Here is a 126,214-nt window from a genome sequence, read left to right as displayed (position 1 = left end):
CTAGGACTATATGTGTAGGTGAAACACTCATACACATAAAATAAAATAAAATAAAACAAAACAAAATAAATAGGTGTTTTTTAAAAAGTGGGTGACATCATTCCCAGCCTTGAGTCCTGAAAAGCACAGCAAGGAGAAAGCAAATTGAGCATCTGCATCATTCTCTGCTTTCTGACTGTGAGTGCAATGTGCCCAGCTAATCCAAGCTCTGCTACCAAAGCTTCCTTACCATGCTGGACTTTACCTTTAAACTCTGAGCCAGAATAAACCCTTTCTTCCTTAAGTGTTGCTTTTGTTGGTATTTTTAATCCTAGTAATGGAAAAAAGTGACTAAGAAGAGCATTGGTACCAGGAGTAGGGTTGTGACTTTGATGAACCTGTGCGTGTGGTTTCTTGGGCCTCTGGAACTGGTTTGAGGGAGGAATGTGGGAAACTTTGGTACTTTAGGCTAGAAAAGTCCCTGCTGGAAGCAGAAAATGATTGACATTCTTGTGAGAACTTGGAAAACAAGAATGGTGTGAGAGTTACAGATCGTGGAGGTCTGGCTCACTAGGCTTCAGGAGGGAACAAAGTGCTCTGCTAGGAAGGAGGATAGAGATCATGAGATAATTTGCTAAAGAATCATTTCCCTAAGACTCATTTTTAAGTTGTCTACGATAAAAATGTCCTCCACCTAGGGGTATAGCTCAGTTTACATCGCTTGCCTGGCGTGCATGAGCCCCTGGGCTCAAACTCTTGCACCACTATATGAGGAAGGAAGGAAGGAAGGAAGGAAGGAAGGAAGGAAGGAAGAGAAAGAAAAAGCCTCACAGATTTGCTTACTGGCCAACCTGTGTTGGCTGTTTTTTTTTTAACAATTAGACTTTATTATACAACCCAACTATCCTACACAGGAGGGGAAAGAGGTTAAAGGGAAACAAGAATAAACCTTCCAGGTATCAGTTCCATGGGATGGATCCCTAGGTATCTCTGGGCCAGCATGCTGATCCTCTCTCAGATACAAGTGGCATCCTAGTGGTCCAAACCTGCAGCCTTCTCCTCTGTCTCTCTCTTTAGGACCGCAATCCCTGGTCTCTTCTCCAGTTTCCTCCTTCCAGGATGTTCGATTAGAAACACAATAGCCTGGCTGGAGTCCTCCATCTGTTTCCTGAATTCTGGACCCAGGATGGCTTCTCCCTGTCTATCACAATGTCCATCTCAGTAGGGTATCTGTGGTGTTTCCAAGGGGCAAAGCCCATCAAGACTGCTTTTACCTGGGACAAAGCCTGCCATCCTTCCACAACCTGATGGATGTATTTTCTCAGTTGAGTTTGTCTTCCCAGATGAACCTTGTACCAAGTTGGAAAAAACTTGATTAATAATGTTTTGAGTCTTATTCTTATCTTAAAACATAATTTGAAAGTCAATATATAAATACATTTAAAAACAAGACTGGGCATGGGTATGCCTACAATATCAGCTTTCAGGAAACTAAGGCAAGAGGCCTGAGAGTTTGAAGTCAGTGTGAACTACCATAGCAATATTGTTCCAAAAAACCAAACGGCTGGGATGCCAGTCAGTGGCAGAGTACTTGCCTGGCATGCACAAAGCCATGGGTTTAAATCTTCGCGTGCGCGCGCACACACACACACACACACACACACACACAGAGCTTTGTGAAAGTTGAAACAGAAGATCACTTGGTCCCACGGAACCCCAACCTAGACAATAAAGTGGAGCCCTGCTCACCAAAACTTAAAAACATAGAGCCAGGGATATGGCTCAGTGAGTAAAGGCATTTGTTGTCAAGCCTGAAGACCCGAGTTTTTACTCCTGGGACTCACATGGGGAAAAAAGAGAACAGACTTCTACAGATTGTCTTTTGATTTCCCATGTTCATTGCTGCTCTATTCACAATACCTAGGAAACAGAATCAACCTAGATATTCATCAGCTGAAGAGTGGGTAAGAAATATGTGGTAGATATTACCACAAATTACTCCCCTGTGCAGAAAAATTGGAGGGATGAAAATTGCAGGTAAATGGATGAAACTGGAAAAAGTCCTGAGTGAGGTAACTCAGGTTCAACAAGATAAACACTGTATGTTTTCTCATGTATGTTGTCCTATTTATATGTTTTCTACTACTATTGATAAACGCCATGACCAAAAGCAACTTATAGAGGAACGGTTTTTATTGTCTTACATGTCTCAATTACAAGAAATCCTTGAGAGAAGGCAGGACAGGGACTCAAACAGAAGCAGGGGTGGGGACTATTGAATAACACTGCTCCTGACTTGATCATCGACTTTGCTTTTCTGTTGCTATCTTTTCACCATCATGATGATAAACAACATGACCAAAAGCAACTTGATTAGGACTGGGTTTATCTCATCTTATGACTTCCAGATCACAATTTTTTTGAATGCATAAATCAGGAGGTAGGAACTTGAGGCAGAGATTGTGGGGTAATGCTACTTTATTGGCTTGCTTCCCTGTCGCACCGTCTTGGTCACATACCCTTTTTGTATATCCCAGAACTACTTGCCCAGGGATGGCACCACTCATAATGGACTGAGCCCTCCTCTGTCCATTTAACTATCAAGGAAACACTCCCCAGCCGATCTGATAGAGCCAATGTTTCAGTTGAGGTTCCTTCTTCCCAGTTCACTCTAGCTTGCATCAAGTTGACAAATATCAGTGAGCACATGAGGGTAGAATTCTATTGGTACATTTCTAAATGGTCACACTGTCCAAGTACATTCTACCTATTTTCACTTTTACCCACAGACCTGAGCTGCTGTCATCTTGACCAGAGGAGCTTCTGTTTGCAGTGGACACCAGTCAATGGAAAGACGCATAACTTGTCAAAATGTTGAGATTAGAGACTGAGTTCTCAGCCCTACAGGAGAGAGACCTGTATTATTGCCCATCAGGGAACATTGTGAAAGAGGATGTAGCAAGAATAAAGAGCCAGAGGATGGGGAAGAGTGCTGGGTTATACTGTCTTCTAAATATGACATGGCGATCAAAATAATGACATCACAGCATCTGTCCTTACCTACACAGGACATGCACAAGATCAAGTGAGCCAAAATTCTGGCACAGATGAAGCAGATGATGTCTAGACTCCATCCTCACTGATGAGCTACTGGTAATTGGTGGTTGCCTGAAGAAGGGGTATCATCACTGTTCCTTTAGGATGCAGCCACTGATAGGTTTCCCATGCCCTAGTGAGTTGCCTCATATTTATATAATATGAAGTTGAAATGGGGCTATGTTGAAAACATTGGGAAAGAAAAATGAGGGGGAGCAAATCTTACCATATTTCATTGTTAAAGTGTATGAAATTCTCAAGAAAAAAAGAAAAATTTGGGGGCAGGAGAGTTGACTCAACGGTCAAGAGCACTTTTTGCTCTTGTACAGGACCCAGGTTTGATTCCCATCACCCACGTGGCAGCTTGCAGCTGTCTGTAACTGACTCCATTCCCCAGGATCTGGTGCCCTTTTTATGACCTCCATGGAGACCAGGCATGCAAGTTGGGCATACACATACACACAGGCAAAATACTCACTGTAACTGGTGTTTGCTACATTATGAGTTCTTCTTCCTTCTATCCTTCTCCACCCTTCCTTTTCAAGTCTTTAATACTAGCCGGGCGTGATGGCACACGCTTTTAATTCCAGCACTTGGGAGGCAGAGGCAGGTGGATCGCTGTGAGTTTGAGGCCAGCCTGGTCTACAAAGTGAGTCTGGGACAGTCAAGGCTACACAGAGAAACCCTGTCTCAAAAAACCATAAAAAAAAAAAAAAAAAATCAAGTCCTTAATACTAGATGTGGAAGAAAAGGAAAGAGATACTTGAATAAAATAAATAATAGGAAAGGAGGTGACATTATCATTAGAAGACTTCCTGATGATTAAGGACTTTGAGCGTTTGGGGGCAGGTTTGATCCTTGCTTCAGGACATCTCATTTCCTGTTGTTTCTTCTTAACAGCAACCAACAACAAACTGACCCCACTTTCCCGGGCTCTAGCATTTATATACACTTCGAAAATTTCCCAGAATTCTTGCTTGTTGGTTTATTGTATCATCTAAGCATTGGGGGACTAGGCATTTGCTCCAACTTTCCAGTCTGGCTTTGTACTTATATTCCTAGAAATTACACACAGGCTGCTAACTACCCATGAGCTGTCAGCATTAGATGGTGTTTCCATCCTGGTTTGCAGTTGATGGATGCCACTGTTTCAACACTAGGGGGAGCTCCAACCCCATGCATGTCCTGTTTTTTTTTTTTTTTTTTTTTTGTTATTTTATTGTATTTATTAAACATTTTTTATTTTTTACATATACATTTATATTATTACACATATACACAATAAACTACTTATACCAAGAAGAATCATGATACAATCAGGAATTATATAAATGTTACATTCTTAGTAGTGTTTTGGCTATTTGTATTTGACAGCATTGAAGAAAACATCTTTCTTGATGCATCTAAAATTCTGAACGTAAATCAATCTCCATCACATCTTATCATTATCAACTTAAGACATCTATCTAGACCTAAAAACATCTTAACCCCTAAACAACTAAGCTTCATTGTAAAACTAAGCTACCTGGTCTTCAACCTCATCAGAGACCTGAGAAGGAATAAATTTGATTACCCAAGTATGGCGGGAGTGCAGGTTAGTAGTTTTCCAAATGAGAAGAAGGCAGAGACAGTTTGCTACCTGAACAGTCACCCAAAACTATAACATTGGAGCATCTTCTTCAGCCTTCTGGCCCAATATTTCTGACAGACATATTGGTGAGGCAGGAACTATTGAGGACTTGCTTACCCTGTCTTGGCAGAGTTTGGCCATTGACTCTGCCTGCATCCAAGCTTGCCCATTTTTAGGCAGAATTCTGTCTGTGGTAAAAATGAGGACATTTTGCCCAGTGGCTTGTTTGCCACATTTGAAGCCATTTCCATAATGCTCATCATCCTCTTTGAGGTAGGCTGGGTGTTACCAGGAGTTAACCTGTCTCATTGTCAGACAATCTTTAAAATAATAAAAAACATTTAAAAATATTCTGTAGGTCTCTGAGGTTGTTGAAGAGCTTATCTATTTTACCTTATCTTTCTATAGAGTCATATCTATCTGTTTCACCTAAGATATATATTCTTATGATAAAAGTAGATTAGTAATTGACATGACCATGTTTTGATCAACTAACAATTAACTTGTATAATTTATTTATAACAGCTTGCAATACTACTTTCAAAGTATTGGAAGTAAACGTTGTATTATAATTGAGTTATATGGGTACAATACTTCATTTTATATATATATATATATATATATATATATATATATATATATATATACACACACTTATATATGAATAATCTTACATTTGAATTCTATACTACTGTATCTAAAATTAAACTTATGATTCATTTACATACAAAATTCTATATCAGTGAATTAAAAATAACTTTGCAAGTGACAATTAAGGAATTAAGTTGAGGAGTAGATTCACTAATGTACTTTTTGTTCTATCTTCCCTATATATTTCTGTATTCCCCCTGCTTTCTTTTCAACACCTATCTCCAAACCTAAGACTGTAAGATAAAGGAAAAGAGAGACATCTCTGAGTCTAACCTTGTTTTCTCTCTAAATAAGACCAATAATAACTTTTAACCAACTTCCATTGATAATAACCCTCTACGGCCCAAGAAAGGAACCAAAAACCTACCTGACCCCCCTAAAGGAAATGGTCTAAGGTCATTCTCTAAGGTTTCTTCTGGCTGATTTGGGACGAATAATACCCAAATAAAATTGTGTAACTGGTTGAACAAGCTAGGAATAGCATTTGTGGTCCAGTTTCTAAGTGTTGAGAAATTCCAGGCTTAATTAGAGCCCTGTGTGGGATAGTCGGAAATGCTGGACCAATTGGGCTTGGAAGCTTTCTCTGAAAGCTGTGTTGTTCTGATGAGGAACAGCAACTGAAGCACACGGTGCTGGAACAAGTCCAAATGGATTAAAGACCTCAACACAAAACTAGACACACTAAATCTGTCTGTCCTGACTCTAAAACTGCTGTATTATTCAGAATGAGCCAGAGGAATAGGGGGAAAGGGTAGTGTGCCCCAACTATAATCAGAGGTGAGGAGACTCACTATGGACAGACCAATTCCAGGACCATGTGCTATGTCTGTGGCCACCAGTGCCACCATGTAGCACCATGACCCACAAGCTACAGCAGTCAGATCAAGGTCAACAATGTCGTAGGCTGCCTGATGGTCAATTATGGCAGAAGACTGCTGCAAACAACCATAAAGGATGTTCAATAGACTGGAAATCTAGTAGCCTGATTGCAGAAAAAGAATAATCAGAAATTTATTATAATTTATGCACATTATATTCCGATTTTTATCCCCTCCAGAAAAAAATTTTTTTTAAATACTTTGTGTTGTCAAAAAAGCCTTCAAGTAGGTTTTTGTTTTTGTTTTTTTTGTTTTGTTTTGTTTTGTTTTTAACAGACAAGGTTTCTCTATGTAGCCTTGGCTGTTCTGGACTCACTTTGTAGACCAGGCTGGTCTTGAACTCACAGAGAGCTGCTTGCCTCTGCCTCCCAAATTGCTGGGATTATAGGCATGTGCCACCCAACCCAGCTAAGTAAGATTATTAAAGCAAAAAAATTATTTAAAATTAGCATATACTCACACTTGAAAATATCAGCCACCACCATCACATTTACACAGCAACTAGTAAGTGAAAAAATAAGCCATTCTGTTTCAAAAAGTTTTTTTTAATCCTTAATTTGGTGGCACAGAAAAAATTTCAGTCTCCATTTCCTTGCATGTATGACATTAAGACATTAAGAATGTACATAACTTTTTCTGTAAGAAAAGATAGACGCAAGATATTTATGATTTGCACTAGTAGACACACACATGCACACACGACTGCCATGAACTCTTATCCTATGTTGTTTTATCCTATACAAAGGAACAATAACTTTGGCTCCCTTCCCTTTCAAACTGCCTGCTTCTCTGCGCATAGTTGCCATAGCCATCTTCCACACCACCTTTCCTAAGCAGTAGCCTCCTGCTCATGAGCCTCACCATACCCCGTTTACCTTCAGCTTTCCAATGCAAGCTTTGAGGATAACTGCTATATCATTTTACTCCTCCTCAGACACCTCCTCTGCCCAGATTCATGTGTGTTGGTTCTCTTTATTTCTTACATGACTCAACCAGCTATTCTCTCTAAGTGTCAACAGCTTCAGGCTCATGAGAAGGAAGCTCTGAGTTCAGAAAAGCTATGATCGCTTGCTTACCTCCACACAGTCTAGCTGAGGAGACCATGCTATGATCTTTGGAAGGATGGAAAGAGCCAGGGCACCTTGATGAACAACTGCCCGGAAGGAAGAAGTGGGGCTGCTCCAGACTGCCATGCCTCAGCAAAGACAGTGGTGGTGATGATGATGAGATTGTGGCTGGACTCAACCTTCTTAAGCACACTCATTAGGATAAGACAATGCTACAGGGTGAGGCCAGTCAGGCAGTTCCTGCCGTCACTGGCTTTGTAATACTAGAGGAAGCTTCATTTTAGTACAGGAGCAACAGGCCTGGGTGCGAAGGGTTCCTGGAAGGACAAGTATGGCAAGAGGAGAGGTCTGTGATAAGGGGAGGTCTGTGACAGGGGGAGGTCTGTGATAGGGGGAGGGATGTGACAGTAGGAGGTCTGTGATATGGGGAGGTCTGTGATATGGGGAGGTCTGTGACAGGGAGAGGGCTGTGACAGGGGGAGGGCTGTGACAGGGGGAGGTCCGTGACAGGGGGATGTCTGTGACGGGGGAAGGCTGTGTCAGGGTGAGGGCTATGACAGGGGGAGGGTTGTGTCAGGGTGAGGGCTATGACAGGGGAAGGTCGTGGCAGGGTCAGGATTGTGTCAGGGGGAGGGTCATGATAGGGGGAGGGCTGTGATGGGGAGGGCTGTGACGGGGGAGGGCTGTGACAGGGGGAGGGCTGTGACAGGGGAGGTTTATATTTCACAGGTTTCAGGTGACAGTGTTTGAAGTATACTCTGGTCTTGCTTGCTAAAAAGGAAGCCGTTCTCCTTATCTCTGGCAAGAGGAACGTGTGGTCCTTCTGTGTGCCTGCAGTGCCTATTACCCTGTCAAGGTCAGTGCTGGTTCCTAGGCTCCCTTAGTTCCAGCTCACAAGCTTCCTTTCTCCTGATCCCATTTAACCCTGAAAATCTTTTTCTTGTCACTTCTCCTTGATTTCCCAGAAGACAACCTGTTCAGTTTGTAATAAACTTTTTCCTTTTCACCCATAGAACAGCAATTTTGGTTTCTTCATTGTGCCCATTTTCATCCAATGCCCAGTTGGGTGCTACTCTGAGGAAAGGATTAGGAGGCGTGGCCTTGTTGGAGAAGGTGTCACTGGGGGTGCACGGCTCTGAGGCTACAAAGGCCTCTTGTCATTCATGGTATGCTCTCTGCCTCCTACAAATCATGGTATGCTCTCTGCAAATCAAGATGTGAGCTTTTGCCTGTTCCTGCCGCCATGCCTTTGTTCTGCCGTCGTGGACTCTAACCCTTTAAAACTATAAGCCCAATTAAACTTTTTTATTATTAATTTAGTCATATTACATCTCAATTGTTAGCCCTTCCCCTGTTTCCTCCCATTCTTCCCTCCCTCCCACTTCCCCCCTTCTCCCCTCCCCTATGTCTGTGATTGAGGGAGACCTCCTCCCTCTATATATGCTCTTAGAATATCCAGTCTCTTCTTGGTCACTTGCTACCTTTCCTCTGAGTGCCGCCAGGCCTCCCCGTCCAGGGGACATGGTCAGAAAAGGTGCACCAGGATTCGTGTGAGAGTCAGATCTCACTCTCCACTCAAGGGTGGAGAATATCATGATTGTCGGCTAGGTCTTTGTAGGGGTTCGAAGTTTAATGCCTATATTCTCCTTGGCTGATGTCTTAGTTTGAGGAGGACCTCAGGACCCAGATCTGCCTGTCATAAAGTTCTTCTTGTAGGTTTCCAGGACCCTGTGGGTCCTACTATTTCCCCATTCTTCCATGCTACTCTCGCCTAAAGTCTCAATAGACTGTCCTCTCCTCTGACCCACTTTCCTGGTAAGTAAAGTTTTTCACGGTACGTATCCCTTGGACTAGTGTTTTGATATAAGTGAGTATATACCATTTGTCTCTTTTTGCTTCTGGGTGAACTCACTCATTATGATAATTTCTACATCAATCCATTTGTCCACAAATTTCTGGAATTCCTTGTTTTTAATAGCTGAGTAGTTTCCATAGTGTAAATGTTCCACCGTTTCTTAGTCCATTCTTCTACTGAGGGACACTTAGACTGTTTCCATGTTCTGACTATTATATATAAAGCAGCTATGAACATGGTTGAGCATATGTCCCTGGTGTGTGGTAGGGCATTTTCTGGATATATTCCAAGGAGTGGGATGGCTGGGTCTTGAGGAAGCCCTATTCCCATTTTTCTGAGAAAGCGCCAGATAGCTTTCCAAAGTGGTTGTACTAGTTTGCATTCCCACCAGCAATGAAGGAGTGTTCCTCTCTCTCCACATCCTCGCCAACATGTGGTGTCATTTGAGTTTTTGATCTTAGCCATTCTGATGGGTGTAAGATGGAATCTCAGTGTCATTTTGATTTGCATTTCTCTGATGACTAACGAAGACGAGCATTTCTTTAAGTGTTTCTCGGCCATTTGATATTCCTCTGTTGAGAATTCTCTGTTAAGTTCCAAGCCCCATTTCGCAATTGGGTTGTTTGGTTTTGTGGTGTTTAATTTCTTGAGTTCTTTATATATTTTGGATATTAAACCTTTGTCAGATGAAGGGTTGATGAAGATCTTTTCCCAGTCTGTAGGCTGTCGCTTAGTTCTACTGACAGTGTCTTCTGCTTTACAGAAGCTTCTCAGCCTCATGAGGTGCCATTTATTAATTGTTGACATTAAGGCCTAGGCTGTTGGTGTTCTGTTCAGGAAGTTGTTTCCTGTGCCTATGTGTCCCAGGCTCTTCCCCACTTTTTCCTCTAACTGAATTAATGTCTCTGGTTTTAAGTTTAGGTCTTTAATCCACTTAGACTTGAGTTTTGTGCATGGTGACAAATAAGGGTCTAATTGCATTTTTCTACATGTAGACATCCAGTTAGACCAGCACCATTTGTTGAAGATGCTATCATTTTTCCAGTGAATAGATTTGGCTTCTTTATCAAAAATCAAGTGAGCAAATGTGTGTGGATTCATCTCTGGGTCTTCAATTCGATTCCATTGATCCACTGGCCTATTGCTTTGCCAGTACCATGCTATTTTAATTACTGTTGCTCTGTAGTACAGCTTGAGATCAGGTATGGAGATTCCTCCGGAGGATCTTTTATTGTATAGGATTGTTTTTGCTATTCTGGGTTTTTTATTTCTCCATATGAATTTGAGAATTGATCTTTCAATATCTTCAAAATATTTTGTAGGTATTTTGATAGGGATTGCATTGAATCTATAAATTGCTTTTGGTAAGATGGCCAATTTTACTATGTTGATTCTCCCGATCCACGAACAAGGTAAATCCCTCCATCTTCTCACGTCATCTTCAATCTCTTTCTTCAGAGGTTTGAAGTTTTTTTTTCGAATAAGTCCTTCACTTGCTTGGTTAGAGTTACTCCTAGGTATTTTATATTGTTTGTGGCTATTGTGAAGGGAGTAGTTTTTCTAATTTCTTCCTCTGCCTGTTTGTCATTTGTATACAGGAAAGCTACTGACTTTTTTGAGTTTATTTTGTATCCTGCCGACTTGCTGAAGGTGTTTATCAGCTGTAGGAGTTCTCTGGTGGAATTTTGCGGGTCACTTATATACACTATCATATCATCTGCAAATAGGGATAATTTGACTTCTTCCTTTCCCATTTGGATCCCCTTGATCTCCTTTTAATGCCTTATTGCTCTGGCTAGAACTTCAAGAACTATATTGAAGAGATATGGGGACAGAGGGCAGCCTTGTCTGGTTCCCGACTTTAGAGGGATTTCCTTGAGTATCTCTCCATTTAATTTAATGTTGGCTATTTGTTTGCTGTATATGGCCTTTATTATGTTTAGATAAGTGCCTTGTATTCCCGATCTCTCCAGAACTTTAAACATAAATGGGTGTTGGATTTTGTCAAATGCTTTCTCTGCATCTAAAGAGATGATCATGTGGTTTTCTCTTTCAGTTTGTTTATATGGTGGATTACATTGATGGATTTCTGTATGTTAAACCATCCCTCCATTCCTGGAATGAATCCTACCTGGTCATGGTGAATGATGTCTTTGATATGCTGTTGTATTCACTTTGTGAGTATTTTGTTGAGTATTTTTGCATCAATGTCCATAAGAGAAATTGGTCTGAAATTCTCTTTTTTTGTTGGGTCTTTGTGAGGTTTAGGTTTGTGGCCTCATAGAAGGAATTTGGTAATATTCCGTCCATTTCTATCTTTCGGAATAGCTTGAATAGTATCGGTATTAGCTCTTCTTTGAAGGACTGGTAGAATTCTGCACTGAAACCATCTGGCCCTGGGCTTTTTTTGGTTGGGAGACTATCAATGGTTGCTTCTATTTCTATAGGCGAAATAGGGCTATTTAATTTGTTTATCTGGTCTTGGTTCAATTTTGGCAAATGGAATCGGTCGAGAAATTTGTCCATTTCCCTTAAATTTTTGAATTTTGAGGCATAAATGCCTTTAAAGTAGGTTCTTACGTTTCTTTGCATTTCTTCGGTGTCTGTTGTTATGTCTCCCTTTTCATTTCTGATTTTGTTAATTTGGATAGTGTTTCTCTGTCTTTTAGTTAGATTGGCTAACGGTTTGTCTATCTTGTTAATTTTCTCAAAGAACCAGCTCTTGGTTTTGTTGATTCTTTGGATTGTTCTCTTTGTTTCTAATTTATTGATTTCAGTCCTGAGTTTGATTATTTCTAGGCGTCTACTCCTCTTGGGTGTTTCTGCTTCTTTTTTTTCTAGAGCTTCCAGATATGTTGTTAAGTTGTTTATGTGGGATGATTCCTTTTTCTTTTTAAAGGCACTTAGTGCTATAAATTTTCCTCTTAGTAGTGCTCTCAATGTGTCCCACAAATTTGGCTATGTTGTTCCATCATTTTCATTGAATTTCAGGAAGTCTTTTATTTCTTCCCTTATTTCTTCCGTGACTCATGTGTCATTAAGTAGAAATTTGTTTAGTTTCCACGTGTTAGTATGCTTTTTGTTATTTCTGTTGCTGTTGAAGTCCAGCCTTAGACCATGGTGATCTGATAAGATACAAGGTATTATCTCAATCTTCTTGTATCTGTTGAGGTTTGCTTGGTGACCAACTATGTGATCAATTTTAGAGAACGTTCCATGTGGTGCTGAGAAAAAGGTATAATCCTTTGTGTTTGGGTGGAAAGTTCTGTAGATATCTGTTAGATCCATTTGATTCATGACATTGGTTAATGAGGTTATTTCCCAGCTTAATTTTTGAATCAAAGGTCTATCCTCGGGTGAAAGAGGGGTGTTGAAGTCTCCCACTATTAATGTGTGGTTATCGATGAGTGGGGCAAGCTTTGTTAATAACTCTTTTACAAATGTGGGAGCCCTTGTATTCGGAGCATAGATATTCAAAATTGTCGTGTCTTCTTGGTTGACTTTACCTTTGATGAGTACGAAGTGTCCATCCTCATCTCTTTTGATTAATTTTGGTTGAAAGTCTATTGTATTAGATATTAGAATGGCTACCCCAGCTTGTTTCTTGTGACCATTTGCTTGGAATATTTTTCCCCAACCTTTTACTCTGAGGCAATGTCTGTCCTTGTGGTTGAGGTGTGTTTCTTGAATGCAGAAGAATGTTGGGTCATGTTTATGCATCCACTCCATTAGTCTGTGTCTCTTTATTGGAGAATTGAGACCATTGACGTTTAGAGATATTAATGACCAGTGATTGGTAAATCCCTTCATTTTTCGTATTTGTAACAGTCGAGAATTTGTGAGGTTGCGATTTTGCAATGATATAGTTACCTATTTCCTATGTAGTTTTGGTTGTAGTTTGACCAGTTGGGGTGGAGTTTTCCTTCTAATAACTTCTGTAAAGCTGGATTTGTGGCTAGGTACTGTTTGAATTTGTTTTTGTCATGAAATAACTTGTCTTCTCCATCAATGGTTATTGATAATTTTGCTGGATATAGTAGTCTTGCCTGGTATCCCTGTTCTCTTAGGGTTTGCAGCACCTCTGTCCAGGCCCTTCTGGCTTTCGTGGTCTCTGCTGAGAAGTCAGGAGTAATTCTGATAGGTTTGCCTTCATATGTTACTCGGCCTTTTTCTCTTGCCACTTTCAATATTTTTTCCTTGTTCTGTATATTTTGTGTTGTTATTATTATGTGGCGGGAAGATTTTCTTTTCAGGTCTATTCTATTTGGTGTTCTGTAGGCCTCTTGTATGCTTGTATGCATCTCCTTCTTCAAATTGGGGAAATTTTTTTCCATTATTCAATTAAAGATATGTCCTGGGCTGTGGAGTCGGCTATCTTCTCTTTCTTCTATCCCTATTATTCTCAAGTTTCGTCTTTTCATGTTGTCTTGAATGCTCTGCGTCAGGAACTTTTCAGATTTAGCATTTCCCTGAATGGTTGTTTCCAGTTCTGTGATTGTATCTTCAAGTCCCGATATTCGTTCTTCCATTTCTTACAATCTGTTAGAGAAGGCTACCTCTGAGATGCTTGCTTTCTTCTTTGATGCCTCTTGATCACGTTTTTCTTCTGTGTGTTCCTGCATCATACCTTCCATTTTTATCTTCATGTCTTGGACTGTTTTAATGATTTCCATCATCTGGTTATTTATATTTTTCTGAAATTCTTCAAGTGCCTCTTTATATGACTCTTTTAACTCTTCAGCCCTATTGTTTGCCTCCTCCTGCATTTGTTTACAGATTTTATTTGTTTCTTCCATTATCATCTTATTTACTAAGGACTTGAGGTCATTTTCTTGTCTATCCATTGCTGTTAGGTTCTCTAGGTTGTTTTCATTGGGAATGTTGGGATTCGGAGATGCCAAACTGTTTTGGTTTTTGATAGCATTCTTTCGCTGTCCTCTTGTCATTTTGATGGCTCTGATGTTGGAAGGTATTTTGTAGTGACCTTCGCTGGTTGAGAGTGGTTAATTGATGACTGATTATAGGTCAGGTGCTCTTGCCTGTGGGGATCAGGGAGTATTTCCATGGAACAGGTAGGTGATCCGGTTTCACTCCTGGTGATTTTCCTCTGCACCGTTGGCTCCAGGCTGAGTCAGCCAGAGTAGATATCTGTTTGAACTTTACTGCTGTAATTCAGATCAGCAGTTTTGGGACCTAGAATAAGGTCCGCACACAAACGTTCTGGTTGTGTAAGTTGATCCCAGCTGCCTGTCCTTCCTGTGGCTTTGTAGTCCACACCCCAGGTAGTTCAGATCATCTGGGGGTGTAGCTGTCTTTTAGCTCTGTCTCTATATCCTGTAGCAGTGTCCAACCTCTCCCAAAACTATATGCATGGAGGGACCAAAGTCGCTCTTGGTCAGCAATTAGACACTGTAAGCAAGACCCACGTTTCGTCTCCCGTTAATCTGAGAGTACCTGCCTTGTTGGGGCCAGGAGCCCAGCTAGGCTCTCTCGTTCCTGCAGGGCCAGTGCCTTGCAGCTGGGAGGTTAGGGAGACTAGGTTGCAGAGCTCTGGCGGTCGCCCATGGAACCAGATCTTCCCGCCGGGCTATGGCGCTCCACTAACGCTCTAGGTCAGCAATTAGACACTGCAAACACGACCCATCCACGTCTCGTCTCCCGATGATGTGGGAGTGCCTGCCTTGCTCGGGCCAGGAACCCCAGCTAGGCTCTCTTGTTCGGGGAGTGCAGGGCCAGTGCCTTGCGGCTGGGTAGGAACAATAGGGTTGCGGAGTTCTGTCGGAAGCCCGCGGAACCAGGTCTTCCCTCAGGGCTATGATGTTCAGCTATGCCTCTGTTTGCAGGCTCAGTCCACTGTGATCGGTGTTAGGTTGGGCCCTGGATGGCCAGCGAGCTGCAGTCCCGCTTTAGCTGTCTCTGTTGGGTCCCGCTGCCTGTGTTTCCACTCCGCCTAGGCGGGTGACCTCCACAGTTTGGGGTGGTGTGGAAGTAGGACCTAGGGCAGATTCACCCTCTTCAGTGAGACTCCTCTGGCTGGGGACTCCGGAAAATCCCCTCCCCAAACAGCGAGTCTGTGCTTTATATACAGGCTGCAGTTTGCATGTGGATTCCATTCCAGAGTTTAGGGAGTGCGTTTTGTACCTCCGGGATGTTGCTTGTCCCAGGAGGGTAGGCTCCCTGTTTGGTCTGCGGACTTTGGGGCCTCACTCACCTACAGTTCAGTTCCATTGTATGTTGGAAGAATGTAATTTGATTTTTGATTTTACAGGGAATTATTGTTAAGATATTTCTCTGGGACTCAAGAGATTTTGAACTTTGGACTTCTAAAGAATGTTTAGACGGAGAGACTGTGGGGACTTTTGAAATTGGACTAAATGCATTTCGCATTATGATATGGCCAAGAGTCTATGGAGACCACATTCCACGTAATGGTTTGAATATATTCATCCTGCCAGTTATTGTGGTGTTTTGAATATGAACAGCTGCCATAGGCTCATAGATTTCAATGCTTGGTCACTAGAAAGTGGCACTCTTTGAAATGATTAGGAAGTGTGGCCTTGTTGGAAGCAGTGTGGCTCTGGGGGGTGTGTTTTGAGGTTTCAATGGCACAAGCCAGGCCCAGTGTTTCTCTCTTTCTGCTGCCTGTAGATCCTAACAGAATTCTCAGCCACTTCTCTAGAACCATATCTACCCATGTGCTGCAAGATTTCCTGCCATGATGAGACTGTCCTAAACCTCGGAAGCTGTAAGCAAGCCCCATTTAAATAGTTTCTTTTCGGTAGAACACTAACATTTATTTTCCTCTAAATCTGTACTAGACGTGGTTCTTTAGAAACAGAATTGTGGTGGAGTTGTGATGACTAATGCTGATTGTCAGTGTGACAGAGCCGAAGAATCACCTGGGAGATGGGTCTCTGGGTGTGCTGCTGGGAGATGATTTTGATTATGTTAAGTGGAGTGGCCTGCATGCTGAGTGTAGCATCCTTCTCCGGCTGGGCTCCTAGAGTAAGGAAGGATTCTTTCAGTTACCAGGCAATATGAATCCTTACACTAGTGCTGGTCAGATTCTGCACCAGAATGAATCGTCTCAGCTGATCCTTACAGAAACCCTATGGGAACTGTGAAGGATATGCCATCAGGAAATTAGCACTCACTCCTAGAGTAGGGCGTTGGCTCCACCATCAAAACAGTCTGACTTTTAGCCCAGGGTTTTCCATGGTAAGTAATGTAAATTACAGTGTGTTGTGGACACTGGAGGTCGGAGACACTCTAGAAATCTTGGGGAGGGAAAAGAACCACTGAAAAACATCCCTGGAATGTCCCCCTTGACCTCAGCGAGGACAGCTGTTTTTCTTACCTTTTTTTTTTTTTTTTAGTTTTGCCCAGTGAGAAGGTTAGTGTTCCAGCCTAACTGGCTTGCTTTCCAACATCAATAAAATGTAGAAATTTTTTCTTTAGTGACCCACTTTACTTACCAGTTTATGCTTGATTTCACTAGTAACACTTCATAGCCTTTGTGTTGTGGGTGTGGGAAGGTTGGGTGGGTTGGGGTAGGGGGATGGGGTGGGGACAACTCTTCTGCCTTTCATTCACTGTGGTCTGTTTAAAGGGCCCCCTTTTCTCTGGCACTGTTCTGTATCCCAATCTGACCTCAGACACTTCAGATGTGGTTTTGCTGCACTCCGTGGCTGCTGGCTTCTTGTACTTTTACCAAATCTCATCTATTTTTATTCAGATTGGCACTACCTTGCTGTCCCCGACCCGGCATCTGCCCTAGAGTGGGTGCATTTGTGCTATAACTCTCAATATTAGTAAAAAGAAAACATTAAAAAATATCCTAACAATAATCATTGTACAAATTTATGGCCTACACCATGATCTTATGGAAACATTTTCTCAACTGAACTTCCCTTTTCTCAGATGACTCTAACCTGTGTCAAGTTGGAATAAACTAGCCAGCACAGGATATCTGAAACACTTGGTAACAGGAAATGCTTTCAGAAAGCAAATAACCAAAAACCAACTCAAAATTCAATACACAGTGAACTTGAGGTGTGTCTGGCAGCACCTGTGTTCACCACAGCTGAGGATCTGAACCCGCACTCTGTGCACTTCAGCTCACAACAGCAAACACATGCTCTCTGAAAGAGACTGGAGGCCACGGTCTGACATGAGTTTATCTGCACAAGTCTATGTCATCAACATCCCACCATGGACCAGGGAGGGGGGGGTCTCGAGGCTCCACCCTTCCTTAAGGAACTGCAGGCAGTTAATGGTTGCTGGAAAGGAGGGCATCAAATTCTTCAGTGGTGTAGCCACTGGTAGGTTTCTCATGCTCTCAGAAGTGAGCCTAATTAAATTCAGTGACACACACACACACACACACTGAAGAGGAGAGTTGAGAAAAAGAAAGGTTTCTTTGAGGGGATTGGGATAAAGGGGGATGATGGGAGGATAAGATCAAAGCACATGATAAACATTTATTTAAATTATCAGAGAATTAAAAAAGAAAGTTTTTTTTTTTTTTTTTAAGAAATGACATTTGAATCAGGCATGGTGACACTTGTCTATAATTTCAACACTGAAAAGATGGAGGCAGGAGAATCAGGAACTCAAGGCCAACCTAGGCTACAGGAGACCCTGTGTCACAAAATCAAAACAAAACAAAACCCATTGCTGTTGATGACTTTTGGATTTTATATAAACGAATTTTGTTGTTTGATTAGAACAGAATTTCCAAAATGACCTTAGGCAGGCTTCTACCATATTGTAGTTTATTTGTGTTTACTCAAAGTGGTGTCTTAGCATTGAAGACTTACACATCAAAATATAAATTAGCTCTGAAGAGTGCTGATGTTGCACTATGTCCTGAAGTTCAACTATTCAGCCACGATTACCTTTTTTTTTTTTCTTAGCGAACCAGCGAGTTTTATTGGGGTTACTTACAGGAGTGTGGGTGAGGGGTTACTGACCAAAGCAGAAAAGATTCTTGAACACAGCTACATCACCAAAGCCCACCCCAGCATGGGTGACACAAACGCTGGGAACCCAGGGCACACTACACAGCCTGCGGGCAGCTCAACAAACTTGGGAATATCTCTTCTTGGTGGCTCAGTTGGTCTGAGCCTCTTCTAGGCAGCTTGGTGGTTTGGGTTTCTGCTATCAGCCATGATTACTTCTCTGAGTAAAAATAAGCAAGAATATTCACTTCATTATTTCACAAACTTGGTTTTATTTCTAATAAATGGTAAAAAAAATGCACATTAAAGAATTGCTTTTAAAACTTCTCTTTATGGGTTATCATTAGTAAATGTTTGATTTAGGACCTATCTTATGGATTTATGTACTATAATGAAATGGGTCATGTGTGGAAAAAGTTCAAGAATCTCTGCTCTAGGCTACCAGGAAGAGACGTGATAGGCTGTGATCTTATAGTTGGGGACAAGGTCCCCTTCTGTCACAGACTTAGGGGAGGGGAATAGGATAAAGGAGGGAAGGAGAGGGGAATGGGAAGATACAAGTGAGTGGATAACAAATTAGATGTAATCTGAATAAATTACTTAAATAAAAATTTAAGAAAAAGAACCATGAAAAGGAACACTTTGTATTGTGTGCCCACTTGTAGGGTAGGTCATATGATCAGCCATATTTGGTTAATATAGGGTTCCAAGTTGTCTCAGTAGCAATATGGGCAGAAATGTATTAAAGAGGATAACATGGTACTTGTAAATTGACATGGAAAAGGAAGAAGTAGTAGAAATCAGAAGAAACATGCTCAAAGGCACTAATAAATGGAAAGTAAGCTTAGCTCACTTTTCTGTAAAATAAGCCACTTGGGTTAAAAGTCAATGTCATGTTTCTTTTAATTTAATATTTCCTGATTACAGATCTAGAGACTACTGTAATTTAAAAGCAACATATAGTACATTATAAGTTGATTTTATATCAGTATACTTAGTGTCGTTAAGCTTTATGTTTTATCCATAATCGACACCACTTTGCTTCAGTTGAAAAGGTTGCAGTTCTTTGAATGGCATCTAATCTATAAAATAAAAGCTTTGCCAGGGAGGCAGATATGACTTCCAGTTAAAAGTCCTTAGAGATTCTGACTTCAGCTTTCTGGCTTATCGTGCCTCTTCCCAGCTCTATACAAGTGTGCATTAATAACTACTTTTTAACTTATTCGGTCATTACTGAGTACCTCATACATTCATTAGACTGTGTCAAGTGTCTAGAATGTAGCAGAGCTATGCTAGGCACTGAGGACACTAAGGAGTACATCAAGTGTTTCTCCACTTCCTCAGAGCTGAATGGGCTAATGAATATGGATATTTAATTACACAATTAGGAACTCATTATCTGTTTCAATTGTGATAAGCCTCCTGAAAGAAAAGAAGTCAAGCTAAGGTCTAGGGGACCTTGAGATGGACTGCAGCTGGACTGGGCAAAGAGAGACAAGAAGATTCAAGACAAAGAAAGGGGTTGTATAAAATTTTAATGGCTGAAGACAATCTTAAATATAAAGAACAGAAAAGAAGCCAAGGAGACTGAGGCTGGCCTCAGGACGGAAGACTTTTATGATGCTCATTACAGAGGTGAACATGGATTCTGATGACAGCTCAGGGTAGTGATTTCAGTCTTTCCCACGATGTGCAGCAGTCCTCTGTGCACATGCTAACATGGCACTCATCTGCCCCTTTGCAAGGATAGCAAGTTTCTGCTTTCTTTTGTTTTAGGCATTTTAGCAGGTGTGTTGTGTGTGAAACTCTGGCTTTGATGGCCTTTCCTCAGTGAATAAGAGTATCAAGAATTTCCCATAATTTTTTTTTCTAGTCATTTATCTCATGCCTTCTTCAGTAAAGTGTCTGCTCAAATATGTTGTCCTAATCTTTTGTTGGTTTTAAATTTGGCTTATTTGGTGTATTATTAAATTTTGGCAAATCCTCATATGCTTTGGACACATATGAAACAAAAATATTGTTTAATGAATATTTTCTTTTATTCTGTAGTATGCCTTATTTTCTAAATAAAGATTATTAGCTCCTTAAAAAAAAAACTAGAAGAATCTCTGTTACAAAACATCAGAAATTGCCGGGCAGTGGTGACACGCACCTTTAATCCCAGCACTAGAAGGCAGATCTCTAGAGGTTCGAGGCCAGCCTGGTCTACAGAGTGAGTTCTAGGGTAGCCAAGGCTGCACAGAGAAACCCTGTCTTGAAAAACCAAAAACCAAAACATCAACCAACCAACCAACCAACCAACCAACCAAAACAACCCATATCAGAAATCAGTACGCCTTCTTCCAACTGTTCTTGGCCCATTAACATCCTGTTCCCAGTCCTCCCCTCTTCCAACTCTTCCCCTGCTGTGGTGATCTCTCCTTTCTGTCCTCCTCCCCTTCCTCCTCTTTTCTTCTCGTTTTCCCTCTCTTCTGCTGGGCATTGGATCCAAAGCCTTGGACAGGTTAGGCACACACTGATATATGTATATATATCTCCTATATTTTCTGCTTTGAGATGAACTCTTTAAATTCTACATGCAAAAAACATGTGGTATCTATCCTTCTCTGCTTGATTGGCTTTCCTTAATGTAGTGTCCCCCAGATGCATCCATGTTTCTTCAAATGATGTCATTTTATTCTTTTATAGCATGTTGCAAAAAAAAAAAAAAAATGCTAGTGCAGATGTTTCACTGAAATTGCGATTTCAGTTCCTTGAGGTATATACTCAGTATGGACTAACTGGATCTTAAGATAGTCACCCCCCCCCACCTCCCCGTTCTTCTTTCTGTAGTATTGGAGATTGGATCAAGTGCTCTACCACTGAGCCATAGTCCCAAACTCTTTCTCACTTTTGTTATGGGACAGCACTGTGCTAAATTGCTTCCGTCAGACTTGAACTTATTCTGTAGCCCAGGCTGGCCCTGAACCTCCAATCTTACTACCCTAGGCTCCCAGAGTAGTTTGATCATAGGCTTGTGCTACTAGCTCCAGCTCAGGTGGTAGTTCCGCCTCAAGATTTTGAGTGAGCTCCTATTTCCCAAAACAGCAACAAAAATTTACACTTTCTTAAGAACATGAGAAGCTCCTCTCTTCACATCCTCACAGCATGCTTCTGTCTGCTTGGTGACAAGTTGTTGTAATGGAGTCAAAGTGATACACACACACACAGACACACACCCTTTTATTTATTTTTAAACATTTTATGTGTATGAGTGATTTGTGTGCCTGCAGAGACCATAATAGGATGCCAGAGCCACTGAAACTGAAGTTTGGGACTCTTGTAAGCCAGCATGTAGGTGCTGGGAAGCAAAGCTGAGTCCTCTGGAGGAGCAACAAGTGTTGTTAACCACTGAGCTACCTCTTCAGCCCCTTCACTGCATTTCTTTGGTTAGTGTTCTTGAACATTAAAAAAGTTGAATACACATACACATGCACACATACACACCTATTTGTTTACTCGTTTACCTACCTACAGTGGTGCTGGGGTTTGGATCCATCACCTTTCACACATCTAAGGCAGACTGACTGTCATTGACTGAACTGCTTTCCAGGCTCCTTGACCATTTTTTGTTTTGTTTTGTTTGTTTTTCGAGACAGGATTTCTCTGTGTAGCCTTGGCTGTCCTGGACTCACTTTGTAGACCAGGCTGGCCTCGAACTCACAGTGATCCGCCTGCCTCTGCCTCCCGAGTGCTGGGATTAAAGGCGTGCGCCACCACGCCCGGCTCTACTTCACCATTTTTTAACTGTATTGATTTTTTGGGGTGTGTGTGTGCGATAGGTTGAAATTCTTATGTTGTATAAATGAATCCCTTGCCAGATGCATAGGATGCAAATAGGTCCTCCCGTCTTTAGTTGTTTCCTTTGCATGAACATGCTTTTATTTATTTATTTATTTATTTATTTATTTATTTTGCCATGGCTCCTTTTAGTTTATTTCATGAAAGAGTTACACTAGTCCAAGTTAAAAAGTGGACCCCAAATAGTTACGTTATACAAGCCATGAGGCTTTTAAACTTGTGACAAGGGACAGAAGGGAACTTTTACTCATCGCAAGGAAATCCTCACTTAAGCTTCAGAGCCACAAGCACTTAAAACCCATGAACCTTCAGCTGGTCGTCCTTAGCCAGTCCAGTCTCTATCAGGAACGAGCCTATGTTCTCGCGCTGGTCCTCCTGTAGCTGAATTACTTCTCTGTATCCTGGATGTTCAATTACAGCACCATCGCAGGCAAAGTTGTTTTTTTTTTTTTTTAAGATTTATTTATTACTATGTATACAGTGCTCTGCCTGCATGAAATCAGTTCACATTATAGATGGTTGTGAGCCACCATGTGGTTGCTGGGAATTGAACTCAGGACCTCTGGAGAAACCTCTGAGCCATCTCTCCAGCCCCCCACCCCCAAAGTTCTTCTTAACCGCCATCACTAGTTTCTTTTTATTGTAATCATCAGCGATGCCTTGGACAGTAGTAAGGGTCTTCCTGCTGTTTGTCTGTTGAATTCTAATAGGGAAATAATCCTCAGTGGCAGCAGGAAGCAGGGTCATCACCTTTGCTTGCATCAGGAAAGGGTCAAAAGAGTGGAGGTTCTGGATAGTGGGCATATGAAAAGATTCCAATCCCTTTTCCTCAGTGGAAACGACCTGCAGAAGGCGGCCAAGGGAGAAGGCGGGTGGGTGGGGGGGAACGACAGAGCGGTGGGAAGCGAGGGGGTTCGAGTGAGTCCTCAGTGACTGGCCGGACATGCTTTTTTTAAAATGCCAGTTTTAGATTTAATATAATCCTGTGTGCCTAGTTTTATGTTTGCTTTCCATGCTTTTGGAGTCTTATTGTATATATATCAGAGTCTCAAGTAGCTGGGAGTAAAGAATATATATATGTGTGTGTGTGTGTGTGTGTGTGTGTGTGTGTGTGTGTGTGTATTCTGAAATTTTTCTTTAAATTTACTTATATTTATTTTATGCGTATGCCTGTATGTGTACTGCTGTACTACATCTGCAGTGCCCACAGAGGCTAGAAGAGGGCCTCATGTCCCTTAGAAGTGGAGTTACAGATAGCCATTAGCACAGGCACATGGGTGCTGGGAATTGAACCGAGGGCCTCTGGAATAAACTACCAAGTACCTTTCCAGGGCCCTGTCTCCTTCCTTCTTCCCATAGTTTCATGGCTTACATTTAAGTCTTTGATCCATTTAAATTGACCTTTGTATACTGTAAGAGATAGAGTTCTAGTTTGTCCGGCATGGAAGAGTATTCATTTCCCCAGCACTACTCATGGAAGAGACGTTCTTTACCTAGTAAGTGTTCTTGCTGCCCCGTGGAAAATCAGCCGGCTATGAATATGTGCTCGCACTGGGGATTGAACTCTTGTTTTACAAATGCTTGGTAATGGATCCTAGGCAAAGGAAGGCCTTCTCAGGGTCTCAAGCAGCTGGGAGTAAAAGAAAGGTTTTGGTTGAGTCTCTGGTTGCTTGATTCTAAAAGTAGAACGTGGTCTTGATCTTCAGGGTCCAGCGAAGGAATGTAGAGCATCCGTTTTCTTTTCCTTTGCTGATTCAGCTTGAAGCTAAGTTAGTATGGATTTCTTTTATCTCTTTTCCCCCCTCTATCCGTTGGTCTAAAGCTTAGACCCTAATAATTAGCTCTATACTATTTTTTTTTTTAAAGTATCCTATTTTCATTTGCAGACGTCTCTGAAACTCTGTTAACTCCCAAGTCACTCAGGTAGCTGTTGGATTCTATTTGTTTACGTTTTATTTAGCGCTTTTGCGCCAAAACTTGTTTGGCGTCCATTGTTTATTTTTCTCCTTTGTTGGTGTCTTTCCTGAGTTTTGGTATCAGGATTATTTGGTAATAGTCCAAAAACGAGTTGAGAAAGCCCTGGTGATTTACGTTTGATATTCCACAGTTTAAATAAATCGACGCATTTAAGTAGTGATAGCTTTTGAGATGAAGAGCTTTAGCCAAGCTGTCACATGTTTAAGAAGTAACGTTCACTCATCACGTTAGTTCAAAGCAACTCAAAAGCATCCAGACGGATGGCTCCAGACTGTTTTAAACTAAAATTAAAAAAAAGACTCATGACTTTCCTTCCTTTCCCAGAGCAGCAAGGTGAAACTGGACCCGCTGCCACGTAGGAGCCTCCAAACCTGTCTCTTGGGAGCTGCAGAGCACAGGCGCAGGGTCGGGCGGTCCGAGCAGTCTTCTCCGGGCGGAGACTCCAGGAGTGCGGAGGAATTCCCGGGCTACAGCGTCCGGACTAGTCGACGCCCCTCGGGCTGGGCGCGGCTCCTCCCCTTAGCCTCGGTGGGGGGCGGGCGCTGGGGCCCGGGGCGAGCCGGGAGACCTTTCCACGTTTGCACCGCCGCGGCGCGCCCAGCCTTGCCCCTCGCTGCTCCGGTTGAGGCCTCGCGATGGCTTTCGGGGCTCGGGGTTGGCGGCCCCGGTCGCTGCTCCTGCTGTTGCTCTGGGTGACCGGGCAGGCGGCTCCCGTGTTGGGCCTGGGTGTGAGCTCCGAGCTTCAGATTCAGCGGAGCTTCGTGCCTGATGTGTGTCCGCGAACGGTGCAGAGCGGCGACTTCGTGCGCTACCACTACGTGGGAACTTTTCTCGACGGCCAGAAGTTCGATTCCAGGTACCCCCTCACCCCCTCATCCTGCCCCCCCCCCCCCCAGGACTTTGACCAGCCTGCCCCTGCCCTTTCCGCCGCCCTCCCTCTGAGCCGTCCGCCCTAGACCACTGCGGTAGGTAGGTGGGACCTTGAGATTGGGTCCGGACAATCCCTCCTTTCCTCTCTGACCAGCTCAGTGGCACACGCTTCACAGTCAAGTAAAATGGCCACTCAAGACCTCCAAGAGTGAGTGATGCGGGCCCGCCGCTTTCTTGAAGATCTTTCCTGACTGGTTCCTGGGTTTCATCCCTTGAATGCCTAGTCAGCCTAGCACGGACCACTGGGAGGAGGTGACTGACAATTGTTCCCACTGTAGTGAACTGTTGAGGTGCTAGGCATTGTTCTGTTTTGTATGTATATAAATATGCATGAGCTCATTTAAATCTTTTGGGAGTTCCAGGAAGAACCTTGCTAACTAACCAAGACCAGCGTGGCCTGTGCAAACGGTGCACTCAGGCTATGGGAATTCAAATGCAGTGCCTATGTGTAACGTCCTGTTCTTTTCCCCTTCCGGCTTCACAAAATAACTCGAGGAGAGATGGCCCGGAGCAGCCCTGTGGGCTTGCCCACATAACCTGTCTTCAAGTCTTGCGCTCACTTTCAGCCTTGTTCCTCTCCCTGGCTGCTGTTACTAACCCTGGGCTGTGCCCTCATGGGGAACCACTCCACCAGGCAGAGAACTGTTGAGTTCTGCTATGTGTCTGAGTGGGCTTATGTATACACACAAGCAGCCCACCCTTGTCTTTTTTGAAATTCCTGGTAGTGAGTATGTAAAAACCATTTTGCTTGACTGGTACAAAGCAAGTGCTGTATGGTCCTCCTTAGCGTTGACTAATTTTGGGACACACCAGGGAGATTGGAGCCAGGACTGTACACTCTAGGCAAGCTCGCTGATACTGAGACTCTAGTCAGAGAGTTGTTTCAGTTTTAGCTTTTATACTAACCAGCTTTATTGAGGTATTCCCATGGCATGCAATTCTAGAATGTACAGGCCTGGTGAGCTGTTCAGTGGTCACAGCCCTTGCTGCCAGGCTTGATGACCTAAATCTAATCCCCAGGATTAGTGGAAGGAGAGAAGTGATTCCCATGAGTTGTGAATGTCGTAGCACACCCCTCATAAATAAATACTATGTTTTTTAAAAAAGTCCTGAAAAAGTAGGTTATACAATTATAACATTTTTTTTGAACTTACGTTTCATTTCTTTTGGAAATATACCTAGGGATGGAATTGGGAATTGTTGAAATCATATGGGACTTACGTCTAAGTTTTTGAGACCCAGAACCTTAAAAGTAACTACGAATTGTTTTCATTAAATTCATTGCCATTCCCTCCATCAGTTTTCCTAGTTCTTAATGTTCTTCTTACACATTTTTAGCTGTCTTTTTATTATTTATTTACTTATTTTTTGGTTTTTCCAGACAGGGTTTCTCTGTGTAGCCCTAGCTGTCCTGGACTCACTTTGTAGACCAGGCTGGCCTCGAACTTTTGAGGATCCACCTGCCTTTGCTTCCTGAGTGCTGGGATTATAGACGTGCACCACCAAGCCTGGCTTAATTATCTTTTAAAAAAATTCATTTTCTGTGCATGGTGGTGCACACCTTTAATCATACCACTTGGGAGGCAGAGGCAGGCAGATCTCTATGAGTTCGAGGCCAGCCTGGTCTCCAGAGTACATTTCAGGACAGTTAGAGCTGCATAGTAAGATACAAAGCAAAGCTAAACAAAACTCTAAGATTCCCAAATTACATTTACTTCCTACTTTAGTGTGTGTGTGTGTATGTGTGTATACACATGTGTACATACATGTACATGCCACAGCACAAGTGTGGAGGTCAGAGGTCAGCTTGCTGGTGTTGATTCTCTCTTTTCACTGTGTGTATCCTGTGGATAGAACTCAGGGTATCGGGCTTGTTCACAGTCTCTGTTCCTGGCTGAGCGGTCTTGCTGACCCATCAGCAAGGCTGTGATCTTTATTTCCCTAATAGTGTTGTGCATCTCTTCATGTGCTCTTTGTTATTTGTATATCTTTGATTTGTTCCTTTCATTATAAAATAGGGAATGCTTTTTTTTTTCTTCTTGAACTGAAGGTAATGAGTATTTCCATTAGCATAAGTTTGACTCTTTAGGGATGGCTGCCACTGTGAGGCAGTGTAGGACAGTGGAAAGAACACCTTGATACTCCCATTGCATTTATACACTGTCTACCCTCAAGAATTCTAGTCTCAGACATTTCTCTCTGATCCTGTCATTTAGTGTAGGCAGGTAATTACAACATAGTGAGTAAGGCACAGAAAGAATAGCAGACCCTGCACTCTCTCACAAAGGCCACACCTAGTTTTGCTCTGTGCCTTGGCATATTTTAATTATCTTCCTCTCAGAAGAACTCATGCACCCTCACAGGACAGCGAGGAAGGTATCTCATGACAGATGAAGAAAGTGAGGCTGAGAAGATCCACAGGACTTGCCCAGGACACCTAAGAATTAGATGGTCACGTGGGAGTCTTAATGCAGGCAGTTTGTGACCATAATCTGCGTTCTATAGTTTGCCCATAAATATGGTGGAAGAAAAGCAAGATGCAGTGGACTCACGTAGAAGGCTTAACTATATGTTGTGTGTGTTTAAGAGGTGGGTGGTCAAGACTGAGTTCCTAGATTGCAGGGGTGAGAGTGAAGGAAGAGCAAAATGTCCTAGGGAGGAGCTGGCAGGGGTGGGGTGAGGGAGGAGCTGGTGGGGGTGGGGGAGGGGAGCTGGCGGGGAAGCTGGCATGGCTGGTAGAAGGGTATGGAGGTGGGTGCATGGGGCTGCCGAAGCAAGGCCTGGTCGATGTGGTCTGAGTAAGAGTTGAAGAGTGAGCCGGGCGTGGTGGCGCACGCCTTTAATCCCAGCACTTGGGAGGCAGAGGCAGGCGGATCGCTGTGAGTTCGAGGCCAGCCTGGCCTACAAAGTGAGTCCAGGACAGCCAAGGCTACACAGAGAAACCCTGTCTCGAAAAACCAAAAAAAAAAAAAAAAAAAAAAAAAAAAAAAAGAGTTGAAGAGTGGGGCAGCAACAAGCGGAAAAACTAAGAGGATGCTGGACGTGAAGATTAAAGACACATTTAAAAAAGAGTTTAACGGCTTTTAATTGACATAAAATTATGCATATTTAAGCAATGCAATAACCAGGAGCCAGCCAGCTTTGGCTTGGTCCTTATCTAAAGACAAGTTTGAGTCCTGGGGTTTGGGGGATCAGATGTCCCTTTTACAAGTGGCTGCCAATATGAGACTGAATACGAGGTGCGTTTTAATTTTAACAAAGAGTTTCATTATTTTTAATTATGTGTCTTTGTGTGATATGGGTGCGTTCAGGCACCCTCAGAGGTGAGAGGTCTTCAAGAGCTGGAGTTGCAGGCAGTTGTGCGCTGCTCTGACGTGAGTGCTAGGAACCAAACCGATGTCTGCTTAAAGAATAGTGTGAGTTTTTGCACTGCGCAAGAATCTCTCCAGCCCAAAACTTTGATAGTCTTATAGAAAGTGTGTGTAGGGAGGAGAAATCTCGGTGCTTGGGCTTTGGCTGCCTCGGGAAGCAGGGCTGGGGGAGTGGGGGTGGGGTGGTTGCCAGAAGAAAATGGCAACTGCAGGGCTATGAGATGGCTCAGTGCGTAGAGGCACTTTTGTCTCTCTTGGTCACTTATGTGCTCCACCCCCAAGAAGTAACTGTTAAAAAAGAAAAGAAAATGAGGACTTGCACTCTGAAAAGAGTCTTAAGCCATTAAGCGTATCTTGTGCTGTGAGTTTTTTGCTGTTGTTCTGATTGTTTTCTTTTTCTGTTTCTCTGTCAGTCGCTTTGATGACAGTTGGGCCTTTCTGCATATGTACGTTCACAGCTACCAAGGTGACCGACTTCAGCCTTTGGCCACTGCTTTGGATGTGGCTTTGTTAACCTTCGTGGGCTTGTTAATGTGCTCCAGGGTCTACTGTTGCAGATGCCAGTGGATGGCAGCTTCCACCTCTTGGTGCTGTGGAGCTCCTGGCCAGCCCTTCCCAGTCTCATCTTTGGAGTTTCATTCCTAGGCACAAGTGTGAGGGGAACAACTGTAGGCTCAATTTTCTTAACAATTATATTTTATTATAAATGTATTAATTGAGCGTACCTTACTTATAACCCGACTAACTTAGACAAAAGGAAAAGGAGATTAAAGAACACAATGATGAAACCTTAAGGATATCAGTTCCGAGGAACGGTTCTCCTGGTGTTGTCGGCAGGATTTCTTCTGTTGGAACCTGTCTCAACCGAACCTGGAGCCTCAGCTGGAGCCCGGAGCCCGGAGCCTGGAGCTCTGAAGCCTTCTCTTGAGTGGTTCTCTCTAGAAGCTTCTCGAGGTGGAGCGATGAACAGCTAAAACTATCTCCAGTCTCCAGAATGGCAGTCGCTCCCCCTCTCCCTCCTGTTTTGGGGTCCTATATATACTTACTCCCACAATCATGGGTTTTGGTCACAAGTTTTGTTCAGCTGGCAACAATCAAGCACCCGTACCTGTTCTCTCACAAGTCCGTTCCCCACCCCATTCTTGGGATCATATAAAAAACATATTTATCTTTCCTTCAAACAACACTTTGGGGGCCTCTGATTTCCTTCTGGGACCAAAGTTGAATATGTTTCCGTTTTCATTATCCTGGCAAAAAGTGCCCCTTACTGGTTCATTCACCGCTTTTAGGCTTGTCTGCAGACCTGCAAGGTGCAGGCATTTGATTGATGGGTGCTCATCGCATGCCTTGGTAGGTAGGTCAACTTGTGCTGCTCTAGCTTTCAAACTTAATCAAAATCACCTAGAGAGATTGTCACAAAGTTTCTGATTTGGTAGCTCCGGGGTTTGGGTCTAAGAAGAATTTGCATTTGTGACACATTCCCTGCTGATCTAGCTGTCTTGAAGATAGGATTTTGAGGACAGTCACTCAGAAGAACAATAGATTTGATGACCCTCAGTTTGCTATATTTTCATTCACTCACTCATGCACTCATTCATTCATTCAGTCAACAAATAATTTATTGAGTACCTACTCTTCCAAGTGCTGGGGATGTGGCAGTGAATAAAACAGAATCCCAGATCTTAGGAAGCTCACATTTCTACTGGAAGGTCACATATTCTCTCAGTTACACAGCAAAGTAGAAGTTGGTGAGAGCTGTAGATGGGGCAGTGGGAGGTTGAGGTGGGGGATGAAGCACTAGGCTCAGGAAGGTGCGATGACACTGGCCATCCAGATAGTAACTAACTTCTGGACTCCGTGGTAGACTCATGTAAGTCATCTGGCATGCAGAGACCATGAAGTGAGTGGCAGACATCCATGCCTCTGCCAGTTCAGTGAGAAGGGGATTTCTGTCTACTAGGGAAGGCTTTGGGGAAGACGTGATGCTTGAGATAGACCTAGAGCATTGTTGGATTTTATTTCTTCACTGTAGTGAGTATGCTTAAGAGAGACAGAGATGTGTGCCAAGCTTGGGCCATGCTCAAAGGATGGGGGAGGGGGCCGGGGAAGGGGGAAGTCCTTGATAGTTGGACCAGGAGGCAGGGAACCCAGAGTTGGCTAGGTGTGAAGGAGCCAGTCCATAGAAGCCCTGATAGCCAGGTTTTTGTGTAGAGGGATAGTATTCAGGAGGTCATCAGTGGATGGATTATGAATAAGGAACCCTAGTGATTAGTCTTGTTGCAAACTTATCTTGCTGCACGGGTAAATGATTTCACCCAGGGGCCCAGCAGCCATGTGGCCAGCCTGCAGGGGGAGCCACCACAACGTGTGAGTGTGTGATAATCAGATGGGAGAGAGAGAGAGAGAGGGGGGGGGGGCCTTGAGGGTGAAGAGAAGCCTGTTGTGAGTGCTCCCCACCCTGCCATCTGGAGCCATGTTGAAGTCTCACCTGTGCCATGTGCTGGAGGGCAGGTCTGTGGGTGGCATAGCGGTTTGCAGGTCTCTGTCTGTCTTCCTCCTTCTGTACTGCACCACTTGAATTTTATTTTATTTGACTTCTATGCGTCATAGACATAAGACAGCTTTGGCCATCAACCCAGGCACCAAGCTAGAGTGAACAAAGGACTGTCATCTGTTCTGCCCATGAGTGATACAAAACCACCACCACCAACAAGGTGTCTCTTCGCCCGTTGTCATGGGGAACAGTTATAAGTCTGTTTAAGTTGGGACCCAGGCTCATCCCTTCAGTAGGCCTGGTCCTTAGAGAAGAGACCCTGGGCCAGGGAGCACCTGAGATAGCATTGGGGTAGACAGGGAGAGAAAAATAAGTCAGGACATGCTCACGCAGGCGGGCAGTATTTGGAGTGTGAACGCGCTGTGGCAAGAATGGTGATGGGAGAGTGCTGCTGGTGAGGTATGAGCCCTCTGACTTGGGAAAAGTACACTTCCTGTGAGGGGGTCCCTGGAGGCTATGGGCGCACGGACAAGGCACCTCCATCCTGGGAAGACTTTTGATTCTCTCTGTGGGGCAGTGCAGTCTTCTATATATTCACATGAATGACTTGATTTAGGTCTATTTTTCTGACTGAGCCCTTGTTAAGAATTATCCATGGGAACCTAACATTTTAATTTGTGCCATTGGTGAGAGTAATATTCTGTAACAGGAACATGACGGCGCGGCTTTGCTTTGACAATCTTCCTTTTAATATTTTAATGTGCTGGCCATCAGCCCAGCTCCTGCCTGCTCATTCTCTCCTTCCATCGTTCTCTGCCTTCATCACAACCTTCTTTCATCATTTTTCCATCTGGGCAGCAGACAGGTAGCTTGCCAGATCATTTACTGGTGTCTTTGTCTTGCCAGGTTCCATGAGCTGCTGGTAGACGTGGCTGCTTGGGAGAAATACTCTTGCCCAAAGCGTCTGGGAAGCCCAGCTGCTTCTGGGAGTGTATGGTGCACAGTGGGAGGCAGGAGAGCCAGACCTGTCCTCTTTTGAGTCTGAGGCTAGATCCATTCTCAGTGGGGGAGTGTCGCCAGGGGAGGGGGCTAGTCACCCTGCAAGAAGGAGAGGTTGAGTTCTGTTCCCTAAGAGCTGCTAGGGCAGGACCACAGCTGTCATGGGAAGCAGACTCTGGGTGAGGCAGCCACCTTGAGTTGACACGGGGAAACTGAAGTAACCTGGAGGTCCCCAAGGTGGCTCCCATATCCAAGGCACTTTCTACACGGCAGTCTTAGGCATCCTTTTTCTGTGTTGTTTTGATCTAGGACTGGGCTCAAACTTGACATCTTCCTGCCTCAGTCTCTTAAATATGGGGATTGCAAGTTTGGGCCACCATGCTTGGTCTGTTCATCTCCCAGTGTTGCCCAGGATTGGCTTAAATTCATGGGTTCAAGAGATCTTTCTACCCCAGCCACTCCAGTAGTGGTCTTTATAGTGTTCAGAAACATTGTCCTTAGTTTTTATTGGCCCAAACAGAGTCTTAAACTAGAATGTAAAGCAAGCTGCCTTTAACCCCCTCCTAGTTGATATGTATAGTAAAACTGAGAGAATTGTCTGCCTCATCTGGGATGGCCACTTTTCTTTTGTCTCTGAATCGAGATAAGAATGATTTCGACAAGGCTGGCATAAGTGTATGCCATTTAATCTTAGTCTAAAAAATATTTCTTTCTTTTTTTTTTTTTAAAAGCAGCCAAGAAGATGGAGAATTTTTTTTTAAAGATTTATTTATTATGTATACAGTCCACATTAGATCACATTATAGATGGTTGTGAGCCAACATGTGGTTGCTGGGAATTGAACTCAGGACCTCTGGAAGAGCGGCCAGTGCTCTTAACCTCTAAGCCATCTCTCCAGCCAAATATTTATTTCTTTATTTTTATTTTTACATGTATGTGAATGTGCCTGAGTGTTCCTGCACCGTGTACATGCAGTAGAGGGGCATGGGGTGCCCTGGAAATAGGGTTACAAGGTAGTTCTGAGCCACCATGTGCATGGTGGGAACCAAGTCAAGTCCTCTCCTTCTCCTCTCCAGACCCATCAATTTATTTTTTAAAAAATTAATATGACATGGAATAGAGGCTGGGGTTGTAGCTCAATGACAGGAATGTGAGGCTGTGGGGCTGCAGCAGTGTCTCAGTGGTTAAGAGCACTGCTGCTCTTCTGTAGGGCCGGGGTTCTATTTCTAGAAACTACCTGGTGCCTTACAACCCTCTGTAATTCCAGGGGATCTGATGCCTCTTCGGGCATTTATAGGCACTAGGCTCATGTGTGGTACACAGATAAACTTGTGGGCAAAACACACAATGCACATTAAAAAAAAAGTTTTAAAAAAATGAAGCTGTGGATTCAATTTCAAGCACAACAAATAAGTAATAGTGATATGTATGCATTGGTTAGGTAATTTTAAAACTTAAAATTCTAGCTGCCCCGCTTCTAAGATTTGACACGTGGCTCCTGGGCAGGTGTGGTCCATGCTGCATTGTGGACTTCCGTCCATTCGTCTGTCTGTCTGTCTTGCTCTATCCTTTGCAGGCGCTGGCTACATCCTGTATTACACACTCTTGGAGCTGTGCCTTCTCAGTAAAATCCACTCTGTTTTCCTATTTGCTTTCTATTTCTCCAAGTTTTATTGCCATCCCTGGGCTATTTTGGGGCATTTTTACTGTTCCTTTAATCCCTTTGAAGGGGAAGGTATGGGTGATTTTATGGATTCATTTTACTACTTGTTCTTTCATTTTCTTTTAAGAGTTATTTGTTTCCTTCTAGACAGCACTGGAGTTCACTGTGTAGCCCAGGCTGGCCTCAAACTTGGTGTCTTCCTGCCTTAGCTGATCAGGTACTGGGATTATCAAGCTGTGTGCCACCACATCTAGCTCATGTATTCTGTGGAACCTTGTGTAGTGTTTATCTTTCTTGACCAGTTCATTTCCCTTAATAAGGTGTCTTCAAGGTAAATAGGTGATACGTAGCATATTATAGCATTTCCTTTATTTTATTTATTGCTTTTATTTTGTGTATTTTTCTCCATGTGTCAGCTGAAAGACAATTAGTTTGCTTCTGGTTTTTGGCTGTTGTGGATCATCCTGCAGTGAATATGTTTGTGTAGCTATCTCTTTGAGGTTCTATTTTTTGTTTGTTTGTTTTGATTTGATTTGATTTTTTTCCAGACAGGGTTTCTCTGTGTAGCCTTGCATATATTTCCTTCCGTTCTGTAGACTGTCTTTCCACTCTGTCAGTCATTTCCTTCATTATGAGGATTTTTAAAAAAGATTTTATTTATTTATTTTATGTATATAAGTGCTCTAACTGCATTACATCTGCATGCCAGAAGAGAGCATTAGAGGGTATATAGATGGTTGTGAGCCACCATGTGGTTGCTGGGGAATTGAACTCAGGACCTCTGGAAGAGCAGATAGTGCTCTTAACCACTGAGCCATCCCTCCAACCCCATTATGAGGATTTTTAAGTCTGACAATCCCACTTGTCTGTTTTTGCTTTGGCAGCCTGTGATTTTGGAGGTATCCAAACAACCATTGTGAAACGCAATGCTAAGAGGCTGTTGCCTGTGCTTTTTGAGATGGTGTTTAAGGATGAAGCTAAGCTGGCCTCTAATTCCTTGATCCTCCTGCCTCAACATCCCCATTGCTGGGATGATAGGTGTGAACGAACTACCATGCCTGGTGCTTCATGTTTTCTTTTAGGAATCTCTTAGCTTTGGATCTTAAGCTATGTCTTTAACATGCTTTGCATTTGATGGCAGAAGGCAAGGACCCAACTTTGTTCTTTTATATATAGATATCCAGATTTTCTGGCATGATTTATTGGAGCCTAGCATTTCACCACTATGTGATCTTATCAACGATCCCTTGCTCATGGATGAAGGGTTCATTTCTGAGCTCTTTGTTCAGTTTCATTGGTTTCTGTGATTTAAATCTGGGGCACACTATTTTCATTACTGTGGTCTTCTATAGTTAAAGGTCGGGAACTAAAAGGTTCTCTTATGTTGTCCTTTCATAGGATTATTGTGGATATTTGAGTCTTTAGACTCAAATGAATTTCAGGATATTTTTCTCCTGCTACAGAATGCAATGGAATTGCCTCACCCTATGGGTCACTTGGGTGATGTAAGTGCTTTAATAAGATTAACTCTTCCACTCCATGAACACAGGGTAAGCCATCTTGCTTTTTTTTTTTTTTAATCTTCTTTGTTTTTGCTTAAAAATTTAACATTTGTTTCTCATGTGCCTGTGTGCGCATGATTGTGCAGTGCACACATGCATGCATGGAGGTCAGAGGACCAGCTGCAGGCATTGGTTCTCTCCTTCCACCATGTGGGTTCTGGTGTTAAACTCAGGTCCTCAGGCTTGGTTAAAGTGTCTTTACTGGGTAAACCACCCTGCAGCCCTTTCATGTTTCTTTAAGCAACATTTTTCTAGTTTTCAGTGTGTGATTCTTTTGGGTCCTTGTTTAGATTGTTTGTAGCAAACTTTTATTTTTATTTTTTGCTGTTGTAGATAGAATTGTTTATTAACTTCTTATTAGGTAGTATAGAAACACAGCTGAGTTTTGGTTATTGAGTTTTATATCATGCAACATTAATTCAGAGAGAGAGAGAGAAAGAGGGGGGGGGAGAGAAAGAGGGAGATATCTTAAGTGTTTTCTACAGACAAATTTCATTTATTTATTATTTATTTATTTTTCTGTGAGTAAGTGCAGTAACACTCACCTTTTCTCTCTCCAGTTTGGATGCCTTCTACTTTTATTTATTTATTTATTTTTTCTTGCAGAATTGGTCTCACCAGTTTTCCTAGGAGTTTGCTGAATAGAAGTGGGAAGTAGGCATCTTTACTTTATTTCTGAGAACAGGGGTAAGGCGTCGGTCTTTCCACCATTGAGTATAATTTCAGCTGTGCACAGCCCCTTCGTTAAGCCTTCCTGGAACTGCCTGGTTGGGTGAGCCATCTATTTCCTGTAGGACCCCAACTGGGACATCTATAAAAGGTGTGAGTAAGCCGGACACTGGGACAGGCTGCATAAATGCTTATTCTAGCATTTGCAGAAACGATTTTCATGAGCAGTCCTGGGCTTGATGCTTCACATGGGTTTGTGCCAGTTGCAGTGATCAGCATAAGTCTACCTAGGACGGCAACTTCAGTGTTTCCAGATGGCCAGCCCTTTAAGCAATAGATAGCACTGGTCTTGCGCTGTTAGAGCCTTATGCATCTGAGTGTGTCTGTAACACGTTTCTGCATCATTGTTCACAGTGTTATGCCATCATCAAAGGAAGGAATTAGCACCACGAGGCTGATCACCAAAGGAATTAACAACACTGTGAGGCCGCGGAGATTCCAGAGGCCTATATGCCAGGAGCGGAGAATTCTCCTGGATTCTTACATATTTGTTTTCTTTTCCCACTTGGCTAACTTTATGGGCTTGGAAAAATTTTAATCCCCAGGGAGCCTAAGTGTCTGAGCACCTGCCTCTGTTGTGTAAGGATTATGAGGATGCAAGGATTAGGGGGATTCAAGCTTTGCTACTGGGCCTAACATATGAGAAATGCTCTATAAGTAGGGTTACTGTTGAAAATGTGCACCAAGTTATACTGAGTGAAGTCAACCAGACACGGAAAGAGGAGTACCGTTTGCTACACATCTTCACGTTTTAGTTTGTAATCTGAAGTAGCCAAAGAGGCTGCAAGGAAAGAACTATGGGGCAATGGAGAAGGAGGAAAAGGAGTCTAGAAGGGGCACAGTAGGAGAGGAATGCTATGCAGGATGACGGGAAAAGGTATACAGGGACTTTAGCTATGGGCAGGGAAGGAAGGCTAATATAGGGGGGAGCTTGAAGAAGCAAAGATAAATAACATGAAGGGTGTTTGTAAAAGCCATGAAGTAACATGGTAGTATATATGCTTACTTAAAATATATATAGCGAATCCCAGCACTCGGGAGGCAGAGGCAAGCAGATCTATGTGGGTTCGAGACCAGCCTGGTCTACAAAGTGAGTCCAGAACAGCCAAGGCTACAAAGAGAAACCCTGTCTCAAGAAACATATATAATATGTGTGTGTGTGTGTGTGTGTGTGTGTGTGTGTGTGTGTGGGTGTATGTGTGTGTGTGTGTGAGTTTGTGTGTATGCATGCTTCCCTCAAGAGCCATGCATTGAACACAAATCCCCGGGCCAGATTGGGAAACATCCAACAAATTGCAGGTCAGAGGAATACAAGAGGTTCCTGAAATAATACGGAGTATTGCCATTTTCCTTGGTTTCCTTCCAGAATTTGAAGGTAAGACTCACAGGACATGGAGGAATAGAGCTGGATCCGACCTAGAAGGAAGGTGCTGCAGAAGCCACCAAGGGAAGGAAGCAATCAGTAGTGCTAGCCAGTTGTAAAGCTTACAAACAGCAGTAATTACCAGTCTGGCATGATATCTCCAGTGGTGCAAGAGTGACACTTTTATCTTGGGGGTTATCAACAGCTGTCTAGTTGGACTTGAGGCCTGCTCAGCAGGACGGAGTCATGCCTGGTACTGCAAACCTAGCCACCTCGCCAGGGCTGGAGAGGTCATAGATCTGAGAGAAGAACCTACCACCACCATTTTCCTAAACCAGTTTAATCGCTAAGTGCATCTGACACTATTATCTTTTTATCCACAGGTAATGTAGCTCTCACACCTTATCAAAGAAGCTGCTGCTGCTGCTTCTTCTTCTTCTTCTTCTTCTTCTTCTTCTTCTTCTTCTTCTTCTTCTTCTCTTCTTCTTCTCTTCTTCTTCTTCTTCTTCTTTTTCTCCTCCTCCCCCTCCTACTTCTTCTTCTTTTTTAACAGCAGATGGAGACTATTATAAAGATTCACAACTGGCCAAAGTGCAGAGAATAAATGACTGTGGGGTGCCCTACCCTAACTGCTAAGTCTGCATAGTAGCTGCTATACCTAAAGCTCAGAGAGAAGCAGGAAGAAAGATTGTTAAGAGCCAGAACCCTATGATACCTGCTGTTAAATAATGTTTCTCAGGGAAGACACACCCATGAGATACACATAATGACAACATCAGTTGATATACCAGTGTTGATGGGGAAATGCTATGTAGTTTCACCCCAGATGAAGAGCTATAAGTGGTCAATTCCTGCCAAGAGAATCGGTTTCTTCTACGGGTGAGCTCCCATACAGGATGGTCAGTCCCAAATGGTCAGTGTTGGAAACATGTTTATATAAGAAATGTTAAATGTATACACACATACACACACACACACAATTGTACAGAAGTAGTGGGGTGAGGCATGGTCATCTAGGGTATCTGCAGAGTTTATTCCCTGGGACGGACAGAGAATTGGACCTCTGGGAAAGGTAGAAGGCTGAATCCCAAAAAGGAGGGACAATGTCAGATGCCAAGAAAGTGACTCCGGGAGTCAGAGCATCTCGAAGGTGGAGAACTTGGCTTGATCCCAGAAAGTAGAAGTGATAGGTGGGGATCTCAGTGCTGGATTTGCAGAGAAAGAATCCTGAGCTACAGAAAGAACCAAAGGACAAACTGTTAGAATGAACAGCTTCCGTCCAGGTGGTTAAACGGGGCCTAGAGGTGGAGGCTGCTCAGGAACTCTGGGTCGGCCTTTTTATAGGCTCCCTGGCCCTCTCCCTGCTTGGACTGCCTCTCCTTCTTCCTGATTGGTCTGGCTGGGACCCTCACCTGAGTAGACTTTTCCTTCTCTGGCAGCTCCTCTTAAAAGGGTCCCACACACAGTTTCCTCATCAGACTCATACCGCCTGGCTCTCCTTCACACACACACAACAACAGTAATAATTAGATGAGGGGGCATGAATTTGGGAGGTAGGTGTGGGAGGGGCTTGAGGGGGAAGGAAGCGGTGGGAGAGATGTAGACACAGTGTTTACCCACGCAGTTCTCAAAATAAAATAGGGCCGGAGAGTTGGCCCTGTGTTAAGAGCACGGGCTTCCCTATTAGAGGACCCAGGTTTGATTCCCAATACCCATGTAGTGGCTTACAGCTGTCCATAACTCCAGTTCCAGGGGATCTGAGGTGGGCACCGGGCATTCATGTGGTGTACAGACGTACGTGCAGGCAAAGCACTCATACACATAAAATAAATGTTAAAAATTAAATACAAACAAGTAAGTAAGTGAAAACAAAGCCTAGAAACACTCTCAATTTAATTTGAATTTTTTTGGTTTTTTTAGACAGGGTTTCTCTGTGTAGCCTTGGCTGTCCTGGACTCCCTTTGTAAACCAGGCTGGCCTTGAACTCACAGTGATCTGCCTGCCTCTGCCTCCCAAGTGCTGGGATTAAAGGCATGCGCCACCCCGCCTGGCTAATTTGAAAATTCTTTATGCTTAAAGTAGTTTTAAGTGGAAGGAAGGATTCGTGATCTGTTAGCTGTACCTACAATATTCTTATCTCACCGGAGTGATTCCATGAATATTTTATTTTAGTTTAATGGACTCTTAAATAGAATTCAATGCTAAATGTGTAAACTTCTTAGAAAATGAATTAATGTCATTAAAACAGGATGTGTATACAACTCTAAACATTGCATTGAACTTGGGAACCGTATTTGCATTCTGCAGATGAGGAATGCATTTCCAAAGACACTTCCTGCCTGGGTACAGTTGCTGCTCCCATGTGTGCTGTGCCTCAGGCATCTTGGAAGCCTTGCTCCCGGTTTCATTTTCATAATCTCAAGGGTGGCTATGAAGATGGTTTTGTGATACGGCCATGCTCAAGCAAAACTCCAGGGCTGGCATTCGAGGAGGTAGCATTTGTGGAAGCGTGGAGGAGCATGGCTGATGTGTGCAGAAGCTTCATGTGTTCCTTTGTGCTCTAGTATGACCTAAGCATGCAATCCTGTGGTGTTCACTGACCCGGAAGAAAGGAAAGTAATTAAAATGGGGTATAAGACTAGGAGGATATGGTGAAGGGGGCCGGTTTGCGGAAGCTGGCTCCATTGCTCCACCAAATGGGGAAAATGAGGAAAAGGCAGATGTTTCAGAAGGAAGGAAGGGTGGCACCGACTCAAAGTAAGTGCTAGCAGTTATTCTCTCTCTCTCTCTCTCTCTCTCTCTCTCTCTCTCTCTCTCTCTCTCCTGTCTCTGTCTCTCTGTCTCTCTCTGTCTCTCTTGTCTCTGTCTCTGTCTCGGGAGGGGGATGTTAAAATGGATCATTCTTTAGTACCTGTCTTAGGGTTTGTATTGCTTGTCGCAAAGCACCATGGCCAAAAAGGAAGTTGAGGAGGAAAGGGCTTATTTGACTTACACTTCTAGATCATAGTCCATCGTTGGAGGAAGTCAGGACAGATTCTAAGGCAGGGCTGGAACCTGGAGGCAGGAGCTGATGCAGAGGCCATGGAGGGGTGCTGTTTACTGGCTGGCTTGCTTCCCATGGCTTTCTCAGTCTGCTTTCTTACAGAACCAGGGACCACCAGCCCAAGTACAGCACCACCCACAGTGGGCTGGGCCCTCCTCCATGGATCACTAATTGAGAAAATGCCCTACAGCTGGATCTCATGGAGGCTTTTCCTCAGTTGAGGCTCCTTTCGATCTGAGGACTCCAGCTTGTGTCAAGTTGACACCCAAGATCAGACAGTACAGTATCTCTATATGTGTAAATGGAAAATGTTACCATTTTACACTGTAGCTCTGTTACCTATAGTGTCTGTGCATGCGTGTGTGTGTGTGCGTGTGTGTGCATGTGCGTGTGCATGTGTGTGTGTGTGTGTGTGTGTGTGTGCGCACGAGCGCGCGCGCGCTCGTTCATGCTTGCCACAGCGTGCATGCAGAAGTCACAGGATGTTCTGTGGCAGTTGGTGTTCTCCATCCACCATGTGAGTCCTGGAGCCCCAGGATGTCAGGCTTGGCAGCAGGTGCTGTCACCAGCTGAGCCATCCCATTGGGCCTGCACCTCACTTACTCTGACTAGCTATTCTTCTGTGGGAGTGAGTAGGAACTTGAAAGATGACCACAGCACATATTACCGTACCTCTGACTAAAGTGAAGCCAGGGCCATATCCTTGGGTTGTTTCCGTTGTTTCTTATTGCAAACTGAGATCTGCAGCAAGTTTTCTAGCAAGTTTTCTTTTGCTTATTTTTCTCTATTTAACATGAATTTCGCCCTTCCCAGCACTGGGGATTAAATCCAGGGCTTTGCAATTCCAGGCACCTGTTTCACCTCTTTGCATTTAAATTTTGAGGCAGTTTCACAAGGTTGCCCAGGCTGGTCTTGAACTTGTGATCCTTCTTCCTCAGCTTCCTTTGTGACTGATACTACTGCACATGGGCCATCAGGCCTGGATGTGCAGCTGGTCCCCCCCCCCCCCCCCCAATTACAATGTTTGAAACTATGGGTCTCCCTGCCAGTTTATAAAATACTTGCAAAGTCCTTGTCTTGGCTTTCGTTTATCTATCTTTCTTTTTAATTAATTAATTAATTTAAAAAAATCTTTAAAAAATTATCTATCTTTCAAATCACGTATCTAACCGATCTCCTGGAAGACAAACGTCATTGTTGAATTTATCGTTAAAGAACAAGGGCATAAATCCCAGCCATGATTTGTTTGGATTGCCTGCCTGTCAGCGTTTAGAATGTGCACCCCCTCCCTACTGCATGCGCCCCAGTGTGCTTAGGAAGTCAGACGCCAACTTTCAGGACTTAACCCACCTTTGCTGTGGGTTGGGGGGGATCAAACTCAGGTTGTCAGGCTTGTGTGGCAAGCATTTTTAAAGTAGATTTCTTGCAATATTCATGTTAGTATTACTATATATAGTAATTATATCTTATACACTGTCCAGTGAGGACAAATTCTGGCGCCGACCCTCCTTGGCAGGACTTTGCCTTTGTTGTGATCGTTAGGAAGCTGTTTTCGCTATGGCAATAACAACACTTTTATTTCTCTCCCTACCTTCTGGATCATCAGCTACGACAGAGACTCTACCTTCAACGTATTTGTGGGAAAAGGCCAGCTGATTGCGGGGATGGACCAAGCTCTGGTGGGGATGTGCATAAACGAGAGGAGGTTCGTGACGATTCCCCCAAACCTCGCCTATGGAAGTGAAGGAGTTTGTAAGTTTTCCTCTGTATTTACGGACACATTTGCTGGCTCTACAGCCAACCTGACTGGAGAATTTGGCATCGTTAATATGGGTTGGGCAGTGGGGGTTGGGAAGTGGAGGTGGGGGGGGGGGGGGGCGGGGTCGGGGAGAAAGGTGCAATACCCACAGCTAGCATTTCCGTTGTAGGTTTGTCGCTTAGATATGGAAGAAAGTACCAGCACAGGAATATCTAAGGATCAGAGGAGAATTTTCTTCTCTCTCTCATACTTTTTATTCGGAGGAATAACTGGCCCTTCGGAATTGTGCATCAGTGATTGGTTTGGATTTTTTTTGGCTGCTGTTCACATTGGCAGTAGTTGTCAACTGACCCCCCCCCCCCCCCCCCCCCCCCGTGGGATGTGAACAAATGTTTATTTAACCTTAGGTCATTGACAGCAGTCCAAAGATCCCACCTAAATGCAGCCTGGTGAACCAGTGAGTTTATTGGCCTCACTTACAGAAGCGTGCCTGAGGGCTTATTTCGCCGAGTGCCAGTGATTTAGCCGCAGCTGGATCCCTGAGGAGCCCACTGTAGCCTGGGCGGTGCCGTTTGAAAGCCGCTTCTCCGTACAACCTGGAGGCAGCTCCTCAGAGCACGGCTCCTCTCTCCTTAGCCACTGTTTATGCTTTTATAGCTCTGGGGAGAAACCTAATACATCTCGTTAACCTTTTCGTTGGCTTCCTGGTCGGCTGTACCCCTTTCCTCCCTCAACGTGGAGAAAATAGCCACTCCACAGCGGAGTTGTGGATAATCTCGGAGTCGCCAGGAGAGGGCAGTCTTTCAGTGTGAACGCACTTTTCATTTCCAGCCGGCGTGATCCCTCCAAACTCAGTTCTTCATTTTGATGTACTCCTGATGGATATTTGGAATTCTGAAGACCAGGTTCAGATTCAGACGTATTTCAAGCCCCCCAGTTGCCCTCGGACTATCCAGGTGTCTGATTTTGTGAGGTACCACTACAACGGAACGTTATTGGATGGGACGCTCTTTGATTCCAGGTGAGTCCCACTGTTGCTGGAGGAGCATGCAGTGCCCTTTGATTCCTTCTGTCGTGTCTCTTTCTATGCTCATTAGGAAACCAGAAAATGTAGCCCACCGAACTACACCTAGGACCAAATCCCTCCCCGTATCATTTGGGTTAGTGTTTGATACTCCGTGGTGCCTGCCAAATTGTAACAGCTTAGAAAGAATTAAAAAAATCCCATTTAAACGATTTAATTATTTCATTTAAACCATATTTTGAAATCTCCACTTAAGAGAAGGAGCCGTGTTTCCCAGTAAGCTCGTGAGTATTTGACTCATTTATATAGTTTGCTCATGAGAATGGAAGGGGAAAATGAAAGTCTACTGAAGTCCTGTGGCTAGGATAAAAATCAGGGAATTCAACAAGTTTTTCTGTCGTTACAGTGTGTTCAGTGTGTAGGATAGATGTTGACTGCTGGTATATATGACACACACACACACACGCATCTCATTTCTTCTAACATCAAGGGAAAAAAATGGGAGACATGCTTGTAACTAGGAATGAGTGTGGGTTCTTTGTTTACCTGAGATTTGGAAAACAAAAGTCCCAAGGGATGAGTTAGAAATGGTATGGAACTCAACTCCTTCCCCTTTTCTTTGTTTATTATTATTATTGTTGTTGTTATTATTATTATTATTATTATTAATTTTTTAAAAGCCACAATCGCATGAGAACCTATGATACATATGTGGGAATTGGATGGCTGATTCCTGGAATGGACAAAGGGCTGCTGGGCATGTGTGTTGGGGAGAAACGGATCATCACCATCCCCCCTTTTCTGGCCTATGGGGAAGAGGGAGACGGTAAGTCCTTATTTTTCTCAGACCCTCTCTCACTCATCTTTATATGTTTATTTTTATTGATGAGTATGTGCGGGTGCCTGCTTGTCTGTATATGTGCCTCACGAGTGCATTGCCCACACAGGCCAGAAGAGGGCTCCAGGTCCCCTGAAGTTGGAGCCACAGGCTGTTGAGGGCTGCTAAATGTGGGTGCTGGGAACCCAAGTCTTCTGCAAGAGCAGCAAGTGCTCTTAACCCCCCTGGGGCCGTCCCTGAGCCATTTCTGCAACCTCATTGTCCTTACTTGTATTTGTAGTGATCAGTTCATCCGTGTCCATTGAAATGCACCAGGCCTTTTGCTCTAGGCCAACACTGCCTCTATGGCTGTTTATATTTAAGTAGAAGTGAATTAAAATTAAAATGCAGTTCTGGTCACAGCCTCACACTTCAGGTATACAAGAGCCACACATTGCTGAGGAGTGCTCCTTAGCCACTGCACAGATACCTTTCCTTCCCACCATTGAAGAGTGGGGTGTTGGACAATGCCTGTCAGGACTATCTCCTGTCTGCAATTTGTATTCGATCATGGCTGTTGGTGCTCATGTTAAGCACCGTGTCCCTCCCCGCCTTGCTTCCCTGCAGCCCTAGGCACCAGCTTCTCCTACTTTCTTGATGTAAGCAAGATTTAATCTAGATAGTTTAAAAGTCTATAAACATCAAGGTAAAAGATTTATAGCTACTGATGCCTGAATTGATGCTTTTCCCGGCTTCTTACCTTGTTCCTTTTTGAATGTGTTCTACTTGGACAAACTCAAAACGTTACATTGGCTGTGGCTATTGTGGGGTTGGTAGCCTGCCTGCCTAGCATTCATGAAGCCCAGGATTGATCCCCAGCGCATGGAGGTGCGTGCTTCTGATTCAGTACCTGGGAGGTGAAAGCAAGGAGGGTCAGGAGTTCAAGGTCATCCTCAGCTACATATTAACTTCAAGGTCAGCCTGGGACACAGAAGACCCTGTATGGAAAGTAACATAAAATAATTAGTGTCCTATGAAGAGAGGTAGAAGGCAGAACTAGATAAATAAGGTTTATAGGTTATCCATATTAAATTTTACACATTTGGCCATACTGATGGTTGGACACAACAGAGAGTTTTAGGCATGTAAGTAGTAGGCATTCATGGATAAAGAATAGAAATGAGATCAGGTGCGGCAGTGTACGCGTGTAATAGCAGTGTGTCTAGAGACTGAGCCTGAGAATTGTGAGTTCAAGGCTAGCCTGGTAAGTTAAACCCCATTTTAAAGAAACATGACAAAAAGGAATACAAATGAAAACCCGGTGCTGTGGAAGAGCTTATGATAGCCAATGTCATATTTTCCCAGCTGTTTTCTGCCTCTGTGGTCTGTAAGGCAAAGGAGAGTGGAGTCTGAGGGACGAGGCTCAGCCGTTCCACGTTGCAGGGTCTGATCTTTAACAGCATAAGGACAAGGAATCAAAATCAAACAAGCTTCCTTTTTAAAAACTTTCTTTTTCATATAAGATATTTTGATCATATTCTTTCCCTTCCCCAGCTCCGCCTCATCAACTTTACTCACCCAACTTCATGCTCTATTGTCTCTCAAAAAAGAAAAATCCAAACAAACTAAAACAAAACAAAACAACAACAACAAAAACACCAAAATAAAACAAACAACGGACAAAAAAAACCATGCAGCCTGTTTTGTGTTGGCCAGCTACCCTTGGGCACCCTTGGGGCCTGCCCTGGGGTGTGCTTGATAAGCTAACTAACACGTCATTTGAGAAAGTTGCTTTTCTCTTATTCAGCAGGTATCCATTGCAAATAGCTTCTAGGTAAGGGCGGGACTTGGCGCTCATTTCCCCTAATCAGTGCTGGGATTTTGCCTGGTTTGAGCCTGTGCAGGTCTTGTGTGTGCTATCACAGTTCCTGTGAGTTCATATCTGTGTCAATCCTTTTGTGTCTAGAAGACACTAAAGAGACTTCCTTTTATTCTCTTTATCTGAAAACATAAAACATGTGGCTTGTTTTTACCTCCTGTGCCCTCTCACTCCTAGAGGAAGTGTTTCAATTCTAGGGGGAATTGCTATACAACATACGTAAGCAATTGTCATTTTGTATTGCTCGAAGAATAATGAGAAAAAAAAAAATAGAAGCATATGTGCTCAGGACAGATAAAATATTTTAATCTTTATTTTTTTAGTGCAGGCTGAGCTTGAATTCATGTAGCCGAGGATGACTTTGAATTCTCATCATCTTCCATCTCCCCAGTACTGGGATTACACCTGTGTCTCATTTTGCAGTCATAACTTTTTTTTTGTTTTTTTTTTTTTTAAAAGATTTATTTATTTATTATGTATACAGTGTTCTGTCTGCATGTACACATGCACACCAGCAGAGGGCATCCAATCTCATTATAGATGGTTGTGAATTACCATGTGATTGCTGGGAATTGAACTCAGGACCTTTGGAAGAGCAGCCAGTGCTTTTAACGCTGAGCCATCTCTCCAGCCCCTTGTTTTTGGTTTTTTGAGACAAGGTTTCTCTTGGTAGCCTTGGCTATCCTGAACTCGCTTTGTAGACCAGGCTGGCCTTGAACTCATTATCATCCACTTGCCTCTGGTTTCCTGAGTGCTATGATTACAGATATGCACCACCACAGCCGGCTCAGACATAACTTTTTGTCTTGAGTATTTTTGCTTTGAGATTGCTTGAATCCATGGATATAGAGCCCAGGGCTACAGAAATATTCAAGAGTAGCAGCACCATGCAGACATGAGATAGAAAAGATGGAAAAACTATTTTTGGATTATGTGTATCTTTTTCCTTTGTTACCTATCTAACTTCTGTTTATTTATATATTGTTTTGGATTAAAGAATTTTACATTAAAAAAAAGCAGCTTTTGGTTTTAAAGAATAAGACTGTGTAGTATTTTTCAGAGCAAAGTCACAGGTTTGCAGGGTGCACATTTGAATGTTTACAGTGCAGTCCTGCTCAGACAGAGCCCACAGGAGGGATGGGTTTGCGTTATTGCCCACAGAGAGCTTCTCACTGTAGCCTGAGCATCTGAGGTGTGGTCACGGTGGTATGATGTGCCTCCTGTCATCTTGCCCCTCCTCAGCCAGTCAGGCTTCATGCTGTGCCCACTAGCCCACGTTTAGATACCAGGGTGCAGCCCTGTAATTACACAGCCTGGAGCCTTTGTTTCTTGGCTTAAGAACTTCAAGGAACGAGGAACAGCAACACACAGGGTGTGAGCGGTGCTTGAAACACTTCCTGAATTTTGCCTCTGGAATGAATTGTTCTTCCATTTCACTCTAGGGAAAGACATTCCTGGGCAGGCATCCCTAGTCTTTGATGTTGCATTGTTGGACCTCCATAACCCCAAGGATAGCATTTCCATTGAGAACAAGGTCGTCCCTGAGAACTGTGAGCGGAGGAGTCAGAGTGGGGACTTCCTCAGGTATCATTACAATGGCACGTTTCTGGACGGCACCCTCTTTGATTCCAGGTAAGGAAGCTACTCACCAGAACATCCGACTAAGTGAAGTCCAACTAACCATGTTAGACCATGATTGAAATATCCCTGTCCCTGCTGACTCATTTTAATCATCAGTACAGGTGTCTGTTTTCAGATTCTGAGTTTGTTCCTAGGTGGTTAGAAGAGTCTCTTGGTTTTGGTGTCCCTGAAAGAAAACAGGAGGGGCTTAGCCTAGACACCCGCTATACTCCATCCCGCTCCGAGTTCCGCTGTAGACTCCAGGACGTGGAGTGGACTGAAGTGAGGGCAAGGAGATGCGGTGGACAAACAACCAGCTCTGTGCTGCCCTGGCTTCCCGACCTTGGGTAGCACTTGAGCTCTCTAACCGTCAACTTCGGGTTCTTTCTTGTTTCAACACATTCCCCATGACGGTTCAGTTAAGGCATTGAAAGTGCTGTGTAAGCGTTGAGGACACCCAGCTGGAGGAGACTGCTCTAGGCATTTAGCTCCTTACTGAACGGGTGCTGCGAGGCTAATTACTCTTCATCAGCAATTACCCAGATGGCTGCAGCGCACAGTGCACGTGGCAAGCGGTGGCATGTCTTGTTTTTTCAGCTGGCATGTTAGCTTTGAAACCCCTCCTTTAGCTTCCTCTAAACAAGTAGTGACAGAGCCTCGGTGTCCCTGAGGTAATGGACTTCTAATTTGTTTATGCATCCAAAGCAGCAAAGAAGAATTTCGCTATGGTATTCTTTTTATTGGGTAACTCATTCTTGTTATTAAGAGCTCTTCTACGGTTTTTTTTTTTTTTCATTACTTTTTCTTCTGAAAAACAGTGGTCACAGGGTTCAAAATAAAACTAAGTAGTAAATGAATATATTCAGTATATCTTTCTATTTGCCCCATTTGCTCTATTTTAGTTAATTAATTAATTAATTTAGATTTATTTATTTTATGTATGTGAGTGTTTTGCCTGCATTTCTGTATGTGCACCTAATGTGTGCCTGGTGCCCACAGAGGATGGAAGACAGTATTGAATCTCTTGGACTAGAGTTATGGAAGGTTATGAGCTACACAGTAGATGTTAGAAACTGAACTTGGTCCTCTTAATTGCTGAGCCATCTCTCTAGCACCAGTTTAACCATTTTTATAAGTTTGTAGCTCAGGATTGAATGCCAGGGCCTCACATTGAGTTACAACCCAAGCCTTTTAAAAAATGTTTTGAGATGGTGCATTCCTGTGTAGCTCAGACTGGTCTTGAACTTCTGACCTCAAGATGGTTCTCCTGGCTTAGTCTTCCAAATACTAGGATTACAGGTGCAAACCCCTGCATGCAGCTCTAATAGTTTCTTTATTCATACTGTGTGTGTATGTGTGTGTGTGTGTGTTTTAATATAAATACAAGCAGATGAGCTGGGCATGGTGGCACCTCCTAGCAGGGGAGGTGGAGGCAGGTAGATCTTTGTGAGTTTGGGGCTAGCTTAGTTTTCAAAGAGAGTACAGGACAGCCCAGGCTACATAGAGAAGCCTTGTCTTGAAAACAAAGAAACAAACAACCCCAGAATTAATACAAGCACGTGTCTATACTGTCTTAGTCTCTCCCCTTTTTGGTGTATAGTATGATATGGTATGTCTCTGCGTCTCATAAAAGATTACACACTATATGTAATTCTGTTCCCTGATAGGATTTTTTTCCATATTGGTGCATCAGTAGAACTCACCTAGTTTTCATGTCTGTGTAGTTTCCCACTGAGCGGGTGTAATCTGCTGATGTAATAATTCTCCTATTGTACTTGGCTTTATACTTTTCTGTTACAAAAAGAAATCTCTCAATGCATGTTTGTTATTACTTTCTATGTTTCACTTCACTTTGGAATTACATTTCTAATTAGAGACTATATCAGCCTAGGGGAGTGGTATTTACCTGTGTTCCCAGCACTTGGGAGGCTGAGACAGGAGGATCACTTAAGCTCAAGCTTGGGCTACATAAGGATGGCCCTGTTGAAGAGATGGAGGGAAGGAGGGAAGGAAGAAGGAAGGCAGGAGGGAAGGAAGGAAGGGAGGAAGGGAAGAAGGGAAGGGAAGGGAGATGGAGAGAGCCTTTTCTGGGCATATTAGATTTCTGCCCACACTATGGTACTATTGTTTCTGCAGGTTTTGAGCAGTTTTCCTCTTGACTACAATGGGATCTCACCCATCCTAACCAATGCAATATTCCACTGAATAGATTTTGTTTTAAACTTATGCAATCAGTCCTTTTTGTGGCTTTTGTAGGCTTTGATATGTAAAAAGAGTGTAGTAATTTTTCTTTTGTACCCAGTTTCGGTCAAAGGTTATGTGTGTGTAATTTGAATGTATTCTTAATTAAAGTAGAATTATACAGTTTTCTCCTTTCCATCCTCTTACATATATTTTTAGAGTGTTTGATATACATTCTCTGGGTATCATTTAGAAGGAAGAACCAGGTGCTTATGTCTTCAACCCTACTACTTGGAAGTTTTGGTGCTATCCTGGTTTCAAAGCACAAAACAAAACAAATTAAACTTTGGTAACTTTCAAGAGAAAAATTGTACCTAAAGTTTTAATCTGAAGTTTGTTGATGGTATTTGGATATTTATATAGATATTTATTTGGAAATCTTTTATTATTATTTTTTTGCCTAATTTTCTAATGTTGTATTGTAATTTGTTCCTTTCTTATTGATTTGAAGAAACGAATCCTTTTGTTGTTGATCTTGCTGAAGTAATTTCTCCCATTTACATTTTAAGTTTTGTTCTATAAATTTAGTATTTTGGCTATAATATGGCGTGGGAAAGTTCTCTCTGTTCCTACCTGAGTGACTTTCTACATGTAACCTTCTTCTAGGTACCTTGTTTCCCAGGTTTGGAAAAGTTTCTGCTATGATTTCTTTTTTAGACTCACTAAATTTATTTTTTAAAAAATCATAAAACATTTCTTACAATACAGTATTATGTTCTGCACACTGCTCTGAACAAAATGCTGTTCACCAGAAGTAATGTTTTAGCTCTGCTATGATTTCATTGAAAATGTTTTCTATGCCTTGAACATGAAATTCGTCTCCCTTTCTTGTGCCAAGATTTGATTTTTAAATCATGTTCCATAGATCTTGAATATTCTGTCTATTACTTAACCCATTTTTGTCTCAATATTCCAATTCCTCTACTGTGACTTCAAGCTCCGATATTCCTCTTAGGGCAGTCTGCTGGTGAGTCTCCAATGCATAGGACAAACTGAAAATTTCATTTCCAGTATTTCATATATGACAACCTGAAAATTTCCTTTCCCGTATTTCAGTTTGGATTTTTCCAGTGTTTTTTAAGATCACATCTGTGTATGTGTGTTTGTGTGCACATTATGTACATGTGAGTGCAGGTGTCTGCATAGGCCATGTTCCCATGGAGCTGCAGGGACAGGAAGGTTTGGGCTGTTACTCTGAGCATTGGGAGTTGAACCAAGGTCTTCTCTCTTAACTGTTGAACCATCTCCTTTCTGTCTCTTCAGTATCTTTTAGTTAAATCCTACTTTTATAGACTGTATTGACTTATTTTGCTCATTTATTTCTGTTCTCTCTTAATTAATGAGTTTGTATTCTGTTTGATTTCCTTGAAAATAATTATTCTTTTGAATGTTTTGCCTGAGATTTCCTCTACTTCATTTTCTATGTAAACCATCCTGTGGAATTGGTAACTTGTGGTGGTGTCAGGTTGTGTTTGTTTTACATGGTCCTCATGTTTTTACACTGTGATTTGTTTTGCTTTGTTTTGTTTTTTTTTTTTTTTTTCCACCTTAATTCACCCTTATTTCTTCAGTGGAAATGGCTGCAGTGCTCAAGAGGGACTGGGCTTCAATAGCTTGATTTCATTCTTGTCTGCTATAATGGCACGGAGGCCACCAGACTCAATCCATGGTCCTTCTAGAGAGTAGAATGCTATCTTCCCAAACAATTACTGCCAAAGGGAAGGCCCACTATGAAATCACCTGATAAACAACAAAATCATGGCTTAAACAGTAGTTAATATAGGAGGTAGGAGTACTTTGTATGCTGTTGCTTTGGGTAGGAGTGGGAAGGGAAAAATCAGAGGAAGACTAGTAGTACTGGGTTGATAAAGAAAAGCTAGAACAATACAAATATGTAAATACCAGGGGCAGATAGGGAACTGGGAAGGAGATAGGCAATTCCTATCAGTTCCATTGTGGGTGGCTGCTTCTAGACCCACATTCCTTTTATAACGTGACCATATACTTAGGAAGTAGAACATGTTGCTTCTGTGGCTACTCACTCCAGGAGAACATATTTTTGGGCGGTGTCTTCACATTCTGTGGTTTAGCTCTTCTGAGGTGTGGAGTTGCATCAGGATTCTGAGTAATTTCCACAGCTGCTGTTCGTGTCCCTTATGAATGACCTCATCTTTTTCTTCTTCCTTCTTAGCTACTCACGGAACCACACCTTCGACACGTACATTGGGCAGGGCTATGTGATTCCTGGGATGGATGAAGGCTTGCTTGGTGTTTGCATTGGAGAGAGGCGAAGGATTGTGGTCCCTCCTCACCTTGGCTATGGAGAAGAAGGAAGAGGTGTGTATTATCTGCCCTTCTCACTAATTGCCTGCTTCCGTATTGCTCAGATCAGCACTTCTAGAGACAAAACAAGGAAGCCAAACCCAGTGGAAGACTCTATCTCACTGATGGCTTGCATTTCTAGAGCTGCCTGGTTGCAGCTGCTTCCATACCCAGTTTCATTTTCTTTCTAAAAAAAATGCAAACTCTATACCAGTGTTGAAAGAATTGTATAGTGAACTCTACTTTGTTTCATCAATTGTTAACATATATGTAAATATATGATCATTATAGTATATTTATTTTTATTTTATGTGTATGAGTATTTCACTGGCATGTTTGTAAGTGTACTGTGTGTATGCAGTGTCTGAGGAGGCCAGGAGAGGATACTGGGTCCCTGGAACTGGAGTTACAGACAGTTGTAAGCTGCCATGTAGGTGTTGGGAACTGAACCTGGGTCCTCTGGAAGAGCAGCCAGTGTTCTTAACTCGTGAGCCATCTTTCCAGTCTCAGCCTTTACTCTATTTTTATCTACCTTTATATTTCTCTATTTATTTTAAATTAAGTGGTTGAAAATAAGTGTAACTTCACCTCCTTTTGTTTCGTTTTTTATTTTGCACACTAAGAATTTCCCCCATTTAACTGTATAATTCAGAAATGTTAGTAACTTTAATGAGTTTTGTAGTAATCATGTTAATTCACTGAACATTTTTGTCACCTTGAGAGCAAACTTTGCTTAAAAGGTTGTAGAAGCAGCTCAGTGTGGTGTCGCAGGCCTGCAGTCCCAACACCCTGGAGGTGGAAGCAGGAGAATTGGGAATTCAAGGTCATCCTTGGCTACATAAGGGATTTGAGGCTAACCTGATCTAAATGGAGCCTTGTTCCAAAAACAAACAAACAAACAAACAAACAAGACAAAATAGATGCAAATAATGTATGTTAACTGTAAGACTTTAAAAAAATTAAAAAGATGAGTAATACCTCCAGATCTCCCTAAACCATACCTTGAGAAGTTAATGGTACTGTAATGAGCATGGTATATCAAAAATGTCCATGAACCTGTAGATATTTCCTTATTAAGAGGGTATTTGTGGGTGATTAAGGACCGTTAAGCAGGGATACTGTTCTGGGTTTTCCAGGTGGCCCTGAAGTGTGTGGAGGGTCTTTGAGGGAGGCAGGATGTCAGCTGGGGTGGTGGTGGTGGTGGGGGGGAGAAAGTAACTAAGCTTGACCATGCAGGTCACCTTTGGGCAGGGAAATAAGGGAAACTCTCCTGAGGCCTCTAAAAGGAGCACACCCACCGTTGCCAGTGCCTGTAGGTTATGCCCCTGACTCCCAGAACTGTGTCTACCTGCTTGTCCTCTTTCCCAACTCTTCCTGTCCCCTCCCATTTCTCCTGTATTTTCTCCTTCCTTTCCTGCCTCTCTTCTCTCTCTCTCTCTTTTTTTTACAGGCTGGGCATAGATCTTAGGGCCCTGTATTTCCTATGCAAGCACTTTACTGCTAGGCTTCATTCCCAGCCCATTTTTTTTTTTTTTTTTTTTTTTTTTTTTTTTTTTTGGTTGCAAGCCCCCAGATTTGTGGTAAATTTTTATTCTAGTAGTAGGTATTTCTGTATTTTTGGGTGTATGTATAAGTTAAAAGAAATATGTACTCTAAGTTTGGGGGATGTACCTATAGCCAGAGCTCTAGGGAGGTGGAGGCAAGAGAACTGAAAATTCAAGTCCAGCCTGGGCTACATAGGCAAGCCCTTTACCACAGATGGAGAAGAAAACTAAAGAAATATCTACCTATACTAACTAATACTGAAGGAGAGGTTATATTTTTATCATACTGTGTTGTAATTTTTCTCTTCACTCAGTTTTTTGTGAACAATTTTATGTCAACAGTTATCTTTTGATTCTAAGCCTAAGCCTAGCCTTTAGCCACCAAGCCATCTCTGCAGCCCACCAACAGATATTTTATTTTATTTTTTTAAACATTTTTATTGAAAAATAAAATAATTCATATTACATCTCATTTTCTATCCCATCCCATACATCCTCCCATTCCTCCCTCCCTCCCACTTTCACCCCAATCCCCTTTCCTATGATTGTGACTGAGGGGGACCTCCTCCCCCTGAATATGGTGCTAGGGTATCAAGTCTCTTCTTGGTAGTCCGCTATCCTTCCTCCGAGTGCCATTGGGCCTCCCCACAAAGGGACATGGCCAAATATGGGGCACCAGAGATCCTGTGAAAGTCAGTCCCCAGTCTCCACTTAACTGTGGAGAATGTTCGGTCCCTTGGCTAGATCTGGGTAGGGGTTTGATGATGACTGCATGTTTTGTCCTTGGTTGGTGCCTTTGATCAAGCAGAACCCCTGGGCTCAGATCCACCCATCATAATGTTCCTCTTGTAGGTTTCTAGGACCCTCTGGATCCACCTCCTTCCCTATCCCCTATATTTTTCTCACCTAGAGTCTCAATAGGATGTTCTCACCTCTACCTTTCCTGGTAGGTGAAGACTTTCATGGGACCTGTCCCTTGGCTAGTGTCCAGTTATAAGTGAGTATATACCATTTGAGTCTCTCTGCTTCTGGGTTAGCTCACTCTTTATGATCATTTCTAGTTCAATCCATTTGTCCACAAATTTCGGGAATTCCTTGTTTTTAATAGCTGAGTAGTATTCCATAGTGTAAATGTACCACAGTTTCTTTATCCATTCTTCTACTGAGGGACACCTAGGCTGTTTCCATGTTCTGGCGATTATGAATAAGGCTGCTATGAACATGGTTGAGCAAATTTTCTTGTTGTGTGCTGGAGCATCTTCTGGGTATATTCCAAGGAGTGGAATAGCTGGGTCTTGAGGAAGCCCTATTCCCATTTTTCTGAGATAGCACCAGATAGATTTCCAAAGTGGCTGTACTAGTTTGCATTCCCACCAGCAATGAAGGAGTATTCCTCTCTCTCCACATCCTGGCCAGTATGTCCAACAGATATTTTAAATAGCTACATAGTATTTATATTGTGTTTTCTTTTGTCTTGCATTATTTTTGGCTGACTTGCTTAGATTTCCTTAGGAAAAGTTGACACAGTTTTTTTTTTGGTGTTGTTTTTTGTTTTTAAATCATGTTTTTATAGTCTTTTTGCTGCTGGAATTCTGGCTGATCTCATTGCTTGAATATACTCACTTTGTTAACCCGCTTCTTGTTTCTCTTCACATATAATATGGATCATGGAAAATTGAGGCGTCATCACAGAGGATCCAAGATACATCGAGTTAATTAGAGACTAGAGCGTACAACTGAGAAGAATTTTCCTCTTTGATTTAAACTTCTGATTTTCTGGGCCATGAGACATGATAGCTTAAGAAATATGAGCTGGAGCCAGGTGTGGTAATGCATGACATAATCTCAGTACTCAGGAGGCAGAGGTGGGAGGCTTAGGAGTTTAAGGTCATCTTCAGCGTCTCAGTTACTTTCTATTGATGTCATGAGACACCTTGACCAGGGCAGCTTGTGGAAGAGTTCATTTGGGGGTTATAGTTTCAGAGAGTTGGAGTCCGTGATGGCAGACCATAGCAGCACAGACTCATGACACCGTCAACAACGAAGAGCTAAGCTCTTCACGTAGGAGGCAGAAAGAGCTAACTAGGAATGGCACAGGAAAGCTCAAAGCCTGCACCTAGTGACAACACTCCTCCTAGAACAAGGTCGCACCTCCTAATCCTTCTTCAACAGTTTCATCCACCGGGGACCAAGCAGTCAAACCACTATATTCAACTAAGGAGTGACTTTGAGGCCAACCTGGGCTGCATGAGACCCTGTTCCCAAAAAAGAAAAGAGAGAAAGACGGATGTAGAGGGAGAGAGAAGAAAGAGGAGAAGGAAGAAGAAAAAGAAATGAAGAAAGATAGGGGATACTACCCAGTGGTGAAATGTTTACCTAGCATATGTGAGGCCTTGGGCTCAATCCTCAGTAATGAAATGAATGAATGAATGAATGAATGAATGAATGACTAGGCGAACAAACAAGTAAATGAATGAATGGATATGTAAAATAAGCCCTGCTTCATGTCCTCTTTAGTGTTTTGATGCTACTGTCTTACACTGTGCCAGGTTTTACTTCTGGTCAACCATACACAGAAGTGAATAGTTTCTCAGTATTCATATTTCATTATGACTTGAAGAATAAGTCTTCCTGTCTTTACGAAAAGAACACGCTGATGAAAGACATTTGCTTAAAGTATTTTTTTCCTTTTGGCTGTTCATCAAGTATGAGACTGATCTTTGCACAGAATTAATTGGGGTTTTGGAAGACATCCAAAGAGTCATAAATGTTATGAGTAAAAGACTGCGGCATCCCGAATCGAATCACCTGTTATGGTGGGGAGGGTGCCTTGAAGTGTAGAACCCAGGTGTTCTTGGGTGGATACTGCACCAGTGCTCTGGACTACTACTCAGTGACATTTGGGGAGGGTTACATAGGTGATCCCTGGAACACTGGCCCAAGAACATGTAAGGATGCAATTTGGCCTAGCTTGTGTCTTCTTCTCAGCACACCTGAGTGCTGGCTGCTAACAAAGTCTCCGTAAAATCTGTGGCAACAGTGAGCCCCTTCCGGGGCTCATAGCCTCTGCCAACACTTTGTTTTGTTGTAGCTGTTTCACCTCTAGGGTTAGTAAAAGAAGAGTATGACTTCTGGAAATGTCCTGTTTTTTTTTTTTTTCCCCACCTGCTATGTTCTATGAGGACAGCCCTGGAATTAGGACACTCATGTGTGTTTGCAGCTCTGAAGTGTGACTTTCATGTTAGAGAAGTGAACTTCCCTATGGTTTGCTGTTCCTCCAAACTGTCTTTTAAGTACATTTTAGGGAGGAGGAGAGTGAGGGAAAATAATTGCTATTTTACCCACTTGTGTCTGGGACTGTGTGCACGTGTTGTAGATGTGTGTGCACATAGACAGTTGCGCATGCATATGTACATTGGGTGGAAGCCTGACGTTGACATCAAGTGTCTCCTCTTGATTGCTCTGCCTTTTATTTTTTCAGACAGAGTTTCTCTGGGCCTACAGCTCACTGATTTGGCTAGATTAATAGCCAGTGAACTGCCGGCATGTATTCTGTGTCCAGAGTTTGACATGTTCTGGGGATCTGAGTTCAACTTATTGTGCCTGAGCCATCTCCCAAACGCCTTTGGGACTTCCTGTACCAAAAAACTCATTGAAAACTGGAAACAGTGGTGGACAGTATTACTGTATTAAGGCTTGTCATACAAGTTTGGGGTCCAGAGTTTGATCCTTAGTACCCAGGCAAAACATCCAGGTATGGTGGGCTTGGTGTATGTACCAAGGAGGCAGAGACAGATTCCTGAGGCTTGCTGAGTGATCCTAGATGACTCTCTGAGTTCCAGAATGAGAGACCTTGTATTAGGAAGGAAGGAAGGAAGGAAGGAAGGAAGGAAGGAAAGAAGAAAGAAAGAAAATTGAAAAGTAAAGTGGGTGGGGCTCATGATACAATAACACTGAGTTTGGCCTCTAGTCTGCCCACATGTGCATGTACTCACACAAACATGACCACACACAAAAGAAAATGTTACTCCAATCACTGTTTACATATAGTAGCAAGACCCATTAACAGTTGAGCAACTTGCTTAAGGTCATAGAATGGAGGCATCTGACCCAGAGCTTTATGTCACGTCTATGTCATAGGGCAAGTCCCCAGTAGGCAACAATTACTGGTTCCATATGTGGTGAACTGAGAACTCAAACCGGATGTTCCAAAGAATTTGAGGGGAATTAGTAACTACCAGGGAGTGAAAGAGTTTTCTGCTGGGCCAGCCAGCCAGCAGCCTTTGTGTCTGCCTTCCTGGCTCTTGGTTGTGGTGGTGATGGTGAGGGAAGGCTCAGGACTCTCCTGAGTTTAAGGTCTGTTTTATAGGCTGAGACACTCCATTTGGTGGTCCATCAAAGATGGGTTTAGTGATCTCATGCCCATGCTGTGCTTAGGTGTTGGGAGCCTATCAGAGAACAAAACACACAGTGACTCTTGCCCACACAGAGCCTATCTCCTCACTGATGCCCACACTAGCATGCTTGTCTCTGAGTTAACTGGCCATCTGGGAGACTGAGCCACATTAATGTCCTAGAAGCTGACAAGCAAGCTGAATGCTAACACAGAACTCTCTGAGTGAGTGTGAGTCTGTCTCTCAGCTCACTAAGATGTTTGTGTCAAAGGAGTTGACTGTTGTCAGCAGAGTGCTGGCAAGCTGGTGGCAGATCCTGGGAACGAGCTGCTCTGCAGCCTGTTCCGTTTTCTCCGTTAACAGCCCCTGCTTCCCAGCGTATCATCAAGGGGTCCTTTTATTTACATTTATCAAGTTTAGTGCCTACTTACTTATGCATCTATGTCTGAGAAAGGTTAGTTAATCAGATGCTGTTTACATAGTTCGTTTTTTCTTTTGTTTTTTGAGATAGTGCCAGTGTATCCTTGATTGGCTGGGAGCTCTGGTCCACAAGGTCAGAGGTTGCTGAGTGTTGGCGCAGATGAGAATCACCCGTAGCTTGACAGGACGCTGAGTGGCAGCGGGGCCGGCAGGTCTCTTTTCACTGTGCTCTGAATCCAGACCACATTGGGATCACTGTTAAAAGTCTCAGAACGAGGCTCAGGAACTGACAGTTTAATTTTCCTTTTTGAGACAGGGTCTCTCTGTGTAGCCCAGGGTGACTCTGGAACTCAAAACCTTCAAGCCCCAGCCTTCCTTATGGTGCTGAGATTACTTTTAATGGTTTTGTATGATTTTTTTTTTTTTTTTTGCAGAGATGGCCAATTACATTATTTGATTTTTTTCCCCCCTGAGCTGGGTTTCTCTGTGTAGCTTTGGCTGTCCTGGACTCACTTTGTAGACCAGGCTGACCTCAAACTCATAGAGTTCCACCAGCCTCTGCCTCCCGAGTGCTGAGATTAAAGGAGTGCGCCACCACGCCCAACTTTGATTTAAAAAATAAAAATAAAAACTCATACACATGTACAATATTTTTGCTTTTCTTCTTGACTAGGGTCTTACTGTCACATAGGGAAGAGAAACAAAGACGTCTGATAACCCCCGTCCCATCAGTCCATCTTCAGTGACCCTGACAAGTTGCAAGATACTTGATTAGACTGTCAGCAAAACCCCCCAACACATACACACACACACACACACACACACACACACACACACACACACACACACACACATTGTGTACTGGAAAAACGTGTTTCTAGTTGTAGTGTAGTTCATCCCTAGCACACACCTTTAGTCCAAGAGCTTTCTGTAAACAGGATTAAATAAAGTCAAGCAAAGGTTGCTGGGACTTGAACCCAGGTCCTCTTCAAAAGCGGCAAGCGCTCTTAACTGCTGAGCCAGTCTCCAGTCCTGTTCATCTTAATGTGTAAAGATAACTGCTTAGTGGGTTTTATTATATTCACACTGGGGATGCAGATATTTTAACAAGACGTTTTTAAAAAAGCACAAACACCACCACTACCACCACCAGGAGCAGCAGGAACAGAAGTGAATATCAGACATCTATGTTTTACTATAAATCACAAACATCTCTGTAACTCTTAACTTTGGGCAAACCTCAAATAGTACCTTAGTTTCCCCATTTATATGATGAGAAGATTATGACAAGGATTAACCAATATATACAATATACAATATATACAAGCACCAACACAGCTGAACCATATATATATATATATATATATATATATATATATATATATATATATATATATATATATATATATATATATGCCTGATTATGCCCATCCTGTGTAGGACAAGTTGGCTGTATTATAGATACTTTCTGACTCTAGTATGCTAATATGAGGGCTGTGCATGGGGCAGTTTGTTTTCCTTTTAAAGTTTATGGTAGTTTTCCTTTTCTTGAGTAGTAGGGTGAACCTACTGACCTATGACTATTTATTCTACAGTTCGCTTGACATGCTGCCTCTTTTAGTGGGAGAGGGCAAGCTGTCATTTGTATAGGTTTGAGTTTCCTGGTCTGTGTTTCTCTTAGGCACGTCATTATTCCATGCGTAATAACTGGGGCAGTGGGTTTGTGCTGAATTGAAATTCAAATTGTACTCATAATTGGTTTCACGACTCCTATCAACCTCAGTTTCCTCAAGGGCAAAATGAAGATTAGATTACTGTGACATTCCCTTTCACCTCCATTTTGCTTGTGTCCCTTGGATTTCATACCCGGGCTGCTGTGTTCCTTACCACGACACACCTGCTGGTACTGGGGAGGCACGTGCGTTGCAGCATTGACCCCCTGTGTCTGCCCTTTAGGGAATATCCCTGGCTCGGCCGTGCTGGTGTTTGACATCCACGTGATTGATTTTCACAACCCTTCAGACTCCGTCAGCATCTCTTCGCACTACAAGCCCTCTGATTGCTCGGTGCTGAGTAAGAAAGGGGACTACCTCAAATACCACTACAACGCCTCGCTCCTGGATGGGACGCTGCTGGACTCCACGTAAGGGTCACCAGAACCAGACGTGCAGGGAGCCTTTGATCATAGTTCCCACTGCCCTCCTCCTGTCGTCAAGGGTTGTTTGATCCAATCCTCCTTCATGTACAGTGCAAGCTTTCTCAGCACTCAGTGCCATATCCTGAGAGTCCCCTACTAACAATGTTCTCCATTCTAGAAGGTTTCTTACCTGTTGGAACTGTCTTTCTCAAGGTCAGCCTATATTTAATAACTTAAACCCTGGGTGCCAGGTGCAGTGACGTGCACCTGCAATTCTAGTGCGTGGAAAGCTGCAAAAGGAGGTAGAAGGTTAAAGGCAAACATGGATACAGCGTGAGAGCGTTAAGTGAGCCAGGGTCAGAGTCTGGTGCACAGGGCTTTCTTTGTCCTAGTCTTTTTGAACCACTGTGTCCTCACTGGGGTCCCACCCTGCATGGTGGCTCAGGCTGCAGACTGCCTGGCCTCTCTGCTGGCAAATGTTTGTCCCCACTTACTTGCTATTCCTGTTTTCCAGAACATCCCTGAAGTCCTGGGAGGAGTAGCTGCTCCTGCTTCTTCTGTCTCTCAGCATTTTCTGTATTTCTAACCCCCTGGCTTTTAGTAATTTTTGTGTCTATGATGATTTGAATACTTTAGGGACATCAGATTTGCTTATTCATTCCCAGAGTATCTGTAGCAAAAAGGGATCATTTTTAAAAAAATAAATGTTAGTTGATGGAAATAAACCTGAAAATCATAGAATAATGTAAGGACAACTTGGTTTCCTGTGACTCCGAATCTCAAGTACCTGGGAATCAAGCCAGTGTTCTGTAGGAAAGAGTCACGTTCAGTTTGTATTTCTGGAGACGGACCTCCGCTGTAGTGCTGAGCCTGAGTTAGGTCTCTGAGACCAGACTTGGAGGGTGGGGAGGGCTTTGTTGATGTACAAGTTGCTATTGTGTTATTGTGGATGTGGAGGTCCCTCTCTTTTTACCTGTCCCTCTGCCTTCTAGCTCCGAGAGTCTGAGGTCTTGCATGCTGATACACATTCAGTGTGATTTCATCAAATCCAAAAGTCGCTTATTGTTAGAAATACTGTTTCCTGCCTCTCTTAAGAACGCAAAAGTGTTGCCAGGAAACGATGATGCCCTGTCAGTCATAATTACAGGGATGTTAAAATGTGTAGGGAAGAAAATTTCGCATTTTAGAGTTGATGAGATATATCCTTGGGTTTGCTGAGCCCTGAACATCAGCTGGCCTTGGGAAGGAGGGAAGGAAGTGGCCGTCCTGGGCTGTGGAGGCTGGGAGGCCCCAGGGGACTGTAACCCTAAGGAGATGCCTGTTTCTAGCCACCACCTGGTGATGAGTACCAAGGGACAGCAGGGTATTTCTTCCTTGAGAATGAAGAACAAAGTAGCTGTTGTTTGCCTCTGGGGAAGTGGTAGGAGTAGTGTAGGCTTGGAAATAATAGATTGATCTTTAGTCATAGCTGAGGCTATGGTGCCAACATTTTCCCTAAGGTTCCCAGGATCCCTGAACTTTGTGGTTAATGAACTTCTCAGTGGGAGCAGCCCCTCACACCCTTTCCTTTGCTTTTCCCTGTATCAAGCATATTTATCATTCACCATTATTATTATCACTACATTATAGACAAAGAAACCAAGGTTGTATTTTCCTTGAAGCGGCAGGACCAGGATTCTTTTGACTGCTCTTAATGGCTGGTCACCTCCCTAGCCCAGAACGAGGATTCTAACTCAGGCCTTGAATTAAAAATCCTGAGCCTGGTGCTTGCCTGCCTTGCTAGCACTTTGGAGGAGTCTGAGGCAGGAGGATCAGGACTTTGAGCTCATCCTGTTACTGCAAAATGATTTCGAGACCACGCTGGGCTACATAGCGTTTCTAAACAAATCAGAAATAGATATAATAAAATCCAGGCTCCTAACTACCTTACATGTGCCACACCCTCATAAAATGCCTGTCTAGATATAAAGAAATTAGTTTTGGAGCCATTGGAGTGCCCCGACCTGCAGGGTTCGACTATAACTCGGGAGCGAGGTCACCTGTTGAGAAATGCAAGACACAAGGAAGGAGAGCAAGTCTGATTGATCAAGCTCTCAACTTTATTAGTCAGGCAGCAGCTTTTATAATTCAGAAGGCAGGGAGGCATATTGCTATAGCAACGCAGTTGTGGGTTTTTCTCAAAACATAGGGAGTTCCAGGCAGGGTCATGACGTCCTGCTACGCAGGGTATCTTGCTTTGTCTTCATCTAGCTTTAGTCTAACTGTTGACTCACAACAGGGTCGCTCCATCCCTATCTGTCTTTAGCTGCTGACTCACAATAGGGTCAGCTAGTTTCTGGTGAAAGGTAAGCTCTGGGAAAGACAGAGACTTAAAGATGCAGACTTGGACAAGATGGCTGAACATTGGAGAGGCAGTCGTCACCAGGAGTTTGTTCACTGTAGCTCAGTGCTCCTCCTTCATTTTGCCAGAATTCTCGTTGGGTTCCTCATGGCAGTCCCATGCTGTGGTCCCATACCGGCAGGCTCCTATACTGTGGAAGCAACTTTTTTTTTTTGTCTTGATTTTCATGCTCTTGTCTGTTTAGAAGAGGCAGACTGGTTGTTTTGCCAAGTGTCCTGCCGTGAGTCTGTGTGACATTTCTTCCAGAACTGTACATCTTGAGTAGAAGACCCTCCGTCTCCATTGCCAGGTATACACTTCCTGCCACCATTGGTAGGTGTACGTTTCCTGCCGCCATTGACCGGAATGCATTTCTTCTCTCTTTCAGGTGGAATTTAGGCAAAACGTACAACATTGTGTTGGGATCTGGACAAGTTGTGCTGGGCATGGACATGGGTCTGAGAGAGATGTGCGTGGGAGAGAAGCGGACGGTGATCATCCCGCCCCACCTGGGCTATGGAGAGGCTGGTGTGGGTGAGTGATGATGTTTAGGAATGCTGGGAAAGTAATGCCACAGTATGCTTCTTCCTTGTTGAAACTGAAGGCTTTGTGGGTTCTTAGGAAAACTTAAGGAGTTTTGAGGGTTTTTGGTAAAAGACCCTGTAGATTTTGTTGAAAGACCATTTTGCTGTCCCTGACTGCCTTGAGAAACAGCAAGAATACACACTACTGGGCTGCAGGTTCATCTTGCCAGGCCCTAGAGGAGGGTGTTAGGGTGATTTGGGGTTGGGCTGCCTGCTTCTTTGGAACTGTTTACTGGGTGCTGCAGGCCATTGCTGTTCACTGCTCTGGAGTCTGTAAGTCACAGAAGATGCTGCACAGCAGAGATGCTTTCAGTTCTGAGAATGCGAGCCTCTGCATCCTCACAGTAGTAATGGTTTACTGTATTTTGTGATTCCAGAGCATTCCTTGACAGTGTTTTCACACTGCTGATAGCTGGCATTGGAGGATGCCAACTTGTAAAAGTGATTGGCATGCTGGGTTGATTTTCTTTTATAAATTTTTTTTTTAAAGACATATCACGTACTGTCTGCTCTTCTCGCTTATTCCAGAAGAAGTGCTTCAAACAGTATGTGTGTATTCTTTAAATCTTTTCTTATAATATAATAATTATATTATATACTATATGTAAAGTATAATTTAGTGGAAAAGCTTATGCTTGGCATTCATGAGGCCCTGGGTTTAATCCCTAGCATCAAAACTCAAGAATGAATTTCAAAATATAACCTATAATTTTTAATAATGCATAATGTATATATTTGTACACTTCGACTACTTCTTTTGAGTCTTACTGTTTATACTGATCTTGAATGGCATCTACTTTTCAGGCATTGTTATTGTCCTTAAAGTTCAGCTAATAAATTTATCCTAAAATTCTATAACTGGGGCTGAGAGACATCTCAGCAATACGGTGCTTGCTGTACATGTGTGAGGCCTTTGTTTGATCGCCAACACTTCTAAAGAAAGAAAGGTTCTACAACTATTGTCTCTACCAGTGGCTTTTGAGTGTTCTGATTTTACCCAAAACACAGTAAGGAATACCTTTTTTTCTATGGCTGCTAGAGTTTTGGTTTTCTGAAGCAACATTTTATTACATAGCCCAGGCTGGCCTCAGACTTAAGTTGAAAGTCTTCTTGCCTCAGGCTCCCAAGTGCTAGGATTCTATAGGCATGGGCCAACATACCTGGCCTAAGAATTATATTCTTTCATTTTGTATTCCACATAAACACAGGATTTATTCATTTGTGTGTGTGTGTGTGTGCATGTTTGTATGGGTTGTGTGTATGTGTATATGTGTATATGTGGGGCCAGAAGGCAATTCTGAGTGTCTTTCTTAGGTGACATCCACCTTGCTGTTTGAAATAGGGTTTCACACTGACCTGGGACTTAAGTAAGCTGTGTTGGCAGGGCAGCAAGGCCCAGGGATCTGACTGTCTCTGCCTCTTCCCACCTTCTCCAGTGCTAGGGATAGGATTATGAGTGTGTGCTATTATGGCTGGCTTAAATGCTTTATTTAACTTGCATTTCTTTGTTTGTTTATTTTGTGTGTGTATGCGTGTATGCATGCATGTGTGTGTACAAGTGTGTGTGTGTGTGTGTGTGTGTGTGTGTGTGTGTGTGTGTGTGTGTATGCATGTGCACGTGCTACATGCTATGGTGTATGTGTGAAGGTCAGAAGCAAAATTGTGGAGTAAGTTTTCTCCCACCAGGTGGTTCCTGGAAATCTTACTGAGGCCCTCAAGTTTGGTGGGAAACACTTTTATGCTGAGCCATTTTTGCCTGCCCATGTCTGACACAGACAATGAAAACTAACCTTAGGCTATCTCCTGGCCTCTATATTGAATTTGCGTGTAAACTGAGACCCAGGTTTCATGAAACAACAGCCATCCTTGCTGAATGGGATATCCAGGGATCTAGCTTATTTTATTCCTTAAAAAATAAAAAAGGCTACACATCCCGCTTTAAGCTGATCGCAGGCATCCACGAGGGCACTTGGACTACTACAGCTGACAACTATTAGCTTCCTTGGGTGAGGCAGCTGGAGACTGGAGAGCAGCACAGGTGGGTGGTCTGTTTAACACCATGCTCCGGTTTGTTGGCTAGATGGAGAGGTGCCTGGCAGTGCCGTCCTGGTGTTTGACATTGAACTGCTGGAGCTTGTGTCTGGCCTTCCGGAAGGGTACATGTTCATATGGAACGGCCAAGTGTCTCCAAACCTCTTTGAAGAAATTGACAAGGATGGCAATGGGGAAGTCCTCCTGGAGGAGGTAAGTGGCCTTGGTAGGGGGCTCAGAAGTTGACCAGGGGCCTTCTGGGGGCAGGGGTCCACTCTGTGTCAGGGACAGAGCTGGCTGTGCAGATCTCTTGTGATGGTTGTGACTAGCACATGGGTTTTACACCCGTCCTCACTTGAAGGAGTGGAGTTCCTGAGAGGTGTAGGGCATTCAGTTCCCAGTCACGGGGTACTCGCTGCAGGTTTGCCTGGTGTTTCTGCACAGGTTCTCCAGCCCGACCCTCACAAACAGCCATGTGAAGAGCATTCTTAAGTTTTAGAAGAACCTGCAGAGTAGTTTCCCAAGGTCTCAACTTGCCTGGGTTTGAGCCAGGGTCACAGCTTCATGAAGCTGAGCAGCTGTCTTTTCTGCTGCCACGGTTCAGGGAGGTAGAGCTCAGGGTTCACTCCCCTTTGTTTACTCAAGCACATGGCATGCACTCCAGTCTTAGCCCTTTGTCTTTCTACACTATCAGCTTTTCCTGGATCTGGAACATTCCATTTATGTTTTGTTTCTCATTTTTTTTTTGTTTTGCTTCGTTTTGCTGTTGTTTTTTTCTCCATTCTTTGTGTTTGAGACATAGTCTCAGTGGGTTGCCAAGGCTGCCCTGCAACTTGTAAATAATACTCTCTTGCTTCAGCATCCCATGTGTTGAGGTGATAGACACACACCGTCATGCCCAGCACAATTATTTTATTGTTTCCAGTATTTTCACTTCTTTGCTCCTTTTATAGCAAAACCCCAAGAGACTTGTCTGTTCTACTTTCCTTTTATCTTCTGCTCTCATTTATGTGTGTGTTTTTGTGTGTTTAAATGTATTCTTTTGTTTAATCTGTTCTTTTGTTTTGAGATGAGGTTTTGTTCTGAGGCTGAGGCTGGCCTTGAACTCACTGTCTTCCTGCCTCAGCCCCCAGAGTGCTGGAAATACAAGTATGCACCCTTGTGCCTCACTTTACTTTGCTTTTGTGAGACTGGTTCTTCCTCTCTTGCCCAGGTTAGCCCTGAATTCTTGAGTTCAATCCATCTTCCTTCCCAGTCGCTGGGACTTCAGCTTTCCTCTGCAAGTGTGTAAGTGTGTGTGTGTGTGTGTGTGTGTGTGTGTGTGTGGCTAGCTTTCCATTCTTTATTTTATGTGTATGGAGATTTTGCTTGCATGTATGTCTGTACCATATGCATACAGGCCAGAAGAGGGTGTCACATCTTCTGGGACTGGGGATGTTACAGATGGTTGTGAGCTACATTTTGAGAGGCTGGAGGTCAAAGGCAGGTCCTTGAAAAGGCTAGCTGGTGTTCTTTCTCACCGAGCCATCTTTCCTATCTTATCCATTCTTTTTTTTTCTTCTTCTAGATGATATGAGGTTTATTAAATGAACATGGGAGAAGGAAAGGAGGTAGGGAATACCAGAGAGAGAGAGAGAGAGAGAGAGAGAGAGAGAGAGAGAGAGAGAGAGAGAGAGAGAATCCATTCTTTTTTTAAAGCCACTCTTGTTAAGCCTTTGTGCCTCCATGCCACTGACCTTGGTCCTGCCTCTTCAGCATGGCTGCTGCTGAGCACTACTGCAGGACTCTCTTCAGCATGGCTGCTGCTGAGCACTACTGCAGGACTCTCTTCAGCATGGCTGCTGCTGAGCACTACTGCAGGACCCTCTTCAGCATAGCTGCTGCTGAGCACTACTGCAGGACTCTCTTCAGCATAGCTGCTGCTGAGCACTACTGCAGGACTCTCTTCAGCATAGCTGCTGCTGAGCACTACTGCAGGACTCTCTTCAGCATAGCTGCTGCTGAGCACTACTGCAGGACTCTCTTCAGCATAGCTGCTGCTGAGCACTACTGCAGGACCCTCTTCAGCATGGCTGCTGCTGAGCACTACTACAGGACTCTCTTCAGCATGGCTGCTGCTGAGCACTACTGCAGGACTCTCTTCAGTATGGCTGCTGAGCACTACTGCAGGACCCTCTTCAGCATGGCTGCTGCTGAGCACTACTGCAGGACCCTCTCTTGCTCTCATGCTTTCTGGGTGGCAGTTCCTTCTCAGACCTCTTCTCTGCTGTATCTGGGGAAGATGTCAGGCTAGACCCTGGACTGTATTCCTTATTCTTTCCTACCTCCTCCTGTCCTGGTGTTACCAGGTCCCTTGGCTTCATTACCCTTCATATGTCGTCCAGATTTGCAGCTTCAGCCCAGGCTTACTTCCTCAGTCTCTGTCTAACTACCTGCTTTCCCTCTTCGTTCACTGAACCTTGATCCTTGTTCTGTCCCTGTCCTAAGGCTGCCTCACCCTGAGCTTCTCCATCACAGTCAGTCACAGTTCCTTCCATCGCGTTATCCACAGAGGTCCATCTCCAAGTCTCTCTATGGCTGCCAGGGCCCTCACCATCTGCTTGCTGCCACCTCCTCAGAAGCTACTCTTTCTTTGCTTGCGTGGTCCAGGGCACATGTTCTGAGAGCCTGTGAGGCAGGCTTCTACCCTCTGAACCAACTGTCCTCTATTCTTAGAACAGACTTGACTCAGACAACTGCTTGGCTCGTTCCCCGACTTCCTTCGAGTCTTTGCACAAGTCTCCTTGGCCTCAGAGGTTCTACTGTGACCACCAAATTTACTGTTTTAACTCACTCTCCCTATCTAACCTTACCTTGCTTTCTCTCCCCACTCTCTCTTTCGGTGAACATCCCACTTTGTAACTTGAGTATAATTTCCTTATTATATTCACGTAGAATGTAAATATCACAGGGCAGTTTTGTTTATTGATGTGTCCCATGGACTTAGAATGATGCTCGGGACATGGTAGATGCTGGTAGGTTTTTGGTTTTTTTGGTTTTTTTTTTTTTTTTGCTAATGAATGGAATGTGTGGCTGCAACACTGTTTTTGGAGGGGTCAGCCTTAGGTGGGAAGTTAAAGTTGTTGTGGTGCCTGAAGCATAATTGGATACCCAGATCCAAAGGACTCTTGAGGTTCTTTAGCTGAGGGATTTAAAAACATTTAAATATTATTTAATTTTAAAAATTATATGTATGTATGTGTGTGTTTGAAAGTGAGCACATACACAACAGGCATCCGAGAGAGCCTCAGATGCCCTGGGGCTGGAGGTACAGCGGTTGTGAGGTACCCAACAGGAGTTCTCCTCACTGCTGATCCTTCTCCCCAGTCCCTAGGCCAGGGGTGTCCAGCTGCACCCCAGGAAGGAAGGTGCATGTAGTTCCCAAGAACACCCTGGCTTGAAAGTGCAGACTTGCTCTTCAGTTTGCCTCCACTTGCCACGTGCCATGGTATCTCAGGCTTGGTTCTGCACTCTCAGCTCTGCTCTTTCTCACATTTGTCCTGTCCCATTTCCAGTTCTCGGAGTACATTCATGCTCAAGTGGCGACAGGCAAAGGGAAGCTGGCTCCTGGCTTTAACACTGAGATGATCGTGAAGAACATGTTCACCAACCAGGACCGGAACGGAGACGGGAAGGTCACGGCCGAGGAATTTAAGCTCAAAGATCAGGAAGCCAAACACGATGAACTGTAAGTTTGACATGGCCCGGTTTGTGCCAAGGAGTGCATGGCACAAAGAGAGCTGTCGTGGTAGAGCACACTTCAAGGTGGGAAGATGTCTAGGAAGGGTTTGATGAGATTAGCCAGTCGTACGTGGGCCATGTAGTACCTGCTGCATCCACTGCGTGGACTGATACTATCTGTGGTGAGAACTCGGGTGGATTTCCAGTGATAGTAAATAGAATCTGTGCAGAGCGCCTTGGCATGGGAAGTGCACTGCCAGCCTGTATTTATGAATCTTCTGGGAGGTAATGTTACTAAAGGAAAATTATTTCATAGCAGACATAGCTGTCTTGGAGGAAACAGGAGTACCCAGGGGCCTACCTAAAGAGATTGAAATTTTCTTTTTTAATCTTGCTGGTGTCTTTAAAAAAATGTTCAACATGTAGGCAGAAAGATAAAGGGCACACACACGCCAGCAAGAGTCTCTGACAGCAGCTGTTGCTCTTCTCAGTGTTCTGCAAAGCTCTGGCGATACCAAGCCGTGTGTGCCAGCCATCCCCTGTCACCTTCCCTACAAATCCCCACTTCATACTTCTTCAGGTCACTCCCTACACTGATGGCCTGCCAATTGGCAGTGTCACTTGAAGGTTAACAGGAAGGAGTCTCCTGGACAGGAAAATACCCAGACCAAATGGAAGCTGTCTTAGCCCAGGAGTAGAGGATTTGACCCGATTTTGCTAAGGAGAGTTATCTGCCTGGCTCTTCCTTGTCTTCTGGACACATTTCTGTAGGGCTCCCTCTCCACTCAGCACTCCTCTGGTTAGGCAGATGTATGTAGGGCTGATGTGTGGGTCTCACTGACCAATAGAAAATTTTACTGTGACTAAAGTGGATGTGTTATCTCCACGAATGAAGGTGACATTTTCTGCCATTCTTTTGTGTCTTGGAGGGCAATTTGGGCCTCCTGATGTTGAAAAGCAATACTATGATTCAGGCCAGCCTGTTCCCACGCCACGTGGTAGCCATGTTCCTGCCTTATGTTCTCTGTTCTCAAGTGGTGTTGACACTTACCCTGAAGTAATTAAGTTTTCCTTTCGAAGTGATTCCCCGCCCCCACACCCCCTCCCCAATTTAAACTGTTTTGTACTGATGTTGCCCCGAGATAGTTCATGTGAATGCTGTGCACTCATTCAATGGAATTAATGATGGAACCCTGACTTTTTTTCCTGATATAAAAATGTTGAATCATATCATCTGGCTTTGTGGTGCTTTATTTGAAGGTGGAGAGGATCTTATGAGGATGCACTGTGCAGTCAGAGTCCGCTTGACAAAACCTTGGCAGGACACCATTGCATTTATCACAGAGCACTGTATGGGGCACTGGGACAGCCAGTGGTGGTGGGGGTGGATGAACTGGCAGGAAACACACTAGATGGGGTAATTAAAAGGACTATTTACAGGTGTAGGCAGCGCTCGGAGGAGCAGAAAGTACTGAGATATTGTGAAGATTAGGGCTGCTTAACAGTAGCCGGGAGCTGTGTGCCATTCCTGGGCCTGCCGGTTAAGGTGAATGAGCTGAACAGAGCTGCCTGATTGTGTGTGCAGAGGCGTCCAGCTACCCACAGAGCACTGGCCAGCACTGCAGCCTAGTGAAGAGGAAGAGCCACCAGCTCTTCTCACTCTCCTGTCTCCTGCCTACCGTTGGCTCTCATCGCGTGAACAGCAACCTAAGACAGGGAAAGGCGCTCAGGGACTGGGTTTCTCTAAGGCCTTATAAACGTGCCGTTTGTAAAGAGTGAGGTTTGGAGAGGTGGCAGAGTTCTTGCCGTACAAGCACAGGAATCTGAGGATTCCCAGAACCCACATATAAAAGCTGGATGTGGTCCCGAGTGTGTATAATCCTGGTGCTGAGGAGTAAAACAGAACATCCTGGGTTACAGAATGGCTAGTAGCAGCCCAGTGAGGTCATATAGCAAGACCCCTCTATCCTGTCAGAGACAGACACAGACAGACAGACAGACAGACAGACAGACAGACATGAGAGCGAGAGAGCGAGCGAGCGAGAGAGGAGCCCTAAGTACTCACAGGCTCTTGCTGTGTACTACTTTACAATCTTAGGCTTCCAGGACCAGGTATTTATTTTAAAGTCCTTTCCTGTGGGCTTTCCTAAGGAACTGGAGGCTTTTTTGCTTCATAAAGAAGGTGCTGAAAGTTATTTAGGTTTACTTGCCAATATGAAACTTTTTTTTTTTTTTGAGATAAGGTTTCTCTGTGTAGCCTTGGCCATCCTGGATCCGCTCTGTAGAGCAGGTTGGCCTCAAACTCACAGCTATCTGCCTGCCTCTGCCTCCTAAATGCTGGGATTAAAGGCATGTGTCACATTGCCTGGCTCAATATGAAACTTTTATCTTTTAGGAAAATTAACATTTAATACTTCACCATTAAATTAGTTACCTTAATTAGCCACAGAATCATTTCCAGCTTACATTGTTCATATTTAAAATGTTGATGAAGTTTGGACTTTTAAAAAAGAGACTGGGGTCTTATATCTCTAATTTACTATCAACTCTTGGACTCAAGTGAGCCCCCTTACCCAGCTTCCAGAATAGGTGGGACAAGACAAGACACCTAGTATCACACGCAGTTTAGATTTTTTTTTTTTAAAATTTATGAGTCTCTAGCCTAGGCTGCTCTTCAGTGGCTCATGTAGCTGAGGGCTGGGATTACAGGTGTGTGCCATTATGTGCAGCAGTTTATGCAATGGTGCATATTAAACTCAGAGTCTCTCATTAACCCCCCAAGTGCTGGATTATAGGCACCTGGCCCCACGTTTGATTTGACAGAAGCCTCTAGGCTCCTTTGAGCTTGCCTGTTTGGTATTCTACATAACTGGGAGACAGTACATTGAAAATTTAAGGCACATTTCCATTTTCAAATGCTTCTGTGATCCTAGTCCACCCACAGTGATCCTTATGCCCATTTGCAGAAGCCAAGGTCCTCTATTCACTCACCCAACATATTTCTTCAGCAGTCTGAACTATTGTAGGACTGACTTCCTGTTTTGTTCATCACTTTTGTCTTTCTTGGGTTGCTTGAACATAGCTATAATCATTCTTTTGAATTCATTATCTGGGAATTCCAGGTCATCTTTGTCGGGGGGGGGGTCATTGTTATAGAGCTTGTCTTTTTAAAGATAATGTATGTTTCTTTCTTTTTTTTTTTTTAATGTGTATTGTTTTTATTTCTTTCTTGATTGTGCACCTAAAGGTAAGTTTGGTGATTGAGTTTTTCCTTTTTGTTTTTAAAGTCACCTTCTTTCATCAGAGGTATAGTTGGCATTTCAGAGCTGATTCATAACATGGTTGGGATTGTGCTTTTCTGTTTGGTATTCAGGGCTACAGTGTCTATTCCAGGTCCTAGGTCTTCTGTTGGTCAGCTACAGACCCTGTAGCAGCTAGGTCAAGGGGGTTGAAACAAGTTTTCCCTGGTAGTGTGGACTGGTCACGGGTCACAAGCTCAGACAGGACATCTGGAGGGTCACAATGAGGCGGTGGGTAGGGCTCTGGTGAATCTAAAAGTGAGAGTGGAGACTGGGCCTCAAGATCACAGTTGGTGGCTGGGAAGTTGTAGGTGGGGAGTGGGCTAGAATCTGATTAATTCCCAAAGGGAATGTGAGAAGCCTGGAAGGGATAGAGTCCCTAGCTAGCAGCTGAGGGCTTGGGAAACCTAAACGGAGGAGGTCCAGAAGCGCTATGCGAGTGGTCGGCTTGGGTCTTAGGACAACTTGGAACGGCTGGCTCAGGCAGCATGTTTTATTTCTGTGGACAAGTCACATCTATCTCCTTGGCCCTTGTTATACAATCTACCATAATTTGTTTTAGGTGGATGCTGCAGTGGCACCCTAAAGGTTTTCTCAGGTTAATTGCACCTACCAACCCACTGCCCATGTGCCAACACTGTGACTGGGAGCTTGGCTTCGATCTGTGCCTCACCTTTGCAGAAAGAAGCCCATGTTTTTGTTTTTTTAAAGACAGCGTCTTGCAGTGTAGCTGTCAGGTTTTCAACTCATGATTCTGCTTCATCCTGCACTTACAGGAGCACACATCGTGCCCAGCCCCAACTCCTGGCTTATAAAATATTGTAGTTTCTTCTAGCCTCTGGTGCCTCTTTCCTTTGAGCATAATACTGCTAAGTGTGTTCTCAGCCCTTTTGACCCCAAAACTTTCTCAACATCTCTGCACACTGATCTCTTTCTTCTGAGTGCTTTTTTTTTTTCTCCCTTAATTTACAGCTGGTATCTGCCTCCCTATAGGCTCACCTCCTCAAAGAGGTGACTTATACCATTCGTTGTGATATATGTAATATGTATACATAGACATCATAAATATAAATACACACATATGCATATCTATATATATATAGATACTGTGTTGGGGAGGGGAGTATTTGGGCACAGAGCCTCTATGTGGGAGTTGGTTCTCTACTTGTACTGTGCAGATTTCAGGACTGAACTCAGGTTGTCAGGCTTGGAGACAAGATATTTAGCTGGCTGGAGATCTGAAGTTCAAATGTTAGTCATGATCCAGGGTACTGCAGTAGAAACTAAACCTGCAAGTGCCAAGCAGCAAAGATCTGGAAAGGGACCTGGAGAAGGTCCCTAACTTTATATTACTAGTCACCAAGTGTCACTGGTCTGAATGAGATGTCTCCTGTAGTCTCTTAGGCATCTGAGTACTTGGTCCCCAGTTGGTGCTGCTGTGTGGGGAGTCTCAGGAGGTGTGGCCTTGGAGGAAGCAGGGCACTTGGGATGGCACTGAGATTTAAAGGCTCCCGGCCACTGCTAGTTTGTTCCTCTTGCTCTGAGCTTGCAGGTCTTCCTGGTCCTGCTGCCTCGGCTTCACCAGCAGGAACCTGACTCCCCCGAGCTGTAAAAGCCCAAAGAAACACTCTCTTTTATAAGTGGAGTTGGCCATGACATTTTATCACAGCAACAGAAAAGTAACTAATATATTCAGCTATACTTTGTTACTGAAACTTTTATAAGGAACTCTTTCCTTGTGTTCAATAAAAGAAAACTGTTTTCATAGTCCTCAGTATTTTTTCCTGGAATATCTTTTTATGCTTAGACATATATTTTGAAAGTAAGATTAATGTAAATGCCCACCCACTGTAACAGAGACTAAGATTTATATATTACAGAATGAAGAAGAAATACATGGCAGTACTCAACAAATATTTGCTGAGCACACAGTTTTTGTTTTGTCCCTTGGTCTCATGTAGCTCAAGCTGGTCTGACCTTAAATTCTTGATCCTCTTGCCTGTTTTTCCCATGTTCTAGAACTATAGGCATATGCTGCCATGACAAGCTGAATACAATCTCAACAACAGGATTTTTAAAAAGCTTTCCATTTCAGGTTTATTTTCAGTGTTTCACACAGAATATTTGTAATGTTAGTGATGTGGACACCAACAGCTTTTCAGATACAAAGTGTTGTACTTTCTGGCAAATATTTTTTCCAGACAAAATAACCAAATAAAACACAATTTCAGGAGATAGTATTATCACAGTCAACGCAAATTACAAAGCTAGCAGTGGTTAAAATCCGAAGCACTATCCCTCTAGAGAGTGGCTTTGGAGCTCTCACACTCACTGGGGAAAATGCCCCAGAAACTGCAAATTACAAAATTCACTTTGGAAAAGGGAGTTATTTTTTCCAATTTTGGCCTTTAGGTTGTTTTTAATTGCTTAAAAAATCTGGTGAGTATAGTGATGGAGATGAGAAAAGGGGCTGCAGTTTATAGCTTCAACACATCCGAAGATCCCTCAGTTAGGGAAATGGGGAAAAGCCAAGAGCAAGAATGTATTATAAATAAGAGTCTTTACTCAAGACGATCAGGGCTTGTTTCAGTTGCGCCTGTGGGAGAAGTCTTCTCACAAACGGCTTGTTTATAATGTCTTCTGTAAAATAGAGTTGACAACCTCCAGGGATTCTTCTTTTACTAAAACAATATCATAAGAGTCCATGTATTTTTCTAAAAGCTCGTCTACCTAATAAACAAAAGAACAAAAGTAAAATTAACATGCAGAGAAGGGCAAATAATTTCAATTTCAACTTCATGATATTAGAACTGTAGACTATGAATCTTCATAAAAGTGTTGAAATATAAAGATACTCTCAAATTCTTTGACTTTGTTTCTGATGAAGAATTTAATTCTTTGAGATAGGGTCTTCCTGTATAAGCTTAGCCAGGCCTTCAACCTGGTGTCTTGCCTCAGCTCTGGATGGCTGGGATGACAGGCATGCCTCTTCATGGCTGCCTTCCTCTCAGACTTACTCATGGACAGGAAGGTTTCCACAGAGAGACTTTTCTCCCTAAATGGTTTCTTTGCAGTCCACTGTTCTGACTCTGGGCAGCTTTGTACAAGGAACCCTTGGCAATGCACGGAGAGAGCTCTGATCCTCATGACTAGGGAGTGCTGCCCACTCCCACCCTGAGAATGTGACCTCCACATTTCACACAGGTCTGCGCTTCATACCTCCTCTCGTCTCACTGCTGAAGTAGGAGGAGAAGGTACTATCTCATGTGCCTATGGCAATTAATTACAATGTTTCAACCTAATTTTTAAGTTAAGAAAAACTGCAGCTCTTCATACTCACCCTGTCATTCAGATACCCAATTTTCAGAATGTGTTCAACGTTGGCTACGCCGTCTGCCATCCTTAGGTCTCCTTGGGAATCTCCCAGGAGAATGATGTTGCTGTTGTCTTTCAGTTGGTTGAAATAGTCTGTATTCTTCAAGGCACCGTCATGTTTGTTGAATACATGAATCAATTCGCCTTTGAATCCTTTCAGCACTCCCTGTTAAAAGTATTTTAAATAATACTTAAGAAAAACATTATTATATTTCTTTATGGTTATATATGTGTATGTGGGTACATGTGGCAAGGACGGCTTGGAGGGTAAGGAGACAAGTTGCAGGAGCTGGCCCTCTTCTTCTACCCTCATGACCTGAGGACCAACATCAGGCTGTCAGGCTTGGTGGGAAGCCCCTCTAAGCACTGAGCCATGTCTTTGGCTTGAAATACTAGGTTTTAAGAATTCTACTTGTTAGGGTTTTTTATATTTTGATTCTAAATAGATGTCACAATTCATCATATCTTTACATTTGTCTTTGTCTTGATCTCAAAGCCCAGAAGTCCATCACACTCAAGACAGGCGGGGAGGCCTCCAGAAAACAACATGTGCTACAGCTAGTCAAGAATTCAACTTTCACTTTTCACTTGTTTTGTTCCTGGCTAAAGGATTCCAGTTTGTGTCTTTTACTGTTTGGGTTTTTAGTTTTGTGAATTTTAATATGAACTTAGTAACTTGTTAATAGAAATCTAAGGGCATAAAATACAAATATAAAATGGAGAAATATAACAAACTAGTTCCATTAATAGCTTATCAGCATTCTGTAACTTAGTGGACGTCTACCTGATATTAATAAAGAACTTGTGAGTTTACATGACTAAACTATTTCAGACAGGATAGCAGCCCTGAGGAGTGACGTCACACTCTTACATTTTCATCAAAATCCATGAAGTTAGACACGACTTTGACATTGGAGTGGTAGACTCCAGCCTGACGGATAACTTCTTCAAGCACATCACCGATACCAGCGGAAAATATGAACACAGGGATGCTGTGCTGCTGAAGTTTACCGAAGAAGTTCTCATATCCTTCCCTGCAAGTAGAGGCAGAGTGTCAGTGAGCAAGAGCTCCCTTATTCACTTAGGAGGAAACAGCAAACGGTATTCTCATTCCGGAGCTCTTTTACCTTTGATACCTGACCTTGCTATTAGTCATAGCAGTAAAGTTAGATGTCTTTAGACTTACACTAAGCACGGATAAAATCCTAGTTCACACCCTACAGTGAAAAGCCAACTAGGGTGAACTCGCAGGCTAGCTGCCTGAGGTCCAGCTGTCCTGATCTTCCTATCAGCAGAAGAGCAGAGCAGCAAAACCTAGTTGTTTTCTTTCCTACCACTGCTCCTTCCCAAGGCCTTTTAATTACATACGTTACTTTTCTAAGTTAGTGTAGGAACTAATGGGCTTCACACAGAAGCATCACTATATTCTCTGTATGGATCCATCACTACCCTTCCTTCTCTGGATGGCCCCTTTCCTCTCTCCAAACAGTTCATCCACCGTCATGCCACACACACACAGTTAAATTTAGACAAAAGCAAATCTACTGTATTTATTCCCCCCCGTCCTCCATTTATAGCTCTTTTTCTCCATACCTCTATGTTCTTATCAAACGTATGCTTATATATAAATACACATTTATAGTTAAGGCTTCATCCTGTATATGAGAGAATACATGTGATATTTGTCTGAGCCTGGTTTATTTCTCTTAACATGATTATCTTCAGTTCCATCCATTTTCCTAAAAAAAAGACATAATCTCATTCTTATTCAATAAAAAGCTTAAAATCTGCTCTTTCTTTTTCTCTCTTTTCCAGCTACAGGTTAAATTAAGCTCTTGGAACTCTTACAAGTGAAACATTCAACTGTCTTTACTCTTGACAATTGAATCTTATCTTCTTCAAACATAATCACTTTATCCTCCCAGGGGAGGGTTATCAAGTGATAGAGGGTAGGTTAGTGGCAAAGTGAGTGATTGCTCAACATGCCGGAGGCCCCATGTTCAAACCCCAGCACAAAGGGAAGTAAAAACACCATTGCCATATTTAGCAATCAAGTTGAAAAAAGTTAAGGCTGGTTAAAAAAATACTGAAAGTAAGCTTGGTGATTTTCATACAGTTATAGTCCTCAGTGTAAATACTGTGTGTACATGTGAGTGTGTCATGCAGTACTTGTGTGTGTGTGTGTGTGTGTGTGTGTGTGTGTCGTGCAGTACTTGCTATGGAGACCACGCTGCCCTTCAACTGGCCGTCCTTTCCCTCACCTGCCTCCTGATGTCATCACAGGTTTCAACACAATGCCAAAGCCCTGAAATACTTTAACTACATGCTAAAACATTTTCCTTTCCTGTAAACAGTTTCAAAGCATGAGAATTCCAAAACTAGATTCATGCACATTTTGAAACATTCATAGTTAAAACCTTTCTGGCTTATAAATATTGCCATCAAATTCTGAATCTTTCAAAACTGTTTTCTTAAAGAATTTGAAAATCATAATTATTATATAAGTCTGTGCATTATTCTTAAAATTAAAAAAAATGGAGAAAGGAAACAAAGTATCACTTATGTCATCCAATGCTCTTACCACCCAGAGCAAATCTAACTGAAAAATAATTTTTTAAGATAAGGTTTCAGGTATCCCAAGCTGGCCTCAGATGTGCTATTTTATTCAGCACCCTCCTGCCTCTACTTCCCAAATGCTGGGATTATAGGCATGTACCATCGTGCCCAGGATTAAAAGAAAATGTTTTTAAATTTTATTTTATGTGTGTGGGTGTTTTGTGAGCAAGTATCTGTGTATCATATACATTCTTGGTGCCCATAGAGGCCAGAAAAGTGTTGGGTGGCCTGCAACAGGAGTTACAGGTTGTTGTGAGCTGTCATGTGAGTGGTGGGAATCAAACCCTAGTCTCTGGAAGAGCAGCAAGTACTCTTAACCACGCAGCCACCTCTCCAGCCCTCACCATGCCAGTTTTATTCAGTGCTAAGATCAGGGAAGGAGCTGTGGGTATGCTAGACAGGCACTCTGCTAACTGAGGTACACTCCAAAGCCCAAAAGGTCTAACCTAAAATGTTTTCCTTATCTCACCACTATTCATTTTGTGACACTGCTTTAGCTTGTTTTATGGAATAATGTGATAGTTTATTTCTGATTTAAACACATGATTGAATATATATAACAGCAGTTAATTCTGTAGGCAATACGAATGACAGAACCAGGAGACTTACTTGAGCATGACATCAGAGTCTGCCACAATCTCTTTAAGTCTGGCTTTTGGTATGCCTTGTTCAATAAGCAGCCCGTGCGACTTAGTATACCTGCAGTTTATGAGAGATATCAGTTAAATATTAAGACTACTATCTTTATTATAAAGCATTCCTGAGTGTGAGTGCTGTTCCTCACCAATGGACTTAACTCTTTGAGACAGAGGAGATTAAAATATGTGATGGTGTTCTGCCCGAATGTTGCAGCTCTCACAAACTCAGGCGCAGCGTAAATATTTCAGTAAGGAAACAAGGAAACAGCTGTGAGCCTTTCCTCAGTCTGCAGATGAAAGTCAGTCTCACTGGGCTGGCAAGCTTCCTTCTCTGTTCTGTAATAAGCTAAGTTATTCTTTTACCTGCTTGTAGCTTACATTTCCATGAAATCTCGAAGTACTGGAATGCTGCCTAGTGTAAAAGAAAAGTCCTCGGTAGGAATGTGTAGGCTGGCCTGCATTATTGCTGCACAACTAACCGCAGCAGTGCAGTGTAACGGGGCCTTTAGAACCTAGCTCCTTACAACTCTGAAAACTCCCTTCCGCCATGAGGAAGCGGGACCTTCACCTGATGACTGAATCTCCCTATAGTATTTGCAGGGACATTCCTCCCTTTCTGTCAGTTTTCTTTCTCCTTTCTTCTTGTGGGACAGCTTAATGCTAGAAAGCCCCGATGGGCTTGTACTTACTATGCAGCCTAGGGCAGCCTCAAACTTGAAGAAATCCCTCTGCCTCAGCTTTCTAACTTCTGGGGTTACAGGTGTGGAAACCAGATTGCCTCTGTGCTGGAGCTTATTCCATCCCCAGGTAAACCGAACTGCAAAACAGTCATTTCTCCACACAGAAATCAATCTTTTTAAGTATCCAAAATTGCTCCAGTTTTGATTCTCCGGGCAGGCAGAGAACATCTGTCATTTAATGCACACACAGGTCAACTGTCCATGCTGCCTGACAGATCCTGGGAATATTCTTGGTGCAGTGTGGAGCCCAGCTGTTTTCTTTGTACTTAGGGCATGTCCTGTTCTAACAAGCCTTAAAACAAACATCTGGCTTTTTAACGTACATGCCTGACTTTTTACTTACTCTCACTGTGTGCCATCTTAAGACAAGCCACAGGCTGTTAATCCACCATGGTGACTCCTAAGTTTTTCTGTATTCATTATCTGTGTATCTATTTGTATACATTAAAGGAGGAAATCAGCACTTGCATGCTCCCGGTGCGCACGGTGCACTCACCACTCTACCATGTAAGGGAACTTCTCTTCCACAGTGAGAACAGGATCGACTTCAATAGCATAGTACTGCTCCTTCAACTGCAGCAACTAGAAAGCAACGAGTAACTCTGTTGTGAAGAGTATACAGTTTTGTCACTTACCTAATTATTATAGAAAACAATGTAACAATAAAAAACAAAGGAAGCCTATAAGCTACTTTTCAGTAAAAAAATTAATATTGGAGACGGTTTGGACTTCATTTGCATATAATTAGATACAACTGCAGAAGCTACCTTACTCCCAAGCCAGCAAAGCAATGGGACCAAGTACTCCTTCAGAATGTCATTAGGAAAACTGTGCTGTTTATGTTCAGGCTCCGTCCTGCTGCGCTGTGGTGCTGGGGACTGACTGTAAAGCAGGCACAAGTTAGGCAAATGATCTCACTGACTGCCACTGAGCTACTGCACAGCCCTAGTTTTACCTCGTATTTTGGGTGGAGTTCTTTGCTAAGTTACCCAGGTGGCCTTGAACCTTTACATCTTTCTGCCTCAGTCTAACTAGTGGGGCTACAGGCCTGAACTACCAGACCTGACAAATTTAGTCCTGAAATCTAGGTAATTAATTTTGTTGGGTACCAGGAGTTGCTCTGTTAAGACAGAGGCAGGTACCCCGGGAACACCCTGATCATTTTATCAGGACAAATCACTAGGAGACCAAAGTGCCTTTGCCTTCCCAGGTAATGTAAGGACCCAGGGTGTGCTAATAACAACTTCTAACTCTGGCTGCGCTGCAATGGCCGCACACCCTGCAGTCCTTGCTCCCGGGAGGTTGAGGAAAGGGAAACAGGAGTTCCAGGTATTCTTCAGCTAGCCAATGAGTTCAAAGCCAGACTGGGCAAAATGAGACCCTGTCCTGAAGAAAAAAGCTAAGATAGATTTCATTTGATATTGAATGCTTATTATGTGCCAGATGGCTAAAACATTTACCCATATTCATTTCACTTCTTTTGGGGGGTAGGGGTGCATGGAGGACAGGGCTCACCATGTAGATAAGGCTAGCCTTAAACTTGAAACTGGCTTCGCTCAGGACCTCAATCTGGGATTACATATGTATGCCATCATACCTAGCTTCTGATACTCATTCCTGTCTGAAAAAAAAAAAAAAAAAAAAAAAACAAAACCCCAAAACCTAATCAGCTGAGGCAATGAAGGACTTAACTATCTATGCATTTGTAATGATTTGATATTTACCTTTTTTCGACATTCATCTGTAACAAGCTTACAGTTGTCAATGATATCTAGGGAGAGAGGGGGCGGGGGGAGACAACACAGGCATTAATGAAAAGATTCTGGTTGCAGCTACTACTACTAAAGATACCTTGCCTCTTTTATTTTTAAGAGCCAAGTCAATTACTGTGGTTATTGCAATTTTGACCTCAATGTTGTAATTAAAATTGCATGTCTACAGGAGATAACGGTTCCAAAACCTGAGATTTAGTAATTCTTTACAAATACTACTGAGCTAGGCAGCTCAAAATCTTCAAGCAATCAAGTATATACTATTTCCATTTTCATCTTCCTTTTTAATAAATAGAAGCAACAAATACATCATGAGGTTTATGATTTTCCATTTCAATTTTGAGACAGGATATGTTGGGTAGTTTTTGTTGATGGGACATAAATTGCAGTCACCCGGAAGAGGGAACCTCCAGTGAGGAACTGCATCCAGTAGACTGGCCTGCCTCCACGTCTGTGGGGCATTTTTCTTGGTTAGTGATTGATGGGAGAAGGCCAGTCCATTGTGGGTGAGTTTGTGTACTCCTGACAAGGTGGTCCTGGGTAGTTTAAGAAAGCAGCCAGTTAGCCTCCATGCTTTCTGCCTCAGTTCTGGCCTTGGCTTCCCTCAATGATGGCTTGTGATGGGAAAGCCAAATGAACCCATTCTTTCCCAAAGCTTGTTTTGTTCTCTGTTTTAGAAAGAACAGAGGCCAAGCTAGGACATAAGGTATCATCTAGCCCAGGGTGAATTTGAATTTAGGGTCCTTCTGACTCCACTGTCTCATTGTTGGGATTCCAGGCGAGAGCCAATTATACCTCCCCAGTTTATGCCGTCTTAGAGACTCAACTCAGGGCTTCATGCATGGAAAGCCACCACTCCACCAGCTGAGCTACATCCCTGGCCACGAAGGTGCCATTTTCTTCAGGATAATACCTCATGTGAAAATAATCAGTGGCATTTTAGTGTATGTCCTCTCAAAGCGTTATTTACTATTAGTGAGTTGGGTAAGATGAGAGTCAAGTTAAATCTAGCTCTTTTCAATTCATGTTGTCTTCTGCATTTTTCACACAATTAAAACTCCATAAATACCATTCACAATGATTGTACAGTCTCTGGTATGTGGGTGGGGCAAAATTAATACTATTTTTCTAGTGTTAAATTGTTCTTAGTTGCCTTCCAAGCTGTTATCCTTATAAATAATTTCATTTTGTATTGTCAGAAGTCAAGGTCAGGCCTTTACACTTGCTATACTAGGGTCTCTGCATGAGTTCCTTCTCCTCTCCAGGAGTCTGCTTGACTTCGACTGACAAGGCAAGCAAATTAAACTCTTTCCTCCCCAGGTTGCTTTTGGTCTTGGTGTTTACAGTAGCAACAGAAACCCAACTAATAAACAACATTTGATAAACTTTTTTTTTTTTAAGGTTATCTCAAAATGTAAAAACCTTTCAAGTATTTCTTGGGTAAAATATGACTATAAACAGTGAGAAATATTTGAAGTCTTCATCCATTCCCTTTACTTCTAAAAGCAGATATGAAAATAGTCATTCACATAGGATGAATAAAAACAGTTCCTCAAAATATAACAAGAAAAAGCAAGGTTCTTCACTTCCAACATCAAGAAAAGAAGAAGAAGAAGAAGAAGAAGAAGAAGAAGAAGAAGAAGAAGAAGAAGAAGAAGAAGAAGAAGAAGAAGAAGAAGAAATAGAAGAAGAAAAACAACAACGACAACAACAACAACCATCTCATTGATAAATATTCTGATTGCATCCATTTACTTAACGGTATCACACTTACTATGACATGTTGGGCATCTTTTCCCATTGTAGGAAAACCTACTTAGTGTCATATCAAAGTCTGTTATTATCTGTGAGAAAAAGGAGAAGGCAAAATTGTAACCAAGCCCATCACAATCATACAGCTGAGGTTCCCAGGAAGTTCCTCATCTAACCCATGCAACACACAGATTTGATTGATTGTTTTTTTTTTCAATTAAAAATTGTTTTTTCAATTAAAAATTATCTGTGGCTGGGTGTACTGGAACATTCCTCTAATCACAGAACTGGGGATGCAGAGGAAAACAGATCTCGGTAGTTTGAGGCCAGCCTGGTTTACAAAGTGAGTTCTAGGACAGGCAGGATTGTTAAACAGAGAAACTGTCTTGAAAACAACAACAGCAACAAAACAAAATGAAACAAAATGTGTGTGTGTGTAAATGTGAGTGCACCATGCTCTGGTAGGTGTGTAGGCCAGAGGGTAACTCCCAGGAGTTGGTTCTTGCCTTCCACCTTGCTAAGGCAGTTTCTGCTACCCTGCTCTGGATACCACTTAAAGAGGTAATAAATTAGCTTTCAGGCAGTTAAAATAGCAAAGGAATTCTTATAATGAAGTTGGAATAATTAGCTTCCTCAGGTGCTTCCCATTTAGCCTGTTATGCTATACTTAAAAAAGAGTAAGCTTGAGCCTGGGATGATGTCTGCCATGATTCTAGCACCTCAAAGTTGGAAGCAAACAGAAACCCAACAAACAACAACAAAGTATAAAAATCCCAGACCAATAGTGAGATAAACTTGTAAAACCCAACTATCCCTCATAAGGTTACATTTGAATTTGACAATGACTCAGTTAATTAAAATATAGAATAACTTGAAACTCTACTCTTTTAAGTATGACTCCTGAAATGGTTTACAAATGTGTATAGTGTTAGTTACCTTAGAACATAACACAAACAAACAAAACAAAACGCCATCTCCATTACTAAAATTTTATCAACACAGAAGCTTAATAAATTTGCTTTTCCCTGCAGTTACTAGGAACTGGACCCATGGCTTATCGAAACCCTGAAGCACTCTATCACTAACCCAAGACTCATGAGTTTGCTTCAACTTTTCTTTTTAATTGGCTTAATTTTGTCTTGTTTGTGTGTTTGGTTTTTCAAGCAAGGGTTTCTCTGTGTAGCCTTGGCTGTTCTGGGCTCACTTTGTGGACCAGGCTGGCCTTGAACTCACAGCGATCCACCTGCCTCTGCATCCCAAGTGCTGGGATTAAAGGTGTGCACCATCACCTCCTGGCTTTGGCTTAATTTTTTATAAAAATATTTTCATCGTAATCTTCCCCTTCCTCAACTCTTGCTAGATCCTCCCCACCTCCATGCTTTTGTTCTCTCTCCCTCTCCCAGCTCCAAACAAACAAATCAAAGAGAAAAAAAGTATCAAACCAAGCCCAAACCATACAGCCTGCTTTGTGTTGCCAGGTACTCCTGCGTTGGGGCCTGCCCTGGAGTGTGGCTGACAGGCCACTCATCCCTCCACTGGTAGGAACTCTTTTTCCACCTGCTATCACTTGCAAATCTGCTTCAATGTTTTAAAAGCTTAAATCACCTGAAGTTTGGCAGCACCTCCTTTAATGAGACCACAGATAATTTCTTCTACTCTTGTAGGGTTCTTGATACGAACTGAGCTTTTCTGAAATTCTGGCATCTAAAAAAGTGAACAGAAATGATCAACTTTTACTCACTTTTCCCAGTACCTTTGGCATCAAGAAGCTTGTATTAAGAAGTATAAACATGTTGAGGCATTATTTAAAAGATACCAGTCACCATACCAAGTTGCCATTTATATATGCAAAAAAATTTAAAACAAAAACCTAGTTTCCAACTAGAAAATTAAGATAAAATTACATAGCATGGCAGTGCACGTCTGTAATGCATCCTGGGTGTTGAGTCAGGAGGATCCTGGGATTAAGAACAGCTAAACCTAACAGCAAATCTAATAAGAGTAAAACCCTATATTTATGGTTCACTTACCTTAATAGAAGGTATAATTTTCTTATTCAGTTATACAGGTTATGTGCTTCTCAAAATTTATAGATCATAAAAAACCGTTCCTTGAATCCTAGAGAATATTTGAATTTAATGATACAGTTACTTCTTGTAAGGAACTTTTGCTTAAGATTTAATTTGTCTGTGGTGGTGCCCGCTTTTAACCTCATCACTTAGAAGGCAGAAGCAGGGAGATCTCCGAGTTCAAGGCTAGTCTGGTCTACATAGCAGTTTCAGGCCAGCCAGGGCTATATTGTGAGACTTTGTCTTAGAAAACAAAATGAAAATTACACTGGGGTACTCCTTACAGCCCCACTTACTGAGCAGGTGGAGGTAAGCAGACCACTTGAGCACAGATGTTTGAGGCTAGCCTTGACAACATAGATGGCCACAGTTTTAAAAATTAATTAAAACTTAAAACTAAAGCATGTGAGAAAATACAAATGGTGTAATAGCACACCACACTTTGTAAGATAAGCATTGTGCTGGATAGTTCTATGTCACCTTGACACATGCTAAAGTCATCTAAGAGGAGGGAGCCTCAATTAAGAAAATGCCTCCAGAAGCCCAATGCTCTATCCATTGTTCCACAGAATGCAAATCAAAGTGACTCTGAGATTCCATCTTACACCTGCTAGAATGGCTAAGACTGAAAATTCAAGTGACGGCACAAGCTGGCAAGGATGTGAAAAGGGGGGAACACTTCCCCATTGCTGGTGGGAGTGCAAACTTGTACAACCACTTTCAAAATAAAAATGGTGCTTTCTTAGAAAATTGGAGATAGTTCTATCTCAAGACCCAGCCATACCATTTCTGGACATATACCCAAAAGGTGCTCCGCCATACAACAAGGACATTTGTTCAACTATGTTCACGGCATCATAGCCAGAATCTGGAAACAACTTAGATGTCCCCAACTGAAGAATGGATAAAGAAACTGTGGTACATTTACACAATGGAATACTATTTAGCTATTATAAACAAGGAAATCTTGAAATTTGCAGGCAAATGGGTGGAACTAGAAAGGATCATCATGAGTGAGATAACCCTGACCCAGAAAGACACACATGGTATGTGCTCACTTATAAGCAGATATTAGCCATATAGCACAGGATAACTATACAAAATTCACAGACCCAAAGAAGCTAAGTAACAAGGAGGCCCCAAAAGAGGGGACATAGAACAGACAGTGGAAGAGGAAGTAGAGAGGGAACTGGATAGGAGAGAGTGTGGGGAAGGAATGGGGGCGGCGCAGATGTGGGGAGTACGGAGGGGAGGATTGAGGGTCTGGAGAGAAAAGGGAAACCGAAGTGTGGGCAGGGCACATCACTTAGACAGCTTCCAACTGAAAGATGGAGACCTGTGACAGGGTAGGCTACAGGGAGGATATGGGGATGTCTCTAGCTGAGCCTCCTAGGAGCGGGGGACATGGAGACTGAGGAGGCCACCTTCTAGCCAGGCAGGAGTTATAGTGGTGAGAGGGGAGCACCAATCCACTTACAAAACCTTTGACCTAGAATTTACCCTGCCTAAAAGATATGCAGAGATGAAGAGAGCAGAGACTGAGGGAATAATCAACCAATGACTGGCCCAACCTGAGGCCCTCCCCATGGGAGAGAGCCAACCCCTGTCACCAACCCTGATACTCTGCCATGCTTACAGACAGGACCCTAACTTTAAAAACAGTTCTCAAAGAGGCCAACAGCTGGCCAGACAGATGCTGAGAGTCACAGCCAAGTATTAGGTGGAGCTCGGGGAGTCCTCTGGAAGAGTGGGAGGGAAGGGTAGAAGGACCCAGAGGGGACAAGAACGCTGCAAGAAGACCAACAGAATGAACTAACATAGACCCATTGGGGCTTACAGAGACGGAAGCACCAACCAACCTAGGTCCCCTATACATATGTAACGGATGGGCAGTTTGATCTTCGTGTGGGTCCCCTAGTAGTTGATTGGGTGCTGTCTATGACTGACATGGACTCTGTTGTCTGCTTTTGATCACTTCACCCTAACCGGGCTGTTTCGCCTAGCCTCACTGGATGAGGAGGAACTTAGTCCTGATGGATTTGATGTGCTGGGGTGGGTTGGTGGGGGGTAAGGGCTCCCTTTTTCTGAGGACAAGGGGAAGGGGGAAGGTGTGGAGGAGGGACAGGGAGGAGAGGAGGGAGGGGGCTGCAACTGGGATGTAAATAAATTATATAATGTCTCCATCAGATTGGCTATAGGAAAGCCTATAGGGCATTTTCCTAATAAGCAATCGATGTGGGAAGGCCTAGCCCATTGTGAGAGGTACCATCCCCGGGCTGGTGCTCCTGGGTTCCATAATAAAGCAAGCTGAGCAGGCCAATAAACAGCATGCCTACAGTAACTGCATCAGCTCCTGTCTCGAGGCTCCCGCCCTGTGTGAACTCCTGCCCTCATGGCTTTTGATGAACAGTTAGTTATATGGACCTGTCAGCTAAACAGACCCTTTCCTCCCCCAGTTGCTTTTGATCATCGATATTTTATCGCAGCAATAGTAGCCCTAACTAAAACAAACATTAAAGATTAAAGCAAACATTTCATTTGAATTCATATTTACATTATAAAATATTACTAGGCAGAAAAATATTACATAATTATTTGTTTAAGTTTTTGTACAGATAATTAAAATAGCTCTAAAATTTGAAAAGTTGCTCTAAGATAATTGATTCTTTTCCTTGTACTATTTCCCAAATAATTAACTAATTGTTCTTAGCATAAGAACAGATTTTTTTCAAGGTAATATAACTACCAGAAAGTACCCAGAGCTTACAGAGATTTTTAGGGTTATCAACAATTCTATATTAGGGGCCAGTTTTTGTTTGCACCCTATCACGGGTTGAAGGAAACTGAGAGAGGATTATCAGCTTCAGGCAACACGATGCGAGCACAGCAATGTCTTGGACAGTGTCACAGAAAGTCATGATCATTTCACACTAAGATATACAGCAAGAGCAAAACGTTCCTTAGAAGAAATAACCCTATCACAAAATTCAGTATTCTCTGGGATTCTGTTTTGATCAATAGGAAACAATCAGTGTGTCAAGTTATGACTGGACATAGTGTGCAGCGGATGGCAGCCTTCTCTCCACTGTTTTCAACAATACTAACACAGTTCATGAAAACGCTACTCTTAGATTTTCATTTCAAGAGAATCTGACCCGATTAAGTCAATCAAGTCCCACACTGTTCCTACATATACACCAGAGTTAAAAAGGTAACAACAAAATCCCCAGACCAAAAGGCCAGAACATTTCCCAAAGACTGGAAGATAATAGCAGCAGTATATAGAAACGGGAAAAACATTCAAATACTGTTCATGAAATAGCTACATTTCTTTACTTTTTTTTTTTCTGTGGGGTGGGGGAGAGGAAAGATGCTGAGAATCAAGTCCTAAATTCGTGAGTTCTTCTTCTATCTCTATAGCCCTTACACACTTAGTTTTAAAAGCCATATCTTAAAACAAATCACTTGCAATATATCAAACCTTGGATCCTTTTAACCTAACCAGACCTCAGGAGTGTCAAGAAGGGGAGGGGGAGATGGCTTAGTCCATAAAGTCCTCACAACACTTGATGAGTTGGGATCCCCGGGCTTGCTAAGTAGCAACCCTAGCAGAATCCGTAAGCCTTGGATTCAGTGACAGACCATGGTTTAAAAATAAAAAAATGGGGCTGGAGAGATGGCTCAGTGGTTAAGAGCACGGCCTGTTCAATTCCCAGCAAGCACATGGTGGTTCACAACCACTCATAATGTGATCTAATTCCCTATGCTGGTGTGCAGCTGTACATGCAGACAGAACACTGTATACATAATAATAAATAAATGAATCTTAAAAAAAATAAAAACGTGGGGAGCAATAGAGGATGGTACCCAGTGTTGACCTCCACATGAATGCATATACAAAGACCACAGTCCCTAAGGCTCAATGGATTAAAAGTTTTATAATGGGGTAAAGGTTATTGAAATATTTATTTAACAATATTTTCAGTAGATAAGATGAGAATTAATTGGTACATTTCTTTCTTACTTCATTCACCTGTATGCTTACAAAAAAAAAAAAAAATGCTGCGTGCCTACTTCGTGATGCACTCTCTAGGGAACACGGAAGGGTGGGTGATGTAGATATAAGAAATACTGTGGCTCATGGGTAGAGTCTCAGCCTAACACCTATAAAACCTTGGGCTTAATCCCAGCAAAAGAAGAAAGGAAGAAACCTGCAGATTAAAACGACTTAGAGATATACCACATTCCTTGGCTGATTCCCACAAACAGTTTAAGCTGATGTGTATGAATCAAATATTACAGGGCTCATTAAAATGTACATTTTTATGGCTTCATGTACTAGTTAAATAAAGAACAAAAGATTTATTTATTTACGATCTGGCATACCTTGTGTAGGTTAAGCTGGCCTTGAATTTGTGGCTCCCCTCCCCTCTAGAACACTGGGATTGCAGGTACATGCTACCACTCCTGGTTCTAAAGACTTTTATCATGGGGAATATGGAATGTTATGGTATTTCGCCTCCAATGTACAGAGGCGACATGCTCCTCCCATGGCCACAGTACCACTGTATACAGAAGACAGCTGCTTCCTGTGTGCTATCAGGAACTTCACACACCTTTGTCACACATAAAGTTGGTAGTTGCATACTGTTTCTTTACATAATGGTCTCATGTAGCCCAGTTGGCTTCAAACTAATTATGTAGCCAAGAATAAACTTGAATTCCTGACCCACCTGTTTCTACCACCTCTCCAGCCCTGAGATTACAAGCAGAGACCACCACATCTGGGTTTTATGCAGTGATGGCGACTGAACTGAGAGCTGCCTGTATGTTTCATAAGCACTCTCTCTGATCAACATCCTCAGCCATTTTGTACCCTTTCTTTTTTTTTTTTTTATTAATTTATTCTTGTTACATCTCAATGTTTATCACATCCCTTGTATCCTCCCATTCCTCCCGCCCCCATTTTCCCATTATTCCCCTCCCCTATGACTGTTCCTGAGGGGGATTACCTCCCCCTATATATTCTCATAGGGTATCATTGTACCCTTTCTTTTTCTTAAATTTCTTTTTACATCTGATTGCCTGACCTGCCAGCCTCCCCATCCATCCATATATCCATCCATCTCTCTATCTAGTCATGTGTGTGTGTGTAGGTTAGAGAACAACTTTTAGAGGGGTCAATTCTTTCCTTCTACCACATGGGTCCCAGGGATTGAACTCAAGTGCCATACTTGGTGGCAAAAGCCCTCATCCCTGAGCCTTTTCAGTGATGCTGAGTGCCTATCCCTTTAAAACAGACTTAAAATATTTCCTTCTGAATGGCTTAAATATAAGAGTGCCAAGGAATATAGAACAGAATGAGAACGTGGCTGTGGTAGAGCAGGCCTGTGATCTCAGCCCTCAGGAGATAGAGGCAGGACCGGAGCTCAAGCATTGATGGCTACAGAGTGAGCTCAACCAGCCTGGCTGCATGAGACCCAGCCTCAAAAAGGAAACCCCAAACCAAAGAACCAAACCAAGAAGGAAGAGCAAGGTGCACATAATGCTAGGCATGGCGCCACATACTTGTCTTCCCAGTATGTGAGCATTACAGTTGCCATGAGGCTACTCCTGATGGTGAGATATGGACCCTTGAGATATATACACAGTGAGACTCTATCTTCAAACAAAGTCAACGAAAACTTAAACCAAACCAAACCAACAATAAAACCGTCCCCAGAATCTTGCCATCAGTTTATGTTAAAAACTAGAAAATGTATCACATTTCAAGCAAAATAATTTCGGTTACTTGAGAGTCAACTCAATATGTGCTTGAGATTTTATTCTGTGTGCCAAGTATTATGTAGGAAGTTCCTACATAAGATTCCAGTCACATTATTACATAGTTGCAGAGAGAAGAGTGGAGAAGGTTCACCCTTTACAGGTGGAGCTGGATGTATTTGCATACCCACCATTTTCAAATGGACAGCAGACTCCTGATTAGTCATTTCTTGGTTATCCAATCTTCTGGATTTCCCCAGGTGATGTCACAGCAAGAGAGAGGGAAAAAAGGTACATGTGACACACTTACATTCGAGGCTCTTAATGTATGCTAATGACACAGGAAGATGGCATTTCAGTATGATTTAAATACCAAGGGGTTGCAGGCATCATGCTCAGCAAGGGATTTCCTCTATTAAGCAAAGCTTAGGATGAAAATATGTTACCAAGAGCTGGAAACTCTCTTCTAAGAACTAAAGTAGTACTAGCTAAGTTTGAATAAGGAGTCAAAAGGAAGGATATGTACATCTGCAGTAGCATACTTTACTGGAAGATTTGTCAAAAAACCCCAAACAAACAAACAAACAAACAAAACAAAAAAACAACCAAACAACCCAACAAAAAAACCAAACCAAACAAAAAAGACAGGATCTCACTCAGTAGTCCAGTCATCCCTTAAAGTCCTGGGGATGCCCCTGCCTCAGCCTCCTTCTGTTCTGGAATTATAGGTGTGAGCAGCTATGTATGGCTTTGCAAAGATACTGTATCAATACCCCCTCTACACAGAGGGAGAAAAGTGTATTGGCTGTGCCAATTCCACAAAGGAATTAAAATAAAAGAAACATAGTATACAAAAGTATTTTTCTTTAAAAATTTTCTAAAATATTTACTTAATCAACCCCGTTGTCTCTAATGAGTGTTGCCCATATATGGATGTGTATGGCGTCATCATCAACTGGAGTACGGGAGTTTACCCGTGGTTAAGTACATAAAGCAAAGTGGCCTCCTTCAGCAGCCATCAACTGTAAATAGCCCCTCAGCCAGAGGTGAGGCTGAGGGAGCCTTCCCGCTTTGTGCTAAATTTCCTTATGTTAAAATCGTCCTTCATGTGTAAACCTGTGTGGTGCTTGCACTTAGCATAGGGTTTGGGACCAAGCCAGTACACAGTGCTTGTTGAATGGAATGAACAGTTTTAGGAGGCTGCTGGGTGAAGTTTATATCATTAAATCAGAGAAACTATCCTTTATCATTGTTCTGCTTTTGTACTGGTTTGTCCTATATAGATCTCGGAGAAAATTGCTAATTTTTTTCCATAATGACTTGGCTTTTACTTTACTCCAGGTAAATAAAAATTTAATTGATAAAGAACTTTGTTTTAGAAGAGCCACTAAGGGCTGGCGGTGGAGCTCAGTGGTAGAGACTTGCCTAGAGTGCACTTGTGGACTTGGTCTTCAGCACAGCAACAACAACAAAAAATAAAGATTAAGAAAAAAGTCAGTGGGGGCTGAAGGAGACACCTTAGCCATCAAAAATGTGAACTGCTCTTGGCAGAGGACCCAGTTGCATCTCCAACACCCACATCAGGCAGTTTACAACTGACTATAAATTTAGTTCCAGGGGATCTGATATGGCCTTCTAGGGCTCCTACAGACACTTTAAAATAATAAAAATAAATATGTTTATTTTTAAAGGAAAAAGTCAGTGTTAATAAAAGATGGTCTTATGCATCTTCAAATAATGATGGTTCTTAAACTATCACAAACAAAACAAGGATCCATAAAAGATTTGACTACGGCCAGCTTTCTTCCACCATCCCTCTTCTCCTTGACAGAGTTTTGATATACCGTGCTGGCTGCCTCCAAATCAGTGGCAATTCTTCTGCCTTACTGTTCCAATTATTGAGATTGTAGGCAATCAAGCACCACACTCTGGCCTTTAGTAAGCCACATGTGCTCTGCTAATGTCAACCCAGGAGCTTTCCTTCTCCCAGTGCTCACCAGGGTGCCCGATTTTACCTTCCACTCATCAAAGTAAACCAGTGTGAACGTGAAACTGCAGTTCCACACCTCACTGTCAGACCTGTGTCGTTACGAAAGTGTAGACACACACCAAGATATAGACGGCAGCATTCTGGGTCTATATGAAAGAAGACACTGAACACCAGAGCAGAGTATTTTTAACCAACAGTCTTGTAAGCCTATACCCGGTGTATACAAAGTTCTCGCTTGCTCTGCCAATGTCATCTGGGGCAGCTACTTCAAGAGGAGAGCTGCTGGAAAAAAAACACATCAACTACAGAAGGCACATTCAAAAATAGAAAGCTCTATCCTTGAACTATGAACTATTTTTGAAGGAAGTTTTAAAGCCTTTACACTTGGAATCTTGAAATACGAACTAGAAAACTTTGAAAACTAGAAGCAATTGCCTTGTGTACTTTAAGGTGTCTAATGGTGCTAACATGGGGATGTGTAGAACAAAGTGAAAGAATGAAGCAAGAGGTAAGAACTTCATTTAAGTTTGCTCTGTAGGAACTTTAGGTGCTGTATGTCGTTCTGACGCTAGAGTTTGTTTGTTTTTTTTTTTTTTTTAATCAATAAAATGGGAAAAATCTACATAAGCAATTTACTTACTTTAAAACAGATCCTAAAGTCTCTGAGTGTAAACTGAATACCTATAAGGCTCGCTTCACTTTGACTTACAGCAAAGTAGAAAAGATAAAATGATTAACATAGCTTCTAAGTTGTGACTCTGCTTTAATTTTGATGCTTGCAAAAACATGAAATTACACTGATAAGGTAATGAAAGTTTACATGGCAAACTGTGTATCTTACATGAGAAAAAGTACATCTCACTGTATTATGGAAAAGGCTCTGGCAACAGCATTAACTGTCCCAGTTAAATCCATTGTTATTTGTTGGACCTCTCTCAACTAACCAATAGTATTTGTCTTAAGTTCGGTGTATTAAAATGTCAAATTTCTTAGGGTGATTATCAAATGGAAATAAAACTATAAATTGACTTTTAGTGGAGGACTGTAATAATTTCCTTGTTGCGTTTAATTCATTCTCCCAGATAGAAACATCCACAAGCTGGAATGGGAAATGTTCTCGATACAGACAGTAAACAAAACTGAAACTGAACAGCTGAAAGTGAAGGAGGAAACGGGAAAACTACATAAATTCAAAGGCTGTCATTTCAGGATGGGCAATTTATGCCAATTTTCTAATCTGGAAAACAACAGTAGGATTTTATGAATAATTGTGAAAATAAATAGTTTGTAAGCTCAGAACGTAGTCCTCCAGCCTCCTCCCCCCCACCCCCGCCCCTTCCCCCCTTATCACTTCTAATACCAACAGCATTTTCAAGACAGTAAAGCAAGGCACATGGAAATTATGTTGCTGGCCTGGAATATACTGAGTTCTTCTTGTAATACTCTCTGCTACAGCAACAGCACAGGAAACAACAGTATCCAGTAAAGGTAAGCAAGCTGCTTACACAACAATTTGTTGCAGGTTGAATTTTAAAAAGAAGCTACATGAAACTCGGAAAATCCAATTATTTAAATCTGACGCAGAGCCTGGCACAGTGGTACCTCCCTGTAGGACGCACTCAGGAAGTCAGAGGTCAGCACAGACCATATTATAAGACCGTATCTCAGGAAGAAATCTGACATAGCCACAGTATTCTAGATTTTACTATAATATATTTGTTCTGTATTTTAAGGATGTGTTTTTGGAGGTTCTGGACCTATACATGTTAGGCAAATGATCTACCACTGAGCTACATACCAGTCCTCACATGTCTGAATCTTAATTTTCAATATGCAAATTGCCACATTAGAAACCTAGCTTTTATCAATTCATAAAATATACCAGTGTAATTGCAGGCTATAAGATCCTGGGTAAGGTTCACAGGCATGAAAATTAATTTTTATTACCAGCCATAATAGACTCATTGATTCCCAGCAAAATTAAGTCACATAGTAACTGAGTTTGTCGCTCCCCACTTCCCTGAGTACTTTGCTTTCGCCTAACACCTGTGTGTCTAAGCAAGAAATCTTTAAAATCAGACTATATAAAATGCAGTTTTGAGCCTAAGATATCTCAAAGTTTTACATACTCACACCTTTGCGAACTACAGAGAACTTTACATTTCACTACATTCGACTAGTCTCCTTTTCTTTTCTACTCTGTAATTTTAAATGGGCAAAGTTTCAATAAGATAAAGAACCAAACTAGAACCATGGCAAGTTAAATACAAGAAACCCACGTCTTCCAGAAGAGTGAGCACTTACTCTGAAGGAAACCGGACAAGCTACGGCAGCACCAGCAAAAGAAAATTCTTCCTGTCAGAGAAGCACTAATATAGAACAAGGTGCAAGGAGGGCGGCTCCCAAAGCCTTATGCAAACAGTCCTGTGACGCAGGCGGAACAGTGCTGTGTTATGCTGTGGGTGACAGCCTTGCTGGCTCTCAGCGCCTCCATACTATTTAGTTTACAGAACTTAACCAGCTGGAAAAACATGAAGGCTAAGAGCAGGTAGCGCAGCACTCCGAGCAAGTGCTCAGCCACCTAAGAAAGAGCTGTTAGGGTTATTCGTAGTAAACCACTCCTTTCCTGTTTCTGACTGCACTGCCCGCGCGATGTGTGCACTCCTCTGGTGGATGCTCTATCTCAAGACAAAGTCAAAAGATGAAGTCTGGTTGCTGGAGCCGGGGAAGGTGGGTAGGAGGCTGTTGCTCAATTGGGCACAGGGGTTTAGTTTTAAAATGAAACAAAGCCGGGCGGTGGTGGCGCAGGCCTTTAATTCCAGCACTCAGGAGGCAGAGGCAGGTGGATCGCTGTGAGTTCGAGACCAGCCTGGTCTACAAAGTGAGTCCAGGATGGCCAAGGCTACACAGAGAAACCTTGTCTCGAGAAAAAAAAAAAAAAAAATTAAAGAAATAAAATGAAACAAGTTCTAAGGGCGGAGTGTGGCGGTAATGGGTACACAATAATGTACATGTATTTAGTGTCACTAAATTGTATGCTTAAACATGACTAAAATGGTATCTCTTGTATTATGTATATTTTACTCCAGTGGGACTTAAGGTGGCTTTTATATTTTCTTCATACTTTCCAGTAACACTTGGTAAATTTTAATAAAACTATGCCAAAAAAAAAAAAAAAAAAAAAAAAAAGAATATTCTAAAACTGGAAAATGCAGGTATAACAGTGTCCACTTCTAGTCTCGGCTATTCAGGATCTGAGGCAGGAAAGTAACTGAGTCTATGTGGGCCAGCCTGGGTAACACAATATAAAAGAGGACAGTAAAGAGATAAAAACGCTTTTATTTAAAAACAGACCAATTTAGCTGTAAAGCTGAGCAGCAGGACCTGCTAGATAAGGTGGAGCAACCAGCTCTCGGGAGCTTTATCATCAGGAGCACGGTTAAGCTGTACACATGTAAATAAGCTTTTCTATTGGCTCTCTCTGTGTTCAGAGAAATCTAATGCCGGGCTATATTTTAGTAATTAAACTTTGTGAAGTAGCACAACTTTTTTTTTTCCCCCCTTTGGAGAAAGGATCTCAATATATCCCTTAGGCTGGGCTCAAATTCCTGGACCCAAGTGACCTTCAAATCTCCTCAGCCTCCTAAGGAGCAGGAACTGTCAACTACAAGGCCACATTGCCATCAGAGCTCCAGAGCTGCCTGTTTGGGGGGATGTGGGTGTGGCAGACGGGGAGCACAAGGTCTCACTGCACAGCCCCGGCTGCCGTCCTGAAATTTGCTATGTAAAACTTGTTTTGTTTGCTCTCAAACTCAGACATTCCCACCACAACCACCGCCCTGTGCTGGCTGGGTGTGCATAGCCACAGGTGTGCTGGTGAAGGCGGGGCCTGAGGTCACCTTCAGGTGTCTCCCTCAATTGCCCTTCTCCTTACTATTGAGAGACAGAGTCTCTCACTTAAACCCAGAGCTTGCCTATTCAGGCAGGCGAGCCAGCAGCGTGACCTGGCATCCTTGTTATCCGCCACCGTGGTACTGGGATTACAGGTAGGCCACCACACCGACTTGGCATTTCCAAGGGTGCTAGGAATCCTAATTCCAGCCTTATGTGGCAAGGGCTTTAGCCACGGAGCCATCTCTCCAGCCCCGGGCACTGCTGTCTTACTATAATAAGGTTTAATAAGGCTCATTAACAAAACATTGCTCCAAGAGGAGGATCTATTACACCTAATTACTGATGGGAATTCACAGAGAGAGAGAGAAAAAAAGCTAACTAATCTGCCCTAAATTACCTCCTTTGACAGAGGCATTTTGGAGTTACACTTCCACACCTTTTCAGAGAAATATTTAGAACCATGCCTGAAAGCTGCAGACAAAAGCATTCCGCTGACACACCTGTTACTGTCTAGTAACTTATCCTAAGGAGGTATGGTTCTACACAAAGACACAGCTGTAAAACCATAGTCTGTAGATTTGCTTGCAATACTTAGGAAACTGCAAGCAGCTGTACTGACAACACCTAGGTGATTCTTCACGTGGGAGAGAGATGGGTGTAGTGGCTAATGCTTGTAATCCAGCACTTGGGAGGTAGAGGCAGGAGGATTAGGGATTCAAGGTCATCCCCCTCTGAAGAGTTGGATACCTAGGCTACAGGGATACTATCTCAGAAACAAAACAAACAAAACAAGGACCAGTAACAAAGTATAAATCAGGTGGGGGCGGGGTGGGGCGGAGGCTGAGCAGCACAGTTTGTTTAGCATGTACAGAGCCCCGGGCTCTATCCCTGGAACTACTAACACAACAAAATTATCAGAGAGGTGAACACATTGTGACACACACATGACATAAAGATGTATGAAACCTTTAGAAGTGATCATTGCTGGACATGGTGGTTCAAGCCTGTAATCCCAGTATATGGGAGGAAAGAGTAGGTGGGTCACTGGCCTGGCTGTAGATGCTACAGTAAGACCCTGTCTTAGGAACATTAAAACAAAATATTATTAGTGGCTAAAATTTACTAGCTTCTGTTGTGGGTGTAGCTCAGCACACAGGGTGACTGCACAGAATACATAGGGTCCTGGTTGGATTCCAAGCAGTGAGAAAATAAATAACTAAATGACATGACTAAATAAACTGTACTAAGTTCTAAGTGTGTGGACATTCCTTACACTCCATGCCTATCACCCTGCATGTCACATGCCACTATTCTTACATTTCCTAAGTGAGGTAAGGTGTATAGCTGCCAAGGAGTAGCAACAGACCCAGGATGTCTAAAATAGGGCAGAGGATAGGATCCACGGCAGCTCTAACAGGTTTCTTTTATAGCCTGAGGTTCAGAAAATAAATGATTTCCTTGGGAAAGACATGGTGTGTTTAAATATCAGCAGCAAGTGGCATTAATCTTGTCCATAATCAAGAAAGCTGAAGAGAATCCTGGCCAATAATGTATCAAGACCTGTCCTGTGATCCCGGTGCTTCACAGCATACCCAGTTTTTCAAAGTTGAGGCAGAAACATTCCCAAGCTCCAGACCACAAAGGCTACCTGGCAATATCTTGTCTAAAACAAAGAAATAGAAATCCCTCCTTGAAGGACTTAGATTTATCAAAGACTGAGTAATGTTTGCTTAGGGCTTTTGCACTGCCAGTCCTGAAGCTCGCAAGAGCCCCTGACAGGCAGTCTGATCCAACGAGGTCAGCCTGAGGGAACCTTACACCTTCCCTTCTTTACAGTGAAGCAATATGGAATCTGGAGAAACAAAGCCACTTATTACCTTTATGTGATAAGCTTTATGTACAAAAGCTCCAATGATTTTTAAAATCATTTTGTGCCACTGTGGGCAATTATGTACACAAGCTTACATCAGAGTGCTTGAGAAATATACTCCTAAGAATGTTTGGCTTCTAAGATGGCTCAGCAGATAAAAATCCTGACTACTTAAGTTCCATCCCCAAGACCCATAATAGAAGGAAAAAACAAAAAACTAACCCACAAAAGGAAATTGTTCTCTGATGTCCACACCATGGTAGTGTCTGTGGACACTCAAACATATATAGTACGCACACATACCCACACCCAAACTCAAAACTGCATGACACAGAAAGTACTGAATAATGACTCCACCTTCCAGACACTTCCAACAGGACTGACGCATGTATGAGCGCACAGAGACTAGCAGCACACACAAGACCTGCCCAGGTTCTAGCCACAAGGGTCTCTCTCCTAACCAAGAAGGTATCTGAAATCGACACCCTTCGGGTGTGAATTTTCTCCAATGTAGCACTTCAGAGAGGGTGTGTGCTCAGGAGTTCAGGAGTAGCTGGCCAACCCAAAACATTCAGTGGTACTGCTGAGGACTTTTTATTCCATTTTAGCCTTTTTTTTTTTTTTTTTTTTGTCTTATTGGTCTTTTGCTTGTTTGTTTTGATTTTTTTGTGTTTTTTCTTTTTTGTTTAGAGAGAGAAAGGGGAAGGGAGACAGGGAGAATATAAATGAGAATAAACAAGAGCAAAGTTGAGTGGGTAGGGAGGTACAGAGGATCTGGTGGAGAGAAGTGGTCAAAATGCATTATATGTAAAAAATAATTAAAATAAATAAACAATTCTGAGGACTGGGGATGCAATCCAGCAGCTTAGCATTCATGAAGCCCTGAATTTGAACCTCAGAACCACAAAACAATCAACACGAATTCAGTGTTCTTTCAAATAGTGTTTCCACTGTTTTCTGAGAAGGGCTAGAAAGAAGCTGGAAGTCAGAGGCAGCAGTGGGATGGACTGTCATGGTGCACTGTGAAGGGCCTGGCTAAAGCCACCCATGTCCCTCCTAATGGCAAGCACTAGGTGAGGAATTCCGATGCCAAAGACAGGACTGCATAGGGCTGGGCTCAAGCATCTGCCAGGGCACTTTCTCCCACTCAGAACCAGGCCCATTTTAAAAAGCTGGGTATGGTGACACACACTTGTAACCTCTGGGGCTGGTTGGTGGCTTGGTAACCTGGCTGGTGGATTATGAGAGCCTACAGCTCCATCTCAACAGGTACTAAGACCTTTCCCCAAACCTCAGTGGCTTGAGACTCAAACTTCCTTTGAGAAAGTCCAGCACATTCTTTAACAGTCTGCACCTTTTCTTTTAGTTAAAAACCTTTGCATGGTTCATGCTAAATGTACCATACCCTGGTATTCCGAGATTTCTATCACTCAAATCCTTGTTTCCACTTAACTGTAGCTGAATGGCTCTCTGTGCCTAAAACAGAACTAGATGGAAACATCTTTGTAACTTGGACTTTCCATAGCATATAGTTTGTACTCTGCTCAAAAGAAACACTAAATGCAGCCAATTGATATTTTGTATAGGGCATATAAGGTAAGATTTTGGCACATGCTATCTGATACACCTAAAAGGAAGAACACAACAGACACAGAGTTGCCTCTCACAGCAAGATTTCCATGCCTCCCAACAGCAACAACACATAACAAGCATGGCTCAGTGAGAAACATGCACGGTAGTTAGTATGCGGGAGGCTCTGCGAAGATTCCAAGCCTGTAGTGGGATGCGGAGACAGAAGGACCATTGATTTACAGGCTAGCTTGGGCGACAGTGAGACTGTCACAAAATAAAAACAGAAAAAGCACAGGAAGATGGAACAGGACTAATTCCACAATAAACTAGACTGAACGCTATACTAGCCAACACAAGCAAATCAGTATCAATAGGTGATCAGAGACGAAGGGTGGGATCTCAGATGACTTTCTTTCATTGTTTTCTGTAGTGACTGTCACTAGCATTACCTGGAATCAGTAACTACCTAAGTTCCAGACAGCTAGAATCAGCTTAAGTTAACAGACAGTTGTGCTAATAATTACAGCTAGACCGTGAGTTAGGCAAATAACGCCTAAGTCCATGCGCTCAGTCCAAAGAGAATCAGTTTCTACTGCTTTTCAGTTTCAGTACCATTGTAGTGTCTTAGATAGGGTTTCCCTATGTAGCCCCAGGCCAGCCTTGCATTTACTACCTTCCTTCCTTAGCCTTCGAGGTGCTGGGAATACCCTATAGGTATGGGCCCTATACCATACCTACTTCTAGTCTTTTTCTTTTCTTTCTGCAAATTACTGTCCAGGAGTTTCAGTTTTACATTTCAGCACGTACAAGGCTTAGCAGTTCTCAAGTGGCTCCAGTCTGTCTTGATAAGAATCCATCTAATAAGACTCATTTGTTCAGGGGTTATTTTTTCCCCTGAGTAAAAGATGTTGTCTTTTCCTCTTGGAAAAAAAAAAAAAAGACTCATTTGTTCTTTTAAAATTGTGACAAGTTTGACAGACAGACCTTGACAGATGTACTAACCAACCATTGTTCCTGAGGAAGCTGCATATAAGAACACAGGGATTTGAGGGCTGGAACAACGGCTCAGTTGTTAAGAGCAGAGGCTGTTGTTGTGGAGGGCTAATTGTGTTCCCAGCACACACATGACAGCTCACAACCATCTGTAACTCCAGTTCCAGGGGATCTGAGGCCCTCTTTTGACCTCCGTGGGTTTCAGGCACACACATGCAGGCATAACACCCATATGTATAAATAATAGTCCTGTACATAAGTAAACCCTTTAAATATGGTGTTTTTAAATAATTGCGACATTTATTCTTTTCTCAACAGGCTCGAGTAATCCTGTATCTTAGGCTCCAAGTAGCTTGAACTACAGGTGTGCATGCCACAGCTGCTTAGATTATGATATTCTTAATGTGGTCTCCAACCTACATTCCCAAATTCCCAAATAGAAGGGCATGTAGAGTAATATAAATGAGACCCTGTGATATGACAAGGCAGAGGAGACAACTGGGAGCACAGAAAGCCTTTCAGGCCATGCTGTTTCCACCTACTTATAAGAAGGAACTTACCAAACAGATTAAGCAACCCCTCAGCCGCTGCAAGAAAGTTTCGTGTCTTTCATATGCTAGTAAGTTTAAGAAAATGAGAGGGAGAGAAGGCAACCAGCATATAAAGCAAAACGACAAAAAGACAACCAAGTCTGCCATAACTGACTGTTGCATACTTGTATACAATTTAAAGCTCAATGGTTAAGTAACTGAGGGTTTACATAAGAGTACATAACCTGCCAGGCAGAGCTGCTCATACCCACAGCCCCAGCACTCAGGAGGCATAATAGGCAGATCTTTGTGAGGACAAGGCCAAAGCTACATAGTGAATGAAGATAGTGAAATACTGTCTTGGAAGGAAGGAAGGGAGGGAGGGAGGGAGGAAGGAAGGAAGGGAGGGAGGGAGGGAGGGAGGGAGGGAGGAAGGGAGGGAGGGAGGGAGGGAGGGAGGGAGGGAGGAAGGAAGGAAGGAAGGGAGGGAGGGAGGAAGGCAGTACATACGCTTCAGGCAGTGACTATACACAAAGGAAAAAAATTAAAATACCTATCACTAGGGTCGGAGGTAGCTAGCTCACTGTACAGCTCTTGCCCCTCTAGCACGCCTCAACCTCTGGGTTCTATCTCCAACAACACACAGGAAAAGTGCAGTGCCCGCTGCGGGAGAAGCCTGCCACCTGCTGACAGAATGCTGTACCGCACAGACGGTCCTGCAGGCTGGGCGTTTTGTTTGTCTTTTAATTGTACTTAATGACTTTTGTTTGTTTATTTAATTAAATAACTAACTCATTTACTTTAGAGACAGAGTCTCACTATGTAATTCTGGCTAGCCTGGAACGCACAGAGCTCCATTTTCTCTGCCTCCCAAGTGCCACCTGCTAGGCCATGGCTGATGCTTTAACGGGAGCAAAACAATCTCTCAGGTAAGGTTCTCACACAACATTTACACAGTGGTGAAATGCCTGTCAGTCCAAGGCACGAAATGTTCGGAGCTAGAGGGCACAGGAGAAAAGAAAAGGCCACCTCACTCTCTTTGTTCTGGTTTAAGTATCTTGCTGACTGACACCCATGAACTTCAACATAATGGCCTAGGCCACCTAAGAAAGGGCAGTAATCACCTTTCTGAGAAGTGTCACAAACCACAGTGCAGTGCCCTGTCAACTATGCACAGGGTGGTTCCCTCCATTTCATGAATCACAGTCCATCTCCCTGTCACCCGTGCACAGGGTGGTTCCCTCCATTTCATGAACCACAGTCCAGCTTCCTGTCACCCGTGCACAGGGTGGGTCCCTCCATTTCATGAACCACAGTCCAGCTTCCTGTCACCCGTGCACAGGGTGGGTCCCTTTCAGTGACTTTTCCTGCTGTTTTGCTTTTACTGCTTTGGTTCTTGTTCTTCTTCCTCCTCCTTTTTACTTTAAGACAGCATCTCATGCAGGAGCGGATGCTAGCCTGGAAGTCATTATATAACCTAGAGTAGCCTAGAATTTGTCGGAATCATCCTGCTTCAGCCTCCAAAGTATTAGGATTATAGGCGTGAGGTACCAACCTAGCCTTGGTAAATGTCTCCTGTCCATCCACAAGCTTGAACAATGTACCTAGTAAGTTTCCTCTTCCAGAACAGAATTATTTGGATAAAAAAAATGACTCTAAGAGCAATCCCCCTCCAATTTAAATTTAGTTGAAGATTAGCTAGCTTTAAAGGACCCAAATCAATCCGAGAACTTGGGGAGTCTGTGAGGATTCCAAGTGTGAGGCCACTCTTGTCTATACAGTGATTTTTAGAACAGTTTGGGGTACATAGTAAGAACCTGTCTAAGAGAGAGAGAGAGAGAGAGAGAGAGAGAGAGAGAGAGAGGGAGAGAGAGAAGAAAGGAAAGAAAGGATCCCCATCCCCAAATCCCAATGTATAGAACTGGTGAGGCACCTGTGGCACCAGCAGAGAGAGGCCTTCAGGCTCTGAACAAATCCCTTCCAAACTACCCAGCTGGCAACAAAACCAGCCCTCAGCAGGCTAAGGCAGGAGGATCACGAATTTGAGACCTTCTCTCAAGCTAAAATAATGAATAAATAACTAAATGAAGATTAAGATAATTATGGGACAAGTGCTCAATAGTAGAGTCCTTGTTTGGCACATGCCAGGCCCTGAGTTCCATTCCCAGCACAACCAACGTTTAAAATAAAGGGTCTCATGTATGTGTGTGAGACCTCTAAATTATTTCAATACTGAAATTACTTTTAAAGCAAAAAAGGGTAAGAAAGAAAAGGATTTTGCAGAAAATCCTATAGGGAACATTTCAGCTATGTTATTTTTGAAAATTAAGGCTAAGCCAAAAACCTTTGTGAAGATTTTATACAGTTCTACAAGTTGAAGTGCTGTTCTTTCTCTTCTCTTCCTCCCATTTTCTGAGACGGAGTTTCATGTAGCTGATGATGGTCTGGAACCTCTGAATGCTGATGGCATTACAAGAGCGTGCCATAACAACTGGTTTATGTGGTGATAGGGATTGGCCCAGGGCTTCCTGCAAGCCAGGCAAATTCTCTCCAACTGAGCTACAGCCCCAGACTCCAAGTTCATTTTAACTTCTGTTCTGTATGTCTAGATTTTAGTAATGCCAACTTAAGATGTGCTCAGAGAAAAACATCAGTTTAATAATACTAAAATTCATTCTGGATTTTATTAATTACTTTTTAAAAAACGGTACAAAGACTCTTCAGCAAATTAACCACCACACTTGCCATCAGAGAATACAAAATAAAACTACATTGAGATTTCATCTTACCCCAGTCAGAATGGCAGTCATTGCAAAACGAGAACAAATGCTAGTGAGGACGTGGACAAAAGAGAACTCTTGTCCATTCTGCTGGAACTGCAACCTAACCCAGCACGAAGAAAAGAAAGAGAATGGAGAGAGAGAGAGAGAGAGAGAGAGAGAGAGAGAGAGAGAGAGAGAGAGAGAGAGAGAGACTATAACCCAATTACACTCTAGTCCCCTTTGAACAGTGCAAATACTTCCAATGAAGAATGCAGGAACAAAGAAAGAAAGAAAAAAAGAAAGAAAATCTAAGAAATGCCTGAACCCCAGATGTACAAGTCCGATTACAAAAACATAAGAAACATGAAAAATCAAAGTTGTATAACTCTTAAAAGTTGCTAACCACGAAAAAACCAACAAAACAAAACAAAACAAAACCCCCAAAATCATGGCGTGGTGGTGCATGCCTTTTAATCCCCACACTCGGGGAGGCAGTGGCAGGCGGATCATTCGAGGCCAGCCTGGTCTACAAATTGAGTCTACGACGGCCAAGGCTACACAGAGAAACCCTGTTTCGAAACAAAACAAAACAAAAAACAACAACAAAAGTTGCTACTCAGAAAGTAAATCGTCCATGAAAAATAAATTAGATGTAATCCTAAAGAAGAAATTCAAGAGAACGAACATCACCCTATCTTGCTGATTAGGAACAGAACAAGCATTTCTCAGCAGAATAAAGGCTAAATGCAACACATTATGGCCAACCTATACCAAAGGGAGGAAAATCAAAGTATTTCCACAAAATTAGGACTAAGACACAGGCGTCTACTTTCTCTACTCTTACTAAAATATAGCGCTTTAAGTCTTAGCTTAGACAAAAGAAGGAAACGAAAGGGACACAAAAAGGAAAGTTAGCAGTCACAGTATCGTTATTTGCAGGAGAAATGATTCTATATGTAAGATTACAAGGGGCCCATCAGAAAACTCTTAGCACAAACACTTTCAGTGAAATATGGGTATACAAAAGTAACACACAAAATCAGTAGCTATTTACCAATAACAATCATGTTAAGAAAGAAATAGGGAGATCAATCTCTCTCACAGTTGCATCAAAAGGTAAAATACTGAGATACTAGCAGCTGAAGAGGTCATTGAGCAGTTAAGAGCACAGGCTGCTCTTCCTGAGTTCAGTTCCCAGCACCCATGTCAGGCACCTTACAACTGCCTGTAACTCCAGCTACAGGGGGTCTGATACTTTCTTCTGGCCTCTGAAAGCATTGCACTTATATGTGTACGTGCTCACACAATTAAAAAGGAAAAAACTTTTAAAGTAAATATCTTGTAATAAATCTAAAAGTAACGTGAAAGTCCCGACAACTTTAAAACACAAGCGATTCTTTAAGCAGAGGGCTGGCTAGCCCTGAGAATGCATATCTGTATGGAATCTCCTATAGGGCAGGAGGAGTTGAGCCCAGCTTAGACTACAGTCCTAAGACTCCTTTCAAAAAACAACAACCAAATGAAAACCAAGCAATCAAAACCTTCAGACTGCTGGTCCTTTCAGACTTTCTGGTTCAGATTGTGTATATGAGCTAGGACTACATAATTTGCATTCTTTAAATCACTAGCAGGTGGGAGAGCTGCATTTAAAAAATAATGCTCCCTGTTCTCTGGTTGCTATGATTTATGTAAGCAGCTTTTGTGAGCCTTGGAAAGGTGGTAAACACTACTCTGCTAAGGAAAGACAACCCCCAATCAATGGTTAGGCTGTTAATACAAATATGGAAAGTAACAGGGTGTAAGGAGTGTTCAAACAAATTAAAGAACATTAGGAACTAGCTTGACACTGGTCACACAGATGAATACAGCAAAAGGAACAAGAAAAAAAGAACAATAATTGTTTCAGGAAGTAATTCTAAACTCACTAGATAAGAGATGAAACTTGTCATCAGGGCTGGAAATGTGGTTAACTGTGGCATGAAGATAACACAAAGGAAGCATGACAAATGTGACTTAGAAGAACAAAGTCATATAGCACGCTATAAACACTTCTGAAATATTTGCTCATTTGGGAGTTTGAGGTCCTCTCAGAGGCTGGGCATATTGCTCAGTGGCAGAGCACCTGCCTAGTATGCTCAGACGATTCCACAAAAGAGAGTTGGCTACAAAGATATGGTCAAGGTCAAGAGTTTACCATGCTTACAATACATTTCCTTCAAACCTGGCTGCTACTCTTCAAATACCAGTGCCATCTCCTATTTCCTTGAAGACATATTCACACAAATTAGATTTGTTTGTTCTTCTTAAAGTCTGTGACCTTTGGGATTAATTTTTATCAGTACTTCCCTCTTGCTCAAACTTGAAAAATGTTCCTCATAAACCACCTTCATTTTTGAAAAGGAAACTCTTATCTTAATTAAGATAAGAGGAAAAAGTTCATAGTTCTTAATTTTCAAACTTTGTTTCACCTTTGAACTCACATCTAGGTTGTATCTTCTGAAAAGCATAATTACAAAATCAGACACACGCACACAAAGCTATTGTTAAAACACGCAAACCTCTCTCAATCTCCCCTCTTCTCTCTTTACTCCTACTTAAGTCTAAAGCATGTGCTATCTTTTTCTTAAGAAATCCAACTCCCAGTTCCTGCTGACCCATCCTGAAGCTATTTTCCTTGGTTTAAGATCCTGGCTTCAAGGGCCAGGCATGGTGGAGCATGCCTGTAATTCCAGCACTCGGGAGGCAGAGACAGGTGGATCACTGTGAGTTCGAGGCCAGTCTGGTTTACAAAGTGAGTCCAGGACAGCCAAGGCTACACAGAGAAACCCTATCTCAAAAAACAAAAAACAAAACAAAACAAAAGATTCTGGCTTCATGTGAATCTCAGTGAGTCCCTCTACTTAATATGAAGTGAATCATATTAAAAACACACACAGTGTAAAATCCTGGCACGTGAGAGGTAAGCTGTAGTAGTTACTTTTCTGTTGGTGTAACAAAACAACATGGCCACGGCAACTTACAAAAAGAAAACATTTAGTTTGGGGCTCGTGGTTCTGGAGTGGGAGGGCCCACGACCATCACGCCGAGGAATACAAGATGGCAGAAGACAGGCAGGCAGGCCAGCATGGCTTGCTGGAGCAGTAGCTGACAGCTTATATCTGATCCACAAGTACAAGAAAGAACTTACAGGAAATGGTGTGGACTTTGGGAACCCCAAAGTCCATCCCTGGGAAACGCTTCTGTGAACAAGGACACACCTCCTAATCCTTCCTAGTAGTTCCACCAACTGGGGACCAAGCATTTAACATATGAGCCTATGGTGCCATGCTCATTCAAACCACTGCGTAAGTTGACATGGATATCTTTGTGAGGTGTCTACCTCTCATTGCCCCTACTCCTGACTGGGCCTTTACCCTACTGTTGGGGGTCCTGATAGTTCCTCAGGTTTCCCCAGGGTCCTGGTAGTCTCTCAGGGGTCTTGTTTTACTGCCAGAGTTCTGGTAGCCTGTCTTGGCTCTTGGCTTACTACTGAGGTTCTTGCCTTTCCTTCCTGAGGCTTGAAAAATTAAAGACCTGAAAGCAAGGGAGATCATGGTGTATCAAATTACAAGCGGATCTCCTTCATCTTCATCAGATATCACGCTACCCAGAAGACATGGCCTCCTTTAAAAATGCTCATCTCTAAACCTCAGTTTCTAGGACAATACCTGGTCCTCCTCAACATTCCTACATCTACTAAACTATCATATCTCAGTTCATTTTCTAGGGTAATAAGAAATCATGGCCTGTAAGCATAGCACAAGGAACTAGAGTTAGACATGCCTCTGTAAATCATAACTTGGCTCTGCAGTTATTTGTAAAACACATGCCTATTAATAGATAGAATATGGCAATAAATTTCACACTAGTTCTTATGCAGAGAAGAGCTTTACAGAGTTCAAATGTGTCAAGGCAGGTAAAACAAAAAACAAAGCGAGGTATGAAATAACTAATCATTGGGATAAAGCAAATGGGAAAAAAATGAGGCTTATGCACACGGAATGGAATTGTAACCCTTTAACCACTTGGATCAGGCTGAGAAAAGCATGTATGCATACATTCACTGCTCTCCATTAAAAAAAGTATGTGTTTAGCTGCATTTATGTATGTGCCCTATGTGAATGCCTAGAGTCTTCAGGAACTGGAGTTACAGTTACTGAGCTGCTACGTGGGAACTGGGACTAGAACCCGGGTCCTTTAGAAGATCAGTGCTCTTAACTGGCTGTGCCATCTCTACAATCCCCTTACCATTGTTTTAATTTGTACTGTTGGGACTGAACTCAGCAGCATGCCTGCTAGGCAGGCCCTCTGTTACCAAACTCCCCCATGCTCTTTCCTTTGGAATTCGGCTCATCAGGCTTCACAGCTCACATGGCATGGCAGGAAGCCAACTTCTTGTTTGTTGCTTTTGTTGTTGTTGGCTTTTTTTTTTTGTTTGTTTTTTGTTTTGGTTTTTCAAGACAGTGTTTCTCTGTGTAGCCTTGGCTGTCCTGGACTCTTTATAGACCAGGCTGGCCTTGAATGCACTTTGATCTGTCCTGCCTCTGCGTGTACCACCACACCCAGGTTAAGAAGTCATTGTTTAATAGGCACTGAATGCACTGTATCATCTAGCAGTTGTTACACTGTGCTGGAAAGAGGATTTGGCATGAGTATCTTTAAACAAGCTTTTAAGATGATTTCACACCTGTTTTGAGACAAAGGCTTTCTAGAGCTGAGTAATTGGCACATCACTGTGGAGGCTGAGCAGGCGTATCTTCAGAGGCACCATCTCAAATATGAATAAGCAAACAAACAGATAACTGCCAGAAAAATACTATACTTTACACAGACACAACTTTTATTTTCATTTAAGGAAAACAAGGCTAACTTCCTAGGCATGGAGTAAAGATGAGGCGAGGGTTTGTTCTAAGGGTGCTCAACACTGGGCCTGGGGGTGTAGCTCAGAAGTAGAATGGTTTCCTAGTGTATTGAACTCCCGGTGCTGAGAAGAGCAATAATAACACACACAAACACACATACACACATATAAACACCCACATCCACACCCACACACCCCAGTTTAAAAAAAAACCCACACAAATCTCAAGGGCTGAGAGTAAGTAAGTGGTATATCACAGGAAATGTGTTGTGTACACAGAGGACATAGGGACGGAGATTCAGTTTACAGGCTAGGGATCTATAGGTGAGAGCAGGATATATACACCTGCCTAGCCATGGGTGAGACCCCGAGTTCAATCCTCTGTACCTCAAAAAACAAGCAGAGAAACCACCAAAATCCAAACCCAACCCAACCGAACCCAAGAAAACCCCTCTGCATGTACATGTGGCGGTCGGAGGGCAGCTGGCACATGCAGGGTCCCAGGGATGACCCTGAGGTCATCATGCTTGTTGACAGGCATTTTACCCATGGAGGCATCTTCCTAGCTCCCCAAAAGCCAACTTTAAATATCTTGTTCGAAGCTGCGAATATGGCTGACTGGTAGATTATGTGCTGTCCGTATGTGAGCTCTGCGTTCACAACATCAAGTCTTATCTATTAACTTGCGACTCAAGACAATATCTAAATTTCAAAGATTTCCTCAGTGACGTCCCACTTCCAAGTCCAAAGCCACCCTGAGTAGGTTGAAAAAGGAGAAGGAGATGAGAAGAGGCTATTAGTCTCTCTTCCATCCCTTATCACTGGCAACCGTTAACTGCAGAGAAAATAACTGTAGCACCCACAGAATGGCGGTGTTGAACAGGCTCTCAGTCAGAGAACATGCCTGTAGAGGACAGCAGTTTACTAAGCACAAAATCCAAGTGCCTTAGCACACAAAATATTTGCCCAGGTGGTGATGGATGCCTTTAATCCTAGCACTCAGGAGGTAGGGGTAGGGACATACGGGGGGGCATGGGGAGTGTGCTGAGGAGAGGAGGAGGTCTTATGGGGGGGTGGATGACTTAATATTCAGATGGTCCAGCTAAAACCACAGCTCTAAGTTTAGTGAGAGACCCTGTCTCAAAAAAAAAAAAAAAAAAAAAAAAAAAAAAAATGGAGTGGACAGCAACAGAGGAAAACTCCCAATGTCGATGTCTGGCCTGTATGGCACCCACAAACATGAAACTAAAACACACACACACACACACACACACACACACACACACACACACACACACACACACCCCATTTTTAAAATGCAAAAAAGCATAAAACAAAACAAAAGCTAATCAACAAAAGCACACTAATGTCTTTAATACTCAATTAAAAAAAGATCTATGTGGGAAGGTTACAAGGCTGTAGAGAAAAGAGATAGTAGGAGGGCTTCCTGAGAGGCCACTTCTTTTCTCATGTGAGGGAAGGCTGCTCAAGAACAAACATTTGGGGAAGATGATAAGAAGATGGGAGGACTCAGGGGCCTCCCCACCTCAAGGTCAGAAATGTCCAACCTGAAAGGAGCTGTAGTCTGCCTCAATAAAGCTTTTTTCTTTGGCTCTCTCCACATGCATTTTAATCTTTTGTTTTTCCTGCATTTTAGTTGCTTGTCTTTTCCAACAGATAAAACAGGAGGCATTGGCTGATAGATTCAATCCAAGCATCACAAAAGCAACAAGTCTGACCTAGAACTGGTCTAGGGCCTGTGCGGAACTGCAGGGGAGGCAGGACCACAAGCACAGGCACTTTCTGAGCCAAGCGTAAGGCGGTGCACGTGGACCTGAACGTCTGGGAAGGCACCCCCCTGAAGCACCGTCAGGTATACCTACATTTGGGGCTCCGCTGCCTTCAGCGCAGCCTCTTTGTGCCCCTTTTTCTAGGTGTTTACCTTGCTTTTGCTTTAGACACAACTTTATTTAGTCTGTATCAGACTAATGCCACAAACGACCTACTCAGCCTGTAACAGTACCCTTCTTTTTCTGACTTGGAAAAGAATCCCCAGCTTAGAGATAGGAACTTTACAAGTTACAGTTTGCTCAGGTATAGTGAGGGCAGGTAACCCACATAAGGCCACACCACTTAGAAGCTGAAAAGTAAGGGTTTTGGTCCTGACCTATTTGCCTCAGTGTTCCCATCTTTACTGGGCTCTACAAAGGTATCCAGTAGTAAATGCCTAAACAAGGGAAAAGACACTGTATACCCGCTTACAAAACCCCTTTGCGCTCTCTCTCTCTCTCTCTGTCTCACACACACACAGCTACTTACCTACCTACCAACCTACTTATCTCTCTTTCCTTCTTAAGTCTTAAAAACTATAAAGACAAATATAGCTTGATAAATCTGAACAAATATTAAAGCTAAAGCAGAAGACCAAGAAAACGTGCACGTGGTAGCAGAATGCTTTTGGCCAGCCAGGCACAGTCTTCTCTGCCGTTGGAGCACAGTCTCTGTATCAGCTGACTCTGAGCAGCTAGTCCAAGGAACGGCCATTTAGCTCTGGGAAGATGCCTGAATTTAAAAGACTCATGTATTCTTGGGGACTGACAAGATCGCTCAGTGTTTTAAAAGTGGTTGTCATGAAGTCTGGCTGCCTAAGTTCCATCCCCAGGTCCCTTGTAAAGGCAGGAGAGAACGGATTCCACACACGGGTTATGGTGCGTGTGCATGAACACACATATACATGCAACTTAAAAAAAAAGATTTACTCTTATTAAGCAGAATCTGTTAGATAATGTTTAACCAACATCTTGAGCAGAGAGATGTTGACTCATATTGTCACTACAGAAGTTCTGCAGTTCCATGGCTCCGTGACAACCTGACTCCATCAGCAGCAAGCAAGCTTTTTGTTTCGAGGATGACAGGTTCCTGGATCCTAGTAAAGACTGTTTGGGACACAACAATTATGGATTATCAATGTAAAACATGGCATTCTGCCATATACTTGGAAGGCGGAAGCAGGATAGTTCTGTATTCCATGCGGCTCTTGGCCACACAGGAAGACTCTGCCTTAAAAGACAACACAAGGGCTGACAAGAGGGCTCAGGGAGGAAAAGCACTCAGCACTCACAGCACAGATCTGGTGACCACAGTCTGGTCTCCAGGGCCCATGTAAGGGACAGAACAGACTCAAGTTGTGCTGCGATCTCCAGAAGCAAGTGTTTGTCCCCTCCCATATCATGCGCACACAGACAATAATAATTTTAAAAATTAAAAAGCAAAATTCCAATGTCTATAGGCTTGTTGAAATCCAAACACCCTACAAATTTTCGGATACAGGCTCCAGTGATGAGAAGCATCAAATCCTGTTTTGGAGATTTTTGTTGCTATCTTAAAAAATAATTTTTTTTTTTTTTTTTTTTTTTTTTTTTTTTGCTAACATTCCATCTAGTACTGATTCAAACATCACCGTATTTCTTTAAGTGTTTTTTTTTTTTTGGGGGGGGGGCGGAGATTTATTTTATCCATATGAGTGTTTTGCTTGCATGCATGTCTGTTGCCTGAAGAGGTCAGAAAGCATTGAATACTCTAGAACAGAAGTTACAGATGGTGTTGAGCCACCCTGTCCCTGCAGGAAACCAAACCCAGGTCCTCTGTAAGAGCAACAAGTGCTCTTAAGCAAGGAGCCTCCTCACCATTTCTTACCACTAAAATCTACTGTCACAGGCTTAGTGGTGCACCTCTGTGATCCCCACTGATCTAAAGACAAGGCAAGAGAACTGCAAGTTCCAGGTCAGCCTGAGCAACATTGAGACCCAGTCTCCAAATAAAAATGTAACTTGGCTTGTAAGGGGTTACCAAGCACACAATAGGTTCAACCTCTAGTATAGAAAATTAAGAAATCTATGTAAATGCTCATTTGTAATACTGATCTATATAGCAATGTTTTTACATACTTCTTTGAAAATGTTTTTTCACAGAGATACATTATGTGGTGAACTTGAACTGCTGTCAAGTTGTCTGTGGGTCAAGTAGCAGGAAATGACTCACCTTTTCTCAATGACTCATTACTGCTGCAGGAAACAAACCTGATAGTGTAGAAATTAACAACAAATCTAGGTATCTGCGCATGACACAGCAATTCTGTATTCCAGCATTTTGGAGGCTGAGGCTGGAGGACTCTCAAGTTCCTGGCTAGCCTGAGCTACACAAAGAGGAAGACCCTATTTCAATAAATCAGCAAATCTAAGAACCACTGAAATTGATAAAATGTTAAACCGCCTGAATATTGTACCATTAAAAAATTTAATTACATCTAGTATTTTATTTGGGTGGGGGAAAGAAAGGATGTGTAGGTATGTGCCAGGGCCAAGCGTGTGGGGATCACAGGATAATTTGCGAGCTGGTGTTCTCTCTCCATCACTTCATGTGTTCCGGGTACCAAACAAGGTTGTCAGGCCTGGCACCACATGCCTCTACTTGCTTATCTTGCTGACCTTTCATTTAATTTTTAAAAATCAAGTAACTCCTAACTGCCCCCCCACTACCAGAAAAAAACCTCAAACCTTGTAGGTCACTAGAAGCATAAAACTAAAAAAAGATCAGGGTGAGGTGCAGCATATGGGCCATACTGTGTAAAAACTCTGCCCTACAGGCCAGATACCATCACACACATAAATCGTCCCAGCTCACTGAGGAGGTCGTGTTGGAGGCGCATTCAGTCTGGGAGTCTGAGACCGGCACAGGCAATAGAGCAATATATGAAGACTCTGTCCCCAAACAAAACAACCCACACACCCAGTCTAGTCTGTCTTTTTCACTCTTGCCACACCATTGACTGGGCAGCAGTATTTTATTTCCAGCTGGAAAACATTTATTGACTTAGTGGGAATGTGACAAAGAACTAACGCCCAACTGGCAAAGCGCTCAGTGGTCAAATGGGAACAATATGAACAACAAATAAAGTAGTACTGAACCATAACTCCAAATATAAGGTGTATATCTATGAGCCAGTACTGACGCACAGCCAAATTTCCAGTACAGACTGATCCCAAGTAGTTCCTGTAGTCACTTGACCCGCACGCATGTGAACTGTAACTCCGTACTGTAAACGCAAGCTTCTGGTACTAACTTCCTTCTAAAGGGCAGATCATGGAGGAGGAGATGGAAAATTACTGACCGTGGAGAATGCTGAGAACGGCACCTCCAAAAGAGGCTATGGGCTACAAGTTAGGATGACAGCAAGGGCCCTCCCTCTGTCATGACAGTAACACTTTCACTAGTCACGCCCTGGCCCCTAACCACCCCCCTCCGCGAAACTCACAACCCTGGTTAATCATGAGTAAGACTCCTGATAAAAATCCAGCCAAGGCCATTCTACAGAATACCTAACTGCAGCAGTTCAAACTGAGGGACGCAGACAAGGGAAGTCTGAGAAAGTGCAGCAGCGAAGAAGAGATAAGGGGTAGAATACACGTGCAAGAGGCCAGAGTGGGGTAAGATAAGGAGCCATGATGACTAAGTGTGTGATGTGGCATCCAAGAGTGACTCCTGGGACAGAGAAGGACATTAGTAAAAGTGAAGGAAATCTTAAAAAAAAGGCACTTAATAATGTGTTAATATTTGTTTAACTGTATCACATGAGTCATACAAGATGTTAATAACGAGGGAAGTTTGTATGTGACATCTCGGAACACCTGTTCATACTACTGTGAATCTATATTGTTTTAAAATAAAATGCATAGAGAAAGTGTTTGATTATGGCAAATTAACCAGTAATCTTAAGAGATTGTAGGTTCGATAAAGAGAAATCTGGAGCCGGTCACGGTGGTGCACGCCTGTAATCCTAATGGAGGCAGGACTGCAAATTCAAGGCAGAAGAAGGTGGGGCTAGGAGGGCACTTGCCTAGCTGCAGCCTATCCCACTATAGAGGGCGTGTGCATACATACTGAAATCTCTGTTAGTAAGTAGGGGCAGATGTTAATATAGATTCAGGGAGCACATGCGAAGATAATTAAATTAGAACGCGTCAGCCAGCTTGACTAAATGGCTCATCCTATCTCTCTGAATCCTTCTAGTGTGCCTTCTGACTGGTTTTCTCTGGATATCTAGCTTGCTATGTCACTGGACATTTCCACTATGGCATGCATAGCTCACCAGCAACTCCCTAATGTCTTTGAATTTAAAAATGCCCTGTTGGACAGGGTGGCTTAAGAACATAGTCCTGCACTCAGGTGACTGAGTCAAGAGGGTCACCATGGATTCAGCAGATCACAAGTGGTGTCATGTCTTCCACTAGCATACTTTGCTTAGGTAGTCAGCGATGTCAATGGCTATCCCTGGGTTGTACAAATCCTATGAAGGAAGCGGGTGGAGGTGGGCACAGCAGACCCCCTAAAACATAACCACTAGAAAGAGAAAGAACCAAGGCTGGAATACATATTTCGGGTCACCCAAATACTTCTCCCATATAAAGGAACAATCAACTCAAATTACAAAGGTAAGGAAATGTAGCTCTCTTCATGTTTTCTACTGAAAAGGTGCTGGGGGCGGGGCGGCGGCTGACACATGCTATAGCTAATTTAAAACACTGCACTATATATACACACAAAGATGGATTGATTTGAACAGTACAAACAAAGTTGGCATTCTTGGCGAGCCTTCACTACTTTTTACAATGAAAGCAAACTCTTAAGATTTTGTAAAAAAAAAAAAAAAAAAAGGCCCAAGAAAACAAACAACAACAAAAAACCCCAAACAAACCTACAGTCTAAATATATACAGAAAGATAGGAAAATCAGCTTGTTTTCCACTGATGGATTATAAATTTTGAGTATAGAACACAATTTAGCCATGTAAGTTCTCCATCAAGCAGGAAAAACTGACACAAAATGTTTGCAAACATTGGGAAAAAAAGAGGTATACAAAGAAAATAAGCTTTTCATCCAAAAATAAGTGAACCTAAAATATTATTTAGAATAATAATACATTCTCAACTTTATATTTTAGTTCCGGATATTTATTTACTTGTACTCCAGTAAATAAGTCACACTCATCAACCTCAAGTCCGATCGAACAACAGTAACATCCAAACAAAAACCTAAACGGAACACATCCAACCTGGGAACAACAAATCACTCCAATGTGTATCTCAAATGCAATTCTTGAGACAAAGAATTTAATGAAGCTGTAAAATAACCCTTAATAGAACAACATTTCGAGGATTCTCGCAAGAGTTGTGTGCGACGGACACAAGAACACAAGAAAGAATATCCAACTACCCCAGCTATTCCAATATCCGACCGGTTGGCATATTTCTAAAAACACTGAAAATGCTGTTGTCATAACGTAACTCAAGGCAGCCCGACAATGCGAAAACGACACCAGGACAGGCTACTGAATCGGATTAGCTGCACCTCTTGGAGGCGGGTACCAACCTGAGATTAGCTATGGAGAAACGGGTTTTGCAGCAAAAGGCAGTTATCTCGGAGCATCTGTTCACCCTACTCTTTCAAACAGACATTGTCAAGCATCAGCACGCGTGCGGCCGGTCCACGCCGCCTCGGCAGCCCGCGTGCGAGGGGCTGCGCCTGCCTGCACTCACCATCTCGATGATCTTGGTCTTGCGGCCCGTCTTTCTCTTCAAGGTGAATATGTACTGGGCCAGCACCACGCCTGCCACCACCGCGCACACACTGGCGCTCGCCACCGCGCCCACTCGCGCCACGGCCGCGCGGTCCATGGACAGGCCCGCGTGTTCCCGGCGCGAAAGCCCAAGTCCTGCGGGGACGAGCCCAGGGGCGCGGCCGCCCGCCACACACCAGCGCGGAGCTCCGCCCCGAGCGGGGAGGCCCCGCCCAGAAGAGGTGAAGGGAGGGGACAAGGGGGGGGCTCAGGTCCGGAACCCCGCCCCTGCTTCTGGGGCGGGACTTCCTCTGACCTTGACTCCGGGAAAGACCGTAAGGACCCGGAAGAAAACCGTCGTAATCCGCTGCTAAAAACAAGTACATGTAATCCCGAATCCTAGCGCTCCAGATCCTAGCCTATGCCTGTAGTACACAGTTAAGACAATCCCAGAAAAACATGAGAAAACAGTCAAATCCCTGCCTCAGTGAAAGAGACTTCGCCCAACAGCCCTCTCAGAAACTGACCCGCCTCAGCCACCATGGACTACGATGCCCAGCAGCCTCAGCGGCTCCTCGTCTGAGTTACGCAGAAGCATCCGGGGTTGGAAGGCCTAGGTTTAAGCTTCCGGGGGAGATCTGTCAGCTACACATCCTCTCTTCTCAGACCCGTCCTCCCCGCCGGCTTAGGGTGCGTTCCTCAGCAATGTGAGCAGCCAGTCTTGCACTTGTTCTCACTTGCCTAGAGTCTTTCAAAGGGTCGATTTCGTTTCCTGTGCTTCTCTTGGAGTGGGTGGGTTGTGACAGGTTGTGCAAGAGATACTTAGGGTAGTCGCTTCAATTCTGTGAGGTTTGTGCTGCTGCTTAATCAGGCTCTCTCTGCCTGATATGTGTAGCCGAAGGAAGTCAAGAACGAATAGCTGTGGAAGAAGAATTCTTTCTTTTTTTCTTTTCTTTTTAAAAGATTTTTATTAGCTGGTGTAAAACCAAATTGATATAAGACATATTATCGACAATAAAACAATTTATGACTTGTGCAAATAGTAGTCCCACAGAAATAAAAGATTCAAGATGGTCATGGTGCAGCATGCTTCCAATACCTATACATAGGCTCTAAGGCAGGAAGATTGCTTTGAGTATAACGGCTGTTTAAACCGGGGCCGTGAACCATGACACTGCGTCAGAAACAAACAAAACAGCTCAAAAGAAGTGGGCAAGACACCGAGGCTGACAGCACCATCCTGAGTTACTGAAAGGAATATGTATTACACTTGACGATTCTAGAATGAGGTGGAATCCATGGGGGGGGGCGGTAAATGAACGGTGAATAAAAGTTGCCTTGTGCAGATGAAAATCTTTCCAGGGGGCTACAGATGTGAGCTCAGTAATACGGTGTATATCAAGCCCTGAGTTCAAAAGCTCTCTTTGTGGAAGCTCTTGCCCTCACAAATTTATCAATGAAAAAGTATTGTGGGACTTTAAAGTCTCTCTTCTTCCCGTAGCCGTTCTGTGCTCTGTCTATGAAGGTGGAATCCCTTTTCTTGGGGCGGGATAACCCCAGATCTTGTAAGGAGCATCACATAGCCCTCGGGGAAGATTACAAGCCCAACCCTTTCCTAATAAGGAACTTGATCAGCAAGCACAGGGAATTCCTGAAAGTTCCCACCCTATGCTGAGCAGATCCTAGCCTACAGCAAATGACCTTTAATTGTACCTAGAAGTCATCCCCTCACACATAGGATAATTTAGTACTGTTTTCTCCTTGTGATCGGCCCGTATTACTGACTGTAAATGAGGTACTGTATGTAATTAAGTATCCTGGCACCCTTAGCCCTAGCATAGCAGACATTCATTCTCAACCCCTCCCCATTGCCCAAGGTTTATAAATAAAGGCTTCCTAGTGTCCTGGGGCTCACTCATCTTGCTCCCTGTTCCTCCACCATGACCATCTGAGACTCCATTTATCCCAGGGATGGGTTTGGGGGGTGAAGGTGGGTGGGAGGATGGGGTTGACCCATCACTGGATGCCTAGTGCTAAGGCAGTGATGGAACTACCTTTACAGTCTCTGGGGCCTGCTCTACCACTAGCTCAATGCTGACTCCTGGAGAAGGGTTGCCAGGACTGCATCTCACCACACCTGCCAGGGTTCCCCAGAAAGGCTGGGAACCTGGCCTAGCACCTGGGCGACAGGCCTTACTCTAAAGTGCTCTATCTGCCCCTGAACAAGAAACTGACCCTTGGGAACTTTGATCCCAAGATCATCCATTCTTGTCTGGAAGCAAGCAAGGTGTGCCTGGACCAATCCCTGGGATGTGGAACCCAGACCAGCCTACTGGATGCTGAATGACTATGTATGTATGTATGTATGTATGTATGTGTGTGTGTGTGTGTGTATGTATGTATGTATGTATGTATGTATGTGTGTATGCATGCATGCAGGTGTATATTTTCCCCTACACAATGGATGTTTAAAATTTTCAGGAATTTGTATAAATTACTTTTCTATTGCTATGATAAAACACCATGACCAAGGCAACATATACAAGAAATAGTTTACCTTAGTGTATGGCTCCAGAGGACTAGAATTCATAGTATCGGGGACAGCATGGCAGCATGTTGCTAGCTTGGCATCAGAAGAGAATGCTGACATTGCACATTTCACATTTCAACTTCATGCATAAAGCAGAGGAAGCAAACTATGTAGTCTTAAGGTTATTGTGTAATCCAAATGCTGATTTCTGTCTCCGGGCCCCCTACCCACCTCCACCCGCCCCCGCCCCCAGTCTGGTTACATTCCTTGTTCTGAGAATCTCCTGTATCAGTGTTGTGTAAATTGTGCTCCCCAATTGTCCCCTGGTATGCCAATAAAGCAGTTTTACAGCCAGTGGCTGAACAGCAGAGAGAATACAGCTGGACTTCCTGCCAGCCAGGGGAGGAGGAGTTAAGAGGAGGAAGTAGTAAATTCAGCCTCTGCAGAGGCCCAGGAAACATCAGGACAGAGGAACTGGAGCAGGAAAGCTAAAAAATGCAAGTATCACTGGGATGTGCAATGGGAAGAAGTCAAATTAGCTTAGAGGGTTAAGATTAGAGTAATAACTGCTCAGTTATTGTGCTGTGAAGCTTACAGTTAAACAAATATAAAAGTTTCAATTATTTGTGTGATAGCGGGGTTAAGAGAGAAACAGAAACAATCACAGTTGTATAAAATTAACAGAACTGGAATGGTGCAGTCTTTAAACTCTCAAAACAAGCCTCCAGAGACATGATTACTCCAACAAGGATGCAACTCTAAACCTCCCCAAATAGCACCGCCAGCTGGAGATCGCATGTTCAAATGTCTGAGCTTAAGGAGAACATCCTCATTTAAACTACTATAGAATTTAAAGGAAATTAAAGAGCTTCTTTTAATTTGACCATTTCTTAGTATCTTTCAATTCCAAATAATATTATACCAAAGTGGCATTGTCAGATTTCCTTTAATCATATTTTGAGGTGACGTGGCTTGACTCTCTTTATAATTAGAGCTAAGGAGTGCTTTTTCTCTGTTATAGGTTTTTCTCTGCCTCACATGGGGCCATTGCAAAGGATTCTTAAAGGGAAATGTATAGAAAGAGAATTCACAGAAGGTGGTACATAACCTGACATGTAGTGAAAACTTAAGTCTGTAATTAAACATTGACTAAACACATGCCTGTCTTTATTTAGTTTTCTATTGTTATGATAAAATACAAAGACCAGGCAACTTATAAAAGAAAATATTTTATCTGGCTCATGGTTCAGTGTTAGTGTTCATGAAGACAGAGTGAAGGAACAGCTGAGTTCTCATGTCTTGATCTACAACCAGAGGCAAAGAGAACATGAAGAATCACAAATTTTTTTTTGACACCTTAAAGCCCACCTCTAATGACATACATCCTCCAACAAGGTCACATGTCCTAATCCTTCCCAAACAGTTCCACCAACAGTAGACCAAGTATTCAAATATATGCACTTATGAGGACAATGTCTTTCAAATCACCACCATATCCTGTTGTTTTAAATGAAAATCCCAAGTCTTTACCAATAAAGACTCAGCAGCCAGTTGCTGGGATGAAATGCTGCTAGCTCAGAGGCAGAAAAGCATTCTGCTGACCTTCCTACTCAGCTCACACCCCAATGGAAAAGGCCCAAAAAAGCTGACAGCCCAGGAGGTAAAGGCCAAAACAAAACAACCCAAGGCCAAAGGCTTGCTAGCTCAAAGTCTGAAAAGCTAAAGGCCAAGGAGCTGAAGAGGTCAAGAGCTAAAGATCTAGAGCTAAAAGCATCTTCTATTTTTACATGTTGTCTTAAGTACCCTTAAGCTCAAAGCCCCTCCTAGTCTCAAATCCCTGTCAGCTCCAGCTTTTGACCTAGAATTAACTTTATTAAACCCCATATACAGAAAGCTCTTGGATTAAAGGTGTGTGTTAGGGATCAATGGCACCAAGCAAGAGACTGGTTTTGCATTTTTAAATATTTTTTTTATTTAATTAATTTATTCAGATTACATCTAAATTGTTTTCCAATCCCTTGTATCCTCCTGTTCCTCCCTCCCTCCTGCTTTCACCCTATTCCCTTCCCCTATGTCTGTGACCTAGGGAGACCCCCTCCCCCACTATATGGTCATAGGCTATCAAGTCTCATCTTGGTAGCCTGCTGTTTCTTGCTCTGAGTGCCACCAGGCCTCCCCACCATGGGGAAGTGGTCAAATATGGGGTGACAGCATTCATGTGTGAGTCACTCCCCACTCTCCACTCAACTGTGGATAATGTCCTGTCCATTGGCCAGATCTGAGAAGGGGTTCGAAGTTTACTGCATGTATTGTCCTTGGTTGGTGCAGTAGTTTGTGAGCATAACCCCTGGGCCCAGATCTGCCCGACATGATATTCTTCTTGTAGGTTTCTAAGACCATCTTGATCCTTCTATTTCCCAATTCTCCCATACTTCTCTCACCTAGAGTACCAATAGGATGTCCTAACAACTATCCCAATCTCCTGATAAGTGAAGCCTTTCATGGGACATGCCTCTTGGGCTAGTGCCCAAATTATAAGTGAGTATATATCATGTGAGTCTTTCTGCTTCTGGGTTAACTTACTCATTATGATCATTTCTAGTTCTCTCCATTTGTCCAGAAATTATGGGATTTCCTTGTATTTATAGCTGAGTAGTATTCCGTAGTATAAATGTACCACAGTTTCTTTATTCATTCTTCCACTGAGGGACATTTAGGTTGTTTCCAGGTTCTTGCCATCATCTATCTATCTATCTATCTATCTATCTATCTATCTATCTATCTATCTATCTTTATTATCATCATCATCATCATCATCTATATTATGTGTATATATGTTTATATATACATATATATGTATATAATGAGTGACATGCACTGTATTTGTTTGATTCTGTGTGGCTTTTTAATACATCCATAATGTTATTTTACCCACCTTGCTCCTTCTCCTGTATTTATCCCTTTTCTAAGATACCTTCTTTTTCAAATTTCCTCCATCAGATCACTTGGATTTTGTTAGTCTCCTTTACCCTCCTCCCACCTTCTTCTGTAATTACCTCCATTCCACTCAAGAAAGAGCCACATCCTTTCCTCATTTCCCTGATCAGAGATTACTTGTACCATGCTATTGACCCCTCTCTATTGATCTGAAAGCCCCCCTCTATCCTGGAGACAGTCCTGTTTTTATTTTCCTCGTTTCTGAATCACTATAGCTTATGTACTCATCTCTGAAAATTTATAGAGAGGAACCTCCACTGAAAGATAAAATGTTTTATTTGTCCTTCTGGGTCTAAGTTACCTCACTCAGTATGATCTTCCTTAGCCCCACCCATTTACCATCAAAGTTCATGATTTCATTTTTCTTAAGAGGTGAATAGTATTTATTAGTGTATATACATCACATTTTCATTATCCATTAGTTGGCTCTAGGGCATTTAGACTAGAAAAGACAATGACTACGGCTAAACAAGTATCCAATCCTTTGGGCATATTCTGAGCAACGGTATAACTGGGACATATGTTAGCTTTTTTTTATTATTTTTTTTCTTTTTGAGAAATTTCCACACTGATTGCCATAATGGCTGCACCAGTTTGCAATCCCACAAATAGTAAATGAACATTCCATTTTCCTCTGCATCCCCTCCAGCTTTTGTTGTCAGTTGCTTTTTTTATCTTTGCCACTCTGAGCTGGGTATTATGAAATGCCAAAGTTGTTTTGATTTGCATTTGAATAATTGCTGGACATGAGCAGCATTTTTTCAGCATTTTTTTTTTTTTTTGTGATTTTTCTTAGCACTTCTTGTTCTACTTTTGAGAATTCTTGTTCTTCCTAAGGCCCATTTTATAATGGGTCACTTTTCTTTTTGACTTTTTTTTTGAGTTATTGGTATATTCTGGATATTATGTGACTGTCCGATGTATAGCTGGCATAGATTCTATTCCTTTCTATGCGCTTCCTCTTTACCTGGTTGATTTTTTTCTTTAAATGTGCAGAAGCTTTTTATTTTTATGAAGTCTTACTTGTCAGTTGTTTGCCTTTCATGTTGGGAAAACAGAGTCCTATTCAGGAAATCTTTGCCTACACCTATATTATATAGAGTCCTATGTTTTCTTTTAGAAGCTTCAGTGTTTGAGTTTTAAATCTTTGATCTATTTTAAGTTAGTTTTGTGCAAGGTAATAGATACAGGTCTAATTTCTTTCTTTTGTATGTATCCAGTTTCCCCAAAACCACTTGTTGAAGATGCTTTCTTTTTCTCCAAAGTATGGTTTTGGCATCTTTGTCAAATATTAAATGGCTGAAACTACATGTACTCCTATGAAGGTCTTTGATTTTGTTCTATTGGTTTATATGGCTTTTATGTGCCAATACCATATTGTTTTTATTATTGTGGCTTTGTATTGTATAATGAACTGGAATTGTGATTGGTCCAGCACTATTCCTTTTGCTTTGGATTTGATTGGTCCTAAGTCTTTTGTGGTTACATATAAATTTCAGCATAGTTTTTCTATTTCTGTAAAGAACGAGACAAGGATTTAGAATAGATTGTGGCTAGTCATCATTTTTACAATGTTGACTCTACTAATCCATGAGTATGGTACATCTTTGCATTTTCCAGTGTCTTTCTCTATCTCTTTTTTTCAGAGGCTTAAAGGTTTCTTTGTAAGGACCATTTGCTTCCTTGGTTAAGTTTATTCCTAGATATTTTCTTTTCTTTCTTTTTTTTTTTTTGATGCTATTGTGAATGGTAGTGTGTCTATATGATCTCCCTGTATGTTTTATTGCTGCTATATAGAAAAGTTATTGATTTTTGGAAGGTATCTGTATTCTGCCACACTGCTGATTTTGGTTATGATTTATAGAAATGTTCTGATAATGTGGGGATCTTTAAGATATAGTCCATGTCATCAGCTAATAGGGATAGCTTGACTTCTTTCCACACATGCATCTCTTTAATTTCCTTCTTTTGACTTATTGTGCCAGTCAATCTTTTGTACACCATGGTGAAAAGGAGTGGGGATAGTGTACATTCCTGTCTCATCCCTGACTTCAGGAGAATCGTTTCAAGTTTTTCTGTGTTTAAGATGATATTGGCTATGAGTTTCTTACAAATAGCTTTTATTATGTTGAAGAATGTTCCTTCTAGCCCTAAATTTTCTAAGACTTTTATCATGAACACATGCTGGCTTTTTCAAAGGCTTTTTCTGCATTTATTGAGATGATGATGTGATTTTTGTCTTTAAGTCCATTTATGTGGTTTATTATACTTATTGATTGTGTATGTTGAACCATCCTCGCATTTCAGGAAGAAAGACAAGTTGTTCATGGTGTATACTCTTTTTTGATATATGTCTGTATTCTGTTTGCAAGTATTCTATTGAGTATATTCTGAGTCTATTCTCATCAGAGATACTGGCCTATAAATTTCCTTTTTATGTTGTGTCAGTACTCATTTTGAGTGATACTTGCTTTATAGCAATAGTTTGGGAGCACTCCTTTCTTTTCTTTAGAAAATAGTCGGAAGGACTGGTTCTAGACTTTCTTTGAATGTATTGTAGAATTCTGCTGACTTTTTTAAGCTGGTAGACTTTTGTTGTTGTTTTTCATTTGTCATGGGTCTGTTTAGTTTTTTGACTTCTTAGTTTAGTTTTGTTAGTTTTAGTTTGATAGCATTTAGAGAATTATTTATGTTTTTCACATTTTCCTGATTAATAGAGTGCATGTTTTAAAAAATATACTCATAATATTCTGAGTTCCTATGGTGTCTCTTGTAATGGTCCCTCTTTTTGTTTCTGATTCTGTTAATTGGGTTCCCACTTTCTTTTAGTTACTTGAGCCAATGTTCTGCAATTACATTTTTTCTTTTTTCTTTTTCTTGTCATTACATTTGTTGATTCTTTGTATTCTTCTCTTTGTTTCTCCTTTGTTGATTATTGCTTTTTTGTTTTTGTTTTTTCGGAGAAAGGGTTTCTCTGTATAGCTTTGGCTGTCCTGGACTCACTTTGTAGACCAGGCTGGCCTGCAACTCTCAGCAATTCACCTGCCTCTGCATCCTGAGTGCTGGGATTAAAGATGTGTGCCACCACGCCCAGCTGATTTCTGTTTTTATGTTTATTATATCTTGCAGTCAACTGAGTTGTATTTATTTTGTTCCAACTTTTTTATTTGTGTCATTAATTCATTTATTTGTGCTGTTTGTTTTTGATTTTTTGACTATGTACCCAGAGCTATAAATTTCCCTCATAGGATTAGTTTTAATATATCCTAGAGGTTTTATTGTGCTATTTTAATTTTCATATAGTTCCTCAAAATTTTACTTCTTTCTTGATTTCTTCTTTGATCCAGTTATCATTATGTAATTTGTTGTTTAATTTCCATGGGTTTGTGTATTTACTAGAAAATTGTTTGTTATAAATTTTAGGTTTTATTGAAGTGCAGTCTAAGAGTATACAAGAACTGATTTCAATTTTTTTGATTTATAATGCTTTGTTTTGAGCTTCAGGATATGGTCTATTTAGGAAAGTGTCCTTGTGCTACAGAATAAAATTATATTTTTGGTATTTTTGTAGAATACTT

General features: G+C 42.7%; 3 protein-coding genes and 1 non-coding gene across 5 annotated transcripts; 1 reads left to right on the top strand and 3 right to left on the bottom strand.

The window, feature by feature from the left end:
- Positions 1-22,178: 22,178 nt before the first annotated feature.
- On the bottom strand, positions 22,179-22,760 carry LOC127194294 (eukaryotic translation initiation factor 1-like). Its single transcript, XM_051151598.1, has 2 exons — positions 22,566-22,760; positions 22,179-22,394 (listed from the first exon to the last, which is right to left on the bottom strand). Exons 1-2 carry the CDS (start codon positions 22,758-22,760, stop codon positions 22,248-22,250), a joined length of 342 nt encoding a protein of 113 aa, XP_051007555.1. The 3' UTR covers positions 22,179-22,247.
- A 1,703-nt stretch (positions 22,761-24,463) lies between these two features.
- Positions 24,464-69,057, top strand: Fkbp9 (FKBP prolyl isomerase 9). The gene is made up of 10 exons (XM_051152299.1): positions 24,464-24,789; positions 41,694-41,839; positions 42,678-42,867; positions 43,551-43,696; positions 47,009-47,198; positions 51,619-51,764; positions 60,064-60,250; positions 63,013-63,158; positions 65,289-65,452; positions 68,794-69,057. The coding sequence occupies exons 1-10, from the start codon at positions 24,569-24,571 to the stop codon at positions 68,968-68,970; spliced, it is 1,713 nt and encodes a 570-aa protein (XP_051008256.1). The 5' UTR covers positions 24,464-24,568; the 3' UTR covers positions 68,971-69,057.
- On the bottom strand, positions 30,832-30,975 carry LOC127194990 (small nucleolar RNA SNORA48). The gene has a single exon (XR_007831359.1). It is a non-coding gene; the product is annotated as a small nucleolar RNA SNORA48 (small nucleolar RNA).
- A 5,809-nt stretch (positions 69,058-74,866) lies between the features above and the next one.
- On the bottom strand, positions 74,867-117,318 carry Nt5c3a (5'-nucleotidase, cytosolic IIIA). Of its 2 annotated transcripts, none has more exons than XM_051152297.1 (9): positions 117,090-117,318; positions 84,757-84,855; positions 83,174-83,243; positions 81,352-81,398; positions 80,124-80,209; positions 78,859-78,948; positions 76,505-76,667; positions 75,599-75,799; positions 74,867-74,988 (listed from the first exon to the last, which is right to left on the bottom strand). In XM_051152297.1, the coding sequence occupies exons 1-9, from the start codon at positions 117,225-117,227 to the stop codon at positions 74,887-74,889; spliced, it is 996 nt and encodes a 331-aa protein (XP_051008254.1). In that variant the 5' UTR covers positions 117,228-117,318; the 3' UTR covers positions 74,867-74,886. The 2 variants fall into 2 exon arrangements, with proteins under 2 accessions (XP_051008254.1, XP_051008255.1); XM_051152298.1 differs by lacking the exon at positions 117,090-117,318 and adding an exon at positions 91,175-91,229.
- Positions 117,319-126,214: the final 8,896 nt, after the last annotated feature.

The sequence above is a fragment of the Acomys russatus genome, chromosome 10, assembly GCF_903995435.1.
Source record: "Acomys russatus chromosome 10, mAcoRus1.1, whole genome shotgun sequence".
In the NCBI taxonomy this organism is placed as follows: domain Eukaryota; kingdom Metazoa; phylum Chordata; class Mammalia; order Rodentia; family Muridae; genus Acomys; species Acomys russatus.
The sequence above is the reverse complement of the archived record's forward strand: the minus strand, read 5'-3'. Positions and strand labels throughout refer to the sequence as shown.

What these genes read in the sequence shown, in the direction of transcription:
- LOC127194294 (XM_051151598.1), bottom strand. Translation starts at nt 22,760, where the DNA reads ATGCCCACTATCCAGAACCTCCACTCTTTTGACCCTTTCCTGATGCAA. An exon ending in TAGTGATGGCGGTTAAGAAG is followed by an intron (nt 22,395 to 22,565) that starts AACTTTGGGGGT and finishes AAAAAAAAAAAC; the next exon opens with AACTTTGCCTGCGATGGTGC.
- Fkbp9 (XM_051152299.1), top strand. Translation starts at nt 24,569, where the DNA reads ATGGCTTTCGGGGCTCGGGGTTGGCGGCCCCGGTCGCTGCTCCTGCTG. An exon ending in GGGACGCTCTTTGATTCCAG is followed by an intron (nt 42,868 to 43,550) that starts GTGAGTCCCACT and finishes ATTTTTTAAAAG; the next exon opens with CCACAATCGCATGAGAACCT. An exon ending in GGGACGCTGCTGGACTCCAC is followed by an intron (nt 60,251 to 63,012) that starts GTAAGGGTCACC and finishes TCTCTCTTTCAG; the next exon opens with GTGGAATTTAGGCAAAACGT.
- Nt5c3a (XM_051152297.1), bottom strand. Translation starts at nt 117,227, where the DNA reads ATGGACCGCGCGGCCGTGGCGCGAGTGGGCGCGGTGGCGAGCGCCAGT. An exon ending in CAGATGAATGTCGAAAAAAG is followed by an intron (nt 80,210 to 81,351) that starts GTAAATATCAAA and finishes GTTGCTTTCTAG; the next exon opens with TTGCTGCAGTTGAAGGAGCA. An exon ending in TTGGGTATCTGAATGACAGG is followed by an intron (nt 74,989 to 75,598) that starts GTGAGTATGAAG and finishes TTTGTTTATTAG; the next exon opens with GTAGACGAGCTTTTAGAAAA.